This window comes from Paramormyrops kingsleyae, chromosome 7 (genome assembly GCF_048594095.1).
Source record: "Paramormyrops kingsleyae isolate MSU_618 chromosome 7, PKINGS_0.4, whole genome shotgun sequence".
In the NCBI taxonomy this organism is placed as follows: Eukaryota; Metazoa; Chordata; class Actinopteri; order Osteoglossiformes; family Mormyridae; genus Paramormyrops; species Paramormyrops kingsleyae.
This window is the reverse complement of record NC_132803.1, coordinates 27,241,816-27,363,711: the sequence shown is the minus strand read 5'-3', so window position 1 is coordinate 27,363,711 and position 121,896 is coordinate 27,241,816. Positions and strand designations below refer to the sequence as shown.

The 121,896-nt window shown below is 44.0% G+C and overlaps 8 protein-coding genes across 21 annotated transcripts in view; 3 read left to right on the top strand and 5 right to left on the bottom strand.

Annotated features, from left to right (window-relative positions):
* The first annotated feature begins 1,849 nt into the window (after window positions 1-1,849).
* Window positions 1,850-8,539, top strand: LOC111857312 (beta-4C adrenergic receptor). 3 transcript variants are annotated; one of them, XM_023838014.2, is made up of 4 exons: window positions 1,850-1,880; window positions 2,023-2,079; window positions 2,423-3,637; window positions 6,992-8,539. In XM_023838014.2, exon 3 carries the CDS (start codon window positions 2,455-2,457, stop codon window positions 3,589-3,591), a length of 1,137 nt encoding a protein of 378 aa, XP_023693782.1. In that variant the 5' UTR covers window positions 1,850-1,880; window positions 2,023-2,079; window positions 2,423-2,454; the 3' UTR covers window positions 3,592-3,637; window positions 6,992-8,539. The 3 variants fall into 3 exon arrangements, with proteins under 3 accessions (XP_023693782.1, XP_023693781.1, XP_023693780.1); XM_023838013.2 differs by having other exon boundaries at window positions 1,864-2,079; XM_023838012.2 differs by having other exon boundaries at window positions 1,864-3,637.
* A 19,659-nt stretch (window positions 8,540-28,198) lies between these two features.
* LOC111857304 (prolactin-releasing peptide receptor-like) lies at window positions 28,199-34,145 on the top strand. Its single transcript, XM_023837998.2, has 3 exons — window positions 28,199-28,423; window positions 31,074-31,559; window positions 33,043-34,145. The coding sequence occupies exons 2-3, from the start codon at window positions 31,099-31,101 to the stop codon at window positions 33,701-33,703; spliced, it is 1,122 nt and encodes a 373-aa protein (XP_023693766.2). The 5' UTR covers window positions 28,199-28,423; window positions 31,074-31,098; the 3' UTR covers window positions 33,704-34,145.
* Window positions 34,146-35,303: 1,158 nt separating this feature from the next.
* brf2 (BRF2 general transcription factor IIIB subunit) lies at window positions 35,304-39,471 on the bottom strand. 5 transcript variants are annotated; one of them, XM_023837994.2, is made up of 5 exons: window positions 39,212-39,471; window positions 37,814-38,065; window positions 37,598-37,657; window positions 37,177-37,498; window positions 35,304-36,672 (listed from the first exon to the last, which is right to left on the bottom strand). In XM_023837994.2, the coding sequence occupies exons 2-5, from the start codon at window positions 37,968-37,970 to the stop codon at window positions 35,760-35,762; spliced, it is 1,452 nt and encodes a 483-aa protein (XP_023693762.2). In that variant the 5' UTR covers window positions 37,971-38,065; window positions 39,212-39,471; the 3' UTR covers window positions 35,304-35,759. The 5 variants fall into 5 exon arrangements, with proteins under 5 accessions (XP_023693762.2, XP_023693765.2, XP_072570769.1 ...); XM_023837997.2 differs by lacking the exon at window positions 39,212-39,471 and adding an exon at window positions 38,990-39,205; XM_072714668.1 differs by lacking the exon at window positions 39,212-39,471 and adding an exon at window positions 38,777-38,983.
* Window positions 39,472-42,817: 3,346 nt separating this feature from the next.
* Window positions 42,818-61,082, bottom strand: rab11fip1b (RAB11 family interacting protein 1 (class I) b). 2 transcript variants are annotated; one of them, XM_023838045.2, is made up of 6 exons: window positions 60,038-61,082; window positions 51,103-51,512; window positions 49,576-50,815; window positions 46,813-48,117; window positions 44,675-44,789; window positions 42,818-43,941 (listed from the first exon to the last, which is right to left on the bottom strand). In XM_023838045.2, the coding sequence occupies exons 1-6, from the start codon at window positions 60,385-60,387 to the stop codon at window positions 43,735-43,737; spliced, it is 3,627 nt and encodes a 1,208-aa protein (XP_023693813.2). In that variant the 5' UTR covers window positions 60,388-61,082; the 3' UTR covers window positions 42,818-43,734. The 2 variants fall into 2 exon arrangements, with proteins under 2 accessions (XP_023693813.2, XP_023693814.2); XM_023838046.2 differs by lacking the exon at window positions 46,813-48,117 and having other exon boundaries at window positions 60,038-61,074.
* Window positions 61,083-65,220: 4,138 nt separating this feature from the next.
* LOC111857301 (PDZ and LIM domain protein 2-like) lies at window positions 65,221-84,116 on the bottom strand. Of its 2 annotated transcripts, none has more exons than XM_023837988.2 (10): window positions 83,805-84,116; window positions 80,298-80,431; window positions 79,556-79,707; window positions 78,166-78,217; window positions 77,557-77,678; window positions 74,701-74,758; window positions 70,641-70,759; window positions 67,581-67,708; window positions 67,053-67,143; window positions 65,221-66,454 (listed from the first exon to the last, which is right to left on the bottom strand). In XM_023837988.2, exons 2-10 carry the CDS (start codon window positions 80,391-80,393, stop codon window positions 66,262-66,264), a joined length of 1,011 nt encoding a protein of 336 aa, XP_023693756.1. In that variant the 5' UTR covers window positions 80,394-80,431; window positions 83,805-84,116; the 3' UTR covers window positions 65,221-66,261. The 2 variants fall into 2 exon arrangements, with proteins under 2 accessions (XP_023693756.1, XP_023693758.1); XM_023837990.2 differs by lacking the exon at window positions 83,805-84,116 and adding an exon at window positions 80,034-80,076 and having other exon boundaries at window positions 80,298-80,425.
* Window positions 84,117-88,001: 3,885 nt separating this feature from the next.
* On the bottom strand, window positions 88,002-109,112 carry LOC111857309 (vinexin-like). Of its 5 annotated transcripts, XM_023838010.2 has the most exons (23): window positions 108,999-109,110; window positions 108,761-108,862; window positions 104,655-104,763; window positions 101,784-101,847; window positions 101,237-101,297; window positions 100,691-100,845; window positions 99,330-99,393; window positions 99,126-99,164; window positions 98,608-98,713; window positions 98,155-98,245; window positions 97,959-98,006; window positions 97,746-97,862; window positions 97,387-97,445; window positions 95,103-95,218; window positions 94,375-94,430; window positions 93,794-93,840; window positions 93,145-93,259; window positions 92,641-92,766; window positions 91,653-91,863; window positions 91,369-91,517; window positions 91,038-91,141; window positions 90,688-90,794; window positions 88,002-90,431 (listed from the first exon to the last, which is right to left on the bottom strand). In XM_023838010.2, the coding sequence occupies exons 4-23, from the start codon at window positions 101,793-101,795 to the stop codon at window positions 90,370-90,372; spliced, it is 1,845 nt and encodes a 614-aa protein (XP_023693778.1). In that variant the 5' UTR covers window positions 101,796-101,847; window positions 104,655-104,763; window positions 108,761-108,862; window positions 108,999-109,110; the 3' UTR covers window positions 88,002-90,369. The 5 variants fall into 5 exon arrangements, with proteins under 5 accessions (XP_023693778.1, XP_023693777.1, XP_023693773.1 ...); XM_023838009.2 differs by having other exon boundaries at window positions 91,369-91,863; window positions 101,237-101,294; window positions 108,999-109,112; XM_023838005.2 differs by having other exon boundaries at window positions 91,369-91,863; window positions 108,999-109,111.
* A 2,249-nt stretch (window positions 109,113-111,361) lies between these two features.
* LOC111857307 (homeobox protein Nkx-6.3-like) lies at window positions 111,362-113,086 on the top strand. The gene is made up of 3 exons (XM_023838003.2): window positions 111,362-111,440; window positions 112,487-112,656; window positions 112,825-113,086. Exons 1-3 carry the CDS (start codon window positions 111,362-111,364, stop codon window positions 113,053-113,055), a joined length of 480 nt encoding a protein of 159 aa, XP_023693771.1. The 3' UTR covers window positions 113,056-113,086.
* Window positions 113,087-115,932: 2,846 nt separating this feature from the next.
* LOC111857326 (glycerol-3-phosphate acyltransferase 4-like) overlaps window positions 115,933-121,896 on the bottom strand; it is an 11,868-nt gene continuing 5,904 nt past the window's right edge. For both annotated transcript variants that reach the window (XM_023838047.2, XM_023838048.2), the window contains exons 7-13: window positions 120,416-120,509; window positions 120,197-120,312; window positions 118,069-118,124; window positions 117,700-117,785; window positions 117,464-117,592; window positions 117,300-117,379; window positions 115,933-117,219 (exon numbers count right to left, since the gene is read on the bottom strand). In XM_023838047.2, the coding sequence (XP_023693815.1) occupies window positions 117,111-117,219; window positions 117,300-117,379; window positions 117,464-117,592; window positions 117,700-117,785; window positions 118,069-118,124; window positions 120,197-120,312; window positions 120,416-120,509 (670 nt within the window). In that variant the 3' untranslated portion in view covers window positions 115,933-117,110. The remainder of the gene's footprint in view (window positions 117,220-117,299; window positions 117,380-117,463; window positions 117,593-117,699; window positions 117,786-118,068; window positions 118,125-120,196; window positions 120,313-120,415; window positions 120,510-121,896) is intronic.

The window sequence follows — 121,896 nt, the reverse complement described above, 5'->3', positions numbered from 1 at the left end:
GGAGGCTGAAGGAGAAGTTTGACTGATGAACGGGTTCTGTATGTATTAGTGTGGAATGTCAGCAAACTACATATGTACCGAGGTAAGTTGCCCATTAAAGCCTTTGCCATAAAAACCAGGCAATGCATTTTCCTTCTAAGATGTAATGATGTCCACTCCACCATCTCATATAGCTTACAGTGATGTGTTCGTACTGTTGCACCAAATTGACAAGTAACCAAACATCAGGAGGTACAAAGATTACATAAGATCAATACAGATCTAAATACAAATAGGGACAAGTAAGAACAAACGTGTAAAACAAGACCCAGCACAGAAATACAAACACAGGAGGACTTAATTAACATGGGGATATATCCAACTGAGTACTGGGGCAGAGAACTCAAGCCCCAAACCCATGGTGGTAAGGTTATATGGTTCTCCACTGCACACTTAGCCCGTTCAAGCATGCGGCAGCCTGGGAAGCAGAGAGAAACACACAGGACAGAAAGGTACTAAACCCAGGAAAGGATGGGATGGCCAGCAACACCTGCAGGCCAAATGGGGAAACAATGGAACAAATGGGACAAGATGGGGACTGATCCTGACACCCCACACGAAAGAAGGTTTAAAACCCTAACCTGATAAGGATAGATGTGAGTATAAATCAGGTATATAAATGCCAGCTAAGAAGTTTACACCAGGGCTGCTGGTGTTGGGGGGTGAAGCGAGGACGGGTATGTTTTCTGGGACGCAACATGGCCTCCAGAAAATCAATTCCTACAGCTAAAACAAGGGGGAAAGTGTTTGTTATATAAGCATTTCCAGTTAATAATCCGTTTATATTGTAAGAGCGGGCTGTTTTTACACAACTTTTCCATAGGCTGCTCCCTCGTATTCACATCAGATGCCCAACCAGGCCACAGTCCAATACACCACTTTTCCCCATTTTTCCTTTATGTTCTGGTAATATTATCATAAGATTGTTTGAATGAATGTCAATCTGCATTCCTCCGGTGGCGTTACACAACACGGACTAATAAATGCCATTCGACCGCGAAACAATGTCCAAACAGCGAAGTTTGCTAGAAACTGACACGGTTTTATCAGCAAATAACCGTAACTAAGCGTGTCTGCGAAGGTTTTAAGAATTAATGAGAGAGGTAAATAAAAAAATTAGATGCATTTCTGCTCACAGAAGCACGGAGCACACTTGATATAATCTAGTGGAAAAACCTTCCTTTGTTAGGGTTTGCCTGGTTGTTGGAGATAACGCTTCAAACCAGACTTTTAAACAAAAAATGCTGCTTTTCTCGTTATCGAACACTGCTTTTTAAAGCGCGGTTGACAGTATTTTTTTTTAGAATAAAATTGGTGAGAAATTACATGTACTGTCAATAAAGTCCAAATTCATAAGAACCGTCAACAGAAAAGGTCCCCTAGCGAACTCACCAAAAGACTATTTATAAAGCCAGATACTTATAACAGGGGACACCGGCGCATTGGCCAAATGTGTTCGCCATGAAAACTCCTATGAATACTCGGAACAAGTACTCTGAAACAGCCCGTGTCAAACGATGAAAGTGAGGAATAAATACCAGATAGTAGATCAGGTCATACAAAGAGTGAAATAATACCAATAACTAGAGTAAATAGTAATGCAAGCTGACAGTAATACAGCCTGTACTACAGATGTTTACAGCGCAGTACACTGACACTCGGCGAATTTATTGCGGTGGAAGAGACCCGCGTGCGTTTGCGACGCATTCCGAGGCCACGCCCACATGTCCGCCCCCTCCTTAGGCTGAGAACCAATCAAACGTCGTAAAATAGCATCGAAGGACCGATACCTTTATGCGCGACTCAGAAAGCGTGAGCGAGTGTGAGAGACGCGGAGTTGGGTGAGCAGTCGTGGGAGCGCAATGTTCACATGTAGTCTGCAACTTACGGCTTCTGCAGCACCACTGCACACAGACCAGCACTGCTTTCCTGAAGTATAACTCGATAAAGATCTTCTCATCCGTTCATTTCTTTCCCTGACAGAGATGGATAGAACCGGCGTAAGAAGTCAAAAATAAGGATACATCATCCGAATGCTGGGTACGTTCATGTCATCTGCAGTTTTAGGTGACTGCAACAATTAACTAAGGCGAATCCCTAATGCGTTTATTGCAGAAGAAATGGAGAACTTAGAATGTGTTTTTTTTTATTTCCTCTGTCCTCCGTGAATTAAATTCAATACGTGGTTAAAGTTTTGTACTTTGATACTGGCTAAAAGATTAAAAGCACATCCACAGAGATTTGACCTTCTGTCATTTATGTATTTGGGCCATTAGGCTTTGGAAAATGGCGTTTTTGCTACCCCTGGACTTCCAGAATAACTTTCTGTGTGTCAGATATTTTTCTTTTTCTTTTCACCCCGGTTTCTCATATTTACTGACAGACTAAACTGCTGACCAACTAAAAACGGGCAAAATGGACATGCGCCATAACATATCAAGCTACGAGACAGAGATGTATCCTCTGGCTACCGGTTTATGGCTGACGCTGCTCTTGGCCATAATCTTTATCACCATCACCATTGTGTTGGGTAACCTGCTGGTGATCACGGCCATTGCCCACAATGCCTCGCTGCAGACCACCACCAACATCTTCATCACGTCACTTGCCTGCGCCGACCTTATTGTCGGTGTGGTGGTAGTGCCCCCCGGGGCCGCCATACTGCTGGGGGGGGAGTGGCCCCTAAGCAGGATGGCCTGTGATCTCTGGACATCGGTGGACGTGCTGTGCGTGACGGCCAGCATCGAGACGCTGTGCGTCATTGCTGTGGACCGCTACGTGGCCATCACGCGGCCGCTCCGCCACAAAGCCCTGCTGAGTAAGCGGCGAGCCCGGCTAGCTGTATGCGCTGTCTGGCTTGTGTCGGCACTCATCTCCTTTGTGCCAATCATGGGCCAGATGTGGCGTGATGCCGAAGACACTGAGGCGAAACGTTGCTATGACAACTCGACCTGCTGCGACTTCATCACCACCAAGCCTTATGCCATTGGCTCCTCCGTGATCTCCTTCTACGTCCCCCTGCTGGTCATGACCTTCCTCTACGTCCACGTCTTCCTCGTGGCCAGCCGGCAGGTACGCCTCATACGGAGGAGCCAGCAGCGGTTCCGGGAGAAGTTCGCGTCAGAGGCCCCGTCTGAGATGGCGTGGCACGGCGAGGCGGAACAGGGCAGGAGCAAGAGGAGGTCAACCCACCTGGTGGCGGTGGGAGAGCACCGGGCGCTGAAGACGCTGGGCATTATCATCGGCACCTTCACCCTGTGCTGGCTGCCCTTCTTTGTGGCCAATGTGGTTAGCGTCTACAAACGCAAAGTGCTGTCCATTCTGACCTTCCGCCTACTCAACTGGATGGGCTACCTCAACTCGGGGCTCAACCCCATCATTTACTGCCACAGTCCTGAGTACCATGCTGCCTTCCGGAGCCTGCTGCTGGGGCCCTGGCTACCATCCGCCACACTTTACAAAGGCCTCAGATCCTGGTGCCCCTGCTCCCCGGGTCCCAAAGAGATAGGGGCCCCCAGGGGGGGGCTTCTGCCAGAGCCGCCTGCTGTCTGACCGTGGCTGATGATGATTTAGGACCTCCGCAGGACTCACGGGGAAGGTGAGGCACGCCTTATCGGCACAGTTTGCCGTGTGTAAATGTTCTCACGTTCCGTAACTCATGCACCAGCTTCATTTACATTGCCCCCCCCATACTTTTTAAGCATGTCTCTGCCATTCTGTCTCAAATGTAGCTAATCTGAGACTTTTCCATTCAAATAATCTGCCCATTGCAAATACTTAAAACTCAGTTTTGTTTATTTTCACCTTTTACAAATAATGCAGGATTTTGAAGAACACTGTGTTCAGACAATATAATTGCAGTATTTTGTACATATTATGGTCCATTAATTAATTGGTTAAGCTTCGGGAGTAGATTGGTGTGAAAACCAACAAGCTCACCTGCCAGTATTTGCACATTTAGGTGACACTTGGTTGAATGTGATTTACTTTGGGTCCTGAAAGATTTACCTTGGCTCCCTGTAGGAGTTGTTTGGTGCTAATTTTAGTTATTAAATGCTTTGAGGCAATTATTTGTACTCTGCGTCATCTCTTGATGTTTCTGGGCTCAGTTGAGTGAAAATTAAATTGTTTTCTCTACGTGAAAGCCAAAGGAATTCACGTCTGGCAAGATGGAGTACGGCCAGATCTGAATAGCAGGGGAATCAAAAATGCAAAAACTTGACAAAAAAGACATTAAACTTATAGAATTCTTTAATATAACCTTATAGATGGTTATGGCAGATGTTCTGAAGAAATTTAGTGCATTTGTTTTATAAGGAACCCCAATGAATTGACTGGGGTACAGTCATTTGACAGCAAAGGTGATACATGCTCAACAGTAAGACTGTTTACGAAAATGCACCAGATACAAAGTCAAATGATATACAGAAACTGACACAAGTTTCTATATCTAGCTTGGTAAGGAATAAGATTCACCTTAATTGTTAATACATTTCTGAGTGTACCCCTACAAAACATAGGAAGCTGATCTGAAACCAAATGCTCTCATTTGAAGTAGTTGTTATGATAACCAACTTTCAGTAACACTTTACTTGAGGGGACACAAGTAACTTAGTAACTCAGTTATTACTCATATACTAATCATGAACAAATGTAGTAACTGCATGAAATGCACGAACATGAGACCAGTACGTAACTAACACTTGGTTTTTGGTGAAGTAAGCGTGTACTGATACATTATGTGTGCCCCCTGAAGTAAGGCGTTACTGTGTTACCCACCTTTGTAAAAGTAATGAGAGACTTTTTACCTCAAGAGACTTTTTACCAAATGTTAAATAAGTCTTTGTTACCTGCCTCAGTTTAAATCATATATGAATCACAATTTGCAAGGGATCCAGATCATCATTTTTCTTCTTCGTAAAAGAAACCGGGGAGGCTGATTTTATTTACGCTCACTTGTGTGACTAACCAATCAGATGTTGGTTAAGTAAGTAATTGCAGTTTTTACATCCACGTAACAGCATCCTATATATAAACCATGTGACAGACTTGGTGGTTCCCCAGCTTGTAGTTTCCTTCATTTTGGACTTTTCAAAGAGCTGTTGAAGTACGGATTACAATCAAACTCTTGGACGCTGTATTGTCTGTGGAATAGTACATTCAGTAATACTAGTATTTACTTTGGTGTGAAAGGAGTTCACGCTGCTGTGGTGATTGAGTGGATCCTCAGAAAGTGTCACTAACTGCATGAGCATTAGCTACACCTGGGGGGCTGTTTGTGGCTCAGGGATCTAAGTCTCTTTCCCTGTGATCAGAAGGTCACTGGTTCAAATCCAACCTCAGCAGAATAGTCAATTGTCTGTGGGCCCTTGAGCAAGGCCCTGAAACCCCAGGTCAATGGGAACCTCTTTAAGTGGCTGCCCTTTGCTGACAAGCTTGCTCTCACCTATATCTGTGTCCATGTGTCAGGGGAAGCATGATGGGGTAGGTGAAAATAGAAGTTTCATTATTACTATATGTACACAAAATACTTTACATATTACAAATGGAGGGGGATGTAGTTCAATGGCAAAAACTCTAATTTAGTCATGGCCTCAAGCCCTGTGCATGTTGCGAAATCCAACCCCCCCCCCCCCCCCCCCACAGACACACACATATGGGTTAAACTTAAATAAAGGCCACCCCAACAGTCTGAAAGGGACATCAGCAATCCTGCTGGACTCCTGTGACATTCAGCAGGGTGCAGGCTAGGTACGATGGGCCTGATCCATAGACAAAGGTCAGTGTACGTATAAGCTGTGATCTCAGCTAAGGTGTGCATTGGGGTCTCATTACACCAGCTAAAGAGAGTGAAAAATAGTGCAATTACCACTCGCTGTTTGACAACGTAACTATAGCTGAGCTGGACTGTGTCACTGAACAAAATAATATAGCTACTGAATTTGACAGGACAAAGAAATCATTACAAACCATGTGTTTTTAATTCCCGTATAAACATAGCAAGTATGTTTTCACAATCACGTACATCTTCTAAATTTGACTGCTACAGGCTAACTGCTGCTTCTTATAATCTTCTTGTCTTGTGTCATGGAAAGACATAATTCATCCATCGTGAGGCTTTTTTTTCCACTGGAATCCTACTTTCATTGATGCTTTTCAGCACCGTTTGGCTTGCCTTATTCAGTGATCCTGTTGGACTTTACATTTATACAAATATATATATACTTTACATATATACATAATCACAGTTTTATTCAGCAAGCATGAGGATACTGGCATATTGAAATGTGTATTTCTTACGATGTTTATATCACAAAGTCCAAAATTATCCTTTTGTCTAAATACAGGTGGGATAGATGGGTTACAATGTCGGCAGATCAGATCAGCTGAGCCGCAGCACCCCAGTAGTGCCTAAAACGTTTAACATCCTTGCTGTCCGCATCGAACCTCTGCTCTCGAAATGGGAACACTTCTGAGTGTGAATGTCTGCCTGTCCCTGAGGTCCTATGGCTCAACAGTTGCATTTTCCAGGAAAATGAAAACCCACTGCATAATGTGATAGTACATGGCTGACAGATTGATTTTTTACTAAAGAAGTTCTCTACATTACTTTGTGTAAATGGTGATTAAGCAAATACACAGACTTCATCCCCCCATGCATCTTCCATGATCAATCAGTTAAATTTAAAATACTGTGCTAATAATAACTCAGACTCAAAATAATAAGCCTCAGACCGATAATATTTTAATTTCTTATTTTACTTCCCATTAAACATAGACTTCAGCTGTTACGGTAATATTTAATCTGCCTGCAGCAGGTAATGCCAAGGTCGTGGGTTTGTTCCTTGTACTTTTTCTGAAATTTCCTTCTGGATTAATGAATTACAGTATCTGTCTATAGATCTATCATATTTTAGAAGACTGAAACATAATACTGTCTTTATATCTCCAGTTTGCAGGACAAGACACCTGCAAGCCAACTGACTGTCCTGGATACCCTGACACCACCATGGACCTACCAAAGTGCATTCTGATTGGGCATCTCAGCGCTGCTGATGATGTTTCTTACCAACCAACGCCCCAGGCCCCTATCACCAGCTGATAGCACTTCCATAGTGCGCTGGCTGATACCGCCCTCTAGTGGCCACAGTCTCACACTCTCTCATCATGCTCAACACAGTCTCAAGAGATTTTTTTTATCAGCTGGTGGTACAATATGGACGACCGACGCAATGATTGGGTTTTGATTGACAGGAGCAAATGTAGCATGAAATTTGCAGTGGAACTTGTCTTAAATTATTTGGTATCAGTTCTTTCACTGTGTTTATCTCCAGACATGCTGACATCATTATTGAACAAGGTCTCGACTGAGATATTTACTTGCTTTGCATGAACCCATCTGCCCTTAAAAGGAAGGCAGACATCCCATGCCCATATTCAATGTGGACATTCTGCCTTGGCATTCCGAATAGGCTTTCAATGGAAACATTGTTTCCAGGTGTTCCACATGGATGTTCCATACAAATATTCCTTGCCGGTGTTCTGTATGATCATTCTGTGCAGATGTTCCATGTTCAATAAACACAGACCAATCGGCAACTGCACAGAAGCAGTGACAATCAGAGACTGCAAAGCCACAAGGAGACCTCTCGTCTACAGATACTGTAACATCAGCCCAATGCATCATACTGTACGATGGTTGGAACTGAACCTCACAATAAAAATGGCTAATGACAATGGAAAAATCTACGTATATCATACATTGTTTTTGAAGTTGATTGGAGTTACAATAGACTAAAACTTCTGGAGAACTCATTACTATATTTTCAAGTGACCAGATATTATAATAGAGAATACACATGGAAGGGAACACGCTGAGCATTTTCTGTGCTATGGTGTTGAAATCTGTGTCATGAGTCTTAAGCTGTGATGGTTTTGGCTTTTTTGTAAAGTGATCCTTCTTTTCAGATGTTCCTGCCAGATCTTGTCATAGAGGCTGAGAATCAGCCAGAGCAAGATTCCATATGAGGTCAGATCATCTCTGCACCCAAATCTATGGCCAAAACCTGGAAAAATAATCACATAGTTTGACTGCAGTTTTGCATAGAGGCTATTCTCCACAAACGATTCAGAAGGACATAGAGGTTGGATTTTAGATTGAGCAGCTGGCTCAAAGCTATAATAGTATTGTAGCTCCTGCCAATGCAGTAATTATTTGCACTGTTCAGAGGATACTTTTATCCAAATCACTTATGTAGCATAATTACACCGTTTGCTTATTTGCACAATGGGATATTTTTAAACTTATTCAGCTATAAAACCACACAGTGGCTGAGACGAGACCCCACGGTGTTCTGGTGCCTGCTGTTCAGGGACACTGTAACCCTGGGATCTGCATTCTGTTGGTGAGCCTTTGTGACACCCAGGGTGGTCGAACTGATTGCGTGTGCATGAATATGCATTTACTGCCACAAAGTATGCCAGTATATTCTGACTAATAAACAATATTTACACAGGGCTCCTTGACAATAACCTGTTCTGACTGAAAATGCTATTTTTTTCTCTGGCTTACTGATGGTATTCATTAGAAAGTATAAACCACTATATTCAAATTGCTCCCATGAAGTGAAAAAAACGTGAATGACGTGAGGAGAAAAGGGTGCTGGGTCCAGCAGCTAAATGTTTGAGTGTGTGCCATTCACAAAAACAAAAATACAGCCAGTAATTACAGAGTCACTACCAAGTGAATTACCAGGTCCAAAAACATTTAAGATGAAACACTTGAGGCTCTGTTGCTGAGCTTACTGAGTTTGGCTACACTTTGACGCTTGCTCTGTGAAATCAGGAAATCTTTATATGGTAAACATAAACGAAACATAAACTTAATTAAGTCTGTTCATCAATCTTTCTTTTAACTAATGGGGGGTGTTCCATGAAGCAGGATTTCTTGCTTAGCCAGATAACTTATTGGGCTAAATGGACTTAATGTTCTTTCATTTACATTTAGCCCAAACTACCTTAAATCCAAGAAGTTATCCAGCTAAGCAAGATATCCTGTTTCATAAAACACCCCCCTCATCTTTGATCAGGGTCGTGGGGATAAACAGAATTGATAAACAGGCCATTCCCATGTCTTGAAATGCCATTCTGTTATTCTTGTGCCTTGAGATCATAGGGCTGTCCTACTGTTACGTGCATGAGGGCTCTCTTGCAGAGTTTTCGAGCCATTTATGCACACTTTCTATAATTATGCGGACTTTATGTGAGGGAATTACCCACAATTCATAGCATTGTCATGTGAAACACGGGGTTTCCGGGGTAAGACAGGAAACGTAGACGAGGAACAAGCCATTTCTTTTAGTTTTTGTTTAATGATGCTGTTTTGACAAAAAAAAGAGTAAATTGATCATTTGCCAATGGCCTCCCTTCCACTCTGTACAGCAAGAGCCTGGAACACGATCAGATTAGGCAGTCGGTCCCTTAAATGCCTTGGTCATGAAGAAAGTGCAAATTTTTAATTGAAAAGTACTAAACCCACAATAATAAGGAACACGCTTTGGTGTTGTCAAGGGAATGTTGCAAAGTGCTGTCCCTATTTATTCCTATTTATATCATTTCATGCCCTTGCAGCCTCTTGCACTCTGTCACTTACCAGGTGATGTCAGTTAAGTCTGTGAGGGTTCAGGGCTTAAGGCTTAGGGGGGGGGGGGCATTGGGATTGGCCCCTGGTCATTTGAAATCTCTCCACTCGTTACACAGCGCTTCATTTCCATCCATCCATCTTCTCACTACATTTCCTGGTCAGGGTTTCGGGGGAGGGGCCTGGAGCCCATGTCAGGCAGCACGGGGCACAGTGGGGTAGACTCCACCCCAGGCGATATTCATGCACACGGCTGTACACTATGGAATATTTAGAAATACAGGTTAGCCATAATGAAAATGATTAAACTGCAGGAGAGAACCAGAGAACTTGAAGGAAACAGGGGAAAAAAAAGCAAGTTCCACACACAAAGAACAGCGGAGGGATTCAAACCTCGGACTCTGCTACATACTGAATCCCTGTGCCACTGTTCCTTCCATACCAGTCTAATAGCACCTTGGATGTGATTAAGCTAATGGGCTGACGCTAAAGTAGTTTGGGGTGTGATTTGTGAACCCTCAGGTAAATAGTCGTTTGTAGTTTGTCTATTGAATCATTTCTCGTGTCACAACCATGATACAACAGATGGGTGTGGCTCTGCCAGTTACCTTAGTTGCAAAGGGTAACGTGATTACAATTACTGGTTTGCCACTGACCTCCTACAAAAAAAAAAGTACATTTCAAATTTTTTTCCCCACACAGAAAAGCAGCTTGAAATCCAAGAACAGAGATCACAGGTTAAGTGTTCAGAAATGGGCGGTCAAGCTAACAGCATGAAGGTGAGCGGGATGAAATGGATCGCTCTGATTACTGAATGCAGGCAGTCGGGCTGCACATTTTCCCCGCGCTGGCAAGCTCAGCCAAAGCCAACAGGCTTACGGTTCATGACATTTATAAGTCATTAATCCCCCACCCTCCATCCTCAGAAAGGCAGTGAATAACCATGTTTAAAGACCATTACCCCCAGGCCTGAGGTTATGGAAACTAGGACCATGTGTAAATTTTCCTACTTTCCTGATACAATAGCAGGACCTATTAGAATTCTCAGGTCTTAGTGACTTCCCAGTACTCTACTGGCTGCCATTGGGTTGAACCAGCCAGTGAAAGACAAACAATAACTGTGTCACCCACAACAAATTCTAAAGACTCATTTTACCAGTTATTTGAAATGTGCTTTTTTTTTATGGGGAAGATGGTGGCACGGGAGGTAGTGCTATCGTTTGGCAACCAGAGGGTTGCAGGTTCAAGCCCTGGTTCCTCCTGACCCCATCAAAGTGTCCTTGAGCAAGACACTGAACCCCAAATTGCTCCCGGTGAGCTGGTTGGCGCCTTGCATGGCAGCCTCTGCCACTGGTGTATGAATGTGTGTGTGAATGTGAGGCATGTATTGTAAAGCGCTTTGAGTACTCGTAGGAGTAGAAAAGCGCTATATAAATGCAGTCCATTTACCATTACCATTTATTTATAGCAATTAGTCCCTTACTGGCTAGCTGGGGGCTCTGTAGATCGGGGGAAGTTACAACAACAGGGGCCCTAAAGAATCTGGAATAAAATTGGATTGTTCTGGGTTGGGGCCCAATATAAATATGCTGTCATGGAGCCCAAAATCTCTAATGTCACCCCTGATGCTGGTAGAACATACCAAGGTAAGGGGATTGTGGGGGTTGGGGGTCACAGCTGCTGCAGGTTAATTACGGGTGCAGCAAAGGAGAGGTCACTCCTGTGAGAACTTCCCCATCATTTCAACCAGTGATGAAGAGAGATCTCCTTATGGACAGGACACACATGATACATTACCTGATACATTAAAATACATTACATGATACATTAAAGGCCTAAATATTGAAATCCATACCACATTTGTGTCATCGTGTGTATCGTCTGACATTCTGCATGGAACCAAAGAACCTGAATATGTTTAACACCACTAAGAACAGTCGCTTTACAACTTTTTGATGCATCTGATGAATTTTCTAATTCTGACATCCACACACACAAACCAAAGGCAACCTGGAAGCTCAAAGTGTGAGTGAATGTATCTGCAATACTATTTTCTCAAAAGATTCTTCCCTTGGTTTACCTTGTTCTAGCGGCAAAACTAATCTTTGCAAACATGAAAGTGAGAGCTATATACACTCACCTAAAGGATTATTAGGAACACCATACTAATACGGTGTTTGACCCCCTTTCGCCTTCAGAACTGCCTTAATTCTACGTGGCATTGATTCAACAAGGTGCTGAAAGCATTCTTTAGAAATGTTGGCCCATATTGATAGGATAGCATCTTGCAGTTGATGGAGATTTGTGGGATGCACATCCAGGGCAAGAAGCTCCCGTTGCACCACATCCCAAAGATACTCTATTGGGTTGAGATCTGGTGACTGTGGGGGCCATTTTAGTACAGTGAACTCATTGTCATGTTAAAGTAACCAATTTGAAATGATTCGAGCTTTGTGACATGGTGCATTATCCTGCTGGAAGTAGCCATCAGAGGATGGGTACATGGTGGTCATAAAGGGATGGACATGGTCAGAAACAATGCTCAGGTAGGCCGTGGCATTTAAACGATGCCCAATTGGCACTAAGGGGCCTAAAGTGTGCCAAGAAAACATCCCCCACACCATTACACCACCACCACCAGCCTGCACAGTGGTAACAAGGCATGATGGATCCATGTTCTCATTCTGTTTACGCCAAATTCTGACTACCATTTGAATGTCTCAACAGAAATCAAGACTCATCAGACCAGGCAACATTTTTCCAGTCTTCAACTGTCCAATTTTGGTGAGCTCGTGCAAATTGTAGCCTCTTTTTCCTATTTGTAGTGGAGATGAGTGGTACCCGGTGGGGTCTTCTGCTGTTGTAGCCCATCTGCCTCAAGGTTGTGCGTGTTGTGGCTTCACAAATGCTTTGCTGCATACCTCGGTTGTAACGAGTGGTTATTTCAGTCAAAGTTGCTCTTCTATCAGCTTGAATCAGTCGGCCCATTCTCCTCTGACCTCTAGCATCAACAAGGCATTTTCGCCCACAGGACTGCCGCATACTGGATGTTTTTCCCTTTGCACACCATTCTTTGTAAACCCTAGAAATGGTTGTGCGTGAAAATCCCAGTAACTGAGCAGATTGTGAAATACTCAGACCGGCCCGTCTGGCACCAATAACCATGCCACGCTCAAAATTGCTTAAATCATCTTTCTTTCCCATTCTGACATTCAGTTTGGAGTTCAGGAGATTGTCTTGACCAGGACCACACCCCTAAATGCATTGAAGCAACTGTCATGTGATTGGTTGATTAGATAATTGCATTAATGAGAAATTGAACAGGTGTTCCTAATAATCCTTTAGGTGAGTGTATATTGCATGTGTTTGTTTTAAATATATTAGATACAGGCCTATCACTGGAAAGCATTACTTTAAAACATTATATACAGTTTCATGTCATCTTTGGCATATTTAAATATGAAACATTCTCCAAAATTCAAATCCCACACATTACCAATTACAGAAACAGAGGTCAAGCTTATATGTTCAGATACACTGAGCTTTTGTTAACAGTCAAATAAGAAAGGCAAAGTGCGGCTGCGTGTGCGTCAGTGTTTTCTTTGTAATTCCCATTGTTCAGCATTAGAAGAATGTTTAATAAATGGATTTCAAGTTTTTAGAATCAAAATGGGTTAGAAGAAAATGAATACAAAATAATAAAAAAAACTGTGGGGGAAAGGATGAGGAGGAAAGCACTGGAATGGAAGGGTTTGTTTAACTGGGCGTTTGAGAAAGCGGCTCTCTTTCCCGTTCACGTTCCCATGTGAGCGCGGCACACATGCTGCCCGTCCTGCGGGATGCCAAAGCTTCCCCCTGTGGTACCGGCATGCAGTATGGAGAATGTGCCTGGAATGCAGCTTCCCCCTGTGGTACCGGCGTGCAGTCCGTACAATGTGCTGTGGTACCGGCGTGCAGTGCGGAGAATGTGCTGTGGTACCGGCGTGCAGTGTGGAGAATGTGCTGTTGTACCAGCATGCAGTGCGGAGAATGTGCTGTTGTACTGGCGTGCAGTGTGGAGAATGTGCTGTGGTACTGGCGTGCAGTGCGGAGAATGTGCTGTGGTACCGGCGTGCAGTGCGGAGAATGTGCTGTGGTACTGGCGTGCAGTGCGGAGAATGTGCCTGGAATGCTCAGCTTCTGTTTCACTATCAAAGGTAAAACAACAACTGCAGTGGACGCACCTGAGAGTGATTCATTCTGTTTAGTCGTACCCTTATACTAGGCTCAGTGTCAAGGTACATGGGTGTAAATTAAGGGGGAAATGGGGACACTGTAAACCCCCCCCCCCCCCACCATGCTCAACCCAAAATAATGTCCTTGTCAAGTTAATGGGGTATATCATAGTAATTTGGGTACACTGTGGTCATTTGGGTATACTGAGCTATTTTGGGTAAATTTGGCTAATATTATCTGCAAGATCTCCAAGAAGTTCTGGAATAGCGTTGCTTTTGAAAATATCATCAAAAGACCATATATATATACAGTGGTGTAATGCATGGACAATATGATACATGAAAAATTGGATACCACCTAAGCTCACATTGTACTCAGCTAAAACTAAATCATGCAATAGATGCCTCTAACTCCCAGGAGGACCACACTTCTTACAGAGATTCAACATTTTATCTTATCTGCTCAAAAAATGCAATTAATTTCATTCCAAATATTAAATGTATTTAAAATGGTATCTTTGCATCCACCATGTTGGGATGAACAGACTATGAGTACTAATTTTACAATTTGAGAAAGAGTAAAAGGTTAGAATATTAGTAGAATAGAGTATAAATTGCCTTCTGAGACCTCAGACCAAAAACCAAGTATTTTTATCCCATTTTTCTGGATCGATATTTCCTGTAATAAGAGAAAGGCTATGGTGCATAGAGTGTGAAACTCCACACATAAACCAGAAAAACCAGAAAAAAAATACATCAGGTGACACAGATCCACCAATCAAATCTGGATTCTAAAAAAAAACACTGAAGGTTATTCACAGCACCAGTCAATCGATGCAATCATAACTGTCATTTCTGCTCACAATATCACAATTACTGTGCTCATGTAGCTTTTGCCAGGGTATGAAAGAGTACTGACTGTCATCATTAAACGAAGCCTTCACAGCTGACTCCTCCCCTTTGAAGAGTCTATCTTCACCTTTTGTCAGAACAGCTTACTCTCTCCTTCCACTGATTACTGGTTTATTCCTCAATTGCCAACTGAAAAAAAGAACTCAGTACAATCAGTCCTTAAAGGGTCAGAGCAGATTGAATCTCTTACAAGGCAAAACAAAATGCATCGAAAGCCAGATGGAGCACACCGCATACTAGCTTTTCTAAGGTTAACCATCGAAAAACTAGCATGAAATGCAGTGGAGTGTTAGAAAATCAAACGGCACTTTGTCTAGGGGCACAATAACCAAAACTGAGATGAATGAGGGCAGTCCATTACTTTGATCATTTTGTTTTAAATTTAAAATATAAAAGAAGCTCATATTAGCTCTTTGGCATGCTAACAGATGAGTACCAGAGAAATTGTTTTGATGGAGTGCTCTTCTGATCAGGGAGTTAAAGCATAATGACGGTACCTTCCCTACATGTTTAGAGATGACTCAACAACAAACCCAATAATTTACAATCGGTTCTGAGAGGGATAATTTAAACCATGAGGCTATGCCACAAAGCCAACACAAAATGCGCGCACCCTTCATCTGTCCATGGAGTGGCGCCAGTTAGTCAGGAAATAAAAGATCCTGGCAAAGCTTGCATCTCTCCCATCCTTAAAGTGTAGCTTCTTTAACGATATAAAGAAAAAAAACTAATTAAGGAAATTCCCATGGATCATTTCAACCAAAATTTTATACTTGTTATAATCTTGTCAACATCAAAGTGACTGAATGTAAGTTGGGGGCACTATGCATGAGCCTGGAATTTCACAACAGAATCCAGTTTAGGTTTAGCTTTATGATTAAAATGACTCAGTCAAGGTCTAGCTTATTTATGTGGCCAGATAAAACCCTTGCAATACTTAATGACAGGAGCATTGGATTGTCAATTGATTCCCCTGTTGAACACAAAGAAGAGTTTTGTTAATAAATTTTTCATATTTATTTGAGTAATTAGAAATTGCATCTGTACTCCATATCTTCTCACCCAAGGAACACTTGGTACACATGTTCCCATCTCTGGGTGGTAAACACACTGTTCCTGCTGTGATTTCCTGCTTCTAGGTGATTTTTGTTCAGGAGAGCCAAACAAATGTGGGCTGTTTCCCGGGTAATAAAACATTTTGTTAGATTGATCACCAGAAGGTTGTGCTCACAGAGTTTCACATGATGGATTCTTTACGCAAAGAAGCAGGTCTAAAAAGGAAGGAGTTAAAGGCAAATAAAACACTTTCTTCAAAAGTCTTTTCCTTTTATAATAGCCTGCACCAAGAAGTGAAACAAGGCAGGGGAACAGGATTCATGCTGTGCGAAACATTTTCATAAAATGATGGGCAAATGCTGGCTTTTAGGCAGCTGTTAGTATGTAAAAATAGATGCTGAGGTTGGTCTTTTGTTCGTGCTCTCATCATCCCACTCGTCTCTCATATCTACAGAGCATTAATGGCCTTGATGACTAACTCCTATGCGGACGCCACTTTGCCCCATCAAGCTAATTAAAAATGAAAAATGAAAAGAAAAAAAAAACATTAACCTATGCCTCAAGACACTTAAACAGCCTGCATATAATGTAAGAGGACGTGAACATTTCCCATACGCTCAAAGGCTAATTTGGAGCTACTTCGAATTCCTAATGCTTAATGAGTTTGTTTAATATCCTGCATCGTCAAACCGAGTTTTCCTCCCTTCCTTTCTACAGTGACTTTTTAAATCGCAGTAACCCCATCTGAATTTTCACTGAGCTGAGTAAAGTACAGCGATAGCAAAGAAAAAACGTAGCGTATTAGAAACTGACAAAATGGGAGATGGAGAAGGATTGCAGGGCCTGTTTTGTACTACAAAGCAAGTTGGAGATACCTTGTTGGGGGAGGTGGGGCTTCTGAACATATGATGTCTGGACTATGATTACTTTCAAAAATGAATATACACTCACCTGGCCTCAAGGCCCATAAAGAAACTCCCACAAATCCACCGGGGGCAGCGGTCACTCATCTTGGATGTCAGTAACCCTTCAAATCGCGGTCAATAAACACAGCCAGGGACTCCATTGCATTTCTCCCTCCAGTTCCCACATCAACTGATATTTGACAACATGTACAAATGTTATCCGAAGTGCTTTCCACCCACGAAGCTGCTGAAGCAGCAGCGCATCATGGGATCATTTCATATCAGCAAGTTTTCTGTTTTTGCTCCCTACCCAAGAGATTACAATAAAACTTTTTTCTTGTAAAACTGGTTTGTAAAAATATTGAATTCAATTGTGTTGATCACTTCATAATTCATGTTTTCTTGCAAAAAGTTTATCGTAGGCAAGTTTCTATTACTTACCGAATAAGGTAAAACACCTGAGAAAAAATCTATGCAGTTTCACCTAACAGTGAGTTTTAATCTGCCAAGGTTCCGCTTATAAAGTCCTTAAATAATTTTTATTTTTTTCCGGTACAACAAAGGGGAAACCAATGGTGCAATAATTAGATTTCAAATGGGGGTAATTTATATTTGCATTTTATTCACCAAGCTTTGTGGAGAACGATGGCAACGGTGTTGGGAACAGCCATGTTATAACGGCGAATCAGCAATTAGCACAGGCTTTGTCCTATCAAGTGCCACATATTCCGTTTCATTTAGGGAGCTGAAGTGCCAACTGAAGGGGTGAAACTCTAGATGGATGAGAATAATGATCCTACACTTCTGTAAGCTAATCGTTCAAATACCGTTCTAAAACATCACAACATCTGAGATGACTAACGTGGCGATATCAGCACAATAAAACAAAAATATTAGCATTTCTTTTTGCATTTCCATTTTAGCAGACCAGGAACCTTGCACCAAAATAATAATGCTAAACTGAGGACATGCTACTTTGTTTTAGTTCCGCAAAGACAGCTCTCCTGTAAAGTCACTGCACCGTCCGAAACCAGTCAATAATAAATATGGGGAAAAGGGAAAACAGTGAGCTAATTAAGAGCAGCCTGTGTTTCAGGGGCTTGTGTGCAATAATGTGGCAGATTAACAGAGAAAAAATCACTTTTAACGATGATCAAAAACTCCATACAACTTGATTACTGCAAGACACAAATTACAGCTGCTTCAGGCATCCAAGCAGCCTGATCAGAATGCACATGTGTTTGTATAATTTTATACTTATTTAGCAGGCACTTTTACCCAAAGTGACAGACTTGATTTTTTTTCAGGGTGGGACGGTCCCTGAGCAACGGGGAAATCTCTGTGTGAGGTTGGGATTCAAACCGGCAACCTTCTGATCATAACCATAGATGCTGCGGATGTGGGGCATGGTTCAGATGGGAAAAAAGGTGACCATCCACTTGCAGCTCCTGGACAAGGGGGATTTGTTAACAAAACAGAACACAACGGGGAAAGCAAAAAACTAGGAATGAACTAAAGCATGGAGTAAAGATTACTCAAGAACTAAGACAACACAAGGAGCAGGACTGCAAAGCAAATAGCACACCACACCAACCACACATGCAAATACAATGAGAACATAAGAAATTTACAAACGAGAGGAGGCCATTCAGCCCATCAAGCTCGTTTGGGGAGAACTTAACTAATAGCTCAGAGTTGTTAAAATCTTATCTAGCTCTGATTTAAAGGAACCCATGGTGCTCCTCCGCGCTTCCCCCGTCAATTTTAACTCCATCTTAAGTTTCTCAACAGTCATACTCACTCACTCCTTACACCACATACACTCACCAACACATGCATCCAACACTCCACCTCTCACACAGGTGCGTGGGGGAGGAGAGTGGGCGGGTCTTCCTACACCCCCGCTCCCTGCCCGCGATGGTGGGGGGGCACTCGGGCGGTCGTCCGGCTGGCGGTGCCCTGGGGTTGCGGCTGGCGCTGGGGGGTGGCGTCCGTTCCCCCGCATGGCGGAGGGCGGTCCGGAGTGGATGGGCTTATGTCTATTTGTCTCTGTGTATGTGTCCGTGTATGTTGTGTGAGTGGGTGTGTGGTCTATGTGTATGGCTGAGAGGTGTGTCTGCGAGGTGTCTGTGTGGGCCTGGGTCCGAGGCTAGCTGCTCCTTCCTGGGCGCGGCTGCCTCCTTGGCATGGTTGCTGGCCCTCCTCCCCGGGTGGTGGCCTGGGGGGGGCTCGGGCCTCTCCGGCGTGGGTGGGGCTCTCTACCGGGGGCTGGTCGGCTCCCGGCCGCCTGGGGTCCTGGGGCCCTGGCCCTGGCCCGTGCGGGAGCGGCCGTCCCCCTTGCGGGGTCGGCTGCCAGTTGCCTCTGGTTCTCTGGGGCTCGTGCCCTTTTGGCTGCGGGGGGCTGCGCCTGGGGTCTCCCCCCTCCTCCTCCTGCTGGGGTGGGGACACGGCTGTCGTGGGGACGTGGGGCCTTGGCTCTTCTGTGCTCTTGGGGGGCTGTGGACGCCTTGGGTCTCCTGGGCCTGTCTCCGCTGGCCTCTGGCTCTTGTGGGGTGGGGTTGCGGCCCCCCACCCTTGCTATCAAGTGCATTCCATGGAGAAATTCACACGCACCCAATACACGTATACGTGTTCACACACATCCCCCACACAGAAGAACACACATGCAAACCCACTTCCACACTCCCTTCCAAGCACATGCAACGATTTTGGATGTCTGTATATCTGTTTTATTTTCTTTAATTCTGGTTGTGTCTTTGTATTTGTCCATTTTGGGATGTATTTCAAATGCTGTTTTTTTTTTGTTTTTTTTCCTTGCCTTGATATGTGCTTTTTACGTTACTCTGTCTTTCTTAGCCTCTCTCCCACTGTTGTCTCCCCCTTTGTTTTTTTTTTTTTTTTTTTCTCTCCTCTCTCGCCTCCTTTTTAATCTCTCTCCCTACCCCTTTTCTTCACTATCACTCCCTTCCGGACAGCTCGGCAACTGGAATATTTTACATGTGTTAAAAATAAAATACAATAAATATACAAATAAAAAGAAATTGACCTACATGAAGGGCCTATACAGAGTCTATAGAGCCCCTCATGGCAAAGCAAATATGTCTGACGCAGCAGTGCATTCAGACCATTATTCTGCTTGCTAAAGCTGCCGGACAGGACACATTTAAAAAAAAAAAAAAAAAAAAAGGAACCCATGGTTTTAGCTTCCGCTACACTAGCAGGAAGACTATTCCATACTCTAACTACACGCTGTGTAAAGAAGTGCTTCCTCAAATTTGTTTTAAAATGTTCTCCCGCTAATTTCCACTTATGGCCACGAGTTCTAGTATTTAGACTAATATTGAAATAGTCATTTGGCTGAACAGCATCCAGACCCGTTAGAATCTGTATTGCATTCATTGTAGCAGGACCAGTGGGTATTGCGACAAGATTCTATTTTCCTCAGCATACTACACTGCTGTTACATTTTACATGAACCATCAAAGAACAGAATGAGAAAAGGCATTTAAATGCGCAAAAAAACAAACTAGAAAACAATAAACCAACTCTTTGGCAATACAGTAGGATAATTAACAGAATCAAATAATATAAACAAAACCAGAAGTAAACAGGAAACAAGCAGGGCAAACCTATAACCAGGAAAACATAATACAGAACAAGAAGCACTGGGGAACAAAATCAATATACAAACATACAGATGAGGGGAGCCTGAGGTCAGCCTTGAACCCATGACCAGAGGGCTAACAGTTTTCAGCTCACACACTTAACCCAATGAGTAGTACGGTACTACAGAAACACAGTAGGGACTTGAAGGACAAGAGACTGGGTGGCGAACAGAATGGCCAGCGACACCTGCTGGGCAAAGAGGGAGGAGACACGAACGGCAGCATCAGACAGTGCAGACCCTGACAGGAAGTGGCCTGACCTGCTGAGGGACACGCTGCCCCCAGCACAGCATCATGAAACACAAAATCACAAACACAAGGCACGTAGATGGAATCATAATTTTGTTGATGCCATTTTCCCAGGTACAGCTCTGTATTATCTCTCCCCGTATTTAAAGGGTTTTAATTATTCTGAGCGGCTAAAGGCAGGATTGGAACAGAGCTGCACGTTGAAGCTAATGAGCATATTCCAGCAATCCTTTACTGTCTCTCATACAAACCATGGTTTATTCAAAAAGCCAGGTACTTGTACAGCTCATCCAAATGCTCGACCTGTCGATAAACAAAAACAGAAGATCAGGAGAGAATCCATTAGGTTTCCACAGCTCAACCCCTCGGCAACTACTGCAGATGTCACATGTGGTACATATTTAAGATTAGCTGTAAATTTAGTTAAAAGTTTCTTACAACCTTTACAGATTAAAAGTGGAGAAATTCAAGTCAAGCATATTAGCTCATAGATTCTAGATCATGACCTGCAGGTCGGAAAATCACCCTTAATCAGTATGCGTGCAGGTAAGAAATGACCAGTCTGCTCTTGGCAAGCAATAGACCAATTGCAGATTTCAACTTCCAGTCCCTCCCTGTACTGACACCAGAGACAATTGTTTTATTCTACTATTATTTAAGTCTATTTTTCCAGTACTGAATGTCCAGGGTGTCCAGCTCTGAATGTGCAGAGTTCCAGTGGTTTGGCAAATCGTCAGTCTCACCATTACAGCCCAGTTGAAATTCAAAGAGGGAAGTAGAGAGAAACACACACACACACACACACACACACACACACACGTAGAGTAAACATATCCTTATGGGGACCGCTCATTCATTTCAATGGGAAAAATGCTAACGCTAACTATGACAACCTTAACCCCTACCCTGCCCTAACCATAACCATAAGTAACCTAACAAAATACAAGTTTTTGCATTTTTAGTTTTTTCATAGCAGTCACCGATTTTTATAAAATAAAGTTTTCCCTTATGGGGACCAGGAATTAGCATTTGTATTAAAGACCGATGGTGTACTCTGTGTGTGTGTGTGTGTGTGTGTGTGTGTGTGTTATCTTTATATTACATTCTGGGGACCAATGAGACGTAATGAGACATAGTCTGCCAAGCCACTCAGCGCCATTTGGTCCCCACAACACACAGGTTTGTAATATAAAGATAATCCACATACACACACACACACACACACACACAGAGAGAGAGAGAGAGAGTACACAATGCCTCTTTAATACAAATGCTAAGTGTCAATGGATCTGCATTGGTTTTGGATGGGAATAGAAGGAAATACCATTTTAATGTTCTCTCTGCTGGACTGGATACATCTGGGGGGACAAGAATAGACCGTCCAGATAAATTAATGTTAAACCGAAAGAAAAAAAAACTCACAAGCACCTCTCTGCTGTGGCATTCTGAGTTGATGGACTGAAGATTTGGCTTGGTTAGCTGCCGAAATGGAACAGAACATGCCAACATGCAAAATATCTAAGGACAGGAGGAACCAATCAGCACATGCTGAGGTGATCACTGGCGAGGCGCTCAGTGCCTTGGCAGACTGTGTCTCAATACCCGTGATCAGAAGATCGCCGGTTTGAGCCCTGACCTCAGCCTAAGTCACAAGTCTGTGGGCCCTTGAGCAAGGCCCTTAACCCCCCAGAGCCAGGAGCTCTGCACATTGGCTGCCCCTGCACTGTTACCCCCAAGCTACAGAGAGCTAAGATGGGCTTGGTGAAAAGAAGCATTCCGATGCACCGGCACCCGTGCAAACAAAGCATGTTTGTTGTTTGCTTGACTCTCCCAGCTGTGATGCACCCCATCAATGCCTCTCACTATCATCTATATGATTTCACACCCAAATGACAGGTATGAATAAAAATGTTAAGAACACGCAAAAAAAAGAAAAAAATGAAAACACAAACAATTACTGACCTCATACTACAGATCACATGATTAGAGATGTTTTGTGCATTACGGCAAAAGAGAAAAATCCATCTGTATTGCATTCATTGTAGCAGGACCAGTGGGTATTGCGACAAGATTCTATTTTCCTCAGCATACTACACTGCTGTTACATTTTTGCTATAAGGAGCAATCAGTTCCAGCCATAAAAATAATCATTCTGATAATGAAGGAAATGACAGAGGCTGCTTGTGGCCGGTTATAGATTGATGGTTTTTTTCCTCATGGGAGGGTTTTGGTGAGAAATGTTTGCTGCGAATACAGGTTAGTATTAAGACACCAAAGATAATGCTATCGTGCGAGTCCGAGCAACTACAGAATCATCTGTCTTTTTGGCAGGTACGGCCTCGGGTTTGTGACAGTGCTGAGAGAGATTACGTAGGGGCCCATGCGCTATGGTGACAGCTATAGCAAAATTAAGGCCAAGATATCTATTTTTCTCCACCTGAGTGAGATAACCATGCTGCCAGATGTCAAGCCGACGGTAATTGCAGCTCTTGAATAAATAACATATCTTGTCTTTTATCAGAGTTCCACAGACAGTACCAGCATGCTTGCACATTCACAAGCAATGTAAAGCCGTGTTCCTAAACTTGGTCCTCAGGGACCCACAGACGGTCCAGGTTTTTGCCAGCCAAAATTTGAACTGTCTGGCTGTGAGCTGAGAGAGAGCAAAAACCTGGACCTTGGTTGAGAAACACTGATATAGATCATGCTTCAGGAACACTATGTTAATAGGGTGATATCGCCCCCATCGTGAGGTGAGGCTGCAGTCAGTTTCGGAGTTGTTTTGTAATGTGACCTCAATGCCCTGATTTTCGCCCGCTCAGACTTTAGCTTGCCATTAAATTTGTTTGCTGCCAGCTCTGTTCTAATCCCCAGATAAGCCACGCCTCTTGCCAGTGCGAATATTTAATGGCCGCTACAGCTAGCAGCATGACTCACAGTTAAACAGTTTTCACAGACCCTTATGTCAGTGTCTCAGTTAAAACACAAAGCCTGGAGCACTGGTCAAACCCAAGAGAACTGATCATGTCATAAATGATTAATTAAAATGTCTCCGGATGACTCCACTAAGTGACAGGGAGAGGGAGGCTAATAGGGGCCTTATGGATTCTGAGAAATAATTGCCTCAAAAATCAACCAATCAAAAAAAAAATAAAGAGCTGGAATTATAAAACAGATAAAAAAAAATACATACACGATGAAAACCTGACGTTAACTTGAACAGTAGTGGTTAGTTGTTTTATTGTCCAACTCTTGTTAACATTTCAGTTTTTGTTACCAATGAGATAAGTTAAGGGACAGGTAATGGTTAGTACTTCTCCTTGATATACCCATAATGAGCTGAAGGACCTTTAACTTGAAGAAGGGCTTTGTGAATTCCTGGCTGCTTTGTGTAGTTAGTTGACAGAACACTTCAATAAGGATACGACTGGTTCATCAAAGTGTCATAATATATCACTTTAAAGCGTTTTTCTCTTCTAGGTAAAGCCTCATCACGAAGATGTCCCAACGGGTCCACTACTGGTCGCCGTCCATCAGGATCTTCACTCAGACCCACATCTATCAGTACTTGGAAGATGCGTCAGACTTTCGGATCTGAACTCAAAACCCAGCGGCACACTATAGAGCGTTTGGACAGCTTCACAAAACCTCCGTTACATCTTAGTACAGGTACTAAGTCTCAAAAACAGATGAAAAACAGGCAGTGGGAAGGACAGACACTGGTATAGCAAACATTTACACATCAAGATCCTGCCAATACTTGCCAGCATTGTTCTACAAAAACCAGTGCCTGGAGATACAGCCGGGATTGACAGTGGGGTTTTATCTTGTTCATAGCTTTGGCATTCAGTCTCAAAAACGATTTGGTTATTGCCTGTTGATCAATTGCAATCTGGTCTCAGTCAGTTCAAATGCAAATAAGGAAGGGCCAGTAGGCGGAAGATTACCTTAATTAATATTGCCTGGAGAATTTAAATGGCATCATTTAAACTTTAATTGTATTGCTTGTCAGCTACTATTGCCGAGCCCAGTGATGGTTCAAGGAAGAATGGAATCAGTCTCCATATTGAGGTAACAAGGAACCACTTCCTTCAGTCCTCTAGGACAGTGTTTCCAAACCCGGTCCTTGGGGACCCCAGACAGTCCATGTTTTTGCCCCTTCCCAGCTCCCTGTCAGACAGTGCACATTTTTGCTGTCTCCCATGGGAGTTGGGAGGGAGCAAAAAAACATGGACTGTGTGAGGATCCCTGAGGACTGGCAGGGGGCTGGGAGGAAGCATAAATGTGATCAGTCTCAGGGCCCCCAACGACTGGGTTGGGAAACACTGCTGTAGGATTCATTTGTATGAAACAGAGCAACATGCACAAAAAAAGGGACAAAATGGAAAGCCAGATTAAAGTTTGATAACCCTACAGGAAAATGCATGCTTTCATTTGTAGTGCTGGCAGAGGAACAAAGTAGATAACTATTTCCTGCAATGATAAACAGCTAAATTATTCTTCTAAAGGTAAGCCCTGTCCCTGTTTTAGCCGAAGAGCCACAAATGGATTGATGGCATCGTTCATTTAGAAGCTCCAGAGGGTCGGGAGTGGATAGGTGTGAAAAGCTGATGGAAGAAGATATGGTCCACTCTCCTGACATGAAGAAAAGCCTGACATTTGATGATGCATCAGGTAGGGCTGGGCATTTAACTCCACCAGCCAGCAGGGGGAGCGATGATTCTCAATGGCCGTGAGGAGAACCTTGCAATTCACATCTAAAGACAACAAGCTCTGGTGTAGCCAAAGGGCACATCTGCCCTGTTATGCCAAAGGCAAAATGAATATGCTAAACAAGGTGAGAAATGGCTGCTGCACATACGGGATTTGTTAAAAAGTGATTTAAAAAATGGCACAATTTTATGGGCAGTTCACAGTCAAAGTAGCAGAGCTGCGTGAGAGGAATAAGAAGGGTGAGGCAAAGAAGGTTTAGAGGAGCGATTGCCTCTGTATGGGGTTTCAAAAGGACTCAGATGAAGAAAAAGATGTAGCTCAAATTGTGGGCCAAGATTCAGTTTGTATTAATGCCCGATTTGAGGGAGATAACTGTTAATTCCAGACTATTCCAAAAGTCACGAATGTCATTTAATGAAATACCTCTTTCCGCTAATGCTAATTGCATGACACCACCACAAAAGGTCACACAATTAAACAGCGAAAACTGGAAATAATGTAGAGGGAAATAAAAGCATTACTATTAAAACAAACTGAATTGCAATGTGAAGGACTCCTTACCTGACCTGAACGAGCAAATGTATAACAGAAAACATTTTTTAAAAATTGGTAAGTAGATTGTAATATTTCAGAAACATCAGTTAGGAGAGATAATTTTTAAAAAATCTTCTTAGAAAGACGTTTCTGTGTTAGCTAAGCTGGAAAAGCCCTTGTGGAGATTAATATGTGCTCATGAAGAGAATGCAATTAATGCTGGGAAGAAGGTCGGAAGATAATGTATCGATAACTTCACAAGAAGCATGTGAATTTTTCCCCATGGGGGCCTTACAAGGTTGAAAAAAAAATGCATTTAGTTGAATTTTAGGCATTTATTCAAAACAGCATACAATGAGGAAGGCAGGGTCTGCCGGCCCCTAGAGGGACTGAGGGAGTAGCTGTGCGGTCCAGTGGTGATATCACTCTGAGCCTGGGATCTAAACCAGCGACTTTCAATCAAAGCCTCCCAACCCAGTGAGCGACACACTACCCAGAGAGCATAACAGTCAGGCAGTGATCATCGCCTTTCACTTTTCAGTCACATACCATAAATGATCCCCAAATGTTTGTGAGGCTGCAGATCGATGGATGAGTGCATTACAGAGTTTCTCAGGGTATATGGGAGACACAGCATTATTAGCTTCACCTAGGAAGAGAAGATGAAATGTCTTCAGGCAACGTGACAACGCGGGGAGACGAATGGTATTGGCTCACGAGGCAACATGCTGCTCCAGCTCACGTAGCCGACCCCCCCGCCCCCCGTCCCCAGCACCTGCAGTCCACGAAGCCCAGGGAACAGATGTCATGGAGACCGATTCTGGAATGCAGTAAACGTGTATGAAGACAATAATGTTCTGATTAAAATCATCTTTAGGAAGACATTCCCCAGGGAGCTCGTTACTGTCAGAGTGTGGGTGTAGGGTTTGTCTTCTGGCCTATGGAGCTGTACCCAATGTGCCAGGCTGGCCCTCGCTGTTGGCACATCAGGCAGCTGCCTAAGAGCCCCCCAGTTACCTGCGTCGCGAAGGAAATTAAATTATCAGTTGGTAGGGGGACCTCCCAAATAAAGGTTCACGGACCCTCATGAATCCTCATGGACGTCGTACCTGCTTGGTGAGTCTCTGATCTCAGCAGAGGGACTGCAGCTCGGGGGCAGGTTATCGTTCTGCCAAGGAGACAGACAGCGATGCCCCCTACCAGCCACCAGAGAACACCAGCGGCGAATGGACACGTCTGTAGTGCTGTTGTCAGCCAGCCTCGATTGCACTCAATGTCTCCATGGGTCGAACACGGCCGCCACAGCAATGCAGGGCACTGGGATGGGGCACGACGAGCAGAGATGAGAGGAGTGGCACACCCGCCACATTGATTACCCTTTCATACCGCCTCAGGCTACCTGAGCAAAGGGAGCAGCCAGACAATGGAAAGTCCATTCGAGTGCTTTGTTTGTCCCTTCACTGTGTGTTACACGGACCTCTTTGCTACTTCTGTGCTCAACATGACTGATCTAGCTGCCACCAAACAGCAGCTTGCTCTGCAGATTCATCCTGTGTGTCTGTGTGTGTGTGTATATATATATATATATATATATATATATATAAAGTATTTTTCTTCCCAGATTGTCTGTGACAGCCTACAGCTTCCTCTGTGCCGGCTGAGGCTGAAATTCACGGGACATGATCAGGCACACGGATTGGCAACAAAGTCAGCCAGCAAGGGGCCAGAGACTACAGACGAATCCAGAAAAACACCTTAGTTTCACATTACTGATCTTTGGGCCACCATTAAAAAAAAACAACCCAGGTCGCGTGGCTAAAATGTATCTTTCTATGGATGGTCATGTGTCCCCCATCCCCTGGGTATATTAGCCAGAATTTGAACAATTTTAACAATCCTGGCATTGGTTCCCCCGAATTCCCACGCTTGACTCCTTTCGCTATCTGTAGGACAACATTAGAGTGACTGAGAGCGAGTTACTATTTAAATTGCAAATTAACACACTCGAGCAGAAAACAGTTAACCTAAGAAATTAATTGCTCATCTCCTGATAGCGGAAACAAAGACAACAATAAAACTGAAGTATTCCGTTTGCATTATTAAAGCCCTACGTCTTAGTATTTGGTAGAGTCACCTCTTGCCACGATGACAGATTTGAGTCCATTGGGGCTACCAGTATGCATGCTGGTGCAAAACAATGTTTATCAGAATATAAAATACATTAAATACCACGATTTGCAGCTTCCGCGCCTTTAAAAAATAGAATTCAAAGGCAGTGGCAGACCGACTGCTCCCTCGGTTTCTCGCTCTCTGTTACCACCCCACCTTTTCTGTCTCCCAGTACACAGCAGTCTGGAGTGACATGAATTTGCGGGAGACCTCTGGCGCGCTCCTGCACCCAGACAGCGAGGTGGATCCCGGCAAACTCCACAGGTCCGCAAAGTGCGCTAACTTTGGATTACAGAAACCGGATTCAGCCGCACTTTGGCGTTCAAGGTCAGATATGCTCTTAATATACGCATGGTTAGTTTTAAACATCAAAATGCTCTGTGCAAAAAGGTTTGTTACCTGTATTATTATTGTTGTTGTTGATTTTATGATTGTTTATATAAACTAACCAAATATATCAGAAGAGTTACAGTATAATGACAAGATAGAGATCCTATAATTTTCTGTAGGGAGGGTAACATGTATTCGTTTCTGGTTCATGTGTCTGTACAATGTGTTTTATTTATTTTTTATTTTTTGTATGTTAGCAAGACATAGACAATACAACCCCCGCATTTAACGCTGTATTAAGCATTTGATTTTCTGTTTCTTAAGGGTGTTTAATCAATCTTCAAACTTCAGTGCTAATTTCCTAATTTACTACATCGTTCTCTTGTTGCTTTAATGGAAAATAGATCAGGGATCAAATTATCCCAGGCGCACAAGCATCAGGCAGTAACGACATGTTGCTAATGTAATTACCTTTAATGACAGGCTGTACGCTTCTCCTGCTGCCGTTACTGAGCTGCAATGCTGGTAATTCACCTAGTGAGCCGTGAAAACCTTCGCGTTTCCATAAAGAAGATTCAGGCCGAGCGCTAGAGCGTAGCAGAGCAGCTTAGGAAAGTGGCTCCTCAATGCGTGCACATAATAATGTGTAAATTCTCAAAAAATGTAAAAAACTTTGAAGTACCTCGACCATCTTTTAAAATCTTTATACTGCAGAGTCTAATTAATGAACAGTCAAGAGTTTATTTAACTGTACATTTAAAATCAAAACACGTATCTGTGTCAGAGATCCACATTTAAAATCATGATTAGGAATTACCACCTCAGATTCGTTCATAACTCAATAAGTGGTGGGCAGATTGATGGATGAATGAATTTTCCCAATGTAACCATCCTTAATGAGGGATTGTGTGTGCACTGCGTTAGACTGCTAATCCGTTCAGGGTGCCTTCTGTTCTCGGCTTGCCAGTCTCCTTCACTGGATAGGCGGTTGCGGAAAATGGATTGGCGATTTGCTAATTCTGAACAGCAGAGACAGCTTAATTCATGTGCTACAAGTAAACTGAAATATGTTCAATAAAACATGTTCCAAGTTTAACTATAGGAATCTTAAGGGGATTTTGTTGTAGGTTTACCAATCATACCACTGTCACCAAACCCACTAATGTCATAATTAAGATACTGTTTGTGTTGATTTTTTATGTTTTTAGGGCCAATTCTAGTATTTACTCAGCCAACATCCTCAAAGGGTGAATATAGACACTATTAATTGAAGGGAACAAGTTTTCTTAAACACAACTTTCCTTGAAGGCAAGTATAACCTATATAGATATGCTGTTGCATGAAAATATGCAGTTGGCTGGTTTGGTAAAGTGTCTGAGTACTCTCAAACTTTAATGAATGTGAAAATTCAGCAAATACAGTAGGCCTACAGTAAATTGAGGGTATAGACAGATCATTAGTAGAAACACGCCTCAATAAAACTGACACTACTTAGAACCATATGCTACCGAACATACACTGCACGCTTTGTTTACGCAAAAGCATTAGGAAGCGTACAAATTTAAATTGAAGTAGTGTAACCCTATCCCATCCCTGCTGTACTCTGTCCACCGATCCAAAGATACGAAAAGCACAGCATTGCGGCAGCTGAACCGGCTCAGAATGGGAATCTCACACTTAACCCGTGAGAGTTTACAGCCATGATTTTATAGTTCATTACTTGCTACAGCTTGGAGGAACTACAAGTTTTCTTTTTGTTTTTTGGAAACTTGGGTATTTTCAGGAGGGCCTCCATAACAGCTTTTACAACATTATTTATTGCCAATGTCAAAAAGCATTTGACGAAAAATGTGTTGAGTCATTTAAACTTTTTAGGCTGAAAGAACTAGTGCTGATGTAATTTTGAAGCTTCCACTCGAACTTTTTGATTTTGCGTCAAGTAAAAGCTGTGAGTTCCGCTGGCCCTTCTGTCGATTTTGTTTGTGACTCATCCTCAGTGATTCATTCATGCCTTTGTAAGCTGTCAAACTGTGGCCTCACGCTAGAGACCTGCACTCCCGCAGGAGTACCGCGGGACCTACTTATATGTTTACCTGCGGGATTTTGCGGGCGGGAGCTGGAGAAAATAATATATATTTTTTGCGGGAGCGGGACAGAATCTTGCAGGAGCGGGCAGGAGCGGAACTGAAAAATCCATCCCGCGCAGGTCTCTACCTCACCCCTCCAGATTTGTGGGTTCCCCTGCGTTGCCCTATGCTTGCTGGAATTGCCGTGTCACTGCTTTGGATAAGTAGTACTGGATGGATGGAGGAAGAAAAACAAACATCTGTAGTTAACGCAATACTATGAAATACTTGCTTATGGAACAGTTGGTTCTTAAACAGGAAAACTAGCAGGCATTTTTTATTCATTTAATAATTCCCCCAGCCTAGTGTTTCCCAGTCTGGTCCTCAGAGGCCCAGAGATGAACTACATTTTTGCTCCTCCCAGCTCCCTCTCAGAGAGTCCACATTTTTGCTGCCTCTCAACTCCCGGTAGCAGTAAAAACATGGACTGTCTGCCGGTCCCCAAGGACTGGATTGAGAAACTACCCCAGCCTATTAAAGAAAACAGCCTAGTCAAAGCACACCTCTGAACCTTGCCCTAGGTGAGACCTGACGGATCTTGCTGAAATGGAAGGCAGCGGAAACAGTGACTGGCTGGTGGCTCCAGGGCCCCCTTGTGGCACGGAGGGGGAGGGTAACAACAGCAGGCGCAGCTTTGAAGTAGCGGTGAAGAACAGCTCGTCTGGCCGCAGCCCACTGTTCGCCGGAGTGGAGCTCCTGCAGTCCTTCAAAGGCCTCATCATCCCCTGCTACGTGCTGGTGGTGCTGGTGGCCATGCTGGGCAACTACTTGCTGCTCCACGTCATCTGTCGCGGCCGGAAGATGCACAGCGCCACCAACGTCTTCATCGGCAACCTGGCCTTCTCCGACATGCTCATGTGCGCCACCTGTGTGCCCTTTACACTGGCGTACGCCTTCAACCCGCACGGCTGGGTCTTCGGCCGCTTCGCCTGTTACCTGGTGTTCCTCATCCAGCCCGTCACCGTCTACGTGTCCGTGTTCACGCTCACCGCCATCGCCGTCGACAGGTGAGCCCGAGTCGCGCCGAGTCAAGCTTCCGGCATTTAAGGGAACATTTGCACACAATCTATAGGTGTGTACAACAAACCTAGTGGGCTTTATGTTGTCGTGCCATGTGCAGTATATATAAGTATAGAGTAGCATGAAATGGTGTTTCCCCAGAAGCACAGTGGAGCATCCAACAGGAGTGACACGGGGAGGGTCTCACAGTGCTTAAGGTGCAAAAAACAGGATAGTGTGCAACAGAGGGGCTGAACATGAGAGTTTACAATACCAGTCAAAAGTCTGGACACACCTGCTTTTAATGCATTGGTCTCTATTTTAGCTGCTATTCACCTTATTCACCTTAGGCCGCGAGGTAGTGAATTAATACATATCAAATATCGCAACAACTAAGAGAAGTGTTCAACATCTCAAAATATTCTCAAATTGTAAACTCTTCAAAAGAATCCTCTTTTGCTTTGATGGCAGCATTGCAGACTCTTGGCATTCATTCCTCCAGCTTCCCGATGTGGCCACCTGGAATGCTTCTCCGACAGTCCTGAAGGAGTTTCTACAAGTTCTGGGTGCCCATTGACTACCTGCTCTTATTCTTCAATCCAACTCATCCCAAACCAGCTCTGTAGGGTTTAGGTTAGGGGGTTGGTGGGGGGGGGGCAGGTCATCTGTCTCTGAATTCCATCTTGTTCCTTGTTCATAGGATAATACTTACTACAGTACATCACCTCTAGGTGTGCTTAAAGTCATTATCTAGTTGAAAAACAAATGATTTTCCATAGGTGTGTCGAGACTTTTGATTCTGTATATATACTCCTGGGCAAAAAATGGGCCAAACCCAAAGTACACAGCATGAAACTTCGGCCCATTTTCATTTTTTTTTTATTTGCCCAGAAGTGTAAATAATGCAACGTGTGTATAAACATATAGCACAACAAGGACAGAATAAATATAGTGGAACTGAATAAATAGATAAATAACAAATAAGTTAAAGTGACCAGTGCCAGTCTGGGGGGGGGGGGGGGCTGAAACTGATGACAGCTTCCGAAAAACGAGTCGCACAACTGCACAGCTGTTAGGGGTGTGTTTCAGCGATCGTGCATAAAACAGAACAGAGAATAGTGTCTTCGTACAGCATGCCATGACATTTGGTATGTCACTCCGGTGACAACACAGGAGAAAAAAATAAAACAGAAAGAAACATTCAAAAATAAGTGTATATGCACTGAGAATTTAAAATAGAGAAAAAAAGACTGGATGAGGAGTAAAGTACAAGGAGACACGACCATTTTAATAAATTGGTAGCAACAGCAGGTGAGAGAATGTGACAGTGGCACAGAAAGACATGGCCGTACGATAGGGACGGTATAGCAAACAAGATCGATTATTGCTGGTTCAGCACATAGCAGCTCTCAGGTAGAACCTGCTCGTCCTTCTTGAGGTTCAGCCCTGGATGTTTCTGTATGGTCTTCCCCGCCGCCCGCTCCCCTGTAGGTACTACGCCATGGTGCACCCCCTGAAGAAGCGCATCTCCGTGCCCGCCTGTGCCTACGTGCTGACGGGCATCTGGCTGGCGTCCTTCGCCCTGGTGGCCCCGGCCGTGGCCCACACCTACCACGTGGAGTTCCGGAAGGAGGGCTTCACCATCTGCGAGGAGTTCTGGATGGGCCAGGAGTGGCAGCGGCTGGCCTACGCCTACGGCACGCTGCTCGTCACCTACGTGCTGCCGCTGTCTGCGCTCTGCATCTCCTACCTGTGCATTTCTGTCAAGCTGCGCAGCTGCGTGGCGCCAGGCCACCGCACTGAGAGCCAGGTGGAGGTGCAGCGGGCGCGCAAGCGCAAGCTCTTCCGCCTGGTGGCGCTGCTGGTGGCGGCCTTCGGCGTGTGCTGGCTGCCTATCCACGTCTTCAACGTGCTGCGCGACGTGGACATCCGGCTCATCGACAAGCGCTACTTCCTGCTTATCCAGCTGCTCTGCCACCTCTGCGCCATGAGCTCGTCCTGCTGCAACCCCTTCCTCTACGCCTGGCTGCACGACCGCTTCCGCGCCGAGCTGCGCAGGATGCTCGCCTGCCGCCGCGTCCGCCTGCGCAGGCACCGTGTCGACGTGCCTGCGCCGGCCCTCCGCTGTGCCACAGCCAGCGTGGTTCTCTGATGCGTTTCCGGGGTCATTTTAAGGGCTGGACTCCAGGCATGTGCCTGTGTATCAGGTAAATCCTCCAGGCCGGCCTTAAACTACTTAAAATGCAAATGCTGTTATCTGAACACTGAAAGAGGTTTTAAAAACAAATGTGAGGGTGAGGGGCAAGGGATGAAAACAAGGACAGCACATCAGTAAAGACCCCTTCCTTTAATAATTCCACTGCTCTCGAATCACCACATAATAATCGCTTCTGTGCTGCCCTGCGTACTGGTGCACCCAGTGAAGTCTACATGCAATGCCCCATATTTTTACTCCTCTGGGAACCATGCTGGTGTTAATGGGCAGGTCACTGGAATGAGCCCCCCCCCGGGTATTATTAATAGCTATAGTTTGAAGTGGCGTAAAGTGCAGTGCAGAGCTGTGGTTTTATGTGCCAGTAAAGCATTCGTGATTACTGCTTCTTTGAAGGGTATCTTTCCATATCTGTGCACTAACATGGGGGAAAGGAAAAAAAAACCTCTATTAATTTCAATTAAAACCCATAGAAAAAATCCCTTTAGACTGATTATAGCTGAAATGATCCATCAGACTGCACTAATGCAGTGGGTGAGGGGTAGTCTGTCGCTATCCCATACAGCCCCTTTTCTCTAACTCACTGTTAAATAACTGCCAGAGCAGCCATAGTACCTGCAGCTCAGACTCAGTTATCCACCAGAAGCTAAGCAGGTTTGGGCCTGACCAGTAATTGGATGGGAAACCAACTAGGAAAGCTGGGTTGCTGCTGGGAGAGGTGTTGGCGTGACCAAGAGCCCATTAAGTGATGTGGTGATGGGGACACTGTGCTGTAAAAATGGTGCCATTAGATGAGATGCAAAACCAAGGTCCTGCCGCCCTGAGGTCATAAAAGATCCATGGGCATCTTTGGAAAGAGTAGGGGTGGTACCCAGATCTCCTGGCTAAAATTGCCCACTGTGGCCCTATTAGATCTGCCCCCCTAATCATTGCTTATATCTAACTGGTGAACTCTCCCCTACACCTTCACCACCTTAGCTACTGTGTGGTGAGCGTACTGGTGCAGAATGGCTGCTGTCACATCATCTAGGTGGGAGCTACACAGTGGCTGCCTAATTGATTCAGCAAAAAAAGCACTTCAAGTGTCTTGACACGCCAGTTTAAATATTAGTATCAGTATTATGAAAACACCTAACTTGCAAAAAAAGACATCCGAGTATGGCCCTCATACTTGCAGTATCAATTGAATATGGCGCCTTTAATACATCAGCTCTATCTTTCCACTCCATAACCTCCCTCACTGCATGGGTGAGTCCATAGTGGCCTTCACACTGATTGTTCTTAATTCACAGTTGCTGTTTACATGTCTGTAATTGTTTTTTTTACAAAATTATTATTAGCATAAATTTAATCATTTGCAAAACAAACCTGAAGGAAGTTTTTTAATTTCTACAGGTAACTGCAATTTAGGCTTTGACAGTCTGATTCCCTGTGAGTGACTCAGAGTGTCGATAGAAGGTGAACTGGCTATTTTTTCTGGTGGAGGTGTCTAGGTTCACAATCAGAACTTCAGATATTTTATACCAGCAATGACAAATCATTCAGAATAAATTTTAAGGATTTAATTTAAAAAGAAAAAAGGGCAGCAAGTAATAGTTCCAAAATCTAGTCTTCTTGAGTAAAGAAAACATGAACACGTTTGAATCATCCAAATGATGCAAACTCTATTCTTTGTTCAAAGGATAATGTGAAAAACACACTCCTGGAAGTAATGAGGTATATCCACACATCTGACAAGAGTTCCAAAATGCAAAAAGCTACAATATTAGATTTTAACAGGTGTTCTCTCCGTGGGCTGCCAGGTTTCTCGCTCGACAGTCCCTCGCTAAATAGCCCTATGATTCGATACATCTGAACAACGTAGCCATTTCAAGGCCACATTGCAGGAAAACGTAACGGGGTCCAGCAGAGAAGATGGACCAGACCCTGTCTGACACTCCCAGTTTCAGACGACTCATGACTGCAGGTGATCCTGAACCTTGTTTAAGAAGAAAGGTCAGTAACTGTCAGACTGCAGCTTCATCTGGGTCTCGGCAAACTCCCTCATCTCCAGTGGTGTGCGGAGGTACCCCTCGATCTCGCTGTCCGAAATCTCCTCATCTCCTGTCACCTCTGGTCCCGTCTCCGCCAGCCTGGGTTTCTTTGATGGGTTCCTTGCGCACGGGGGAACAAACGGGTGCCTCTTGCCCCAGTGTTCTGCAGAGCCGCGGGCCGGTTCCCCTCTCGCTTCTGGGTTCTTTGCTGATCCCGTCGCCGTGACGACCACGTCCTCTGAATCGCGCACACTCTGCACCGTCTGACAGCCCTCGGCATGGGGTGTAGGGAGCTGTGATTGGTGGAAATCAGGCTGTCCTTCAGAACAGGGGGAGGAGCCAATCGGTAGATCCTCACAAATAGGGGCCACACCATCGGTACACAGAGAAAGGGGTAGCGTGGAACTCGGGGTATTGGCCACATCCAGACCCTCAGTGCCAGAGACCGAGTCCATGGCCAGTGCATCCTCGTGGCTGCGAATTGCCCGCTTCAGCAATGAGATCCGATGCTTCAAGACGTCTCCGACCAGCGCAGCCACTTTCTGGGGGCTGACAACAGCTCCCTTCTGCCAGGGCAGCTCCTGGCCAAGCCGACACAGTACCTCCTTCAGCTCCGTCACGCGCTTGGAGGCCGGCCCTGGCACCGCCACCTTGGCCATCTGGCAGAAGCGGCCCAGGGAGAGCTTCAGGCGTGCCGGAGAGGGCTTCAGGGAGAGCCAGGCCAGGTACACAGACGCCACCATCACCGGCACCGGGTGGCGACCAGTCATCAGCCAGGTGTCCGATGCCAGCTCTACCAGCGCCGAGGCACGGCTGGCCAGCCGGTCCGCGCTCTCACAGAACTCCTCCGGGACACCTGGGGGGCTCAGATGGTACCTTGGAGAACACAAATCCAAAACTGGTGAGAGACAGCCTCACTGCTAGTCTGCTACACAACATCCTCTTCATGCATCATCCCAGTTGCCATGCCGACTGCCTACAAACAAAAGCACATGCTTATGTTGCAGTTATTTGTTTAGCAATAGCGAGAAGCCCAGCGATTCACAGGGGGTACACAGACCATTGACAAGCAGTCCACCATGGCTACAAGAGGCATATTAAAAATTAAATTAGGTTCTGTTATACTTTACAAAGCTCTACATTTAAAGGATACATATGTGGTTATAAACAAATAAACTGGAGTGTTAGAACCAGTACAGGGCATCCAGTAAACACAGTGCTGGAAAAAACTCTATTTATGATTTATTAACCATCTCCACATGGGGGGGGGGGGGGGGTCTTTTCCTTAAAGTACAGACCCAAGAAGCACTCAAACTCAGTCACGCAGGTGTCAGAGGACAGTGAGCTGCCTGTATAATGAACCATCACCCCCCCACCTACTCTCGACAGTGGCCCTCCATCAGGTCCATGATGTTGGTGTGGGGCGACTCCAGCTTCAGGGTGCTCACCACCATCTTATACACCGTCCCCATGAGGCAGGAGTCTGTGTCCAGTAGGGAGGTGACCGTTCCCATGGTGACGGGCCAGCCCTGCATCCGGCAGCCCAGCAGCACACAGCAGCCGGCCAGCGTCTCCTTCTTCGGCAGGCTGACGTGCAGGAAGTCCGTACTCTCGTAGGCCTGAGCGAACAGGCTCTCTGACGTCTCCTCGATGACGGGAGGTAGGCGCAGGATGCGGCAGAGTGCGCGGACACGCTTCAGGCCTGTGGGTGGTGTGGTCGGTGTCAGTGGAAATCCTGTATTCATAACTCTGCCAAACAGGGTTTACAGCTGGGTGACGGGGCTTAAATGAAAGGACTTACCTTTAATTTGATTCCTGCAAGGCTGCTTGTCAACTGCTGTACTTTGACTATATCGGACAACTGAAACAGTGGGGGAAAAAAATAATTAAATTGACACAAAGCCTCAAAAAAGTTAACAGAAGGACCCATCTTAAATAAATGGGTAAAAATCTCCCAGCTTAGAGACTCCAGGGTGCATAGGGTCGCACGGATACACGTTCAAAGCGTCTTGCATACTTGTCCCTTGAACCTCTTCACTGCGGGTGGTGGTGAGCTGTCCCTCGGACACCACGGAGCCGCAGTCAGTGCACACCAGCTGGGGCTGCGAGTACAGGTCGTCCTCCACCACGTTGGAGGAGCCGCAGTCCGGGCATTTACGGCCAGATCCCATCATCTGTCCAGCAGCCCGGGCAGGGCAGGCGGGATTGGCGAAACGGGCTCGGGACTGGTGTCCCAGAAAGGCGACGTGTACGATCGGGTTGCGGCTACCTGCAGTCCGCACACAACGGAATAATCAGCTTTAAAAGCACGGCGCCACCACTACGATGAGGTACACACGCCAAACTACATGAATAAATCAGGCCGAATGCGTTAGCTCACCGTATTAAAACGACAGGCCAAGGCCGTGTATATTTGGTAATTAAACAGAAATCAACTAAGAAATACAGCAACGCGGGAAAATATACATACAGGTACTGCCCAGCTAAGTCATAAAGGAATGAGCCACCGGCTAACAAATAACAAATATACAATTACAAATTCAACCCTGCATTTACCCAACCGCTACTGAGATATCAGGCTGCATATGAACCAGGCAGATTAGTTATACTCTCAATGGCCACCATTTGGTCAAAATGACTCGTTGTCGGGGTTAGGGGCGGAAAATCCCCGCGAGTAATACTTAGGCACCCCTAACCCATAACAGTCTGCCAGCCTGAACGATCATATAAAAAGTGTATTTATTATCTATTCCTAAACAAACAGTATCTGTGCTGTGCACTTTGCATCATTATCTTGACCTTTTATGTAATATACAAACCGTCCAAATTATGCCCCCCTGTATTCAAGGGCGTAAATTTGGGTTGAACACCTATTTCGAAGGAGAAATGATTATGGATTGTATCAGCCGGTTTTGATTATTGGGGGGGGGGGGGTTACATAATTTACGCTCATGCTTGTATATACAAACTTAATACTTACACAGTGGGAGCACTACATTTTGGACCCACTATTAAAAATACAAAATTAACGCTACTGAAAAGTTACTGCAATAAACGCGAGATTCTAGTCAGACAGCTAACAGGTGAGTGAGGCTGGTTGCCAAGACAGATTCGCGGCGTACCCAAGCCAATACTTATAATGTTGCGGATATAGTATGCATGTAAACAAATATTATGTATCACTAATATTTACAGATTATATGATTTCATGTAGTCCATTTTCATTATTGTTTTAGGCGTTTCCTGTGAGTTTTCGCGATCTTTCGGCAAGCTCCAAAAATATTCCCGTTTAATTGTTCACGGCCAACTCGCGAGTAACCAAAACCCTCGAAAGTCAACATCACGAATATGGTGGGACAACTGTTTAATTCGGGTTAGCTCCTAAGTGTGAGGCTGCGTTGTCGAGAATCCTTACCGGTTTATTTACGATATTACATTTTCACACTGGTGCTGCCGACGTGCGGTCCGTGTAGAAATCTATTTACTGTCTCATGGTTCCGTATATCGGTTCCAAATATTGGTTCCGCACAATCCCATTGACACTTTCAATACACATACGGTCTGCTTTAGTTTATGATTATGTAATATTTGTTGCTGTTGAATTTGAAACACACATCACTCCAAATAATATTTGACTTTTTTTTTTAATGTGTTACTTGTTATTTATGTCTCAGTAACATTTTTTCACTTAGGCTGTCCATGCAATCAATCGAGTTGCTTAAATGTTTATTTGGCCTGTAATCACTGAAGTGGATTTCATGTTAAAACGTGTTTGAAAGTTAGATACTATCTGTTTTAAACTATGAAACATTGACACATTTCTGAAAAGAACATTCCAGTGATGTGTCTCATTTTATGACCTAAACAAACCCCACTCATAGCTGGTACCCTTTTCACGTACATAAATAAAAGACCATCAAACGTGCTAATGGATTAGAGCAGGAGTGTGAAACAGATTTCAGTTAATGGCCTTGTTGGACTGTACTTGTGCTTTCTACAAAGGCAAATAAAATATCATGTCACATACAATAAACAGTGTATAATTATACTGGTGTGATATATGATGAACGATATCTAACGATAACTACCAACCTGTGTGCAAGTAAACAGAAGTAGACCAGCCTATGATCTAAGTTTCAGATAGGGAGCCCTGTGAGGGTGACCACACTGAGGCCTAAAACATCTCTTACTGTACATCTCTGCACTATTTATTTACTGCCTGTGTGCACCTTGCACGCCCTGTTACTGTAATGTTAAGTGCACTATATGTTACTATATGTTGCACCGGGGCCATGGAGAAACGTTGTTTCGTCACTCTTTGTACATGTATGAAGCTGCTGATGACAATAAAGTGACCTTGAACCTTGAAAAAGGAGGCTGCCCATGACGAGTTGGGGGGGGGGGGGGTCTATATCGCACAGACATACTACAGAAACTGAGAATGGTATATCTATCTTGATATTTATCTTGTTATCTAGAGAGAAGAGAATAAAAAAAGCACGCCTGTTCTCGACTCCTCTAGTATGTATGTCCAGGAGTTTTGCGTTTTTTGAGTGAGTGGGGATGGGGGAGAGGCAGGTAGGGGGAGGGGAGGGAAGGAGGAGGACAGGGGGTTAAATGGAGGACACTCAGCAGCAGTGCGGACAGAGGGCTGGAAAACCGGACTGTCTGGATCCAGAAAGGGGGTCACCCTGGGCATAGAAATTCTGGGATCCCTGACAAAATGCCACCCTCCCAATTTTATGTGTATTTTTACATATTCAAGAGCCCCTGTAAAGTGCTGGGTCCCCTGAATCTGCCAGGGTATCCACGCCCCTACTGGGCCCTGTCTATAACCCCCATTCAGTTCAAGTCCAGTTTGTGTTCACAACTCTGGTCAGATGAATGTTGGTGAAAGAATGACTCTAGCAGGGGTACAACGTCACCGTTTCTGCAGCTCTAAATAGGCACAGCTCCACAACTCGCCACCGGAGTTTGGGTTACGGCAGCCAGATCAAACAGCTGCCTCACTGACCTCCCGATTACCAAGAAAAACGTACTTCGGTCCCACCAGCAAATCATTTATTTTGTTCGTTCTCAGTTGCCATTGCAAGCCATTGTATTTTACAGCATAGTGATTCACTGGTGCAGATTATTATACTTCAGAATTGTAGCCTACCACTCTAAGTGGATAAACTAAGAAAAGGAGGGTTTCATATTTTTACCTGTAAAATTGTAACAAAGGATTATTCGACTGGATGTGTCTATAACCTAAAACAGCGCCAGGTTATAACCTTAATCTCAATATTTTTCCTACGTTCTTGCAGGCCGTATGTCAGCAATGTAATCTATTAAATCGCTACAGTTATACTAAGCATGCAGTCATGTGAAAAATAAAGTGCATCTTTCTTTCAACTCTAAGGTTTTACGTATCAAGACATAACAAAAAAATTCATCTGGTCCTTAACAGGTCTTAGGTAAATACAACCTATATATAAAAAAATCCAACAAGATTCCGTTCAAAAGCTACAAATTACTTTTGGGTTTATATATTTATATAAAATCATGTAATTATGCGCTCTGGTTTCCTTCCACAGTCCAAAAGCGTGCAGGATAGGTTAATGGGTGAGTCTAAATTGGCCCTGTAGTTGTGTGTGTGTGTGTGTGAGTGTGTGTGCCCTGTGGTGTGTTGGCGACTGCTCAGGGTTGGTTCCCGCCTGTGCACAGGATAGGCTCTGGTCCCCCCCCGCAACCCCTGTTGGGATTAAGTGGTTTCAGGAAATGAATGGATGGATGTAATTATACAGTTTAGAATTTATCAGATTTTATCACAAAATACAACTGACTTCACCCTTCTAAACAAGTGATCTTTCAGATTGTTAGAAGGCACAAAAATAATAAAAGAAAATCATTACAGTTATATTGTACAAGCACACTGGGAAAAATATATAGACCTATATATATATATATTTGGTTAAAAATGTGTGGTTATCTTCAATATAGAACAATATAAAGAATAAAGAAAGGGTATAAAGAATGAATAATAAATTGTCTTCATGGGTGGCGATTTACAGAGAAAGCTTTTCAAGTGCCATACTCTTCAGCAAATCACGTATCGACTTTGTGGATCGGATCCGCGATTTTGTTTCACCTTTGCCATTTTCACTGTCTTTGTTTTTAAGAGTGCGTGTGTTCTGCAGGCGTAAGAACGAATGTGACCGGTCGATTCTGTCTTTGCCGTTTCCATGCAGCAATTACGCCCTTAACAGACAATTATTTCCACATTTGCAGTGATATCGCGCTCCTTCCGTCGCTCTCTCTCGCTCCCTCCTTCCTTCCCTCCCTCAGCCAGGGTTATCACCTGCTTGGAAGGAGTTGCCGCCTACCCCATTTACCAAGATTTCCCTGCCAGGGACTCATCGATTCAAGCTGTTCTCCGCTCACAATTGGTGGGAACGAGTGACGAAAATCCCTGACAGAAGATTTAACAAGATTCCCAAACAATGATGCCAAGTCATTTAGGCCCCAGCAAACATAAAAAACCCCGCAGCTAGAAATAAATGCCACAGACATGGTTAGTTCTCATATGGCCACAGGCACCTGTGACCGCTCTAGTGTAAAGAACATCAAGCGAGATAATCGGTGTAGGTAAGAATCGGTCACATTTACAATAGCATCCAGTTGTGCATGAGGTATGGAAATGGCAGGGGATTGCAGGAGTACAGGGCTGTCAAACTAATTTTCCTGGGAATATTGTGGCTACTATTTCAGTGTGCTGTTTTGTTCAATGAATGCTCCAATGCGTATTGCAGTTACTTGGCTATTTAAGCAGCCAAAACAAAATACAGAAAAAGTTGCCATCATAAACACAAGAGAAAATAAAAATAAACAGACAGTCTGCCCAGGAATTTAATTTGACACCCCTTCGTGCGAAGAAATGTACCCAAGAAATTAGCCATCTCGCCATTCATGTCCCATGACGGCTTAGTGTGCATCTCCCCAATAAAGTTCTCAGCTTATTATCATAACCACCAACGCCGTCTTAAGTTCACTGTCTTTATTTTCATTTGCTTTAGACTTTCACATGATCATGACGTGTGACCTTTTCACAGGGGTATGCTGCTGTCAAAATTGCCACCTCTCCGATCCCGGTTTGCCTGTCATCACAGTGACAAAATGAGACATTTTAACAGACTGACATCGAGCCAATTAAGGCTGTAATGCTGATGGCCAACAAACTGTGAAACCACCACCAGACTGGAACATTATAGACCCAATAATGATCTGGTTCAATATTCTCCAAAAAGGGGAAAACTGACTTTACAGTGATGAAAGTGTCCTAACTTGTCAAGTTCCATATGAAAAACAGGTAAGGCACTTTCTTACAAATGTAATATTAAGATATTAAGCCAGTTCAGCAATCAGACATAAAGTGCAGATTTCCAAGGACTTATACAAATATGCTCTATATATACACATCAGAATCTTTCTCTGTAGGTATTTTTTTTTTCAAAACATTTGCCGTTTTCTAGTGAGCAAATCACAAGCAAAAAACTGTAGTGCACTTTTTGAAAATCATGCGGTATCGCTTACAGATTTGCAGAGGAGGGACAGCACTTACACTGCATGCAAACCTCTAGGTTTACATGCACATTAATTGCACTACAAATGTCGCCCATTTCTGGATGACAGGAATCAACACAGGTTGCACTGTCCTGTTGTTCAATATGCATTATGAATCTTAAATTAGGCTTGATTGATTTGACCTTCTCCTTGCGTGAGACATTCCATATTTAAGAATTTAAAGCCTTTAATCACGTTTGTCCTCCACCACCATCCCGAAAAAGGCGAATCATGACAGATGTCTGCAGTACTGAGGAGCAGCATCTGGGCTTGGGCTCCCAGCTAAGGGGGGGGGGCCTCTATGACACAGCAGCACCCGGTCCCTCAGAAGGGGGCTTAGACGGCTTTCTTGGAGCCGCTCAGGTCCATCAAGATGCTGGGGTTCTCCTCCATGACGCGCACCAGCAGGTTGTCGATGTACTCCTCCAGGGTGCGGATCTTTTTGCTCTGATCAGCCAGCTGGGCTTGCTGCTTGACCAGCAGGGCGATGAGCTCTGACCGGGTGAGCTGGGAATAAGGCCCCTCCTCCTTAGCCTCGGGCTCCTGAGAGGACGGGGCAACAGCAGCAAGGTTGGTGGATTGCAGGGAAACTGGGAACCATCATAGCACCGCCTGCCTTCCAGCAGAACACACATCTCCAAATTACACAAACATATGTTTATGCATCTGTGTGTGTCTCAGTTGTGTGATATGATGCGTGACTCACACCTCAAGCTTCAAAATGTAAACAGAGGATTTTAAAGTGAGTTCAGAAAAAAAAATATGAAGCCTATATGGGTTTGTGGACCTGCATAAAACTAACTAAATGGTAAATGGATTGCATTTATATGGCGCGTTTTTCCACTCCTTCAAGCACTCAAAGAGCTTTACAGTCACACACCGATGGCAGAGGCTGCCATGCAAGGCACCAACCTGCTCACCGGGAGCAATTTGGGGTCAGGAGGAGCCGGGGCCCGAACTGGCAACCCTCTGGTTGCCAAACGGTAGCACTACCTTCTGCGCCACCATCAAAAAAATAAAATACTCACTCACCCACTCACTCCACTCACTCCACTCACTCCACTCACTCCACTCACTCACTCTTTGTTTGTGTGAAACCAAACATTGTTAACCTTATCAGGCTTTTTATGTATTAAGCCAGACATCCTTTGGAAACCTTCTTACAATTAGCTGTAAATGACCTTTCTCCTGATTGGCAGAGATGTCTAGGAGGACCTCATAAGCTCCATGGAGACAAATTAGATCAGCTGTATACAAAAACGACTCCCGGCAGTACCTTTGATTTTTCTGATATTGCAGCCTGCACCCCCACATCGTGCCCAACTGGGGCAACGGCAGCACTGGTGACAGACTGGATCTCTGCAGTCCTCAGGGGCTTCACCGGGTGCCGTCTGTCAGAACAAAAGCTCTTTCAGATCTCCAAAGAAATAGGGGTCAAGGGAGGTACAGTACTTAAGAGGAACAACCTGAAGTGGCTCTGCTGTAGTGCCTTTGAACAAATAATCGACCAGAAGTGCTACATTAAGCCATCCAACTGGATAGAGGGTAGAAAAATGAAGACACTTAATTGTGAGTCTCTGGATAAAGAATTGGCTAACAGCTAAATGTAAATGTACGCATCTTTGTGTGAATCAGTGAGACAGATGGCTCTGAATGCATACAGTCAGGCAGTTTGCATTCAATACATTATACGGAATATATTACGTCAGCCAGCAGATAAAAAGGAACACAAATGATTACGACATAATAGTCGATATTCATCCCTTCATTTTCATTTGCTTTCCATTGTCTGTGGTCTTGGCCTGGGGGGGATCTAGAAATAATTACATTTTGTTTCCACTGGCTTGCTGGGGGGTTTAGGGAGTTGACCTGGAAAAATTGTTCAAATTTGACCACAGAAATGCACCACCGCAAAATTGTTTAGCCTCGTCTCTAATTCAGAGAATTATCCAGTGGATTATGTCAAGAACAAACAAAAGTCTCTTATTAAACACTTATTAAAGTTAATCTTTTCATTTGTTTATCTTCTTGTGTTTGGCACTTGTAGTTTTTTTAAAACTTCTCTTGCGTAATTAAATTACCCAGCCGTATGAATCAATAACATTAGCAATGTCCCTCATCTGTGGTTTGGATTGTTTTATGCTAGCGCACAGTTCAGTGCTTCCTCAAGATGTAAATATTGAAATATCACACATACACACAGTATCTGCTTACCTGTACAGGTGAAGCACCACAAGAATTATTTGTATTCTGTTCAATATGCAAACAGGCAAGATAGACTGAATGTAAACAACCAAAATGTACATGAGAAATCTTCTGACAGAGAAAATAAGCCACTGAGGATAAAGAAGTATTTGAGGAAACCCAAAATCCATCCGAGATCTTTACTTGGCCTTCTGAAACTCAGTGTAAGCTGAAGTCACCCCATCGCCCAAGATTATTTTTAACTCACAAACACACACACATGCCCACAGGCACACGGTATCTGAACAAAGTGGCGTATAGGGTTTTAGATTTCCCAGCAGAGCCTTATTCAAAGCGGAATAAATATTAATGAGAGAATGGCTTTGTTCAGAGGAGTACAGGTAGGTACTCAGTACTGGCTTCTGGACAAAAAAACCTAGTGATGTATTAAAAACCTATGCAGGGGAGAATTTCAGCACAGATCTGATTGCTTCTGAAGGAGTTATTCAAATTTACTTTAGCAGGAATCGACAGTATTTTTTGTTGGGTAATAAAATTTTCACGTTTTACCTTGCATATCCATTACAAGCAATTTCACACGATGAAAGCTTGTTTCATCTAAACTTCTCATGCTTTTTATGATAATCTTTTTAAGAGAAATAATTTGATCATTAAAAAAAAAAAAAAAAATGAAGCTGCACCTCAAAATCTCAATATTCAATATTAAAAATCAAATAAACTGACAGGTAAATGGAAACACTGGATGCTTCCAGAGCATGTTGAAATTTTTGTTTTTTTTTCCCTTAGAAAGGATGCATATCAGAAGAATTACAAAAAATGGGATCAGGAAACTTTCCTGTGGAAACTTGCTTAAGAGAAGGAAAGGCAGAACAAGAAAGAGGGAGAGAAAAAGGCAGGAGTAACAGAAGAGGCCACGGAAGAGCAAATCCTTACTCAGAAAACAAAATGCAAATTCATGGTCTACAGTGCTTGTGACATTGTCCATTACACATGTATATCATTATCTGGTGATTCATCAAATAATTTCTGAGTGGAATGCCCGGCAAGTCAACCGCAGATGAGTGGGGGTGTAATAGATAAACTTTAAATTATGTCTTTAAAACAGTACAGTGACTGGAACTCAAGTTGTCAAACTTTTTGTATTCATACAATCTGCTCTAATGCTTCATGGAATCAGGGAATCTGTCAGAGATTGTGATTTATTCTTACCTGTGTAGAGGTGAGACTGGCCCTCCCTCTTTTTCCCTAGTCCCACCACCTCCATCTATTTTCTGTGCTTTAATCATGTGCGGCTCACAGGACAGAACACTAGCCTGCAGTGCAGACCTCCTACCAGAGGTGGTGCTAGCAGGCCCAGAGCTCTCATGAGAAACAAAGTTAGCAGTTGTGGGGGAAGATGTTGACTTAAAGGAGCCTGAAGCCCACTGCCCTTTGCTGCTTTGAGATGGAGCTTGTTTCTTGTCCAACTCTTGCTTGTTCATTTGTGCAACTTTGGGTGTCACATCTACGCCTGACAAGTTTTCCATGCTGTCTGCATCCCATTCAGGCGTGTCTCCGCTTGCCTCCCTCATGCTCGGGTGTGTCGCTGGTGGTGCAGGTGCATGCTTTTTCTTCCATGACGGGACACTCACACGGTAATCAGTGGCACTTCTGTTCATTGGCACACAAGGCTTTTTCACATCATCAGCTGCACTTTGCGAGCATGTGCAGTGGTCAAAAGATGAACAACTGCGTTGCACTTTGTCAGGCAAATCCTCTTCATCTCTCCTCCCATATCCAGGCAGGACCTTGTTGCCAACATTCTCCTCTGGTTGGTTCACACAGCCTTTGGGTTCGGGGTCCATCAACTTCGCCTTGGTTGTAGATGCTTTGCCCTCTTCTGCTGTTAGAGTCTCTGCTTGAAGAAGACCATCCTCTCTACCTACAATGGTACTACCCTCAGCAGCATTGGGTACTTTCTTTCTGACATCATCAGTAAGCGCCCCGGGAAGACAGCATGCAACGTGTGTCTGTGTTGAGTCTGTTTCCTTCCTGTAGAGAGCTGCTGTCTCTGTAACACTTGTTCCATACTCAAGTATAGTGTCTTCATTCTGACTGTCAGGCCGTCTGTCCACAGAAGTGCAGGGCCCAGTTTCTGAGGACTCTTCCACTGGTTGGGTCTGTGGTGCCAGAGGAGCTCTGCTTGGGGGCTGAGGAGCAGGACGCTTGCCTGCCCATGAACAAGCCATGCCTGTCTCCATGCTGACAGCAGAGCTGCCAGGAGCCAGTGAAGACGTGTTTCCCTGACCAGGACTGGAAAGAGGTGCAGTGACAGAGGCTGTGATGGGGTTCTCAGTCCGGGCCAGATCCAGGCATCCAGGGGGTAGTGGGGCCTGACACTTCTTTTTGGGCTGGACCAAGGACTCCACAGGAATGCCACCAAGTTGACCTGGAAGCTCCTGATTTGGTTTTGTGAGACCCTGACCGCCTTTGAATAATTTGGCAGATGGGGCAGGTACTGAATAAGAGGTGGAACTGAAGGAGATTGGGGGGGACAGGTGGGGGGGGGGCACCAAAAGCTTAAAATCTATCCATCAGAACAAAAAATTCTGCACGATAATTTCAAAGAACACAGAGGTCCACCAGAATCTGGCTGGGCGGGAGACTGACAGTCATTGTTGTTATGACAGTCGTCGTTGTTGTTTTTGACACACACACTCACAGCCAATGAATTTTTAATAGGAGATATACCGGCATTCTCTGTGGCTCTGAGAGCCTCAAAACAAAGACCTGCAATGGATCCTTTGAGGAACCTGACTGCTACTCTCTTCGTCAGATAGAGGTACAGTATGACCCATCCCTCCCGTGACCCTGCCAGACTCGGTGGACTCACACACAAGCACACATGCACGCTACGTGCATGGTGCATATATTCCTGTCATTGTGGGGACTCACCATTAATTTCTATGGGCATAACCCTAATCCTAACCATGATAACCCCAACCTCCACCCAGCCCCAACCTTAACCATAAGTAACTAAACAAAAGGCAAGACTTCTGCCTTTTTAGTTATTTGACTTCAGTCATAGATTTTTGTAAAATTGGGTTTCCCTTTATGGGGACTTAAAAAATGTCCCCACAATGTAACATATACATACCCACCCCCCCCCCCCCACCCCCCACCCCCCACCCCACATACACACACCTGTAAGTAATAGCTGTGGATTGTTATGGCCTTAAGCAGGGGGTGACGGGGACAGGGATTAGGTGGAGGTTTGGGCTACAGTCCACCACAAAGAAGTGAGACATTGGGTTTGATGCACACAAGGAAGATTAAAAAAAAAGAAGTCAGTGCTTAGATAAAGGGCTGTCATTAACCACCCACCCCCTGCCCCCCCGAGTGCAGCCACTGACATAGCAAAGAGAAGGGCTTTGACACTGCATAATTCAATTAAGGACCAATGTTTTTTTTTTTTTTTTTTTTTTTTTTTAAGAAAGAAGAATCTGAAAAGCTGAATATAATCTAGCAAACCACACAGTGTCCACCTCAAACATACTCTTCACACCTTAGTGTCCCCCCCCCCCCCCCCTCCCCCATTTCCTCATAACCCTCTTCGGGGTGATCTGTGTACCACGGGAAGCAGATGGATGTGTGAGTTACGCATGCACACCAGCACAGATACTAACGCCAAGAGGCTCCTGCATGACTGGTACAGATTTAAGAGCAGAAGGTAATGGAAATGTAAGAAGGCACAAGGAACAGCAGCTCGTTGGGAGAACCTGCGTGGGCGTGGGGTGATTAGCTCGTTTTAATAATAATTAACTGTGATGAAGACTGGATGTTAATAGATGGCTGAATGGTTGGTGGTTGATTGTGATTAGTCTCTGTTACTCACTGCTGATGGGAACTTTGCAGTAACATTAGCACTGGGCCTTGAGACAGGACCCCCCCCCCCCTTCCCCCAGAAGCAGGTGCTGCTGCTGAGTCACTCACCTGGGCTTGACAGCAGACACTCTGGTCAAGCGGCTGGGTCGGCCACTGGAGATTACATTGGGCTCGTCTAGGATGCTTTCTTCAAAAGGGCTGGAGCTGTTTGTGTCATCAAAGGGGTTTGAGCTGTACACCTCCTGAGTTTCTTTACCTGGTCTCTGTTCTACCTTTGTGTTCACCTCTTGACTTATTTTCTCCTGATTCCTTTTTCCTTGTTCTTCCTGCCTCTTCCTCTCCTTCTCTTGTTCTTCCTGTCGCTTCCTCTCCCTCTCCTGATCCTCCTGCATCTTCCTCTCCTTCTCGTGCTCTTCCTGCTTTTTTCTTTCCCTTTCCTGATCCTCTACCTTCTTTTTATCCAGTTCTTCCTGCCTCTTCCTCTCCCTCTCCTGCTCCTCCAGCCTGTTCCTCTCCCTCTCTTGCTCTTCCTGCTTTTTTCTTTCCCTCTCCCGTTCCTCTACCTTCTTTTTATCCAGTTCTTCCTGCCTCTTCCTCTCCCTCTCCTGCTCCTCCAGCCTCTTCCTCTCTTGCTCTTCCTGCTTTTTTCTTTCCCTCTCCCGTTCCTCTACCTTCTTTTTCTCCAGTTCCTCCTGCCTCTTCTTCTCCCTCTCCTGCTCCTCCAGCCTCTTCCTCTCCCTTTCTTGTTCTTCCTGCCTTTTTCTTTCCCTCTCCCGTTCCTCTACCTTCTTTTTCTCCAGTTCTTCCTGCCTCTTCTTCTCCCTTTCCTGCTCCTCCTGCTTCTTCCTTTCTCTCTCCAGTTCCTCCTGTCTCTTCCTCTCCCTTTCCTGCTCCTCCTGCCTCTTCCTCTCCCTTTCCTGCTCCTCCTGCCTCTTTCTCTCCCTCTCCCGCTCCTCCTGCTTCTTCCTCTCTTTCTCTTGCTCTTCCTGCCTCTTCCCCTCCCTCTCCTGTTCCTCCTGCTTCTTCCTTTCTTGCTCCACCTTCTCTGGCTTCATCTTCTCAAAGCCCTTGAATATGTCTGCAGAGCTGCCAGTATCATCTCCCTTTCCAACTCGGTGCAGATTCTCAGTAGAACCACGTGGAGAGCCGGAGAGACTGAGGGCTGACCCCGTGTGACTCGGCTTGGCCTGGGGCTCCTCATTGTACACGTGGCTTCCGTTGATGCAGATGGTGACTTGCTCTGCAGGGGCCTGTTTATGTTGCCCCAGCAGCGAGAGGGGGCCGTGGCTCACTTTGCTGTCGGAGCTCCCTGAACGCTTGTGGGTCAGGAACCCAAATATCTTCTTACCTAGTAGGAATTAAACAAAAACACTCAAAGTCACAATTTAGCTTCTTCTCAAAACGTCTACAGCTCGGGGATTCCCTCCATGTTTGTAGGGGTTTCCATCTATCCAGCAATGTAGTTCTGAAAAAAAGGCAACTAATTCATGCCTAGAGGATGTGTGGACCCACCTTGGATGACTGCTACGCTAAATCGATAAGCATAATTCTGAAAATTTATGGATGGAATTCTACCATTGAACCATCTTTTCCATTCTGGAAGCAATTCTTGTAAATACTACATTGCCCACTTACCATCACTAGGGTCCTGATGGTCCTTGCTGGTGGTGTCCCACTCGGAGCCAGAGCCCAGCTGAGACATCGACTGGGATATATTGCGCTGAAGATTCGTCTTGGGGGTCAGGAGTGACAGCGATGACTTCTGGGTTCCGGTTTTGGCATCATCCTCATTGCCCTCCTCTCCCTCGCTGTCGGTCAGGCCCTGGCTGACCGACGGCACGATGGCAGAGATGGAGTCGGAGTGCCCCTCCCTGTGCTTGCCCCGTAGCTTGTCCTTGAGCTTGCCCATGCGCGAGCGAGGCTTGTCCTGTGCTGACAGGTCATACATGCTGGCCGTCATGTTGCTCCTCAGGAACTGGATGTCCAGCTGAACTTCACCGCGCTCCTTGTCCTGCTTGCCTGACTTGTTCAGGAGCTTGTACCAGCTGTTAGGAGAAAGGGGGCCTCGTCACACACAGCAAGCAGCTCTGGCTCCCTGCTGGGTATGGGGTCACAACCCATGAACATCCGTTTTCTCTATTAAAATATCACATGCCACATGGCTCGCAATGCTTCTAAATTCCTGGTAGCCCTTTGGACAGGCATTCTACAGATTTTGGTAGAGAATTAAATGAATTTTGATGAGCCCAATTTTAAAAAACAAGCAATTTTTATGTGTGTGTGTAATATATAATATTACACATTACATATTTTATATATATAGACACACACACACACAATCACAATATAGACATAAGTATCAGGACTGAATCATTGAATTCAGGTGTTTGATTCAGACCCATTGCCACAAATCAAGCACTTAGCCATGCAGTCAAGTTTACAAACATTTGTGAAAGAATGGGTCATTCTGAAGAGCTCAGTGAATTCAAGCGAATTCATAGGACTCCACCTTTGAAATAAATCAGCTTGTGAAATTTCTGCCCTGCTAGATATTCCATGGTCAACTGTAAGTGGTATTATTGCAAAGTGGAAGCATTTAGGAACAACAGAAACTCAGCCATGAAGTGGCAGACCATGTAAAGTAACAGGTGACTGGATAACTGCAGAGTTCCAAACTTCCTCTGGCATTAACCACAGCACAAAAATTGCACCGGGAGCTTCATGGAATGGGCTTCCATGGTTGAGCAGCTGCATGCAAGCCTCACATCACCAAACACAATGGCAAGTGTTGGATGGAGTGGTGTAAAGTACTTTGCCACCGGACAAGCAGTGGAAACATGTTCTGTGGAAGAACGAATCACACTTCTCTGTGTGACGGTCTGATGGACGAGTCTGGGTTTGGCGGATGCCAGGAGAATGTTATCTGCCTGACTGCATTGTGCCAACTACAAAGTTTGGTAGAGGAGGAATAATGGTATGGGGTTTTTCAGGGGTTGGGCTGGGCCTCTTAGTTCCAGTGGAGGGATCTCTCAATGCATCAACATACCAAGATATTTTGGGCAATTCTATGCTTCCAACTTTGTGGGAACAGTTTGAGGAAGGCCCTTTTCCATTCCAGCATGACTGTGCCCCAGTGCACAAAGCAAAGTCCATAAAGACATGGTTGGGTGAGTTTGGTGTAGAAGAACTTCACTGGCCTGCACAGAGCCCTGACCTCAACCCCATCAAACACCTTTGGGATGAATTAGAATGGAGATTGCGAGCCAGGCCTTCATGTCCATCATCAGTGCCTGATTGTATAAATGCTCTTCTGAATGAATGGGCAAAAATTTTGCTTGGAATGACCAGGATTTATACTTAACATTTTTTATGATAGGAGCCATCAGGTGCATCCTTTGCAGAGTGCGAAAAGAAGGACGCATTTCTAGACTGCATTTGAAGGAGTCTTCGAAATGGGACAGCCTTGTCGCACCGCTGTGATGCATTCCGTCTTTGAATGCAGCCTTAAATGGATGAAGCCCCTGAATTCAAACCCTGTCTGTGTAAAATAACAAAGAAGTGATGTGAAATGGGCCAAGCTTTTGTCTGAGCAGCATCAGGGACAACTATGATTTTTTTTCAATGGGAAAAATAACGATGCATCTATTCATAAGCGATCAATTTCAGAGAGGAAAGCAGCACTTAAGTCACGTGAATAGAGGTCATTCTTCACAATATTGGTCTTCATAAAATTCCCTCTCGATTGAACCCAAAATTCTTTCCTGACTTCATGCACCCAGTAGTAACAAACATTATATGTACTGTTTCTTTTGCATGCAAACGTTTTTACTTGTGCACAGGTGTGTCTGCGTCACTCTATAATTCCCACCAAATCCAAAAGTCGGAAATGAGTAGGAGAAAATGTAATGCTACCAAGTGGACCAATCACAGTTCTTGTGTTCTGTCTAGGTTTTGATTCGCCACGGGAATGACGGTCCAATACCTCCGAAAAATGGTTTTAACAGGTTTTTCTTTATATATATCGCACAGAGGAAAAGATACACGTCACGGGAAACGGGAAAAGAGCAAGTTGGGCACAGGGCGCCACCAAAGGAAAGAATAGAATAAAACAAAACAACCCTACCAGTTAATGGAACTAAACCCTTTCAATGAAAACAAAAAAACAAAATCTATCTGTTCTATATCTATAAAACAAAAACCTACAGTGGTTAGTGGCGGCCCCTAAGCCACTGTCCCTGACATAGTTCTGCACACCGATTATGAACAGATAAAACAGCCACAAAACCAAAACCTCATATGCAGCCCCACGACCCAACGCGACCGAATGAACAGGGGTGAGCAGTACAATATACATGAGAGAAACGACAACCGGTATAGGGAAACGCAGCACTGAATATCACATAGCAACCCTCGACCCAGAGAGAATCTCTCGAAAGGCGCTGCAGCTCGGACTTTTAAAGCCTGGGTAACCCGGACGTAACAACGACGTGTAGTTACATTTTTGTGGAGGTGCATGTCAGACTATAGTGTAGGGTACAGTGTAGCTCACTGATTTCCAAAACTGTCTTGTTCTTTTCTTGTAACCCTTCTAATTTTCGGACAACAATTGTGAAGTACTCTTGGTTTACACCAAATAAAGAGACTTTCTTGAAACCTTATTGTGATTTGACATTACATTGTTAAAAAAATATATAGATTTTCATATTACTCTTAACATCATGTTTCACATTTTTAAAAATTAATTTGCTTTAAGTAGTTAGCTACTTTTTCTCTGTAGCTTGTAGTGCGAAAAGCTACCATTTAAAAGTAGAATCCCCAACATGGCTGGCTGGTTATCTCTCTGAACTAATCATTTCTCATTCTGCACTCAGAACATTTTTGTGTAAGTAAAACTCCCACAAGCTACAGGGTAGGGCAGGGTTCCCAAATTTTGGTCCTGCAGGGCCAGAATCCAGCACAATTTGCAGATTTCCCAGTTCAAACACACCTACTAATTCTTGTAATTAGCTGATTAAGATATGCTTGTGCAGGGAAATCTGCAGACTGTGTTGGATTGTGGCCCTACAGGACCGGAGGTGGGAAACCCTGGCGGGTTAGTGGATACCCGTCGATTCTGCAAACAGTAACATAAGCTTCCTAGCAAACCATCACCATGGTCAACGGCTTGTTCATTCGGTGGTCAACGTTTTTCCTCCAAACAGCAAGTCAAAGAGCAGAAAATGTAAACAGAAGGGGGTGTTTACTTTTACTTAGAGGGTGATTTCTGACAGCCCATAAGTTGGGGTGGTGTTACATTCTGGTAGCCCGACAGGGAAACTTCCGGGAGGTCGGGCTGGCATATGCAACTACATGAGTAAAAAAAACGATCAGTCTTTGGTTTGACTGTGAATGTCCTTCAAGAACATCAAAGAAAAACTTCTACATGCAGAAGTATAACAAAATACATTAGAGGGCGCTGTGTGACTCAGTGGGTCAGGACTGCCCAGGTCAGAGGTTCAAAACCCATAACCAGCAAACTGATGCTGCCATTTGGGCCTAAAACAAGTCCCTTAACCCCCAGCTCCAGTGGTGCTGCATGCTAGCTGACCCTGCACTGTAACCCCCAAACTTACTCTCACCTGCATATGTGTCTGTCTCATGGAGAGCGGGATAGATGAGGATGAATACAGTATCTCTATTCTATTACTTATTTCATGTTATTCAAAGGAGAATTTATGTATTTATGTAGCTGGAACTCAATAACACTACAGAAAACCCTGACAACCTTCATGCACTTAACTACTCCACCCCCTAGTGACATTTAACAGGAATGTTTCCCTATTCATGTAAACAATTGGTTTAACACAGGTTACAACATGTCTGCCTTTTTCCCTGTTGCTCACGTGCCAACGATCATCACAGACCTGAACAAACTTGTTGTGTAGCTCACTTTGGTGAACAAAAAGGTGAGTGAAGAGGTGTTACCCTGAACACAGGGACTGGTGCATATTTGGGCAACAGTCTAAAACACCCAGTCAGGCAGAGCCTCCTAAACAACCTTGCGTGGCTTTCTGGGGCTGTTACCAACTTATTCTTTTGGGTTGGCTTATAAAAAAAAAATAAAAACACCCAACGACTAACAGAAATTGCAACAGAAGCATTCCAGAAACAGACAGGCAAAAACACGAGCCAGCCCCGTCTGATGCCAGGAGGACCCGAGATAGGAATGTCAGGGCCACTGTGAGAGAAGGTCATAACAACAGCGTGCAGGTCTGGCCGTAGTACTGCCATCAGCAACCGGAAATGAACCGGCCTTCAAACAGGGGGTCAAAAAGAGACAGAGGCCGAGAATAAACAGGGGGGGGGGGTCACGGGATTCTTGCTAATCTTATTCACCTTAAGGTTCAACTATGCTGCTTCAGCACATTTGAGCAGAGGGCAGGAAGAAGACAAATTTCCGTCTGTAACCCTTTCCTGTTCAAGAACAGTCGTGGTGTTTTACAAACAAGTGTCCTTCTAGAATACAGTAAATATGAAACATTCATTGGTGTTTGTGTAAACGTTCCATTTTACAGCACCTACAGCAAAAGGAGAGCACTTAAACACCCCCAAAGATTCTTACTACTAATTATTTCGGTTGATCCCTGGTGAAGAACTGTTTCACAATGAGAGGTGAACAAAAACTGAGGACTTAAATCCGTTTTCTTTTGCAAGTCTCTGTATGTCCACTTATGTTGTTCTTCCTAAATGTCACTATCATTTTCCCCACCCATCGCTCCAGAGAGACACACTCACGGCACTTCGCTCCAGACCGATTAACGGCGCTGAGATCCCCAAGCACTTTCTCTGTGACCTGATCACACGCTTCAGAGCGATTGAAGTGATCCTTTGGATTCCAGCCCCATATCAGTCGCACGAACTGATCTCTAATCCAGCTCCCAGCTATTATAGTCATTTCAGAGAGAAAGAAAAAAGGCCTGGACTATTTCTACGATGACAATTCAACGTGGGATAGAGTGTCTGATGAAAACATGGTTGCATAAATTCCACGTGTGTTTTTGTACACCTGTACATTCATTAGTCAGATTAACTGTAGGTTCCATTCTGTATCTGTCCATGTAAAAGACAACAACTTAATGGCAAGATAAGGGGATGTTTAAAGGGGCAAAAGAGCTAGTCTATGGAGGCTTTTGGGTACAATGAAACAACAGTTCCTTGGGTATCCATGTTCTATAACCATGGCAACCATTTATTTGACCTCTGTAAGTTACAATCAACAGCAGGATGTTTTCATTAAATCGCTCTCATTCCGGGTGACGTGAGCAACCCCCCTGCTTCTGAATTCAGCCGCTAATTGGGTGTGTCGATAAAGGAGGGGGCTTCTGCAGGCAAAGATACACTGTCACACCTGCGCACGTGTGAGACAAACCCATCACACTCGACAGAAGGGAAACAGTGCAGCATTATGGGTTGACCTAGAAAAGAGGAAGGAGGAGGAGGAAGTGGAGATTGTGACACACACACATTCACACACACACACACACACACACACACAAAGCGTGACATTTATTTTCATGATGACTTGTCATCCGCTCTCCCTTTGCTTTTAATTCATAACCACTCTCCTCCAACACATAAGAAAATGTGTTTAGAAATTTTACAGAGTATTTAAAGTTGATCAAAGTAAGACCACGACAGGTTTGGTTTTTTTCCACGAGGTACCATCTTTCACATATTCTTGCAGTTAATTAAACGTCTACAGACGGAGTATTTTTTTTGGATCACAGAGGTCTTCTGGCAGAAAACGGAAAGCAGGCCAACTGACCTGGACAAGAGAGATAGTATTTCTGCTCTTGCCTTCTTTGAGCTCCCCTCCCCAAACACACAACACCCACTTCCCACTAGCCAGCTCATTGTGTCAGTCAGAAGGCCTCAGTACAACCAGGCTGACGCAACATTCATTTATCATGAAACGGCAGCCAAACCCTGCATGTAACCACATTTGAGGAGCTATACTCAATCCAAAGTGAAATATCTATTATTTAATTATCTTTGATGCTGCACTATTCTCATACACTTCTGAATAACAACGTTAATAACAGCAATTACAATGGCGAAAATACAACTAATAACCTTCCCTAGGGTTCCCTAATAGGTGGCCAGTTCTGCAAATTTTAGGGTCAACATCCCTCACAGACTGGCAAATTTTATGACAGTGGCCATTGGCTATGTGTGGCTGATAAAATTTGGTCCTCTGGGAAAAATAACTGCGGACTCCTGAATATATGCTATAATTATACAAGTGTAGGCAGATACTGTAACTGAAACATTTCTAGGACTTGTGCTGGAAAGCTCTTTACAGTAGTTGCTGTTTCAGTTCCTTAATCCCTCTGCTACCTGTGACCATCAAAGTGTCACAGAAAACAAACAATGAGCCAAGCCAGCGTCACTTCTGAGCATAGCTGCATGTGGGCGAGCACATGCCTGGCCGGATGGGAGGGGGATCGACTGGTCACATGGGGTGTGCGTGTCTTCAAAGCCTTCTGATTATTCTGGAGAAAGAGGGAAAAATTAGCTCATGGGAGTTTCACTTACATAAAATGTTCTGAGGGCAGAACGAAAAATGACTGGTTCAGAGAGATAACCAATCACGTTGTAGAGGAGGTGGGTCCAAGCAACTAGAGGAGGGAGACCTGCCAATCAGGTGTCTTGGTCTCGCCTCTTCTAGTTGCTTGCTAACCTCCAACTTTCCATGGGCAGGAACCAGAAATGCTAATAAAACAACGGACCTCAGAGAAACATTCGTCCCTGGCTAACAGAGAGGAATATATAGCATGATGGCCCTGGAACGGAAGCTACACAGACAGAAATGAGCGATGTCTTCTAACCTCAGTTCATACAAAAATAACGCTTCAGGCAATTATACATTCCCCTAGTAGCTCATTGGAGTTGAACAGTTTGGCTAGTAGAACCACAGCAGATATGCTTGCAAGACTATAAAATGAAACATTTGGGGGATTCACCTGGTTTGTTAAAGGCTGCGCCACCTGCAGGCCAACTGGTAACAGTGTTTGGAAACTCCACATTAAGTTCTCTTGGCTGGGAACACAGTGGTACGTCTGTGCACCAACCATAGCTAGGTTTTCCTCACTCACTGCCAACTAATTTGTGTGCTCTTTTTTGTTCTTCTTCTATGCTTTAGATTTTTTTGTGGCTCCTAGAGGAAAAACTAGCTAATGTTACAGTTTAACAGGCATTTTAACCTCAGAACGCTACCGATGTACAGAAGGCCCAACAGATCCCGTGCTGAGAGAGCAGCTGGTATCAGAGCATAAAATGTTACAAACCAAAACATCTGAGTAATGGAACGGGAATGTGAAGCGAATCAGTGGCTCTGAGGAGGCCCTGTCACATGGTCACAGCACTGGAGGTGGGTACAAGGAGGTCCTTGAGACTAAGGTGGAAGCAGCTTGATTTACATTAATCTACAAGGTCGAGTTTCAAAGGAGATCAGTTTACACATAATGGGAACTACTGTGGGTACACAGACGTACCAAGGACATGCACACATGCTCAGGCATGGGCCTAATCACACAGCCAAAGGCAACACACACACACAAACACAAGCTAACCAGCAGGCTATGCAACTGCAGTAGGGTTACAACACCATGTTAAGTAAGACTTAATAACAGGATGGGAATTAGTCATATACTGGAGAGCAAATTGAAATCTATTACTAATAAATCGCAATGCCAACACTGAAGCTGCTAAGGAAGGAGTAACCAAACTAAAGAAATCTACGTTTTCACTAAATAAAAGTCACTCTACACTGAGTATTACACAGGTGTTTCAAGACACATCAGCCTGTTTGATACTGTTACGCAGTGAGCCAATCAAAATGGACATTCAAAAAATACTACCCCTTCCCTCCCTCCTACACACACACACACACACACCCCTGACTCAGAATGACGTTCTCGTTCGGAAGGCTTTCCACTGGCCAACGCCCCCAGCGGTTACCGACTGCCCCTCAGGCCTTTCTGAAAAACAGCTTTGTAGAAATGTGCGCTTGGCAACTTCCGTTTACGAGCATTCGCTTATTTTTAGGAAAGTTGATAGGTTCAAAATAACAACACTAATAATAAACAGAGCAGCTCCTGCGGTTATACCGTAACGTGGAAGGACGCGGGGGGTGGGGGGTACCAGTTAAATTCACCTAGTTTGTAGACCAAATCCACGATTCCCAGACAGGATCCGTAGGTGTGACGGTCCTTGTAGGGGCAGGTAGAGCAAACGGCATTTTGCCCGTGTGTGTGGCAGTTTGTCAGTGACTACTGCTGGACCCCTGTGACCTAGTTACATTAAAAGTAGTTTTGTCTGGACATTGGAATAATTACTGAGTGTGATCAGCCATAACATGAAATAACAAAAACACGCTGTACCCAGAGGACATTTTAAACTTGAACAAAACTTGAACAAAACTTTTCATGTGTCAGCCTTATCTTCTCACAAAGCCCCTTCATTTAACATTCGATTTGATACCTTGCGGAAAAAAGCAAGCAGGGAGTTGTCACGGTAAGAAGCCACTCACTCGGTTTTGTTGCGGGATTTGTTCGCTTGCAGCTGCACCAGGTCGATGATGGCTTGTCCCAGCATCTTGTCCATGCCCATGAGAGCACGGTGCATCACCTGCACGTACAGCGTGCTGCGATCGGCGCTTCCCTGCTGGAAGAGCGGCAGGTCGAAGGTGGCCTCCTCCTTCCACATGGGTGTCACGCTCTTCTCGGCCACGGACGTGGAGAATTTGTCCTTGGCCACCTGCATGATGGCGTATGCGTCGTTGGTGCCATTCTTGCCCTTGAGCCTCAGATCCTTTGCCTGTAGCACCGTCACCTTCACGCTTGTGGGGTACCACTGCTGACTCTGCTCCGCCAAAGACATTGGTGCTTCTCTGCAAGCTTGGGGGCACCTCTGCTCAGAAAAGCTCCTGCTTCGGTGCAAAGAATTTCACAAGACTGGACACGTCCCCCGTTTCGCCGCAGGCACTTTAATAAACTGTATACTAACCCAAAAATCGAATAAAAATATACACCAATATGTCGTATTGGTATATACACCGATATAGCCCTATATTAGATAAATTACGGTCGATCGATTACACTAAAGAAATATTTTGTTATTGATGTTCTCACCTACACATTAAAAATCAATTTTCACACATAAAATAGATCAATAACACATTGTTTATATTGCGCTAAATTGATTTCACAGTTCTGGTATTAGATACTTGTCAGGTGTTGTATATTTCCTGTAAAGTGCCAGTTCGACCGAATCCATTAAAAGACTTAAACTTCAGCAGGATCCTGTGATGTATGGAAGAAAGTTTCCTGTTTCTCCGTTTTCTCGGGCGGTAACGGAACAGCCTAAAAAGATCCCGATCTGCTGGATATCCCACCCGTCGAATTAACATCCACTTTTTTCGACCCACCAGTAGCCAGACAATGTGTCCGCAAACAAAGTATCCAGTTCCCGACTCGACTATGTTACAATACGTTTTGTCCCGCGAAGTTTTCCTACTCGTTAGGTGTTAATGATCTCAAGACACTCCACCTCTGCTTCCTTCCACGAAACAGACCCTGGTGTCCTATTGGTTCAATGTTTATCAATCATTTGAATTTAAACTGCTGATAGGAGGATACGGAAAGGGGGCGTTAACAGGTAGCTTCGGCCGCCAGGCAACAGTCCATCGACAATTACATCAAAGCGAGAAGTTCAGAACTTCTGTTAAAATTAAATGGGATTAAGCGACACCGTGTATTTCCGTGATATCGTTGGACCGGGGTAGTTTATTTGTTGATGTGACTTCCCACCTTGGTGTGAGAAGGGGAGGGGTCAAAATGCAAGCTTTCTGGACCGTTGACATAGTTTAATAAAATGCAAATACTGTCTAGCTTTTACTAATGTTTTTATGCATGCTTAGGTTTAATGAAACCGGTTTGGCTGGACCGCATTTATGTAAATTAATTTTGCAATGAGTCTTGTATTCCAATAACATGTTGATTATTTGAATAGATTATTTTAATGAAATATCATTTGGATTTTTGAAATTTGGGTTTGTACGTGACATAAAAAGAGTATCAAAGACGTCAGACCTTAACGATTTGATTACATTGAAATGTGTTGGACTACTTAGGGAAACTGGGTATATGTCCTGTTTCATCATAGCAACTGCTGTGTCAGATTTTAATCTGAAAGGCGTGGTTATTTAAATCCCAGCTGACCATCTCCACAGATGTTTTGATAAAAGTAATTCATTTCCCACAGTGGCACTTAATTACTCCTGTCGTGCTTTGCACACAGTATACGCCTTTCATTTTTCGTGGAACGATCGCTGCGCTGCTGAGGTTTAAGGAGACGCGTTGCTCAGTAACCCATCTGAGCGCCTCCAGTCAGCGACTCGGTGCTTAATGCTTCGATACATTTTGCGCAACTACCCCTATAACCTTGCAGCAACCTCTGAGTAGTTCAACAGCTGCTTGATCATGGATACCACGCCCGCTTGTTTTTCGCATAAATATCTAATTTTAGTATGAGACAAGATTTCTTGTTTCTCTTAACATGTCTTGATCTTGAATTGGAAGCAAAGTAAACGTGAGAGAACGATAGGGGTTTAGCATCGAAAAGACACAGAGACGGGTGACAAACATGGAAACTAAAATTTTATGGACATAGATTGTACTTTTTGAAAAAAAAACTTTTTTTTTCTTGGCTACCGGATAGTGTGACCAGATATTCCATGTCAGAGAGGACAGGTTGAGCTACTTCAAGTTTTACAAACTACTTTAACACTAAGAGGCTCTTGTGCTTGACTGAATAGTTCAGTTCTTCTTGTGCTTTGACTGGTTGTTTCCTTGATTGAAAGACTCATCCAGCTGTTTACATTAACATTTGTGACACATGCATGATTATCAGGGACTGACCAATCAGCACGCAGCAAGAACTCAGTCCTTAAAGTGAAATGGTAGTTTACAAATCCTGTCATAGCCCAAAGTGTCTGACATGGATTATCTGGTTACCCTACTACCGGATTTAGAAGTAGTACCATAAATGTCGTTGATGATATTGTGTATCAGAATTAGGGTTTTGGGACTGCCGGGGTGCAATTACATTCATTACCCAGCAGAGGGCAGTCTATTTCTAATACGCGGTCTGTAGTCAGGGTTTTTTAGAGGTCCTATCCTTGGATGGGCATTTTGTTAGTTGCAGTCTTATAGAAATATATGAAGATATCAAAACTGGCAAACTGACATGAACACTGTAACGGTGAGAGAAGCATCATCTTTGCACACACATACGCCAGCAAAATCAGCCGAGGGGTGGCTTTTTTGGTTCTTTATCTCTCTGTGTTACTGAACTATAATGGAAAGTGGTGCTAGAGAATCAAAATCATACTGCAAGCTGTAGTACGGCTTGACATTTAGACAATCAGTATCAACAATATGACATTTGAAAAGCCGAGGTCCAAATCTCCCACAACGGAGCGCAAAAGGTGACTAATGAGTGTTAACTTCCTGTCTTCAGAGCAGCAGACCTGCTGCCGCTGGGTTGAGAGTGGCTCTGCAGGCCTGTTTCTGCCTTTTGTCTGTGTGTGCATGGCTGACTGACTGTGTGACCGCTCACACTTGAAGGTGGTGGTCCTTTGCAAATTTTCTCAGCTCACTGACATCTGCTACCACTTGAAGCACAGGTGTGTTATTAGGAGTTAGTATTTTTGCATATTAAAATAGATTCTCTCACACAATATGGTGTGCCCAGCCCAAAGTGGGTAATCACTCTACCCTCCACTCTTTAATGATGAAGACCAGAGAGAGATGGATATTACCCAGAGGCACTAAGTGGCATGATTTGGCATTTTTAACATTCCTGTGTGCTGGCACACGAGACTAGCGTGAGCTTTGTTGTGATAAGACCACTTCCTGTGAAGGACCAGTCCAAAACAATAAATCCTTTATTTTCCATTTGCACAAGTACATTGGAATTCTTCTCTTCGTCTACCCAATCTCTTTACTATAGTTTGCAGGGCACAGCACAGGCTCAGCCAATGTGTGACACCCCTACTAGGGGGGGGGGCCTTGCTGAAGCACCCATGGACACGTGACTGTTCTTCAAAGGCCAGGCTCAAACCACCGATTTTCTGATCACAGGCACTGGAACTCCAGGATATAAAAACAAGTGAGGCTGTATGGTCAGTCAGATGCAGGTGTGTCACAAAGTTGGAAAAATCAGGGAAGCAGTGCTCTCCTGTGGAAGATGCTCCTAAGATAAATGCTCTGAAAAGCACCTTCCTGGACCTAGGTGTGCACGTGTGAGTGTGCAAACAAACCTTTCTGTGGGAAGGTGTGTCCAAACTTTTGACGGGCACTGCGTATTTTAATTTTATATTTCAATTGCTGCGATCAGGGTGTGCTGTAAAGTTTTTTTCCCCATGCATTGATAATCCATACAGTTTCATCCCTATATGGTATTGCATTCTGTGAATAAATGCTGTCTTACAGACCTACTGTACACTGTCAGAAAAAAGGTACCAATTTATATCTTTGAGGATACAGTGACTTGTCACTGGGGGTGTACCCTCAGGGGTCTAGCAGTTGTACCCTAGCTGAAGATAAATGTACCTTTTAGTTTAATCTAAGATACAGAAATCGATATTGACAGCGTGCAGAGCAATGTTTTTTCCAGTGCTATCTGTATATTCCTCACATTGGAACAATACAGCATAAAATGAACTATCATGAAGTCGTATTTTATTATTCTGTCACCACATACTTCATTGTAATAATAATCATAATAGTTACTAGTTTGGCGCCATTCTTGCTTGGCATCATAGTGGATATGCAGACTACGACTGTCCTGGCCTATTCCATTTTAACCTTGGAGTGAGAATTCATTCTTCCATGTACGAGTGCTGCCCTATATATAAAGTTGTCATTGTTGCTTTTTATAAACATAATTCACACATGATGACTCACAGCGGAGACCTTTAGGTGGCAGGACCACAAGACTCGGCAAATCCGACACATTGTGAAACTGAAACCCACTGCAAAGCGGCTTCTCAGGTTCGGAGACCTAAACCGCTGCATCCCTGCAAAGCAGCGTGTCTATGAAGTAGGGTACGAACCTAGGTGGGCTATAAGCGGTCCCTCATAAAACAGCAATAACGAGAATGATTATGGAAAAGACAACAGCTGCTAGTGAAGGAACATCCAGGCCAATTATGTTCCTTTCAGAGGGCACAGGGTTATTATATTTATAATATTTTATTCTTTTTATATTATTTAAAATTTATTTGAGAGGAGTTCAGTTTGCGGTAAATGTAAATGCACAAATTGCACACTAGTACAAACCAAAACAGATTTCAAACTCCATGAAAACTGTTAAAAATTCAGACCCTTAAGTGGCTCACCTGTGTTCGTACCATTGCCTCTTCTTTAGCGTTTTCAGAGACGCATAGATGGTTACAAATTGTCAGGATATGTTCAAACTTTACACTGGTTCACTGGTACTAATGCAATCACTGTTATGTATCTCTTGTAGAGAACAGCACTACTCTGACTGACTTGGTTCTGTTCCAGCAGCCATCCAGCAAGAGCCTGCGATCGGCACATAGACCTACAGGACTGAATTATCTGATAGTAATTCGTTACAATAGTCCCAGTTACATGTCCCAGCTGTTAAAACAACTGGTTCCAGCCCAATATAGTCACCACAACCAAATAACTGCAATTTGCGTTTTATTTTTTGGGGATTTTCACTTTGAGCGATATGTTTCCATACCACTGTGGAATCTGTCACGCATATCGTCTTAATTTAGGTCTGTACCTCAATCCCATCGCAATTCCTTCCACATTCGGTAATCGGACCAGCTCTCTTGACAAAATCTGGCATTACACTGTCAAATATCATAGTATAGTGAGAGCAGGCTATCATTCCAGAGCTTTCAGAAAGAAAGAGAAAAAGCCAAAGGCAGACCACTTATCAACCGGGATGTTTGCAAATTATCACAAAACAACTAGATGGAATGTCTTTGGTTCATATTTAAGTTCAGTAAGCACAAAAAACCTGACAATCCGTTTTCATTCTGGTTAAAACTAGCTACTTTGAAAATGCCCAAAGGATAAGGAAATCTCATTTTCACACCCACATGTACAACAGTGATAAGATCAAGAAAAATACATGCCTTTCAGTTACCTTTCATTGTGTTTAGTCTAGGAGTTCAGGTGCAATGATCTTTATCATTATTTCTATTTCCTGTGACACATAAGGCACAATCACCTACTGAACTGACATGAATGTAACTTGTTTTATGAATTACATTATAAAATATGGGACAAGGCAGCACTTGATATCAGCCTAAAATGTATGATGCTATATAACCAATCAAAGCCAAATGCTGCCTTCTATGGTTCTCTCCTGCACTGCTGGGAGGAGGAGCACTTATAATTTCTCTAAAAAAAATGTTAAAAGAGAGTCAAAGATCATAGAGGTTCTAGGTACTGCTTCTCCACCACTGCGTCCTTGTCCAGCTCATTCGCAATGGAGGAATCCAGTAGACAAAATAACAGGGGCAGTTTGTCACCACAGGGCTTAGAGGGTGAGGACCAGGGCTTTGGAGAAGTATGGGGTTGAATAGCCTGATCCCAGTGGCCAAGCTGGGCTTCAACTGCTGGAGCAGCTACTAGAGTTAGACGGGGAACCAGGGTCTGACACAGTGACCGGTATCTGTGAAAGTGAGGATGCTGGGGGGGGAGGGGGGGTCTAATGGGGAGGGGAGACGGCGGCTCGGCGCCCACTGCCAGGACCTCGGTACCGCTCCTGGGCGTGCTTCTCACAGAACATCTCATCCCCCACCCAGAAGTGGCCACGCATCTTCAGACTGAGGCCACACTGCGCACAGGAGTAGCACTCTGGGTGTCGGTAGCGGCCCTCTGTGATGCGTACAGCCTGCGTGCTGGAGGAAAGGAGGACAGATAGTCCATAGAGAAGTCGGACACAAGTGTGAGTCTATACACCAGTGTGAGTCCATACAGCAGTGTGAGTCCACATAGCAGTCCGAGTCGACACAGCCAAGTGAGTCCATGCAGCAATGTGAGTCAATACAGCAGAGTCCATACAGCAACGTGAGTCTGTACAGAAGTGTGAGTCCATATAGCAATGTGAGTCCACGTAGCAGTCCGAGTCAACACAGCCAAGTGAGTCCATACAGTAATGAGTCAACACAGCAGAGTCCATACAGCAATGTGAGTCTGTACAGCAGTTTGAGTCCATACAGCAATGTGAGCCTATACAGCAGCCTAGATATTAACACTGGTCTGAGTCTATATTACAGCATGAGTACATACTGTGGTTTGAGTCTGTACAACTGTATCATTCTCTACAGCAACCTGAACATACATATCTGAATGATTCAATACAACAGCCTAAGTGTATAATAATATCTGCTAGAGTCTGTACAGCAACTCAGTACCAAGTTCTGAGTCTATACAACAGTACGGGGGCCTGAGATTATACAGTGCTGCAGGCGGTTCATATGGAACTGAGAAGCTCACACAATGCTGGTGCCACATCTCTCACAGGTGTGCAGCTGCTGCGAGCCAGAGGCGGAGCTGCTCAGCCGCGGCGGCAATCGCGAGTTTTCACCTGGAGCGGACGGAGAGTGGAGAGTGTCCTCATTAAGAGAAGGGGACATTGACAGTTTGCTCATGCAAGCAAGCAGGTCTCAGCAGTCACTGCTGGGCTTAGGGGGGAAACGCCAGCGGGTGTTTCATTATACACAGGAGTAACAAGGACACTTTCCCTTCCCATTAAATTACCATGGGCTCTTGCTGATACGGTAACTGCAAGCTGCTATATACATGTTGCCAGTTTAAACAGTGGAAGCCTTTAAAGACTTTGCAGACTGAGCACCTGGCTTGAAAGTGCTCTGAGCATAACTCTCTAGATTTGATCCGGGAGGTTTTCTTTTTAGCAGCGTATCCAGATTTCTCTATTGCTAAACCACCTTTGACGTATTTGCCAGAGATATGTATGGAGCAGCGGCGCCCCCTGCTGGGCACAGGCAGGAGCTGCGGTCTCACCTTTCTCTCCTGCCTCCAGTTCCTCCTGCAGCAGGCGGAAGCTGTATGACTGGCGGGGTTGGGTGCGTGAGTGCCTGTTCTCCTGGAGCATCTTGTAGACCTCGGAGTCACGATCCAGCCTCTCCATGCTGGAATAGAACAATGGTCTTTAACTAGCTAATTTAACAGGCCCATTTAGTAACTAGAACATGAGCATGTTTATATTGTAAGCTCAAACATGCGTCTGCCATGTCAGCACCTGCTAAAGACATCTCATACACCCAATGTAAATACATATTTTGAACCATCAATCACCGAAATGCTGTGTGTGGCCTGTTCACAGTCACATTGTATAGCATAGGATTGATTTTTAATAATCATTTATGTCATGTGGCACCGTTATTGATGTGCTACACATACCTGATTCACTGTTTTATAACATGGACTATCTTTCCAAAACAGCTTTCTAAATATGGAGAAGAGGTGGCCAAACAGCTCCATACCTGAGTTCATTTAGTTCATTGGCAAGCAAAGCACAGAATGAATTTATGGTCCTGTGCCTGGCTTATTCCTGCATGAATAGGTGTATTAAATACCCTTAATTATGCCACACACAGTAGACCTCGAATCCTCAGGGCGCTGCGTGTTGAGCCCTCTCTGCCACTCCGCATCTCTGCCTTCACACATTTAAACGTGTAAATGGCTTATTACATTTAATAAGCCTCCGGTGTAGCTGAAACAGGAAACATCTGCAATCACAATGCAAGCAGGGATACCCGTATTTACTGTTTTTTTCAGTGGGTTTACGGCGAAGTGGAATGAAGCTTCCAGCTCCGTCAGACAGTTTGCTTGTTACGTAATTAATGAGTGTTACCTGAACACAGCGGGTTGGCTATGAGAAAATACCACAGGCAGCAAAAACTTGCTACTGCAGCTGTTTAATTTTATGCTTCCCATGAGTAATATTCTCCTTTTGTATGATTTGTATATTGCCATAAATACACACATCTGTTCCCAAAGGGGATGGAATACATCAGCTTATATTTTCATATTGTCTGTAAGAGAAAAACAATCTTGCACGTGAGCCTGTCTGTGTGTGCATGCGTCTGCATGTGTGTGCTTCTTATAAGTAGCTGAAAGGTCTGCCTCTTTTATTATTCTAAGCTCAATATAAGCATAAAAATAATCTCAAACGAGATTCCAAGTCAAAAATCTCAAACAAGCAACCAACAACTGCTGATCTCAATATGCAACAATAAACGTGCAACAGTACATGTAAATAATAAAGGATCTTCCAATACCAGCAGTCATACAAGCAGCATCCTAATACCCCACATCATCATCTCAATCCCTCCTATCGGTGCTTAAACTCAGGCCAAGAAGGACAACAAACAGACCAGCATCTTCTCATACTGTGTCGGAAATATCTCACAAGGCACTCTATACAGTAAGGTGTTTGTCATCTTACAATAAAAAAAAAAGCACCCACATATTTCTTTGGTTTTATTCCATTAGAAGTGCATGCCTAACTCAATCCAGAGATCCAAAAAACTTCAAAAAAAAAAATCAAACTTCAAAGTCATCCCTTGGGGAAAGTGCTGAAATCCAGGTTTAGAAGCAGACACTGAACTATTCAGAATGAATGTTTAATAAAAAATTAAATAAATAAGAGCTGTATCAAAAAATGACATATTCCAATATAAAATCACTGGGTGTTTTTTCTGAGACTTAGTCATGTAAATATTCAAAAAGAAAGACAAAACATGAACAGACTTACCTGAAAATCAAAATAAATTTCTCATAGGCCTGCTAATGCTGGTGGGCAGGATAGGAGCATCTGCGTTTATCCAGCCTGCTGTGATAGTCTGTATTTCTCAGAATACATGCACGTACGTACACAAACACAGACGTGCTAACACACACACCCCACAGGAATGAATCAGTCTCACACATGAAAGAGAGCGGGAGGGCTGATATGCTGAGCTGGGTCAGCCACTCACAGGCTTTGAAATAACAAAAGGGGCGGGCCTGTAATTGGAGCTGTCCTCTGATTGGGGAAATGGAAACACAACTTAACAGGCGGAAAAATATCATTGGGGCATGGATGATGAAGGCCAGATTGGACTATGACTTTATTGCTATAATTTCTTAATGCCTAAATATAGTTTTCAGTATTTACACATTTTCCCATTTACTACTAGACTGAACAGACTGTACTGATTATATATCAGGAAATCTCACACACATATGCATTGTGCAAACTGCCCATTAATTTAAAATTTCTAATGCGCTTAGCGAATCCGAACAAAAAAATGAATCTACAAAAATCTCAGAATAAGAAAAAAATCACTGACTAAAAATGTTAAATACAATGTTTCTCCTTTCCAGAAAGAAAGGTTTGCGCAGGTTTGTGGTTTTTCCAGTTTTTTGGTATTTTGTGGCTTGTGGCTCTTCTTCCAAGATAAGTGCAATAGCCTCTGGCACGTGGAGACGGACCACAAGACGGCGTATGGCCCCACATGACTTTTGACACCCTGACCTATGACCTCATTGTCCATGCTTTTAGCAGTGAAGATATGAGTATGCTTGTGATATTATGAACAGAGATATTTTGAGAAATATTACCATATGCACGTCAGCATCTCACCTTACCTTTTCAGCATTATGCTCTGGAATTTAACATTTTCAGCTGCACCTCTCTTTTCCCTTTAACTAGGGCAGTGTTTCTCGGACCAGTCTTTGGGGACCCACAGACGGTTCACATTTTTGCTTTCTCCCAATTCCCTGGAAGCTGGGAGGAAGCAAAAACATGGACTGTGTGGGGGTCCCCACGGACTGGTCCGAGAAACACTGTATTACAGGTTGCAGAAAGGTGTATAATGCTTACAAGGTACATTAGCACTACAAATGATATGTTACCTCTACAAATGGTATGTAAGTGCTACAAGCGGTAATTAGTGCTGCAAGGCTGCCTGTGGTTGGAGCGAAAAGCCACACATATAGACCTTTCTGTTATTCATAATGATGGCTGCCAAGATTCTTCTTCCGTAGGGGGTGTACCGGGCCTGTTAAAATGCTCACCTTTGTCTGTGAGGAGCGGGCATTTCTGTATCGCTGGGGTCCGGGGAGAGCAGGCTTACTGGGGGGGGGGCAGTCAGACTGGGTGTAGAGCTGCCCTTTTCGGCGGCTGAGAGGAGATCCTGGAAGACATGCAGACAGAGTAAGGAAGAAAGGTTGAATTAGTTCGCATTTTCCTACTCCAAATTCCTGCATTATTCATTTAAACACCGTTATTCCCCCCCCACCGACTTCATGCCTAGAACAGCATTCAAGCACCTAAATTAGCCCTAATTTTCTCCTTAAAAGACACCTTCCCTTCTCTGTGTTGCTTATACAACAAGTTGACAGATGGACGGAGGACAACTAATAACTCTTTCTGTCCACATGAGGGAGCCCTTTATCCATTCAGGGACCCTGTACGTAGATGTATAACTTGCACACACACACACACACACACACACACGTTGGGTAAACATATCTTTATGGGGACCGCTCATTAATTTCTATGGGAAAAATGCTAATGCTAACTATGACAACCTTAACCCCTACCCAGCGCACTGTGTCCTCATAAGGTAAGGTACACCTGCTCACACACACACACACACAGGTTCATAGTTATATCTTAGTGGGGACTCTCCATTCATTTCTATGGAGTAAACTCTAATCCCAACATGATGACCTTAACCCCTACCTAAGCTTAACCATGAGTAACCAAACAAAATATGAGACTTTCAGCATTTTTTGTTTTTTGATTGCATTCACAGATCTTTGTGGGGACCTGAAATATGGTCCCCACAACATTAAAATAACAGGTTTTTATTACATCGTGGGGGACATTTGGGAGACAGATCCCGGAACCTGGGCTTCCTGTGAGCTCCGCCAGGGGGATGCCCCAGCCAATCACAGGCCTGTGCTCCAGCAACTTCCACGACCCAATTCAAAAGCGAAACAGAACAGCGTTAGTCCCGTTAGTCATACTTTTATCGGCTAATGGTGCTTTTACATTGCTAAAGTGATTTAATGATCAGGGACTGCAGAGCAAACTGTAAAGTCTGTGCTGAGAATCAGTGTTCAGCACCACGTCTGCTCCAGCAAGCCTCCATCCAACCATGCTTAGTCTGACCTGAGAGAGATGGAGGAAGAGTGATCCAGACCCCACCCCTTAACTCATCTGCCTCCCCTTGGCCTCTGGGGTGACACTGTGGCCTTGGAGGCCTCGCTAATGTCCGGCGCGGCTCCCCGGCGCGGCTCCCCGGCACAGCCTGCTTAGACTGCTTCAGACAGCCGCTGATAGACCAAAATACAGTGCTCCCGCTCGTTTCACCTTTTATAGACACATTTCAGCCAATTCGACCCCACATTCTGTTTAATTACACAGCCCCCCACCCCACCCACAGTACCCCTCCAGGAGACCAGGAATGGAGTCTGGCCTAGGCTGCAGCCTGTTTGTGTTGGATCGGAGTGGGGCGACAGGAATGTGGCTGAAAATAAGTCAACATGCAATTATTCCCAGTCCCACAGGCCGGCCACGAGGAACGGGAGTCCGTCTCCACGGAGACCACTGGCAAGACTCAAACGCTCCCTGGATGCAGTTTGTGTCTATGCTCTATTTACATTCCCTTTACAATGCTGGACAGCTGCATCGCGCCACATAATTACAATTTCATCGTTTAGTGAGCTCTAATAAAAATCTTTCCTCAGATTTGATGGTATCCATGGTCCCAAAATGCTCTCCATGGTGGGAGGTTTAACCCAACCTCTCCCAGTGACCAAGACGGCCAGCGCCTGCCGAACCGATTTGTCCCTGGTCATGCTGACTTGGTATCAGTGATGAGTCATAGTTGGCGCCCCTGGCCAGTGAGCATTTAATGAACTTCACACATGCTGCTCCAGTGAGGCCCAGGGCGGCCCACCTCTTGCAGGATCATTTGCAGCCGTTTATGGTGGCGCTAACGAGACACAGTGCTGACTACAGCCTTCGATTTGGGGGAGTGGGTGGGTTACGAGTATGAGAAGTGCCTCTGTCATTCACAAAATATGATGCCAGCAGCTTAGAACAAAATTGCCAAGGGATCATCGATGTCGTGCCAGAATTACTCATTCAGCCATGCACACACGCGACTCAACTGAAAGCTGCATCTAATATCCCCCAGGCTTTCTACATCATGCCACTGCCAGTGTTCTTAGTGAAACCGGCAGTAGGACCAGATGCTAAAGTGTTTGTGGTGCATCGTCAGGCTACATCATCACGCTCACTGGCCAGCTGTAACGCCTCATCAGTTGCCAGCATGTGGCAGGAACAAAAAACAATGTGGCAGAAAAAGAAAACAATGAAATGTTAGGTGGTATCCTCAGCGGCAGTGTGGGGAATGCTAACACGCACCCTACACTCCTTTGGCCACAGCCGCAGCGACAAAGGGCTGAAGGATTCTACTCTTATTCAACCAATGTCCATTGTCAACAGAGATGAATAGTTCAGTTCCCGAAAGCAAAAATCCAGACCAAGATTTTGTTTCAACCAACCAGTCGAGTATAAAGAGTCACAGTCACTCAGCAGGTCGGTTGAAACAAAATCTTGGTGTGGATTTGTTCTCCCTGGACCTGAACTATCCACCTCTCTTTGTCAACAATCTCCACTGCTCAAAAAAAATAGAAGGACAGGAAAGACCAACACCCACATCCAGGCTCATGAAGAGAAGAAGGGGGGGATCTACAGTGGAGGGGGGGGATCTACGGTGGGGGGGGAAGAGATCTACAGTGGGGATAGAATGCCCATTTTCGACCTTCCTACTTAAAGACCTGGAAAAACAAACAGGTTTCTCATGGTCTGGCTGGCATGAGAAAGGTTGGATTCCGGGAAGTCGGGGGGGGGGGGGGGGGGTTACATTTGGGTCTTGGCATCCCTACTCTCCAGGTCAGGAGAGTAAGAAACCCGCCTCCCTTCAGTCAAAGCTGAGCTGCAGGCTCCTTACAGATGAGTGACTATGGATCATCTACAAAGGTTCTTACAGCGGCATACCTCTAAATGCTAGTTGTCTGCCATAGCCTGATTATAGTAAGTATGTCGTTTTGTTCAGGGTGATGGATAATTCATCATTGCAGCTTATATCTGACCTGTCCATCTGCTGTTTTCATTTCTAGAAATAATCATAGGGGACAGGTCCTTAACACATGTTCTTTGGAGTGATTCCCATCTCCGGTATCATTGGCCAAATAAATAGTAAGAGTTTCACCGTCTCGCCCTTTGCAATTGCCAAAACAATGTATAGTTTAATGCATTTGACACAACTGAACTGAACTTAGATGCTTTACCTGAAAAAATGAAGGAGCAGGTCCTATTACTAAAACCAGCGACCCTTGTTTGTGATATGTCTGTCTGGAGTGTCATTAACAAATAGCATTCCATATGACATTGTGCAAGTTGGCGTCCTGTCACTGCAGTTACAGGATCCCCCAGTCAAAGAAGCCAGAGCTCCAATCATGACTGAGATCAGAGGGTCTCCTGGGCCGCCTCCAGTTCATTAATGCCGTTCTTGACGTTCTTCTCACACTCACCATCTGCCTAAGTTTCAGCTATAAATTACATCCAAAAAAAAAAAACTGTAATTTTTTGCAGCTGTGACTGCAGAGTTCTTCTCTCCGTACAGCTCCACGTTTTTCCAAAGAGCATTATGGCATTTGTATATGCATTTCAGAGAGTGTTATGTTTCTTTGACTTCCTGTCTACTGGCTGGAGAGCCATCCAATCTCATAATTGACAAATGAATTTCTCTGCATAGCCTGTGACATGTAAAACATCAAATGCAGAAACGTTAATGATGGCAACTCGGAACAGCTGCCGCCTCACTGCCAGGTTCCTTTGGATGCTCTGTAGAAGACACCTAGAACCTCCTATCAACCCCTCCTGTTGGGCCACCAGAGCCGACAAACGTCTCATAACAACAACCATGTGGGACACATTTGGGATCACTGGGAGCGGTGGAAGGTATTGAGTTGATGAATCAAGTATATATGCTTTGGAGGAATCCTTGACGTGTGGGTGGAGAAAGGTCTAGAGATGAGGGACAGAAGACCCAGTTACCTGGGCTGCAAGTCTGGCAAGCCCGTGGTTGAAGGTTCGAGGCTGGATGCTGCACAACCTGTAGAGACACAGAGCAGGTACATGTTGGAGGGAGAGTGAGTGAAGAAGGTTCAGAGCCCCCAGTGTCTGTCGTGGAGGTTTTGAGGCCTGAAATATAAAATGCCAATATATGGATATATTAATCACAGAGCATATTTCCAACACAGAATATGGTTTTCCAAGTACTTTCTTAAATGGATAATTATATTCAATATGCACTATATGACCAAAAGGACATGGGCTCATGGGTGAATATTAATTAGAGGAACTAGCTAATTAAGCCACACCTGTTGCTGACAGCCATGTAATCTGCAGCAAATAAACTGGCAACAGAATAGGAGGGTCATGCAGGAGAGATACGGGAGAGATACGGGAGAGGTTACAGGAGAGATACGGGAGAGATATGGGAGAGATACAGGAGAGATACGCGAGAGATACAGGAGAGATACGGGAGAGATATGGGAGAGATACAGGAGAGATACGGGAGAGATACGGGAGAGGTTACAGGAGAGATACGGGAGAGATATGGGAGAGATACAGGAGAGATACGCGAGAGATACAGGAGAGATACGGGAGAGATACGGGAGAGGTTACAGGAGAGATACGGGAGAGATATGGGAGAGATACAGGAGAGATACGCGAGAGATACGGGAGAGATACGGGAGAGATACGGGAGAGATACGGGAGAGATACGGGAGAGGTTACAGGAGAGATACAGGAGAGATACGGGAGAGGTTACAGGAGAGATACAGGAGAGATATGGGAGAGATACAGGAGAGATACGCGAGAGATACGGGAGAGATACGGGAGAGGTTACAGGAGAGATACAGGAGAGATACGGGAGAGGTTACAGGAGAGATACAGGAGAGATATGGGAGAGATACAGGAGAGATACAGGAGAGATACAGGAGAGATACGGGAGAGGTTACAGGAGAGATACAGGAGAGATATGGGAGAGATACAGGAGAGATACAGGAGAGATACAGGAGAGATACGGGAGAGATACAGGAGAGATACGGGAGAGATACAGGAGAGATACGGGAGAGATACGGGAGAGATACAGGAGAGATACAGGAGAGATACGGGAGAGATACAGGAGAGATACGGGAGAGATACAGGAGAGATACAGGAGAGATACAGGAGAGATACAGGAGAGATACGGGAGAGATACGGGAGAGATACAGGAGAGATACGGGAGAGATACGGGAGAGATATGGGAGAGATACAGGAGAGATACGGGAGAGATACGGGAGAGATACGGGAGAGATACAGGAGAGATACGGGAGAGATACAGGAGAGATACAGGAGAGATACAGGAGAGATACGGGAGAGATACGGGAGAGATACAGGAGAGATACAGGAGAGATACAGGAGAGATACGGGAGAGATACAGGAGAGATACGGGAGAGATACAGGAGAGATATGGGAGAGATACAGGAGAGATACAGGAGAGATACAGGAGAGATACGGGAGAGATATGGGAGAGATACAGGAGAGATACGGGAGAGATACAGGAGAGATATGGGAGAGATACAGGAGAGATACAGGAGAGATACGGGAGAGATACAGGAGAGATACGGGAGAGGTTACAGGAGAGATACAGGATACCTTCACCGTTGCACCGTCTTGGGATGTTATGTCAGCTTGGCAAATTTATGCCTCCTGGTCAACCTGAATAGTGACAATTTCCAGCATCTAATGGAAGGCCTCCCAGAGATGTAGAGGCTATTATAGCGACAAAGGGCTAACACACTTCATGGTAATTGCCCTTGGTTTCAGAGTGAGATGTTGGATAAGCTGGTGTCCACATACATTTGGCCATAAAGTGTGTCTTATATGCATTGAACCATTTGAAGAGCAAGTTTCCAAAACTCACTCAGTCTATGGGATACATAGATGGGATACGTTTGTAAATAAGTGCCATTTCTGTGGACTTAGTGAATCCACTAAGTGTGGAAATTTAACAAAAGTTCTTTGCTGGATTACATGACTGACTGAGTTTTGGTACCTAATACTGTAACACACGATGTGAAAGCCTGACATTGGTGGATCCATCTCAGAAACAACTAAAAATGGACTGAGTGAATTTTGGAAATTTGCTGTTCAGTCAGTTACTGTCCTTTTCCCACGGACACACAATCTTAGCATGAACACCCACCTTCAATCAACCTGTTCCAATCTACTGCTGTTCACCACATAGTTGTTCAGCTCTGGTTTTTGGGGGCCACAGGCTGTGTCGGCCCTTGTTTTGATACTGATCACGCTCAACAAATAACACAAATATTTTGTTCTGTCACAGAATTGCACATGATTTGAATCATGTGAATTAGACATAGTGGCACCGTCATGCTTACAAAAGTGTCTTCGACTGACTTTTTAAGGAAAATTACCAAATTGTTATCTATTAATGTAAAACTGTAGGTCATCTTGCAGAACGAAAGTCTGGAAACGCTTTCTGAGTTCCGAAGACTGGCTTGCCTTGATATGATTGGCTTCATCTTCGTATCATTTACAAGCTTTCTGCTGCTAGAATCAATGGGGTGGGATGGTCCTGGGGCTTGGAGCACTGCTGATGACAGCTGATTACAGACAGCTGATGGCTTTCCTGTGGCTTTTGGGTGGAGGTTTGGAACAGGGTTTGGCTGTCATTGATGGGGCATAAATGAGGAAATTTAATGGCCAGTACAGCATTGGTATCTTTAGTGCATTGCATTGCCTTGCTTAAGAGTTAAAAACTACAACCCGACTCGAACCCAGCTGTACAGCAACCAAACCCCACATAAAAGTCCCTCTAAACAAATCTTCGGTAGCTGTTACCTCTTGGCTTTGGCTGGAGTATGGGTCCCCATAATCCCCTTGGGGTTGTCGGGTGGCTCTGGGAAACTAACTCTGGATGAGACGGGCTCCACGCTGCTGCTCTGACTTGCAAAGAGCACCTCCTTCAGTATGGAAGACGGAAGTGCACATCACTGAGCTTTTTTTTTTTAACCATCAAATCCTAGTTTTTAATGAAACACAGAGCACACACAGCAGTACTGAGCCAATATCTGTGATCTAAAAAATCAAAATATACTAATAGGAAGGATTAAGTCACTACAACAGGTAATGTATATAAAAGCAGATACTTCAGCTAATATTGATCTTTATATGAAGGCTTATACATCCACGCGCAAGCTATTAAATATTGAGAAATCAAAAAAACATAGCAGTAATATTATTGTGCTTAATTGGGTTCTGCAGCACATCCATCAGTAATGGATAAACTTCTCTAGAAGAGAATATTACATCATTGTTGCTCCTCCCACCTTTCTCCACCTAGTCATAGTATGTTAAACAGTACACATGTGTGCACGTTGTTCCCAGCCAGCAGCCATATCAGCTCAATCCCCCCCCCCCCCCAAAAAACTGTGCAGGAAGGTCTCTGACCTGCTCTGGAGGAGTGATCCCATCAGTGCATCCCGGACCAGGTGGTCCTGGCCTGCGGGGGCGCAAACACAGAAAGGAACTAATTAGAAGCTGTTTCCAAACTGGGTGGTACTCCCTAATCACTCACCCTTTGGGTAACACCCTAGTCATAAACTGCATTCCCTACATATAGTTGCCATGGGTGCTGACACGCATTTCTAGCCTGGGATGAGGTTTGCCTTGATGTTTCTATCCTGACTCTGTGTGGGACATCCCCAAATGGACCAGGTCCTCTCCCACAACATAGGTCATGGTTGACCTGGGACCAGAATTCCACATCTGGCCTCCACTGATTCTAGAGAGGAAATTCTGCTTCCCAGTCTGGCTTCAACAATCCACCGCAACAGAATGGTTCTGCCAAAGCCCAGCCACACATTTCTGGAAGTCATACTTCTAAGACATAAACTGAAAAAAACCATCATTATTTAAATGTTTAGAAATACTGAGGCAGTAACTGCTGTGTGTGGAGCAACGTGAGTTTCCCCTGCTGACTTTGTTGGAATGTATTAACCTTTTCTTTTTTCATGGGTTAAGCCACCAATCATGGAGCAGGACGTGAAGAAGGAGGTAGCTCATTTACACAAGATCTTTAGACAAGACGACACTAACAAACAAAGCACAGCCATGCTTTTCAAATGATTCTGTGAACTTATAAAGCAGTAACAAGAACCAGTTGAGATGTATAAAAGAGATGATGTTTGTTCAGACTGTTTTCAGGCACTGTTCTGCTTTTTCAAAGATTGAAGCAGATGGCAGCAGTGGCATCATTGTCATTACCATAGTGTGCACTCCACAAAGAGCACTGCATAGTGTACACTCTATAGTGTACACTTTGTAGGGTACATAAGAAGGGTACACCCAAAAGGGTGTGTGCTGTAGGATGTATACTAAAGGGCACACTCAGTACACTCCATTGTGCGCACTCTGTAGTGTACAATTCATAGGATGAACTAAGAAGAGTACACCCAGAAGGGTGTGTGCTGTAGGACGTATTCTAAAGGGCACTCTCAGTACTGTAGTGTACACTACATAGCACACACTGCTGAATGCGCAATTTTTAGAGTGCACAGAGCAGGGTGCAGCTGGAAGGTTATGCTCTGTAGGATGCATCAGCAAGGAAGACTCAGTACACTATGTAGTGTACTGTACAAATAGGGCCAGAGAAGACTACTTTCTGAGGAAGCTCGGGTCTTTTGATGCATATAGCAAGTTTCTGATGATGTTTTTCTAGTCCACAGTGGCCAGCATAGTTTGTTGCTATCAAGTTCAACAATGCGTCCTCCTGAAATGCAACCCACTCCCAGAGAGGAGGAGATTGCTATGAGTGTTCAAAGTGAAGAAAGCCCCTTACCGGGCAACCAGCAGCCGAAGCAGTGTCCTGGAGCTTCTGATATTGTTCTGTGCCTCAGTGTTCAGCATCTCACTTGTGCTCTCCCCATTGACCTCCAGGATGACATCACCTACCCGCAGGTCTGCTAGCTCTGCTTTGCTGCCCCCACTGACCTGGAAGAGGAAAAGTGAGGCCAAGAGAGGGGGCACATGAAAACGTAAAGAAACATATACATCACCAAAAAGACAGCAAATTAAAACAGGCAAACGTAAAGACGTACAGACTAACAAATATATGGTACAAGAATCACCTCAGCACTGCCGCTGTTAAGTCCTTACCCCAGACATTGTATACTCTCCTGAAAAGCACCCCAAAAAACTAGCCAAAACATTATTCCAAGACTAACGTCACCTTAAATACTGCTGCAATGCTTACCAATAAACTAGCACAGCACAGACAGCCATGTAACGTAAGATGTTTAGAGCCATCTCGAGCTTACCTTTCTTCTTATCATGCCTCAATTCAGAAGATTAGCAACCAGTCTGTCACAGATAACAAAACAAAGGAAGATCTGGCACCTCAAATTACCAACCACATTGTCCCAGTAATGTCACCAATAACTTATTCTACACCCTCACTGCCCAAAATCACCCAGCAGGCAAAACTTCTGGATGCTGCTGGAGTGGAAAGAGTAGTGAGCTTTTCCTGGGTCAACCAACATGTCAAACCTGAGGCTCTATCCCACTCAGCATTCAGGGCTCACCTTGGAAACAATTAGTGCTTTCTTGAAATCCTTCCCTCCGGATACTCGGAAGCCCCAGGGAGATGGGCCAATCAGGTTTACTGTCAGAGGCATCATGTGACCACAGGCTGTAGCTCACTTGTCTTTACAGCCACCTGTGAGATGTTAGTAGAGCAGGAAAAGGATAAACCCTGAATGACTAGCTGAATGGATGGGATACTAACAGAGATAGAGAAAGAAAAAAATAACTGTGGTATACGATTGTTAAAGAGTGAAAAAGATAGAGTAACATCCCTCTGAGGAATATACACAACAAGAACTCTTTAGAAGTCATGCAACATCATACAGCAACCAATCATTTTCTCCCTGCGTAGTCAAGTAAATGCTAATTGGTTGGCTGGCAGACTCTGGTTCCATAGCTGTGCCTCGGGCAACAGCAAGTAAATTTTATATATATATATATATATATATAATAAAATTTTATATTTGTTATATATATATTTATTAATATATATATAATGTTATAATAAATATAAAATTTTATAATAAATATAAAATTTTATAATATATATATATATATATATAAAATTCACTTGCTGTTTATATACTTGTAAACAAGTAGCAGAACATAATTTTAAGGACAAAGCAGCACCATTTCCAAGGCTGCTGATATGTTTACACTCATAGATTTAGCAAAACAGGAAAAGCACCTGCCAAATTCCCTCTCATTTGCTTCTGGAGGCTGTTGTAACTAAATCGGGTCAGAGGTGGCAACGCTATCTAAGGCAGCAGTCAGTACACTGGGTCTTTATCAGAGCCTCAATTCCTCAGGAAACCAGACCTCTCCTATCAATCCTCTGGAGAGCGGAAAACACATGATTCATCCCTGGCTGAGCTTTCTACGGCTCCGGAGTCTTGTGTTATGCTGTTGCTTGAGGCCTGATTAGGACGCTATTAAGAAAGTTCAAAACAATCATTACTTATTGCTAAAGTACCGTTAAGTGTTACCTTGTTTGGTGTTTTTTTTTTTTACTTCTCATCACCATAGCCTGGGTCTGGTTACGCTGCAGGCCAACATAAACACTGGACTATACCCTAAACAACAAGCCTAACACAGAAGATCCATACAAACGCTGTATAATCCCTGCCTGATACTTGCCTAAAATGAAGACATGCATATTTAAATTGTTTGATAACTGTTAACCTTAAAGATTGATTAATGATGAATGGACAAGGGATCAGTATTTAACTAACACTTAGTTTCTGGGCAATACATTACGTGAGAGTGTATTTCTCTATTATTTGTGTCCCCTCAAGTAAAGTGTTACCAGCACTTTTAACAAGACCTTAACCTTACAGCAAACATTTCTGTACCCATCAATGCATGTTAATTATGGTTAAGTAGCTTTCTGAAAGGTACACCAGCAGGGGAAGTGAACCTGGCACGTCCAGGTTTTTATTTGCAAGGTACTTAACATTCTTAGCATTTTTTGGGTGGGTGGGGGGGGGGTGTTAAATTATTATTGTTTCAGGTTGCTCTGAAGGTGCTCAGGCTCCAGCGGAGACGTTGGATTTTTCCCAGCATGCCGTTCCCCTGATGGTGCCTGAACTCGTATAGCACTGCCACAGCACTCCTGTTTCTAGGGATGTGTCCGTGACCCATCCTGCCCTTCTCACACGGACCTCCTGAGAAACAGGAGAAGCGCGGAATGGCCGAGAGGACAGAGAGAGATCAGACTATGGCCAAAATGGGATTCCAGGGCCAAAGGGATAATATATCCAATAAGATGTAGCGATAAAGTTTCTGAGCTGAATCCCTCTCATAGGGACACTTTGTAGAAGGTATATTATATAAAGTTGTTTAGCTAGCGATTTTATCCAAAGGAGTTTATGATTTTTATCTTTATTGGCATAAGTCAGGGGAAAAAAAAGTAACGATATTGTTGAAGAATTCCATATGAATTTCAGGCAAGTAACCCTCAGGTTCTAAGTCTATTGGCCCTGTTACCTGACCTCTCTCCTTAGGGACTGAAACAGGCACACAACAAGGGATTTTAAAAGTGATATGCACCTCTCTACAGTGAAGTAGCATTCCAGTGCTGAGACAGTGTCTCAGTTAGCCTAAGGTGTCCGTGCATCACTCTCATGTCCCAGTGCTTCCATACAGTGCCTTAGTGTATCTTAGCTGTGCCATTACTTCCAGTGTCCAGTGGCCCCCAGCAATTCAGGACACACCCCTCTAAACCAAACTCACACATCCACACTGTTCCAGTGATGGTATTAGTCCAGTACACAGAAAAGAGGCTATTAGGAACCATAATATCCACACATACCAGGGCTTGTGGCTCAAAGGTCACTTGATGCCCCAGGAAGACTCTTCTGTTGTACCTTTAACAAAACCTATACCCCTCTAAAAACACAACAGCATGAAGGGACAGGGTACCTAACTGTGAGATGGGTGTGCTTTTTTGGATATATAATGCCATTAAACTTCTTGGCAGAGCAAACGAGGACCATTTCAGCCATCTTGGCCAACAGACAAACCTTCATTTCAGACATTCCTTTCATCAAACCCCATCAGAGCAATACTTCTGTAAATGGTGGAAAGGGCTGCATTAGTACTTGAAGTAACAGCACATCCATCCTTAGTAATTTAAATGTGAAGGTGCCAGGAAAAGGGCTCATTGTGTGAGTTCAGACTCTGCACGGTGAACAGCACTGGGAGATGTGTGACCTTCACCTGAACTCATTCTTCATCTGTACCTATAAAGAGGTAGAAATGGAAACACTAATGCTAAGTGCTAAGTGATAGTATGCCTGAAAAATTAAAATATATACTTGTAAATACTTTTTTGATATATCCATCTTCTAACCATTTGTCCTGGACAGGGTCACAGAGGGATCTGGAAGCTATCACAGGAGCCACAGAGCACAAGACAGGGGTGCACGCTGGACAGAATGCCAGTCCATTACCAATTACCCTAACATCCTGAAGGCTGGTATTTCATGTGAGCTTGTTAATATAACATGACAATAAAGGTGCAATAATCATCAACAAAGACAACTTTTCAATATTCATGGGTGAGGTGCTCCGATAGCAGTAGTTTCTAGGCGCAACAACTAGATGCCTGGCACAAGTACACTTTATAGAAACCATCAATGTCGGAAAAACTGAAGCAGATATCAAAAGCGGTGATGGTACATCTTATTATCGCTTTGATATTTTGCTAAATAGAGAAGAACTCCGAAAAAAGTATAAAGAACAGCATAGAAAGGCAACTGTCACACAGTTTAATTACGCAACGAAGACTTTGCTATCTGCACTTAAAAACCCGTCCTACATTACCTTGTGCATTTCTAAAACTAATAAAACAACATTTTCCATTCAGATCCATACCCAAGAAGAAAAACGGCTTAAATTTATGAAGACCATTGTATTACCTGCTTTATAGAATATCTATTAAAGTGACGTGACAATGCAAACGAACGTACAGAAAATGGGTTTCAAAATATTTCCAGTAAACCTACCGAATTGCTGCGGTTCGAGGGGTTAAATGAGAGGCACTGGATGTCAGTGCATCTGGTACTTTCAGAAGCGTAGATCCTCCGACAGGAGGACATACAGAACCCAGAGCAAAGACCGGACCGGACTCCGCTGGGGCGCGTCCGGAACCAGGCGCAATCAGAGCATTAAATGATCCCGTTAGTATACTTCAGTGCTTCCCCTGCCCCCGTCGAATTAAAGTCCATGGTATTTTGCTGCTTTCTGACGCTGTACGCACGGCTTTTAATGAGCAGAAGGAGTGCGGACAACATTTAGAGGCGTTTGTGAACGAGGGACCCACACGGTGTCCTTGTTGTATTGAAAAAAGAATGACAACGCATTAAATCTTAAGGACGTTTATTATTGTGATTTTTTTCCCCCTTTCAACAGCCCATTTGAGAAGTCAGAACGAAACAAAAATCCAGATGAGGAAAGTATGACGACAAATTCAAGGTGTGCACAGGAAACACAATTATAAAAGTATTTTTTTTAAAAATATGTGCATTGCATGTTTGTCTTTTTGGTGTTTTAGTATTTTATGCACTGAATCACGTGTATTGCGTATATGTTTGTATGTTTGCGTAGTTGCCATGCACGATACGGGAAATTTAATCCGCAAATTGGTGGTATGTGCTATATGGGTAAATTATTCCTGTGTCCAGAGCGCTCAGGCGCGCGCGTGTGTTTGTGTGGATTATTAGGGTGACCAGATAATCCATGTCAGGGAGGACACTTTGAGCTACTTCGGGTTTTACAAACTACTTTCTAATTGAAAGGCTCCTGTGCTCGGCTAAATAGTTCAGCTCTTCTTGTGCTTTGACTGGTTTGTTTCCTTGACTGAAAGACTCATCCAGCTGTTTCACATTAGCATTAGTGACACATGCATGATTATAGGAGACTGACCAATCAGCACACAGCAAGAGCTCATTGCTCAAGTGAAATGCGGGTCCTTTTAATTGAAATGGTAATTTACAATTCCTGTCCTAGCTCAGAGTGTCCTCCCTGACATGGATTATCTGGTCACCCTAGGATTATGTTTATATTACATTGTGGGGACCAAATGGCCCTCACAATGTAATAAAAACCTATTATTTTAACGTCGTGGGGACCCCACAAAAATCAGGATGAAATCAAAAAATTTAAAAAGTCTAGTATTTAGTTTGGTTACTTATGGTTAAAGTTCGGGCTGGGTAGGGGTTAACCAAGCTAACAAGCGACGTCACCGTGACGTTTTGGGACGTCCGATTTTAGTCCGCCAGGTAACGTTTTAGTCACAACGTTAGGTGGACGTCCGATTTTGGTCCGCCCAGGAACGTTTCATTCACAGCGTTAGGCGGACGTCCGATTTTAGTCCGCCAGGTAACGTTTAACCTATCAGCTAATCAGAAAATAGTGTTGCCAGGTTAAGTATGATAATTATTTTCAGTTGTAAGCACGCGCAATTCTTATACGCTCTGAATGCGTCCATAGTTTGCAGACAAGCTGTAGAAGGACACGCACCAGGTAATCGTTTTGTTATAAATTTTTCATTTGGTTAGGCCTACATTTCATTATGAGCAAAAATGCTTAAATGCAAGCCGCTATCTCTGTCGGGTGTGGTGTGTGAAATTATTTAAATGCTTGTTCCCATGTATCGTCACTCAAAACCTCTTTAAAATAAATAAGTTGAAGGCGTTTAAGCAGTATAATTATGCGATAGGATCAAAATTAGACGCCTGAAGAATGTATTTGTAAAATTTGACCTGTCTGTAACATTCACAACATCCCCAAAGCCTCTGACTGTGTTCTGCATGAAACGTTATGTGGCGGAGGAAAATCGAACGCCCGCCATACATTCAACATTGTGAATAAAACGTTACCTGGCGGACCAAAATCGGACGCCCGCCGAATGAAACGTAGCCTACGTTACTTGCAGACCAAAATCGGACAGATTCTATCAAATCAAATGTATAGTTTTACTAAAATGTATACATATATACATTTCAATGCAAAAAAAGATATTTGGCCACAAATGAGCCCCTTAAACAGTGGTCACTCTCTCTCTCTTAAATACGATCGAGGCCATATCTGTCGACGCGGCATTAATTAACATATCCGCTACAAACGCTCATATATCGTGTGTGAGAGAGAGAGAGTGAGTGACCACTGCTGTTGGAGGGGCTCTGGCGCAAAATGTCAGTAAACCAACAGAACGTGAGAAACAAAATTAATTAAACAATTACAAAATGGCACTAACATTGTTAACATAAGTCACAGAAATGTGAGACCCATACTGTGGGGTGCGTGTAAACACGTTCTTGCACTCGTTCGCAAGTTCTGTCCATTTCTTTCGTCCGTTTCCCCATAGACTAACATGGGCAGGCCTGACTTCATAAAGCCATCAAATTTGACCTGATTCGAGGGCGCATATCTGTAACCGCCATGACCGGCATTCGTCTTTTCATCCACTCTTTCTCTGTGGCTTATTTTCTCCATAGGAGCCTATTCATTTTCCCCATTTAGAGGCCACCTCCTGAACACACATCTGTCTCTTTTGACCCGCACTCTTTTTCTTGCTTTTATCACCCCTCGTTTATTCTCCATTCACGTCAATACATTTTAATATGACTTTCTATTAGGCCAGTTTTCACTACAACACTTGAGGAATGACAGCATTTTCTTGCAGAAATGCATCTCTAGTTTATATGTATGTATGTATAAACAAAGGGCACAAATTGAGTTTGATTTGTTGCATGCTTCACCAAATCTGACCCATCTCATGTAAATGTATACTAGGCATGCTGGAAGTGCTTCAATAGAACTGCAATATACTGTAGATAACCTCTTGTTTAAGGATATTGCAATGTGGGGGCATTTTTATGTATTTATTTTGTCTCTTTTATGTTAGACTGTAAAGTTCTCTACATAAGTTATCTACACTTCCAAGCCACTGTAGATACTTCAAAATGCAGTCAATCAATCGAGATGTTCACATGTCACTCCCCCTTTCATCTTACTGTATTGGTTCCCAGTAGGGTTAGGATGACTATTTGACGTAATCAACTATTATTAGCCAAATAGAGAAGGTGTAATGATTGGAAAATACCACCTTCATCACAGAACGGCGTTCTAGTGGTAGGATACTCTGATTTAGCCCAAGTGTTTTTTGGTTCAAATCTGGCTGTATACACACACAGTGGTACCTCAGAACTCGAATTTAATCCGTTCAGAACTCCGGATCCAATCCTAAAACGTTCGAGTTCTGATCGAATTTTCTCCATAAAAAATAATGGAAAACCAATTAATTGGTTCCCGGCTCCAAAAAATTACACCTAAATATGTTTTTTTTAGCATTTAAACGGACAATGAACCGGATAAAACAAGAAGAGCATATACTGTAATAAACACATCTAAGCACATTTATCAAAACAGTAATTTGTAAAGTAAAAAATAAATGTATTCAAATAATGTTTCCTGCCCCGATCCTCCGCTCCTTCCGCGTGCCACGCCCCCTCGTTAACCCCGTTTGGAATCCCCATATGATCAGCTGTTTCTGGTTGTTTTCATTAGCCCTTTGTATTTCGTTAGCGTTTCAGTTTGTATCCCCAGTCCGGTCATTGTATTGCGTTTTGCCTGCCTTGCCTGTAATTAAACCCCGTATTCCCCGATACCCTGACGTCTGCGCCTTTGTCTCCATTCCGTCCCCGCTCGGCACGACAATATTATTATAATTAAATGTATTAATGGTTTATTATTATTATTATTATTAAAATAATTAATAAGAAATCTTTATTTTAAAATGTATTTTATTATATAATAATAATAATTACTGTTACTGTTTGTCATTGTCTAAATGTATTTTTACTGTCTAAATATATGTATTCAGCTAGTGTAAACATGCACAATGCTATCACAGTGAAAGCAAGGCTGAGACTGAAGCTTTACCCTTTGTTTCCGCTGAGAGACGTGCCGCGTGACTCATTTCCCCGCGCGTACAAGTTATCTTAGGTCGGCGTTCAAGGTTTGACTTCTGAGATTCAGATCGAGCTCTAGGTAATTTTTTTTCGACCTGGTTGATTCGACTTTTAAGAAATTCGAGTTCTAATGAGTTCAAGAACTGAAGTACCACTGTATATATAATTTTTTTTATATAGGTTTGTTTATTTATATGGTTAATTGTATGTTTATGTTAAACTGCTTAAATTGTTTAGACATTTCTACCATGGTTAAAAAATGCTGTTTTATATATATATGTATTTTTTTTTTTATGAAGTGTTTTATTTGATTAATAAGATGTTTTAAATTAGTCTTTCTAGCTTACGAATTTATGTATAATCTTTACATAAATAAATTAATATATCATTTGGAAATGTCCTACAAAAGACAAAAAACAACGTTGTATAGCTGTTTCTGAAATAGCATGGTAACGTTGTGAAGACGTGGTGAGGACATCAGAAATGACGTCGTCTGTCCTGTACCGAGGACCCTACAAAATAACGTCCACATGACGTCAATAAAAAACGTTTTCACAACGTTTGTCAACGTTCAGAGGACGTCATGAAGACGTGGTAAGGATGTCGGAAATGACGTTGTCTATCCTGTACCGAGGACCCTACAAAATAACGTCCAAATGACATCAATTATAAATGTTTTGATGACATTTGTCGACGTTCAGATGACGTTGAAAGGACGTCATTTTATTAGCTGGGAAGGTCGTCATGTTGGTATTAGTTTTCCCAGTAGAAGATACAAGGTACAAACCTGTGTGTATGTATGTATATTAGGGATGCTCCTTTTGACCGTTTAACCGTTAACCGAAATAATTAATTTTGACCGAATATTACTATCAGTTAAACGGTTTAAAATGTTTTTATATATATTTTAATTATTAGTAGTAGTATGAAGTTTTGTGGCATCTCAGCTGAAGATCGCTTTTCACGTTCTAAATACACTGGGTTTGAATCGGCGACTGTGATTACAGGCACACAGGCTTAGCCCACTGAGCCATGAACACAGGTACGAGCTTTGCTGCTGAAAATGGAAACATTGGCGCAAAGCTTCAGCGGCAGAGACGTATCCGTGTGCTATATTGTAGCCGATCGGTGTAAACACTACCCAGACATGTGCTCTTGTTTTATTTCGGTTACAATGGGCGTATTCACATATTTCTTTATCCAATACTAACTGTCGGATTATCATGTTGTTATCATGCGAATAGCGCAATTTGCAAGTGGGAAGGCGATCAGAGCTGCTTCGAGACGCAGACGCTTAAGTCAGTCACTCTTGTTCTTTCTATTCGTATCACGAAGCTATAAAAATATATTTAGTTTCTACCTATATATATATTTGAAAAGTAGACCGTCCAAGGTTTCTGAGGGTGTTTTTTAAATGTGTATATGATAAAACCTCGCAGAGTTATTTAAATGGTTTGGCGAAATTTCTGTCAGATCCCGCCGGCGGGACCGCCGACCCCAGAGGAATTTAATATTCTAATCTAATCAGTTAACGGTTAATGTTCGGTTAACGAACGGCGGTTGTCGGTTGGGAAAATTAATCGAAATGAGCATCCCTAATGTATATGTATGTATGTAGCTGGGGCTGTAAACTCAAAACCTAAAGCATAAACAATGGATTTTTAAACCAGAATCAATGTCAACAGAGCACTAACTTCTTATTACTCTTTCCTTTTAACAGTCATTATGTTGCCAATGAAAAGACATATGTTCTGTAATAACAGACATTGCAAAATTAAAAATATTACAGTAAATAATGCATATGTATCAGCAAATTGAAATGTGTAATCTGTTTGAATCCATCAGAATCACTGAGAAACAATACGTTTAATGTTTAATGTTCCGCTGTTGGGAGGTTCTCCGTCATTCCGTAAACCACCAGCAGACACTGTCACGTGTTACATTCCTGTTACACCAGATCCTGTCCTGGTCATCAGTTTTCTTTATTCACTAGGAAGTCCTTCACAAAACTGACTTGATTCATTGATTTGACTGTTACCAAAACTGACTGTATATCTAAGTGTAATATGATCCAAGATCCATTTCTAAGCACTTTGTGGAAGCTGAGCCTTTTGGTGACATTAAATTTCGTTGAATCGTTTTGTGGCGTGGAGGCTACACCACACAGAAGACATTTCTGAAAGTCTTTGCTGTTCAGAATGAAAGCCACCCAGGAATTGTGCTGTTAATGTGTTCTGAGCCTGTGGACATCCACAATGGCGATGACATCACTTCTTGAAATACAGGAAAGAGTTTAACTAGTTTCCATTGTTTCTATTGCCAGGTGGTGTGGTCTCAATTAACTAGGCTGGGGGTTTGATCATCCATCAGGGCATTTCAATACTGCTTCAATTACTAGTGTCAGAGTATGAAGCTGTGCACAGCAGGGATGTATGCTGTCATTCCAGTCCCTAGCATCTCTGACTGCCTTTTTGGAAAGCTGGAGCTCTCGATTATGGGTACAAGGTGGCTGAAGAGGCACAGAACGTCTTAGGTTTGAAAAGGTTCCGCTGGTTCTGAAACAAAACTCAGCTTCCGTCGGTGAACTGGAACACATCTACTGGGGGATCACATAGTTTCCTGGGAAAGTCCCAAGCACTTTCGTCCTTTGAGATATACCTGCGCAGAAGAATCATTTGATAATATCATTCTTGCTCACGTTACACATTGTGGTTCTTTGATACATTTGACACAAGAAAAAAAACCTGCCATAACTTCATAGTACTGAAGAACGATCAGCATAGGGCAGTCAGGTTCCATTTCATCAAGGCGTTACTGAATGCTCCTCTACATGACCCTGCTCATCACTGTCCAGTCATAGCATGGTATGGCATGTACATGCGACAGAACAGTGATCTGGAGGGAGGTGTTTTACCTACGAACCAGCCGTCCTCGCACCTCTCCAGCACATGGATAACGTCTTGCTCCCTCAGCTCAAGCTCATCTGTTTTCTGAGGCATGTAGTCATAGATGGCTTTGTACCTGACGGAAGTTGGGGGGGGATTCAGCATTCCTGTCATCATCCTTTATCCCTACATCACTATATATTGTCGAGACTCTTGGGACCACCTTAAATAGCTGTCCAAGAAAATGTATTCCCTGGGTTCCCATGCATTCGACCATTGACTAGTAGGTGGAGATATTGTACAATGCTTATTTGGAGACTGAACACACTCCAAATAAGCATCCAGGAAAGAACCACATCAGCCCACTTGAGTGACTCACATTGGCCAATGGATCGGTGGGCAGCCATGTTCAGTGAGTTCCAGTCTTGCGGGTGGAGTTCTGTCACAGCCAATGGATTGAATGATACTTGATGGAAAATCCAGCTAAGATGGGAGACAAAAATTGGGATCAGCAACAAAACCTCACCCTTTGGAAATTTCATTGCCATAACAAAGTTACAATCAGTCACATACTTATTGGCTAGCATGTAAATTTAAAACTGAAATGCAACAAAGTTCAAGCTCAATTTTGTCATAAAGAGCACAATGCAATGAACATGCATTCTTAACTGCTTAACACAGAATAAACACAGAATACACTCAAGGGTTACCTGAGGGGAGCAGGGAATCTGACGCACTGTCTTTGAAGTGCTCATGGCTGAGCTTACAGATCTCAGGGCAGGACTGGAAGCAGCAGCTGTATCTGAGCCCCACCCTGTGCCAACACCAGGGGGTCGGGCTACTTCCTGCATGGACTGAACTGCATGCAGTAGAGTGGTGGAGGTAAAACCAGGAATGGAGACTAGCATGTGATTGGGGGCCTCTTTGGTGAGAGTGGGCGTGGTTTGGGGCTGGACCAATGAGGGAGGTGCAGAGACTGGGGGGATGAGTGTACCTTTAGGGCTGGTGGGGGCTGGTGGGAGCTGAGAGCTGTGGCCCAGAGTCACGGTTGCGGGTGAGGAGGTACCACAGCTGAGGGACCTGACGAGGGGCATCTTGGTGACCTGGACATAGCTGGAGGGGAAGATGCCGGTCCGATTGGAGCCAGGAAGCTTACCCTCCAGCCAGCTGCTGTCCACTCGCCGAAGAACACAGACCCTCTCACCCTGTGAGGGTTGGAGAGGAGGGTTAACAGTATTGGTATTAATTATAATTAACAGTATGTACTCTGTTCTGCTGACTTGAAACACAAAAACCTGATAATATGATTAGGGCTTAGTGTTAATAATTAGGGCTTAATAATTAGTGTAAAAATTATGGCTTAGATAGTGTTAATTGGAGCTGCATGATATCACATCACGATTACATGGCGTGTGCACAATAATCACCAGGGCTTCAGATGACCGGCGTAACATTTGTCCGGATGCCAGTTTTTCGGCATTACTTATGCCCGCGTTTGGTAAGCAGATTAGTAGTACGCCTAAAATATTAAGGAGAGGCATATTGTGATGCCCAAACGTTAGTTATCTGTATAAATTCGGCGTGTCCTTATGTTTAATAAACGTGTTGGACTTTAATTTGCAAAAAGTACCACCACTCCATTGATGTATTTTTACTTCGTTTATCCACTTTATCTCCTCTTACATAAGATGTTCTGGCTGCTGAGCTGTTCCTTCCTTCACCACTACTTCAGTGCTTATCGCTTCCACGACATACCAAAACGGCAGTATGTGGTGTGCTTCGCTAACTGAAGCTTTTAATCAGATGTATTACTAAACTGTGGCGTCCATATTGTTAAAAAAAAATAAAAGCCAGCATCAGGAGAAATGTTTACACCCATCATCTAAAGTCCTGGTGATTAATGTGCATCCACCATTAAATCGTGATTAAATTGTGATGTGGTATCGTGCAGCTCTAGTGTTAATGTGACATTGTGCTGTGACCTTTCGGAGAGGCAGTTCCACAGGTAGGTCGCTTTTGAAGTTGTACAGGGCTACAGCCTCCCCGAATTCCAGCACATCCTGTACGGGGGCCATGGTTGGTGTCGGCTTCTCCGTGGGAGGGAGGATCTGAAGGAGCAGAGAATACGATGGTGAGAGGGGCTTCCATCAAAATCATCAACAGATCAGCGAGCCACCCTCATGCATTTTTTAGTATGGTGGAGACTGAAACCCAACAGCACATATTATTGATCAAGAAGTTACTACTTCGGCTGACAAAGTTCAATGTCGCCTGTAGGTGATTAAGAATTTTGAGAAGCACTATGACCAGTAGCATCTCCAGCACTTGAGCGTCTATCAGCGACAAACATTTTCTGTGCTATTTTTGGACTTTTCAGTCTTACAGTGATGTTGGTATGTTCCACCACTCAGAGTGACTGCCCAGTCATAGCCGGTCCGGCTAGTTTGGTAAGCATTTAGCCAGCCAATCCAGAGAGCCAAACTCACCTCCACATAGTTAGCCGGAAAGAGACCCAGCCGGCCATGGTGTTCCCCCTGGTACCAGTTGGCATCCACCTGCCGATGGATGTAGACTACGTCCCCCTTCTGCAGGGTGAGCTCCCTAGGTGGGTGGGGAGGAAGGATCACATGTCACGCCCCCCATGATGGCTCCACAGCAAACTTAAGTTTACTATTGTCAAAGTCTATAGATATATTTAAATGAATAAAGAAATGTAGCTTTTAACATATGAGTGTATCATTGATGCCTTATTCAGTGCCTCAGTCATGGGTGGGAAGATGGGTATGAATGTTTCTCTAGAGAGAGAACAAGAGACCCCTTTGTGCTCAGATGGAGGGCAAGGGTGTAGATTTGGATATGGAACGTAGGGACATGTCCTGTGTGTTCAGAAGGGCGTGGGGTTTGGGGCTGATTTGGTTCCTATCAAAATGTTGAAACCAAACCTACGCCCTTGGTGGAGAATCAGTAAATACTGTTGCTAGTGGAACTGCTGCCTGTATCATCATGTCAAAGAGGGTCGGCTAAAAACACAAGCAGTGACTAAAACAACAAGTATCTCTTAGAAAAAACACAATATGTTAATCAAGCAAAACAGCAATGTGAATTAAAAATGAAGGACGCAGGCTCTGATCTCACTTGGGCGATTGTGCCTGGAAGTGGAATTTGGCTCTGGCAGCTTCCATCTGCACAGAAACACAGATCTGGTCAAACGCTAAGCTAACACATGCGTTAAAGGGTCAGACAGAGGAGATACGCACGCGCCTAAATGACCGTGCTTATCAAAACTAACAGAAAAGACCAAAAGGACGTAAATATTCTGACTGAGTCCACAGTGAGACATCCTGTTCACACAGCCTAACCATAGACCAGCAGAAAGTGCAGTGGAATTGTAACAGATGATCTCATAAGAAGGGCTGTTTGCACATGTAAAAATATGCAAAACTGTTATTTATAGATTATTCCCCTAAAATGAATGCAATGTAAATGAAAGGGTGGTGTGCAGCTCAGTGGGTGCGGACGGCGTGCAAATCCTGTGGTCGGCAGAGTGATGTCACTGGTGGGCCCTTGCGCATGGTCCTTAACCCTCAGTCGCTTGCGGGCTTGGCTGACCCTACTTTCGTATGATTTGGCTAAAGAACTGTAAAATGTTAAAATTCACCAATAAAGTGATTCAGAATGGCATGTTCAGAGGGATGGCCTTGGGACTGGATGCTTACCTTCTCCCTAGGCTTAGATGGGATTTCTGTGCATCCATGTCCAGTGTTGGGGCTACCTGTGGAAAATGGGGACAGATTCTGATGTGACAGAGTTGCACAGTCCAGACTGTGGCAGGAAACCTCCATCCCCAGCCTCGCATGAGGGAAACACATGGCAGAGGTCAAAAGGTCCACAACTCCAAAATCTGTATCGGGTGGTCTTGATTATTTGATGTTTTGACTCTGGTGTGCTGGGAGGGTGTAAAAATGTAGACTAACTTAAGGTCCCCCTAGACCAGTGCATCTTAAACCAGTCCTCGGGACTCCCAGACTGTTCACATTTTTGCTCCCTCCCAGCTCCCTGCTAGACGGCAGACATATTTGCTCCCTCCTTATTGGGACCTACCTGTAGGAGGGAGCAAAAACATGTACTATCTGGGGGCCCCCGAGGAGCGGGTTGAGATGCACTGGGTTAGTGTTAGAGAACCACACTCCCCAGAAGCAAACACGGTTTTAGTTCAGACCCTTTGTAATCGCTCGCAGTCTTTTCCCATTTTGCGCTCCAGTGCTGACTGAGTGGCCATTAGCTCCACGACAGGAGTCAGCTTCACCTTTGATTATTAGCTATGTGATTGACGACAAACAATAATTCCACCTAGTCTGGGTTGACAAGTCTCATTTCCTGCATTACTGGACTAGACAGCTCAAGGGTACAGCAGGGTTCTCTGCCATGCCACAGTGGTGCATACCTCTGTCATGCACCGGGATGTTGTCTGTCTTCTGCCCAATCACGGACCTGATAGATGGATGACTGACAGATATACCCCTGTCCTCTGTTACGAGAAGCTTGGCTCCAGTGGAAGAGCTGAAGACAAAAGGCAAGGGACAACATGCATAGTGCAAGATCATTTTAACAGATCGCAACACGAAAAGGTATAAATAAGCATAAGTATTGGCTGACATTATCACGGACACACAAATGTACAGGCCAGTTACTAAACATCCATCCAAATGAAATTTCCACCCCATACTTGATAAAGGGAGAAAGAATAGACTCACAGCTAATCCAGAAGATGGCGCTTAGTGAGTTGGGAGCTCATGTTTTTGATGGACCAGAGCTCAACTGTTAAACAGCAGTACACCTGCTGGACCAGCAAGCTCAAGAAGAACCAGTAAAATAGAATCACCCCCCCCGTCCCCTCCCGCCACGCTCATCAGCTCTCTGGCTGAAAGCCCCACTGTATGCATTCCACATGGCTCTGCCCCAATTACATAAAGTGAGGTACATTTAACACCTCACTGATGAGCTTGTGGGAGTTTTACTTGAAAAATGTTCTGAGGGCCGAACGAAAAATGATTGGTTCAGAGAGTTAACCAATTGGAATGTAGAGGAGGTGGATCCAAGCAACTAGAGGAGGTGGCACCAATACATCTGATTGGTTGGTCCCACCTCCTCTAGTCACTTGGACCCACCTCCTCTACATTGTGATTGGTTAACTCTCTGAACCAATCATTTTTCGTTTGGCCCTCAGAACATTTTTGTTCTGAGGGCCAAAACTCCCATCAGAGTAAAACTCCCATGAGTCACTGATGAGCCTTTGTGCTGTATTACTTTGCCTCTGGGTTATGTGTATCGTGAGGGTGTTTCCCATCCACAGGAACATAGAGGAACGTGTTGTTCACTAATTCAGGCCAGCTGCAATGATGCATTCTGGGTAATACCAGTTTGGCCGTAGAGAGTGTGTTTAATTTTCTAGATTTTCTGATCTTCCTGCCATTTTGTACATTTTGAAAGTCAACAGCCCTGCCAGCACTGCTGTTTCTGATAGGGAGTCTCCATCATTGTTTCAACCAAAATGCTTCCAAATTAACAACAGGCTGCACCCCTCCTTGTCTTAACCCCAACTGTTTTGCCCCATGCCTGGAGGGAGGAGTTTGAGGGATAGCCGGCATGTCTTCAACTTGAAAGGGGGCCTCAGCGGCTTTGTAAATCCATCAGGGCGTCAGGAGTCTGACAAAGATAATCAAACTTTTAAAAGATTTATTAGTCAGCTTTGTGACTCACTGTCACCCAGAATGCTGAGCAGATACATTTCTGGTTCATATTCCCCCACCCCCCCCAGCTAGCTCTGACAGGACATGAACCTGCGCCCTTCTGAAGAGGAGCCTGGCGCCCTGATGACCATGTTATCAGCTTTCGAGTTGGGGGGGGGGGCAGTCGAGTAGGGAGAGAATGAAAGGCGAGCTCGGAGGGCAGGATGTAATGTGTGGTGTGTGCCTCAGAGCGAATGCTAAGAGGCGCGGACCAGCGAATTGAACAGGCAAGAACACGGCTGATATCCAAAAGCAAACATACATGCACGGATATCCATAAAAACTACACACATGCAGAGCTTATGTTATTACTGGACAATTCAATTAAACATTTGCAGCTTTAACTGGATGTGCACACACACACACACACGTTTGTATTAATTTCTTTGTGGGGACCATCCATTTATTTCTATGGGCATAATCCCTAATCCCAACTATGAGAACCATAACCCCTACCCAGCCCAAACCTTAACCTTAAGTTCTCGAACAAAACAGAAGACTTTTGGCATTTTTAGTTTTTCGATTGCATTCATAGAGTTTCCCTTTGTTGGGACTGAAACGAGGGTCTATGGAACGTCAGAATGACAGGTTATGATTACATTGCGGGGATAATTGGTCACCACAATATAATATATATCCTCCTAAGACCCAAGGAAAAAAGTGTCCTTCAATTTTAGGTTATTTGTCTTTGGAGGAAATAAGACATCTTACAATTTAGATTTTTTCAAATTTATTTTTATTTTTAATTTCACAGCATGTCCTCTTTAGTGTACAATGGGAATAAATATGTTTCCTTACATCAGTGAAAAGATAGATGCAAAAATAAAATGTCCACTACAATGGACATAAATGAATGGGTGGGGTCTCAGGAGGATATAGAAAATAACCCAGAAATACACACATACACACACACACCCATCCATCTACGCCATTCCTCACCTGGTCCCATGAACACCTTCCTCTCTCCATGTAGCCTCAGTCCTTGTGCTCCTGTCCCTCTGGGAGAAAACAGGTAACATTCAAGCCTGCGTCCACTCCCCCCTCTCCAAGTTCCTCACTGTTCCACAACCAGCACATCAAGACCCTGGGTTTTCATGCATGTGTGATTTCATTGGTGGACCTTAATGTGTGCAGCGGTCTTTTGTAACCAAGACTTCAATGCCCACCTTCCACCTGCTACCCTCCCCATCTTGTTCTAATACAGCTGAATGGCTGAGCGTGCTGGTTTGTGGTTGTGGTACAGAGGTGTGGGAAGGGCCAGTGAGTGGAATTATGGGAAGTGGGCATGGACTCAGTACCTCACCCTGGCCTGGCTGTCGTTGGCGCTGATGCTTCTGAGATAGCCTCCTCTCCAGAACCTGAATGTCCGAGTCCAGCTCAGCTTCGTACTTGGACAGCTCCGAGGCTAAGCTAACCTAATGTGGACAGAGTGACAGCGCAGTTGGTTAACATAAATGATACAAGCACAGCACTAGTCAATGCTGGCAGATTACTCATGCCCTGTCACTCACCTCGGTGGAGGAAGCACGTAGTCTGGCCAGAGGAAGGTCAGGAGTTAACTGAACCAAAGAATTAAAAACAAAATCATTCATTTAGGGGTATTTTAACAGCATATAATTTGCGCCATTTTCAGTAAGTAATCAACTTCTACTCCATTCTTAATCAACCAATCGCCGGACCCCACCTGGGGCTATTAGCCACACCCACCTGGTTCAGTCCGTCCAAGGCTCCGCCCCATTCCAGCTTGATGTTGGACAGGCTGGCAGGCTTTGGCACTACACTATGTCCTGGGTCACCCCTGCAACCAAAGCACATTCTTACTAACCGTATCCAACAGCCCATTCCCCAGTTCAGCCCAATTCCAATTATTCAAAGTCCTTTCTCTTTTTGTTACCTGAGAAATAATTCGTTTGTTTTCCTAAACGTAACTGATTCCTGCATAATGCCTACTGTACAGGCAACAGAACATAAGACGTATGCAGGGAATTCCAGCCATGAAAACAACACTTCAGAAAACCTTCATAAAACTGGAGTGTTAGATTTGTCTTCTAGAGCGTTATGTAGATGTTATGTCAGGGGTTGTGTCTGGGAAAGAGGAGCTTCTGCTCTCTTGACAGATGTTTGACTCCCCTCAGAGACACTGCTGGCCTCGGAACTCACCGGTTAGGTGGGACCTCATGTGGGCCAGAGGAAACGTGTCCTCGCACTAGAAAATCCTCTCTGCAGGTGGAATCTTCAGGAGAGGAGGACCTGGGAGATGTGGGACCTGCATGGCAGAGGAGGTTAGGTCCTTTACAAAGGAAAGATCCATTTGCGGACACCTGTGCATGACAGCGAGATGTGAATTTGTCTACACAATGGTCACACTCAACAGCATTTATGCTTTTGACCCTCAGAAGATTTGAAGGTTCCTTTGAAGGTTCCTATTACTTTTTGATGTATCACATCATTTATTATAACAAATCAATAATGCATAAAAGAATTACAGAATGAAACCAAATGGGTTATAAGGTATTAATTATAAAGCTTCTGGGAGTACTATTCAATATCCATCCATCCTCCATCCACTTATATCTTGGTCATGGTCAAAGGACTATTTAAAATGCATGAAAATATCATAAAATGATAATAAGATTATGAAAATAAAAAAATAACAAAGGTAATATTTTGCCACCCACTATCCAAACTCCTTGATTTTGGGTCCTCAAGGTCAAGCTCTGTAACACAAGGATACAGGGAAAGACAAGGAGAAATAAGAGAGATAATAAGAGAGATAAGGTCAATCGACCTCGAGACAGAGGTGGCAGCTCCATCTGAGACAGACTTCCTGCATTCTAATCACTGTGTGTCAACCCTCTGAAGACCTTCTCCTTCTCAGTTACCTTCTGATCTCTTGTGGATCTGCTTAAACATGGTCCTGTACCATTCCCTGCGCCTCTTCACACTCTGTGGTAAGATGAAGAGATGGATGAGGATGAAAGAAGAAAAGATGATCCTGGCTCAGTGTCTAAAATTCTGCCATTTGGAAAAGGCATAAAGGGTGTGAACTAAATTGAGTACTTGTATGCTATGTAGTAGGTGAAATATAGTATGTGACGTGAGCAGTATGTCTGAATCCTCAGTATGGATGAACGGTACCTAAATGACATACTACATTCTACGAAATTCTAAAGTGTGCAACCAATGGCCACTGAAGCAACGATGAATGTCACTTATTCAGAATTTTTTTGTCAAGATGGCGGAGGAAGTGCTGTGTTTGTACAAATTTAAGTATAAAACAATGCCCAGTTACATTATTTGACTTGAATATATATATTGTTGATAGTTTTTAACAGCTTTTAAGTTTCACAGAGGTCATACATCATTGGTAAACATCCAGGTCAGGTAATATGCACATTGGTGGCCACAGTGTTTGATATTATTATAATTGATATTATAATAATAGTTGATACTATATTGATCCCTGTGGGGAAATTGTTTTTACACCTCCCTCAGCTTGCTCTTTGTAGAGTAAGTTGTCCCCAAAGGGCAGCCACCTGTTGGGGCGCCCAGGGAGCTGGGGGTTAAGGGCCTTGCTCAAGGACCCACAGACGTGCTGAGGCTAGGTTTGAACCAGTGACCTTTTAATTACAGGCACACAGGCTTAGCCCACTGAGCCACACACAGCCCCCAAATCAATATGATGACGGCTACAGAACTGCCCTTGACTGGATGTTTTGTTGTTGTTTATTAGACCATTTTCTGTAAGCTGTAGACACTACGGCGCATGAAAATCCCAGAAGGGAAGCAGCTTCTGAAATGCTGGAACCCACAGATCTGGCACCACCAATCAGACCACAATAAAAATAGCTTAGATCGCACGTCTTAGCCGTTACAATGCTTAGCCAAATAGCAACTGAACATAGTGACCCTGTCTGGATGCATTTGGTTGCAGCCACATGATTCACTGATTTGGAGGTGCAGAGTGTTTGCATTAACAAGCATGTGTACCTGACCATTGACTATATACTGCATGTATATTCATATTTATGTTAATATCTGGTTGCACCTAAATATCCACATTTACTTTCCAAGTAAGATATTTGCAGAGCTCTGTGTTTCTCACACTCTTCTCCGTGTTGCCTTTCTCTCTTGATGTTTTGTTTCTTCATTGTTGCTTTCACTCTCACCGTATTTCATTGTCCCACCAACATCCCCATAACCCAGTGTGTCAGAGAGCAGCAATACCCTCCCTGGAGCTTACGGATCGAGGGGCGGTGGGCATCCCCGTCTCATCCGCGGGGCCGATGCCCGAGAGCTCCACAGGCCGGGTCTCCGGAGCCCAGCAGGGAGCTGAGAAGGCCTGGTGTGGTAATGCGGGTCTCAACGGGGATTCCGGTCCCGTCTTATTGGGTAGATCTTTCATGACAGATAGGGGAGGGAGACGGGGACAGCGGAATGAAGAGGGGAAAAAAACAGAGGAGAGAGGGAGGGCGGGAAAACAGGGAACGGGGGAAGAGGGAGAATCACAGAACTGTAGCTGCACTGGTTGAGGTGTCAGTGAGCCACACACACATAGCAGAAGGGCACAGTGAGATCACGGGGATGTGGGGAAGAGGCTCAACTTAGCATAGAACTGCAAGCTCAGAATTCACTCAAAAGTATTTGGCAAACAGAAAAAAAAATCATCAGAATAAGTCAAAATCACAAAGGATACAAAATGTGACCAATACTTAGGGTGAATTGTACCATACCCCATTTTGAGTTCTCTAGCATCGGCCGTACCCACTACGTATCGATGGGTTCTCACCTTGAGCCCGTGATGGATCATCACTGGCACCAAAACTGATGGCATCTCCCCCTACGACCTGCTGAGAGCAAACACAAATAAAGTACGATAAGGAAGCTACATAGATTCCCAATCAACACTGAAGGAAATCAAATAATTTACTGGAAGCCCAATGTAGAAAATCAAGATATACAGTTAAGATTCTATGCATATCCGCCGAACTACGTTTCCATAAAAAGATTATTGCCAGTTGTGGTACCAAGCATGCCCTCAAGATGGCACTGTTGAAACATGTACGGCAATAAGCAAAGCAATAACCAGTACAGTACAGTGAACTTGTTCATACTGAGGAAACACATTATAAGAGTGAGTGGGGAACCAGAACGAACATTAATGTAATACAACCCCCTGACTGACTCCAAATATCTTGATTTCTCAACCCTTGAGTCTTTTTTAGCGTTACTTAAGGACGCAATGATAAAATGACATGCTCTATCATAGGCCACCTGTCTGGAAAAGCCAGTAAATACCAAACTGAACGGACTTCGCAAACGCTCCCCTGCAGTACCTCAGACTGCATCTCATGTGCCCGTGGCCTCTGCCAGTTCCCACGGAGTCTGTCCTGTGTGATCCTGCAAAACAAACCGAAAATATTAAACACACTTTAAAGGTGCAATGCAGAACAACTACTGCTACTGCGCAGACTATTAAAAAAAAATTATATTCTCTGCCTATGTGTAGAACAAAAGGTAGTTAAGGAATCTCGATGCATACGAAAAACTGCAGTGTGAATCATCAAAAGTGGTTTATCTTACATTAAATGGTTAAAACAATGACATTTCAATTGTATTAGTTCAATGTTATATTCATATACCTCCACCACAACACACATCATGTCTTTCACTGGAGTGTCTAATTTGGAGCTCCGGTCAAACAGATCAGATTTCAAACATACAGTCCCGTAATCATCCCCACTTCAGCTTCCAGACAGTTACGTCACACTGCAAACCACCTGACGATGAGTAACGTCAACGCATCGCAGTCATCATTCATCCGGTAACAATTATGAGTTTGTGGGGGTGTTGTCCATAGCATAATAAACAGAATAAGCCTGCAATTAAGTACAGCTCTTATTCAAAGTCTCTAGGATGAGTTTGCATACAACAGGAAAAGCAGAAACATTTGCAACAATTGTCACAGCTAGCTGAAGGTCAGTGGATGTAGAAGACATGCAAACACAGGATACTGGGGGGGAGGGGGGGTATCCAACTGTCTGAGTCAAGGCCTTCATAATGAAAAATGAAAATCACAAGTTCCAAAAAAGATACCTGTGATGAATACCCTGAGCCAATTCCTCCAGTCACTACAGCAGAGAGGTTCCTGAAAACTCTACCCACTGCGGCCGTGTGACAGTTTCCTCTTCACTTTCCTCTCACTGATACTGCAGGACTCCAATGACATTTGCTGATTTCATAAGATATATGACTCAACGATAAAGAAAAAAAAACCCATTTTATTCCAGTTTTGGGAGAGGTCATGCCCTTTTGTTTTTATCGCAGGGACTCAGGGACATGTGACAAATTTGCTTACTTAAGTACCTATTTTAGAATTCTAGTAAAACCCTTTCAGGGTTAAATAAAATCAGCTAGATACTAACACGTAGCGAAAATTCTTACTTAAATTTTATCATTAAGTTTGTATTTATATTTTGGGTATGTGGCTTCTGTAGATGTGTGTTTTGAACTGGCACCAAAATCTTTTTTGCATTATATTTCATTTGTCCTACCAAAATGCAAAATTGATCTGTGTGTTTATACAATTTCACCATTTGGAAGAAATTTAGAACTAGCAATATGGAAAAACATACTTTAAAAAAACCACTGAAAATCCACCAAGAAAATATTCACCAAAAATACAGTAATAAAGGCTCAATAATTGAATGTGCCCTATTTCCTGAAACTTCACCACTGGTGCAGAAATCAACCAAAGCCCAGTCCAGCTGAAGGGCCAATGCACAGTGTCACCTAATAAGGGAAAAATCAGAGCTGCCTGACACATTAGAATGACCTGCATTCCTAGCAGCTTACTGGTAGCAGGCCGCAGTTACTGCGTGGAATCACCCCCACGCCTTCCTCATCGTTTCCAATGCCACAAACCCACCATGGTGCCTTACAGTAAATTTCCTTACTATTCTCTTTTTTCCTTTAACAAACATGAAAGTGACACCCCAGTAATGACACAAAACACTCTTCTGGGGTCTCCCTCTTTCAGGGTGGATCTCTGTATATAGCGCCTTTCGTTCCATGGGAAATATTCATTAGCACCAACAAACTGCTACAGAAAAATATCGTCATGGCACATTTTAATCCGCTATAAGTACAGGTATTATAAGAGCAATGATAGTTTATGAGTGTTCAAACCAATATTAGGGCTCCATTATGCATCTCAAATCATTATATAACTTCATTTACATTAGTCAATAATTCAGGAAATTGTTGGGGAGTAATAGACTAGTAATCAATGAATTAATTACTTATAAAGCGGTTTCGAAGATGGATGGATGATTAGTTATACCATCAAAGTACTTATTACCATCTTAAAGTCAACAAATATGTTTTTAGCTTTCTCTTCAATCAAATATATCCAAAAATGTCAGGACACGCATGCCTTTACTAGTCACCATTGAGCTGGAAAATGTGTCATCATAAGCAGGACCAGGGTCGAGCCCTTAGGGGGCTCCTTTGTCCCCAGGGGCCCTTAAAGAGAACCTAGGGCCACATCGCCGCTCAGCAGAACCAGGCATGTTGAACTAATTTTCAGGAAGAAGCACCGGGCTGAATGAAATGGAGAAGAGTACAGATTAGCTAACATCTCCATGTCCACTGTCTCACCCCACATCAGACTCGGCACCGCACTCTTCAGCTGTCACAACAGGTTATTACACCATTTCAGTCACCATCTGGCACCTGTACCTCTGAACTGGTCAGGCCTTAAGTCCACTTGTTTAGCCGTATGAATTACAGTACAAGAGATAAGAATGTTGAGATGGAAACCTTTAAATTTGGGTGCTACCTTCTCCTGAATAGATCTAGTGAAACAGAGAAGGTCCTTTTGAGCCTTACGGAGTCATTACTGAGACAGAAACTTGTCAGTGTGAGTTAAAATGTCGATCAGCCTGCAGCGAGTAACTGGCAAAGTGATGCAATCAGTGAACATTAAAACTGCCAGTTGTGGTTGGCTTAGAGGTATTTAATGCACTCAGATTGGTTGTATAAAACATCACGCTTGAAAACACATTGTTTTAAAAGTTGATTCCAATCTTGATTCACTGAAAACTGCAATTTGTCATAAATTTTCAAGAATTTTGGTTGTTTAGCACTCAATTCAGCCCAAGGTTATGCATGTTGATATTTATGTATGAAAAAACCAGGTCACTTACCTTTCTCACACTACAAAACAGCCTCTTCTGGGATCTGATCCAGCGACGTTATGGTCCCACGTTGATACACACAAAGCTACCTGCTTATTTCTATTCATGTACAGTCAGGCTGCGGAGAGGACACCTCAGTAAGACACTTCTGATGATCACTTCCTGTCACGTTCTCATGTAATGCACCGCCGATACATGCACATCCATGCATCACAACCACTCCTGATTATACCATTAACTCCCCAGATACCCTAACATGCCTCAATACTGTGGCAAACCCGAAGAGCACTTTGCCAACACATAACCTGCAGGTACCTCCAACAGTAACAATTGTGGAAAAAGAGATAAGACAACAAAACGTGTACTGAGGTGTGGCAGCATATATTGTCAGAAATGAACTCTGTGACGGACATTCTCCTTAATCCTTCCAGCATATTAAATAAATCACACCTAATAAATAAGCACTGGACTGAGTTTTCATACCTCCAACTGCAAGTCAGGTCCTTGTAACTGACCTAGAAGTAGTTTCCACCACTGAGTTGGCGCTGGTTACACTGGAAAGCCACTCAAGCCTATGTGTCACCGCACATCTGTCTCAGCTGGATGAGCTGTCGTCAGCCAGAGCGTCCTACTCACCAGCTGAGTCGTGGCGTATTGATGAGCGAGTGGGCGGGCCCCTTCCTGCACACGCGGAACAATGTGCTCGTCCCACGCAGGCCCCGTTCACTCCCAGCGGTCCCGCCCCTTTCTCCCTCTCCGGCTCTCCCCCACCTCTCCCCCCATCCCACCTAAACCCCCTTCTTTTGACCTGAGACGGGCTTCCGAAGGATGTTGACACATCCCGTCCCGAAGTGCCCCCCCACCCATGATCAGACTACTGCTACACATGAGGCAGAAGAGAAGGGAGGCCATTAATCAGTGGTTGGATAAAACTGCAGGCTCTCCTGTCCTGTCACTTCACCATCTCCCCCTCCCCTCCTCCCTACCAGCTCTCTTCCTGTTCTTTCTCTGCTGGTAGCTTTTTTGCGGCCTGACATGGGGCCCAAATCGGGGTGGATGGGATGGAAAATTAAAGGGGAGTTGGGCAGACCCTATAGATTCTGCAGCCAATGAAAGCTGGTGACTCCCCTTTGGAATGGCCTGTGATTCAGGTTAAGCCAGCCTCAGTAATTCCTCCGCAAGAGCAGCATGTTATCCCAGTCTTTGGAACTAACCTCTGGCTAAGGGATCTTTTAGCAGGCAGCGGGGGAAGAAGAAGCTGGTCAGCAGCTTCAAACGCTCAAAGGGTTGCAGATGTTGTACCAGAGACTCAAGGGTGAAGATCGTCTTCACTACTACTGTTTATTGTGGAGGTGTGTACCAGGATTGCCAACTTTGGTCAGGTGGCTGACATGAGGTTTTCCATTCGAGATAAGTCTGCACTCACATGCACACGCATTGACATGTACGTAACAGTAGTGCAGATATGCGTAGCTCAGAATGATAGGAGAAAGTTCATCAGTATTCATATTCCTTATCATCTTCATGCTACGGTGATGATCTTTGCACTATGACACTTTTGGGAAACTCACTCCTATTTTTTTAGCACAGAATGCACTAATGGTTAAGAAAATCTTTGCACAATGATGCTTTTGGGAAATGGCTCTCAGTAACACTTTACTTGGATGGTCCACCTACAGAGTGTTTGTAGCATATCAACAACTTAGTTGAGATTCAACAATTCATCTGTTTCACTGCGTTTGTAGATGTTTAACAAATTATACAGTATATAAAGTATACATAACAATTCACATATCTACATATTCTTAGAATAATTTCATTGAATTTGACTACTCATTCAACCGATGTCACATAATATGTTGAATCTCAACTAATAAGTTGCTGAAGTCTTGTAGATTCTCTGTTTACCCTCTGAAGGCAGACTATCCAAATTGTGTTATTATCTGTCTGTCTGCCTTCCTGTAGTGCAAAATGTTGTTATATTTGTTAGCTACGGTAGCAATGGTTAAGACTCTGAGGTAGCTAACTTGCTAGCTAAGTAAAAAGGTGCATAATATATTGGTTAACATGTCGGTATCAACCGAAACTCAGGATGTCAGCATCAGTCTGATGTGACATAATTACTAGAACAATGGAGATGACTGCATTGGCCATTTTCCGTAGTGGATGATGATGGATTTCATTGGTTCATTCACCACTTACAAGAGGTCACAAGATACCTGCCCATGACATGTTTATAAATGTTTCTGACATGTTTCCACAGCATAAAAAGCGATGTAATGTCATTCCGCATATCTGCACCGGTTTCCTCCACAATGTTCATCGCTGGTGACCACAGGTAGCCCTTTCCTTAACAGTACAGTTCAGTACTTGGTCTTCTGACAAGTTACACTAGCTTATAATATGGTCTAATAATAATAAATCCGAAATTCTACTTTCTTTGTGCTGCATTAACATTGTGTAGGCCTAATTAAGTTCCAGTGATAATATTGCTGATTTGTTTTTAGTGAAGTTAATAAAGGTTTGAGTTTATATTATAAAAATAATCGATTAATTAAATCAAGTTACGATATCCATGCATCGATTTGTTCCCTCAGTAATCACAATCGAATCGAATGCAAACAACTGCTTATACCTACCACCCACCCATCCCTTACAAACAGTACAGTTGCCTAGATTTTTTGAGACATGCGGCAGTTTTATTGCTTTGCCAGCAAGTGCATTAGTTTCTAAACTTGATTCACCACAATGACAAGACCAGCCTACAAGTTCCGGTCTGAAGGCCAAGTTAGACCTGTGATCCTGCTGTAAACCAAGGTGGCCCAAATTCAACAGACCAGTTTAGGCTTCCTGGTTGACTGCTTGGTCAGCCAGCAGGCAGTTCTTTAAGATGACTGACTCACCTCCGAGAATTGCTGTCGTCGGAGGAGCAGTTGACCCACAAAACACAGGGCTGTACATGTGTGTCTGTGTGTGTATGTGTCTGTGTCTGTGCGTGTCTGTGTGTGTCTGTGTGGTTGTCATAGTTAGCGTTAGCATTTTTGCCATTGAAATGAATGAGCGGTCCCCATAAGGATATGTTTACCCTACATGTGCGTGTGTGTGTGTGTGTGTGTGTGTGTGTGTGTGTGCCATGCAGTATCCACCCACACAGCCGCTTCAGCTGATCACGGGAATAATTTCCATCCACAGCTGGAGGAAGCGTTGGTTCCCAGGCCGGCATAGAGCCTTAACAGAGGCCAGCTCTCCCTTGACGAGGAGCCTGAGAAAAGAGGATCCTCCCCCCTTGCAACAGGCAGGGAGACAGTCTAGACTGGCGCTTATGTTAGCATTTACCAGTCCTGGACTTACGGGGCACATGTGTCTGTCTAAAGAGGGGCTACTAAGATTGAAATTGACCAGTAAGGATCCTGATCCAAGGACAGGGTGAAGCACCCCTTTATTAGGTAATCACAAAGAAAGGCTACATTATGATGATGTTAATGGTAATAATACACAGAGGGGAAAAAAAAAACCTTTCCTCCCAGCTGTAAGTCACATGATTCTAAAGGAAATACGTGACACAGATCGGTTCTGAAAGGGCTCCGGGCACATGTAAAAGTTTAAGTGTGGCCAGGAATGTTGAGACAGCACTTTGCCCTCGAACATGACACCAAGACAGACTCAGGGGAGGGAAGGTTGAGACAACGTAAGAGGCGAAAACGATTACACAGGCATGACCCATCATAGTTCATGGAAGGAAAACAAGATATACTGGGTCAGATTGTTGTTCTGAGTACCATATTATTATTGTCCTAAGAATCCAAAACAGAAAAGCTTAGGAACTAGTAAGGCTGGTCACACATTCTGTGGTTATTTGGGTGGCAAATCTATACCATTATGAAACTAAACGATTACAAGACCCTCCAGGTGTTTGTAACAATATTAACAGCTTCTGCCATAATTTCTGCCTCAGGAAGCTTTATGGATATTATAGAAGTAAAATTTTCCCCCACATCCAGTACTTCGCAACACTGCAGTTAAACTGTAAGACGGAGCAGAAAATCAGCCACACGCCCACATGCACCAGGCAGCCCCTCTGTGTGCTGGATATTGTCTGAGCCCAGAGGTTTTACCCGTCGGTGGCTCCACAGCGAAGGACCCCGTCACTCGCCGTCACTCGCTCACGCTCTTTCTGCTGCACTCCTTTTTTCTCCAACCTGTGGACTGGGCTTTGCCTCGCCATCCAAGATAAATATTTAACACGATAAGTGGTCAAAGGTCGCATATCTCCCACACTATTTTTTTTTTTCCTCCCAGCCTTTTCCTCGTTCTCCTGTGCTGGTGCAACATCCTCCGATATCTACAGCTTACCTGCGAGTTTCAGGGCTCCATCTCCACCAGAGCCAGTCTTCTCGTTAGATCCAGACACCTACAGAATCCCGATGGGCCCACTGGCCATTAGATGATGGAGCTCATATTTCTACTGCGACTAGGCTGGAAAGAAGAGGCACAGCTGGGAAGGTCCCAGGTCAAAGCACTGCAGACACAAGTCTGAGGAACAGGCCATGTTGGAGAAGCTTTTCCAGGCTGTTTTCCTGTTTGTTAATAAAGAAAAAAAGGATGTGAAATAGGTGTAATTATTAAATGTCTAGAGTTTTCTGCATCTCTTAAGCTGATTTGAAAATATAACTGGTGTGACTGGCTTGATTTCAGATTGATTTCAGCATAGGAGTTAAACCACTAGAGGTCCTGGAAAAAAAAAACAGTTGTGTACATGTCCTCTTCAAATCCATTTCCTGTTGTGTATTCTCAAATAGTTACTGAAATTTAATCATGTCAAAGTTATAATAACTGTGCCAATAGCATATATATATATATATATATATATATATATATATATATATATATAATTTTCCCTTATTGTTATAAATGTATGATAGCAAAACTACACCAACAACTTGTTTGAGAATCACTCTGTAGATCTGACAGGTCAGCAGTTAAAATAAAGTTACACTTGAATTAATCTCTGCGTGTGTGTGGATGACTGGGAGCGGAGTGAGAAGCCAGTTTGTCTGCATCACCTGAACTATATAAGATTGGCTTCTTTTTCGTCCCTGCCGTGAAAACATGGTTCAAGACCCAGATGCCATTACCATTTAGTTATAGCCTTGCAATAACTAGACCTCCACATGCAACAAACTGGCAAGACACAAATCCAGATGTGTCAGTTTATCAGATCAATATCTAGAGTTTCAGGTAACATCAGAATATATCCACATCGCCTTTGCTCTATATTTAAGTCATATGTAATGTGGACACAGGAGGGGCCAGGTAACTTCGGCTGAGCCTATTGTATAAGTGATTCTTTTTTCACTGAGCCAATCATATTCCTTGCCAACACGACTTGACCACACCCACTTTTCCTGACTTCGGATCCCACTAGAAAAGATGTCAGAGGCAGCTCATGTTATAATTATGCCACTTGACCAGTGACCTGTGTTGACTTTGCACTGCACCAAAAGCAAACACTTACACAAGTGTATTTGCCACCTCCCATAGCCGTCCAGGGTGGGGGGGGGGGGGTATGTAATTACTGGGTCTCACCTAGAGAACACCCGAGGATGGAAATTAGAAATTTATTAGAAATTAGCTCATTGGAATGGCAAAGACAAGCCTAGTTTTGTATCTAATTTTGCCTTGACTTGAGTCACAAAATATCAAAAGGAACAGAAGAAAACACTGAACAAATTAGAAAATCTAATATGCATTGCTTTTAAAAAGGCCTTGAGAAAGTCAATTAAACATTGAGAAACTCAGAGTAAAAGCACCAAGCAAATATTTACAAATTATGATGTAATTATAATTTCAAAAATGCATTATACATTTTTGAAAGACTAGGTATATAAGCAAATTAACAATCTGTAAGCCCAAAACAGTAGTTTAATATAACAATGGTAGGTAGACTCCTTGTGACACAATCAAGTGATTTGGCTTAGTCTGGCCTGCCTCTTTACTGGATTCGTCTTCACCGGGATTTAAAAAATCCTCTGACTTCGTTACCCACTATTATACATTCTGCCTCTTCAAACAGCTACCAGTCCACTGGCCACCTAGAGAAGTAACGGAAGGAAACCAATCAGGGAGGATTAGAAAAGTCGAGAACCAATTATAGGCCAAATTCTAATCAGTCTCCTACTATATAGGGATCATGGGTGTTTCTTAAATGGAAAGGGAGCAGGGGAGCATTTGCTGGTCTCAAGAAGCAGCCGTGAAAAGGCTTGCAGCTCCGCAAACAGAAGCACCTGGATTACCTGGAGACAAGTTGACAATGGTGGCGCCAAGCAGGTGCAGATAAGGCAGATCAGTGGGGTATTCCTCCCCTGCCACTCTGATCCAGCCGTCATACTCACCCAAGTCCTACCAAGACACCAGATTGGATAAGAAACGGCACATCTGAAGTTGCAAGCTTGTAAGCTCTTGCATATCGGGAAGCTTTGGGCAACTGGATGCCATCGTCCTTCATGGATCCCAGCGCCGTAGGATTTCCCTGGCAGGATGGCCCGAGACTCTTCCCTGCAGACTTTCATACGCCATACTCTCTGCAGATTCCCCTCTCCAGAACTGCCTTGTACACAGACCCAAACAGATGCTCCCTGAGGGCAGGATTTGGGACCACAGTCCAGACTGGAGAACTTCTCACCTGTGATCAAACCTTGGGTCGTGGTGCTTATGAGATGAATCTGAGCAGCGCATCAATGGGCAGCTCTGGACCAGAACCAGGGTATGACTGGCGGGTCTGGGGGCAAGCTGACGGTGAGTCTCATTAGTGTGGCTAAACCTCAAGCTGTGTTTTTGCTTGCTTTTTTTTTTTACTTTAATCGAGTTAATCTTGCACCAGAATTCATCAACATAACCAGGGGTGCATTAATACCTAGGTTATCCTAGGGCCCTCAGCAAATATCAGGGCCCTGCACCTCAAGAAAAATGGAACAGTGACTTAAATGGGCTACAGCTGAGTGTTCATGCTGATGATATCCCAGATAAGTTCATCTGTCCCTGGACATACCCGTCGCACCAAATGACATGTATCATTATAGATATGACTGTTACATGTGTATGGGATTAGCAATGCAAACACCATGACTATGACAAATAGTATGTCCCTGCTTAACAACTATATATATGTGTGTGTGTGTGTGTATTTACGCAGCAGATCTATGTCAGTATGTGCTGGAACCACTGATTCTTTGCCTGAACGCAATTAATTATCTGATATGTGTTTGGCTACCAGATGCAGCGTTTGACCCAGAGGGGATCAGGTTTACCATTAGAACCAGTAATGTAGAACAATCTCTAAGGATGGCATTCTGGGAAACACTACAGTCTGGCATTTGATTCAGGATTTCATTATCAGCAGTGTAGAAACTGAAGAATCAGGGGGATCTTTGATTGGTGAAAAGACCATGGGTTTAGACTGCCGCACATGTTCAGCTGAGTTCTTCAGGTTCAAACAGAATGCAATTCAGAGAAAATTAAAATGGGCTTCATCGTGAGTGTTCTGTGCTTTTCTGAATTTGACTCCAAGTAAACATGACTAAATAAGAACCGGGAAAGTTACTAGTATGATGCTCATGTAAGTGCGTTTGGGTTTCTGCAACATGATGAAGTTAATGAAGTAAAGATTCTGCCTGAAGTCAACATCATTCTGATTTACCCTATACCGTTAATTTATAATTAATCTCTTCATTTATTCCGAATGGTCCCTCTAATTCAAGGTTTATTGCCGAGATGGACGGTGCAGCTACCATGAAGACATCTGAGCTGTACCCGTGATCACCTGGTGCGTTTGTTCCTTTCAGATGGCACCCACCTAGGTGAGGCTGCAGGCAAGAAGAAAAACACCAGACCCACTTTCTCTGGGAAGCAAATCTTCCTCCTGGAGAAGACCTTTGAGAAGACCAAATACCTAGCAGGCCCAGAGAGGAGCAAGCTAGCCCGCTCCTTAGGCATGACTGAGTCCCAGGTCAAGGTACAACACGCGTGTGCACAGATACATACATGCACCACACGCGTGTGCACAGATGCATACATGCATACCACACAATGCCTGTCAGCTTCACCACTATCTCAACCAGAACAAAAGAAGTGAGCAAGTGTGGACCAGGCTAGGAAGATTCCTCCTCTCCTTTTCCCCCAGGTGTGGTTCCAGAACCGGCGCACCAAATGGAGGAAGAAGAGTGCCACGGAGCCCAGCTCGACACAGCCATCGCCCGGGGAGCAGGGTGCAGGTCTGTGGGGAGGTGAGATGGAGGACGAGGCCTACAACAAGCCCCTGGACCCCGACGAAGATGACGATGACAACAAGAAGCTTCGAAGTATGCTGAGAAAGCAGCAGTCGTCTGCACTGAAGGCACATACACAGCCCTGATACATGCACACAGGGAAGGAGCACATCTGTGGCACTTACACACTGTGTCTAACACATACAGGTACACGGGTACACAGAGCCCCTCCTTATTAACAAACACACACCCTGTCTGACACACACACACCCCAAGGTACGCAAACACATTCCGTCTGACCCAGCGAGGCATGAAACACACATACATGTCTGACACACGAAGGCACAAACAGACACATGATAAGCAGTAATATATTTCTGCCCAGTTACTACAAAGAAATGGCAATCAGACGCACCCACAGCTATGCCCAAGGAAGAACAGGCGCCCTCACACACAGGGAACTCCATGGAGAGCTGAATGCCTGTCTGCTCTCATTTATTTGTCCCACCCACTGGTCAGGATTAGACAAAATAGAGAAACTAGACTTGTCATCAAATCTCTTGAAGTAAAATGCACAGTCCCCTCCCCCATTCCCTTCAGTGAGGGCTAATCAGGCAGAGATCTGGTATATAGTTAGAATCCTCACCATTCCAGCAATGTACTGGGAGTGATCTGGGATCGAATACTGAAGGTATTGAGAGCTGCACCATACCAACAAGGAACTGCAACTGGACAGATCACATGGGACTTCAGAGCAGCTGAAGACCAAGCCAACAGGTCCAAGAGCACTTACAGACTTTCATGGTGCTTCATTTAGAAACAAAACTTATTTATTTTCAGAGGAATCTCTTTATGCAGGGGGCAGGTGGGCAAAGGTTAGACAGCGGCACTCAGTACCTTTAAAGCTCTTGTACAAGTTCAAGTTGACATTGGATAGTTTGGGCAAAATGCCTCTCGCATTTTTTTTATGTAATCACTGAATTTATTTTACAATAAAACTAGAGCAGAGTTTACCTTTGGAACTGTGTCAGACTGTTGATACCTGTTAACTCTCCGCTGAGGTCACCCAAAAAACCTGCTTCCTATCAGAGCGCAGACAGACACGGTCGTGATTCCTGCCATTTTGCCCAAAGCTTGGATCCTGAATCAGGCTGCCATGATATTCTAGGTTTCAGCAATACTCAGACAGGAGAGTTCAGGGGAAAACATGAGAGTGGAGAAGAAAAGCACCTCCACCTCACAGAATGCACATACACAGCAAAACACCTACTGATAACAGAGAAACAAGAAGAGATCAAGATATTGAACATGCAAGAAAGCATTCAGAAAAAGCAATTTAAAACAGGTAATTAAAAAACACAGATAAGCATAACAGAGCAGAGCAAGCCCTTCTATGTTCCCAGGTCATTCAGATGCAGGTTCTGCTTCACTTCTGCCTAAAAAAAGCTAAATCTGTGACTAATAGTGGTCAGATCAAATAAGTGAGGAAATTCTTACTCAAAAAATACTGCAGGAGCCCAAATAGCAGCGATAGCATTTTTATGAGTCCTGGTCCCTTGAGAGGAGGCCCCAGGAGAAAGTGGTGAGGGGAAGAACTCCCGCAGAGAGAGAGGAAGAAATATCACCAAGAGGGAGCATAAACTGAAACTGATCACATGTCCCATTAACTCTAGCATCTTCCCCATCAGCCCAGGCACTGACCTTCACTAACTCACAAGCAAACGTATCAGTAACATTGCAGAATAACTGAACATACTGCACTCCACAGATGGAACAGGAACCACTGTATCCTACTACGGTACGAGCAGGGTACTCTGGGATGGGAAGTATATTCAAGATTCTAATTAAAATGAAAAATTTGGGTGGGACAAAGTTTGCTAACTGCTCAGCACAAGATAATACAGATTTCAATTTTAACAAATTAATAATATTTAATAATAAAAAAAAAAAAGAGTTAAATATATTACTACTTTCAAACATTAGTTAATCCCCAAGACAAATTCATTACTATTGGCGCAGGAGCCCAAATAGCAGCAATAGCATTTTACCTCTGCGTATCCAGAGGTAAAAGGTTCACTGATGAGAAAGGTCACCACCTGCTGGCAGTGCAGACCACACATCCCTTTTCATAACCAAAGCAAACTCCATGCACTCCCATCTGTCACCCAGCCACGTATCAGTTTCCACTTAGTCAACATGCTGGACGATTTGAAACTGCTGCTACCCTATGGACACACTGGAGTTTTGCCGCTCTAATGAACGCACAAACTTCAGCAGTAAGATTCTTACGTTGTTTAGACAAAAAATTGCCTCTTTACTCCACACACAGCTATAACAAAAACAAACACAACTGGTGCATGAAACCAAGGAAGGAATGATGACTTACCCATATAATGGAACGCCACATTTCTGAATGTGCCTGCTTGTGTGATCTCACTACCTCCTGAGATGACAGGGTGAACATGGAAAGCAGGATTTTACTGCAGATCAGACTGACCACTTGCCGTAAACACGTGCATCACTGAAGCAGAGAAGCTCAGAAGCCACATCCTGTATGCAACATTACTCTGAACAGCTCACATGATACCTGTAAGGAGTTCACACCATCGTCACCACAAAACTTCACGGCACAGGGAGTCACCTCAGCATGTGGTCACAGTGGTGTAGCGTGAGGGCTAGAGGTGAAAGACTGTGTACTTTGCAAATATAAATGGCTATAGGAAACAGAGGCAGGGTCGTTTTTTAGTCTACCTTAAGTCAGACAGAAAATGCAATGACTAAACAAGTAAAGGTTTGAAAACCCTGAATCTATTTAAATGACAAACGGAGGAATGAATTTAAAAGGAGCAAATGTCGATTTTGTGGCATATTGTGAAAGAACTAAAAACGAAGCAGACAGAAGTATTTCGGTGGCGGTGTCCACAATGTTCCGACTCAGACACCGCTCTGACCTTCCTTCCCTTCAACGGTGGAGCCCCATGTGTCCAGTTACTATGGTTACACCAATGACGGACACTCAAGGATCAGTGTAAAGGATTACATTTAAGGAGCTTTAAACAAACACGCATTTGTTGCATTTAGTCCACAAACTTGGACAGCAGCTCAAGACAGGTGGAATCATTAACATTTTGTTTGGAACAGTCAAGAGCCCTAAAGATATTTCAATATGCAACTACTTGACACTGCCATGAACCAACTGAATAACTGAGTATGCTGCTCAGCCTAACTTCAGTCAGACGCTGTGCCGTGGGCAAAGTCCCCTCGTGGAGGAGAAGGGAATACAAAACTGAATCTATTGTGAAGTAATTTTAGGCAAGATTCAGTCAATGGTATACATCACTGTAAGGCACCTATACAAGCAAGCTAACATCATATTACAACATATTACATTATGAAAAAGAAATTTAGTACAATTTTCACAGCGTAAGCTTGGTCGTAATTACAGGCTAATACTATAGTACAGAAATGACCGAGTAGTGAATCAGATCAACATTATGGGTCATTTTCAGGCTATCCAACCCAACCAACCTAAGCTCTGGATGAGAGGCATTGAGGTTATTTCCCGAGGCCGTGGGAATCTAAACAAGGCTGTGTACTTGTTTATTTTACAAAACAAATACAAGGAAGTCCTAAACATAATTCCAAAAGTGTGACATTTTACTGCTAGGACTTCCACGTCAAGGAGAGCCAGGCTCGTGCAGAAGGTCATCTCTGAGAAGCCACAGAGTGTCATTCCCTCCACTTGGATACTGGCCTACATAAGCCCATTACCACCCACTGCATTAACGATAATAAATATTAACATTCATGATGTTTGCCCCAAGAGCAAAGTTAATAAGAACAGTGATGTATTAAAAATGTAACAGAACAACAGACAACATCCAGTGGGTGAAGGGGGAAAAAATAAAATAAAAAATACACAGTCAGCTGACCCGTAGGCAGAATATCAGTCTGCTGATAGCATTGCGAGGTAAACCTGTGAGATTCTGTGCGTGACAAATGGAAGGACAAACGGAAGATTAAAATAAAGTCCATTTAAAAAAAAAAAAAAAAAAAAAAAAAAAAAAAAAACACGCTGAAGTAGGATTTATCGCTACAGGTCCACTGGGGCTTTGGGGGAACACTGGCAGGATGACTGCTGACTGGAGCGCAGAACCCATTGGTGCAGCCTGAGCTGGAGGGGGCGCTCTTGCTTCCCTCCTCACGAGCGGCCGCGGTCCTCGTGGTTCCCCACCAGCGTCTTGCTGTAGAGCTTCTGCTGCTCCTCCTTGAACACGTCCTTCACCTTCCCTCGCTTCAGTCCGCCGTCCCTGCGGCGAGGCAGACACGCACATGTACGTGCATCTCCTGGTGCGTGAGCGTGCCTGAGGCCGAGGTCCCCTGTACTCACCACAGCAGGTCCACCAGACCCCCCTTGCGGGCGATAGCTGCTTTGACTCTGTTTGCAAACTGCACGGCATCCTCCCCATCCTACACAGGGACACGCGGGGACACATATGAACAAACTGGACACGGAATACCCGGTGGGGGCAAACACGCATAGTGTGGGCTCACCTCTCGCTGCATCGGGGGCAGGTACCAGACACTGCACACGATGGCCCAGCTGCTCATCATCCTCAGCAGGTAGGCCACCATGCCGAACTTGCTGCTGTTCCAGAATGCGTCGCCAAACCGGGGGTCATACTGACAGCCAATCAGAAGCGAGGGAGAGAACAATGAGAAGACTGGAAGAATGGGGAGTACAGTACAGAGAGTGTGGAGGGCAATGGGGGCAGTGGAATGACACCTACCTTGATGGCCACTGGGTACACGGTGGAACCAATCTCAAAGCTGCCCTTCTTAAACATCATCACGGAAGTGTTGTTGATACAGGTACCTGCATGGAAATAGCCCATGTCCGGTTACGTGGGACCCCACAGCGTACCAAAACACAGAACTAGAGACAAACTACCCATATGAGGAGAATGCACTCTGCAGAGACACTTTACGCAGAAACAATGATCTATAGAGATCTATAACAATCTTTAGAGAGATATTGTCAACCAGGCAATAATTGCCACTAGATACCAGGATTCCATTGAAATCTGAATAAAATGTCTGCCATAAGCCAGTAGACACCAATGTGGCGACCTCTGAAGAATCGCCCCCAGCCGACTCACCTTCAGGGAATATGAGGATAGGCAGTTTAGTCCTGTCCTCCACATGGTCACTCAGCCTGGAAGACAGGAAGCAGGGCGTTCCACAATATCAGCACTGCCTCTGACTGCAGTGTAGCTGTCCCACACAGCACAAGGGAGATTCATAATGCAATTACCCACACAGCTAGCATTCATTTCACAGGTCATTTCATTTCTTGAGTGAAACATTAGCCTGGATAGCGCTGACTAAATAAGGATGGTCTCGATGTTTGATCAAAGAAAAAGATATCGAGGGAGATAAAGGCAAGGGGAGACCAGCATTTATGACTACAGGTAGTTCTCGCTTTCTGAGCTCCTGATTTATGAGTTTACAAGAATTCTCTGCAAGAAAAACAAAAAGTTCCTATTCATATCTTTTTTTTTTTTTTTTTAATTTGCATGCAACTCAAACCCAAAACCCAACCCAAAAACACTTTCAGGACTTTGCTTTGTGAAATATCTGGCTCTGCATGCCCCATCTGCACCTTGAATGTCTGCGCGTGCGCAGCATTACACGTCAAGGCAGTGGTGACCAACCCTTCTCCTGGAGATCTACCACCCTGCAGAGTTTAGGTACAGCCATAATTTAACAAACCTGATACAGAAAAGCACTGGAGCCGGCTATGTTAAAGCTAATAAGTCTATGGTACTGAGATACAGATAATCAGGCCCTTCAAGTGTATCAGGACTGCTGAATCTGGGTAGCACCTCAGCTCTGCAGAGTGGCAGAACTCCAGGAGCAGGGCTGGTGACCACTGCTTCAAGTCATATTTTATGATGGTGTCGGATTTGTACCGCTTCGTTTCTCTACCCAACCTGATCCCCCTTAATACACCAGGTTTATTCTACATACTGTTTGTAAGCGAGCTCCACCAGCTCAGAATGGGCTACTTAAAGAAAAACCAACCCATCTCCTGAAAATCAAAGTGTCCAAAATTTACTCTGAAAGTTACCATTTCAGCAAAGGGTTTTTTTTTCTCCAAGGATTTTTTGTTTAAATGCACATTTGATTAAATGTTAAGTCTAATAATATGTTTGCGTTTCCCTTGTCTATTTGGCAAAAATTCATAATTTTTTGGCTGGAATGTCATCATTTTTATAACATTTCTATGGGTGGAGTGGTGGCTTCAGCAATTGGAAGGTTGCTGGTTCAGATCCTATGAATGCCCAGAGTGATTCTACTCTGCCGGCCCCTACAGCACAGCCCTTAACCTGCAATTGCTTTGTCTTGGGTATGATGTTAATCTACATCCAGCCCTATGAGGTGGTCCTCCAACTTATAGGGAAATCTGGGGGTTGGTGGTAGGATTGGCACTCCAGCAACCATTCGGATTAGTGTGGTGCTGAAGTATCACCCACCACATGGCTGCACTCAGGTTCTCATCCCTGAGGTGGTTTGTCGTGTGGTGGGTGTGGCAAGGCACTGTAATCAGTGCACGATCCTTACCTCATATGGGAAAATACCTCCTGCTTCTCGAGTTCTCCATTAATGAGCGATAATTTGGAACGAATGAGCTCATAAAGTCAAGAACTACCTGTATAAAACAGAGATGCTCCTCACTTTACAATGTTGGGATAGCAATGATCCATACAATACTTTCTACTAATGCTGGGTGATGATGGCATCCACACAGCCATGCTTCCAGTCTCTGCAGCTATCTTGAGTGTCAACATCACATACAGCATTTAACAATGCATTGTATGGTGTTCTTTTTCTGTTTAACCAAATTTTATATAATGTCTACCAAACACTCAAGTCTGTCATATCATACCATACTCATATTAGACTTAGGACTTCATCAGAAAATAACCCCATCAAACAGGTTAAACAAACCACAACATTTGTTTTGGCAAAAAAACTGCGTTAAACTGTGATGTTTAAAAGACCTCTGCGTGAAATGACATGTTACAAATCATGACCATGTACGAATCCATTTCCTGCCAAACACATCCAATGAGCTCCTCAGCCAGCTCAGCAGACATAAGGGATGTTCTGGTACAGGCAAGACAGGTTGGAAAGGCCGCTGTGGGCCCCACCATGTGAGGAAGAGGCCAGGGCCTACCACCATGCAGAAACAGTGATGGGGAGCGGCTGAGCTTGCAGTGATACCGTTTGGCCACCAGGTGTCGGTCTTTCACTTCAGAGCGCTCAAACCAGATGTGGGGACAGGCCTTGACCATGGCCCTCTGAATGATCCCCATCAGCCCCCCATGCACCTGGCCCACCTAAGGGGAGAACACAGTGCTCTTAGGGTCATCACAAGCCACCCCTCCCCTCCATGCAGGCACACAGAACATCACTGCCCACTGGTTTGGAGTTCCCACCTACCATTGCATAGCAGCCATCACTGGCCAGGATGATGACGTCAATGGGAGATGTGTGATTGGCTACACAGATGCCACCGTTCTTGGGTTTGTTCTCACTGTGGACAGAGAGTCAGAAGTTGACCAACAGGCACAAACCCCTATGTATATTTACTGTGCACCAATTCCCAGCTGCGGTATCCATCCACTAAAGCACTGGTAGGTGGTCAAGAAATGATTTCCAATGAACACTATAAGCAGGGATTGACATAACTGGTACCCAAGTATGTATTCACCTTTAAAAGCGATACGTGCGGCAATCGATTGTTGTAACAGCGTGAATGTGTATATTTTATGTTAATGTGCGCCAATATGACAAGAAATTATCGTGCATTTTAACCTCTACGCTTTTATCGTGCATTTTAACCTCTAACCTTCACGCTTTTAAAGGTGAATGCGTATTTGAGTTCCAGTTATGTCAATCCCTGACTATAAAGGACAAAAGTATTGGGACACCAGGCCATTACACCCACAGGACCTTTTATGACATCACATTCTAAATCCATAGGCATCAATATGGAATTGGTCCCCCCCTTTCTAGCTGTAATATCTGCCACTCTTCCTAGATTTTGGAGTGTGTCTGTGGGAATTTTTGCCCATTCATCCAGAAGAGCATTTATACAATCAGGCACTGATGATGGACCTGAAGGCCTGGCTCACAATGTCCATTCTAGTTCATTTCTAAGGTGTTTGATGGGGTTGAGGTCAGAGCTCTGTGCAGACTAGTCAAGCTCTTCCACACCAAATTCACCCAACCATGTCTTTATGGACCTTGCTTTGTGCACTGGGGCACAGTCATGCTGGAATGGAAAAGGGCCTTCCTCAAACTGTTCCCACAAAATTGGAAGCATAGAATTATCCAAAGTGTCTTGGTATGCTGATGCATTAAGAGTTCCCTTCACTGGAACTCAGGAGCCTAAACCAACCCCTGAAAAACACCCCCATCCCATTAACCCCTGGAACCCATATCATGACATTTTGGACAATTCTAGGTTTTCAAAGCCTTCCCAGAAGAGTGGCAGCTGTTATAACTGCAAAGGGGGGACCAACTCCATACTGATGCCTATGGATTTAGAATGGGATGCCAGAAAAGTTCCTGCAGGTAATATGGCCAGATGTCCCAATACTTTTGTCCATATGGTGTACATTTGTAAAAAAAAAAATAAGGATGTGAACACAAATCAGCAAAATGGAGGTAATGAGTTTCTGGCACTTATTTCAAGGACCTGAAACATTTGGGAACCCATGGTATAGAGGGTGACACGGAGTCTGCAGCTGATTCCAAGAAGAACAGGAGACACCCTGGATGGGTACAGAGGAGTATCATTCTGCCAAGAGAAACAATCACCTAGAACAGTCTGTTCTGTTCTTGGATGTTTGGCAGAGTTGAGCAACACGTCACAATCACCCTGTAACATGCAAGAGAGGTTTTCAGCCTTTGCCTCA

Excerpts from the sequence above, each read along its gene's own strand:
- LOC111857309 (XM_023838005.2), bottom strand. Across the intron at positions 98,007-98,154 it reads CCTTGGACGGACTGAACCAG|TTAACTCCTGACCTTCCTCT; the intron begins GTGGGTGTGGCT and ends TCTTTGGTTCAG. Across the intron at positions 93,841-94,374 it reads CATCTAAGCCTAGGGAGAAG|ATGGAAGCTGCCAGAGCCAA; the intron begins GTAAGCATCCAG and ends GTTTCTGTGCAG.
- LOC111857301 (XM_023837988.2), bottom strand. The coding sequence starts at position 80,393 with ATGATGCCTCTGACAGTAAACCTGATTGGCCCATCTCCCTGGGGCTTC. Across the intron at positions 70,760-74,700 it reads TTGCCAGACTTGCAGCCCAG|GATCTCCTCTCAGCCGCCGA; the intron begins GTAACTGGGTCT and ends CATGTCTTCCAG. Across the intron at positions 66,455-67,052 it reads AGATGTGGCACCAGCATTGT|CACGCAGGCTGTACGCATCA; the intron begins GTGAGCTTCTCA and ends CCTTTCCTCCAG.
- LOC111857307 (XM_023838003.2), top strand. The coding sequence starts at position 111,362 with ATGAATCTGAGCAGCGCATCAATGGGCAGCTCTGGACCAGAACCAGGG. Across the intron at positions 111,441-112,486 it reads GGTCTGGGGGCAAGCTGACG|ATGGCACCCACCTAGGTGAG; the intron begins GTGAGTCTCATT and ends TGTTCCTTTCAG. Across the intron at positions 112,657-112,824 it reads TGACTGAGTCCCAGGTCAAG|GTGTGGTTCCAGAACCGGCG; the intron begins GTACAACACGCG and ends CTTTTCCCCCAG.
- rab11fip1b (XM_023838045.2), bottom strand. The coding sequence starts at position 60,387 with ATGTCTTTGGCGGAGCAGAGTCAGCAGTGGTACCCCACAAGCGTGAAG. Across the intron at positions 48,118-49,575 it reads GTGTCTGCTGTCAAGCCCAG|TTCCACCTCTTATTCAGTAC; the intron begins GTGAGTGACTCA and ends AATCTCCTTCAG. Across the intron at positions 44,790-46,812 it reads CCAGTCTCACCTCTACACAG|ACGGCACCCGGTGAAGCCCC; the intron begins GTAAGAATAAAT and ends TTGTTCTGACAG.
- LOC111857304 (XM_023837998.2), top strand. The coding sequence starts at position 31,099 with ATGGAAGGCAGCGGAAACAGTGACTGGCTGGTGGCTCCAGGGCCCCCT. Across the intron at positions 31,560-33,042 it reads ACCGCCATCGCCGTCGACAG|GTACTACGCCATGGTGCACC; the intron begins GTGAGCCCGAGT and ends GCTCCCCTGTAG.
- LOC111857312 (XM_023838014.2), top strand. The coding sequence starts at position 2,455 with ATGGACATGCGCCATAACATATCAAGCTACGAGACAGAGATGTATCCT.
- brf2 (XM_023837994.2), bottom strand. The coding sequence starts at position 37,970 with ATGATGGGATCTGGCCGTAAATGCCCGGACTGCGGCTCCTCCAACGTG. Across the intron at positions 37,658-37,813 it reads TGAAGAGGTTCAAGGGACAA|TTGTCCGATATAGTCAAAGT; the intron begins GTATGCAAGACG and ends CCACTGTTTCAG. Across the intron at positions 37,499-37,597 it reads TTGCAGGAATCAAATTAAAG|GCCTGAAGCGTGTCCGCGCA; the intron begins GTAAGTCCTTTC and ends CACCACCCACAG.